Source organism: Callionymus lyra, chromosome 5 (assembly GCF_982586985.1).
Source record: "Callionymus lyra chromosome 5, fCalLyr1.hap1.1, whole genome shotgun sequence".
NCBI classification, from domain to species: Eukaryota; Metazoa; Chordata; class Actinopteri; order Syngnathiformes; family Callionymidae; genus Callionymus; species Callionymus lyra.
Window position 1 is genome coordinate 11,945,247 of NC_141822.1, and position 141,948 is coordinate 12,087,194.

The following is a 141,948-nucleotide window of genomic DNA, read 5'->3' on the forward strand; positions in this document are numbered from 1 at the left end:
TTAAGTACATTTTTTATTCTTAATTATTTTAAAAAAAAAAAATTAAATTACATTTTGAGAGTCTTAAATCTACAACAAACAATACAATTTGTTAAACGGTTATGAACTTTAACAATATTGAACAAACAAAATTACATTTACACGTTACACGTAAAAAAAACAACAACACAAAATACCAACATATAGAGTAGATTTACTCACAACTTCTCACTCTGGAACATGCTCACACAATCACACAATCTCTCGAACACACAATCACTTTAGTGCAGAAAAACAATCGACCACAAACACACAATGACAGACATACATTTACAAAAACAGACACTCAAGCAACACACACACTAATTAACACACTAGGAAACTCAATTGCACACAAACCCACACTCACACTCATAGACATACACCTTCAAACACAAAGACACACACTCACATAAAGACACGTCTGTGCAGACACACACGTACTCAGAAACACACGCACACACCAGGATATTTGATTGAACTTTATTTTGTGTATTTGAAAATAATTTTTGTCTGAAATAGAGGAAGACAACAGTACAAGAAGTGTGTGTTTGTGTGTGTGTGTTGTCGTGGTTTGAGACAGACAATCAGCACCGAGGTGTTTCTAGAGGGTTTGGTGGGGGTTCAGAGGTCGGGGGGGTTCCTCCTCTACTGCTGGATGCGGCGGATGGACTGGATCTGGGGAGTCTGGCAGTGAGACCCCAACTCCCGGCAGTTCTTGTACTCGCCACAGTGGCGGTCGCATTCCACGATGTACTGGTAACCACGGTAACCAGGGAACTGGTAGCAGACGAACCTGTGGGACAAGGTAGGGGGGGGTCAGTGGCGAGCAGTTGGGGGGGTCACAGGTGAGGCGGGTTTGGTGGTCACTTACGCTCCAGATTGGACCTTCAGGGATCCGACCTCGTTGTTGCTCCAACCCATGGCCTGCAGGGAGGGGTAGTCGTCGCTCAGCTCGCCCTTACGACCCAGGAAGTTCTCCTTCTCGAAGATGGTCATGCGGCACTCTCTGTGGTTCTGGACCAAAACAACAATAAGGTCACAACCGCTCTAGCGACGATGCTTCATGGAGACTCACGGCGCAGGTGACGGGTCTGAAGGACGTCAGGCGCTCCACGTGGTACCCGTTGCTTCCGCCGAAGGCGTCGCACTGGGGGTACTCGCCGCGCTCCAGGACCAGCTGCTGACCCTGGAAGGAGGCGTGTTCGTAGCCCAGGAAGCTGTAGGCGGGACGGAATATGGTCGGGTGTCAGAAGTAGGATGGATCTTTGTTCCTTAATCTTTATAGTGAAGATATTGTTGAAATTAATTTCTAATTTTATCATATTTATTTAATCTTTGTATATTTATTTATGTAATAATTGACTCATTTAATTATAAAATTGTATTGTTTGTTGCAGAGATTCTGCCTTAGAGAATTTGTTTGCAGCAAATATGGCGTCAGAAGTAGGATGTCGAGCTAAACCAACGCTGACAGTGTATAACGTGGCGCCTCGATAAATGTAACTTCCAAATGTAGGGTGACGGCGACTCACGCTCCGCTCTCCACTCGCAGCGATCGAACGGTCTCGAAGCCGAAGTCCATCACGTTTTTGCACTCGGACGTGAATTCATGGCGGCGACCTTGAAAACACTCCTGGTCGTACACGATGATCTAAAACAACAAAATCCAAACAAAAAAAAAAAAGTGTTCAAATATTTATTTATGATGAGGATGATGGTGGTTTAATTCAATGCTTTAAGTCATCTTAAGACATTCAAATACATGCAAATGAATAAACAACATTAGTCAAATGTCAAAATATTTCATACATTTGAATAATTATTTCCTTGAAAAAATAAAATTGACACTTATCTTGATCTTTAAAATACATACTTTATTGAGTATTGTTTTGATTGTTTAAGCGCTTTGTGACCCTGGTCTGGAAAACACTACAAATAAAAATGACTTACTTACTTACTTACTAAGTTTTGAACAAAAATGGATTTGTTTTTCCAAATTTTAAAATAAAAATATATCAAATAAAAATAATATAGAACATTTTTTAAATTTAAAGGAATCCAAATATGAAATTGACTTTCAAGAATCTTTAATAAGAAACAAACACTATTTTGAATTAAAACTATCAATATCAATATATCAATATATTCAACTTTTTTTCATAAACAGAGTAAAATTAAGTTAAAAAAAAAATGTGTTGATGAATATGATGTGTAAATGAATTATTTAATTAAAAACAAAAATAATTGAAACAAACAAAGAAACTGACCTTGCAGTGACCCGCTAACTTGGTGCAGTTGTGTGTCATCTTGTCTGGAAAAAGAAAACATACAGACAAAAAATAAAATATCACTTTTAAAGTAGGAAAACATGAGAAAAAGGAAAAATAAGAGAAATGGAAACTTGAATCTTTAGCATGCAGCGAACTCTAAAATCTATGTCTCCAATGGATTACATTTCCTGAAGCTTCATGTTCCCGGAAACACTCATTGATTCTACTTCAGCTACTTCAGGCCCAGAATCACTTACTGGAACATTGACTCGCAGAAGAAACACTTTCCATAAACTCTAAATCTAAACGGCAGCACGTGAGAAACTGGCGTCAAACCTTTCAGCCAAACTTTAGAATGTTGGTAACCGGAGACAGAAGAGATGTTTTGAACTTTATCTTTAGTTTCTGACACTAAAAATTTGGCCTGAACCGAAGTTTAGCGTCAACAGAGAACGATTGTGATGCGACACGCTATGTAGCTAACGCTAACATGCTACATCCTGTTCCGCGACAAACTGCTAAATATTGTAGAGAATATTGAATGACGAAACTCTACAGGTGAACGATCGCACAACTGTCTGTTTCCTTCACGACAAGATGATGACAAACATGTCATGACGAGGTAACACATTTTCAAACTAGCTTTAAAAAGACAAAACTACATACAAATGGCAGCCATCTTGAATATACAATCCAGGTCCTTTAACTAGTGGAAAAATTAGTGGTAGTTCAACACACTAACGAAACTTTGCGTCAAAAAATGTGGCTGATGACGTCACAAATTCCCCCAAATAAATCATATAGACAAATAAATAACCGAAACTATTTCTCGGTCACTGCCAACAGCTCAGTCATCCGTTAGTTACTCAGAGAAGACATTTCCTTTCTCTTGCTACCGTCCAGTAATATTTCCACTCTAGCTATGGGAACATGTCAGTCCTCCACAGATTTTTTTTTTTTATGTTTTAAGATAGAAAGAGTGGTGCTCCTGAGATAGAGGGGGGTCTTAGTGGATGATGGGGGGCGGCGTGGGGACGAGGGTCTCACCTGCTTTGCTGTTCCTATCCTTCGGCGCTGAAAGTGAAAAGCAGACGCTCCTGACACTTTTAAAGCCTCCCCCGGCGGCGGCCACACTAGAAGCCCCAACTCAGCAGGTGGGAGGAGCCCCCGGTGCGGACCCACAAAAGAGAGGCTAATCTAGGATGCCCAGAAGTGCAGACGCACCAGTATCAGACGGCAGAGGGACACAGTGGGGAGTTCAGTCAGGAGCTCACCGATCATTCTTCATGGTCACGTTTCACCAAAACATCTCCAGAAAAACTTTATTGACACAAATAAAAACACAATGACACTCTTCAAACCGTGATCGTTTGTTTGATATTGATTCTTTGACAAATTTTGAGTGAGTGGAAGACCAGTGGTCACAGAGCCCCCTGCTGGCTGGAGGAGTTCATTTACAGTCAGTTGATTCCATTTCGACGATGAACTCTTGCTTGTGTTCCTGCGACATTTGTTGAGAATGGGTTTGATCTTCTTCTACAAGAGTCGGTTCATCTTATTCATAAAAGTATTCTCAGATTTGTAAACTTTTGTTCCAAAGTGTGAAAGTGTAATCCGCGGTTCATGTCTGCTGACAGCGCCGCCCTGCTGGCCCGGAATTCATGACGATATCAAAAAGGTGACAGAAAATTATTAAAACAAAGGAAAACACAATCTTTTAATTATTTTTAATTTAATTGTTTTGTTCCTGCTGCTAATCTCTTAGTCCGTGCCAGATGAAGATTATCCGAGTCATTGACATCTCCTGCAGATTAAACATCATTCCGTGATCAACACAAATGTAAACACGGCTTCAACGCACCGAGCTCATTACTAATTCCTGGATTACACTCAGATTAAGTCAGGATTATCTCACCTCAATTGTAATCAGCATCTATCAGATTAATTCTCAGATTAACTCTTTTAAAAAAAAAATCCCATTTAGAAGTCGATTGAGATGTAGACATGAAATGAATGATCGTGATTTGGTTCATTCACTTCATCTTCTTGCTTTACCGGGCTGACCTTTGACCTATTGAAGAAAATGACGTCACACAACCTTTGAGCTGTCACTCAAACTAACTGCCATGTGAAATACAAATACAGTGTAATTATAGATGCGTTGTTATGTTGGTTGGTGTGTATGTGTGTGTATCTTTGTTTGTACGTTTTGTAATGTGTGTTTGTGTAATAGTGTTTGTAAGTGTGTGTGTATTATAATGTGTGTTTTAGTGTGTAATAGTGTGTGGGTGTTGGTGTGTGTGTAATAGTGTGCTAATTTGTGTGTCAGTGTATGTGTGTAATAGTTTGTGTGCGTGTTAATCAATAAGTGTGTATGTGTTTGTATTCTTTAAGTGTATGTGTGTTATAGTGTGTGTGTGTCTGTATCTTATTGTGTGTTTAAGTGTGTGCTTGAGTGTGTATCATAGTTTGTTTGTTCATGTCTGTGTGTGTCTGTTAGTGAGAGAGATCGTTTTTGTGGGTAAGTCTGTGTAAGTGTTACAGTGTTATATTGTTTGTGTATCTATGTGAGTGTGTGTATCTTAGTGTGTTGGCACGTTAGTGTTAGTGTGTGTTTGTGGGCGCATGTGTCTGGTATTATGGTGTCTTTGTGCGCACTAACTCTCTGGAATCTTCCTCTTTGCAGACCTCAGTTGTTTCCTTTCACAACAAAACGCTTACGGTCAGTCCTGCAGGGGGGTCTGTTGGGGGGCCTGGCCGTCCTAGCCCCTGGACTGACCCACCACCCCACATGTTGCTCTGACTGGACCAACTGTGATGACGGAGGACTTCTTTTGTGCCACTCTTCTCTGCCCTCCACCTCTGCCAGACTATAAAAGCCTCTCTCGGGCGTCCGGAGCGACCAGTTCCCTCAAGCTCCTGTGGACGGACCCACCTCCTCGACTTGCTCAGGTAAGACCCTCGTGTATTCCCAGCCTTCATGGTCATCAACCAACACCACCTGTTAAGTTGTTAAGTCCTGGTCCAGCTCTCCAGACCCCCCGAATCAGTCCAGAACCTCTCTGTGTCCACCATGAGTCAGCTGATCTGGACTTCTGCTTCCCCCCCCAGAACTCCCTCATGTCTCAGACTACTAAGTCCGCTTCTGGTATGGACTCCAAAGAAAAGGGGGGTCCAGCTGCCTCCAGCAAGGCCACAAAGACCGGAGACCCAAGCATGGGACCGATCAAAGTGAGTCTCTTTGACTTGTGATGTGTTTAGCGACAACGAGATCCGAGACTGGTTCGTTTTTTTTGTGCCGATGCCGACGTGTTGACCCGTGCTGTCGTCCGGTCAGATCATTCTGTTCGAGCAGGAGAACTTCCAGGGCAAGACCGTGGAGATCCAGGACGAGTGTCAGAACGTGATGGACCGCGGTCTGGACAAAGTGAGGAGCGTCATCGTGGAGAGCGGCCCGTAAGGAAACTTCCCCGCAACGATCCCCGCCGCATCTGGACGCCAGATGACCCGTGTTCGCCGGTATCTTTACTAATGGTCTCTCCTGTCCCGCTCTTGTGCCCCTCCTGTGCCCGGCGGCCCCCCTCCTCCAGCTTTGTTGCCTTTGAGCAAACTAACCTCCGGGGGGAGATGTTCATCCTGGAGAAGGGAGAGTATCCTCGCTGGGACACCTGGAGCAACTCGTACCGCAGCGACTGCCTCATGTCCCTCCGGCCCATCCGCATGGTAAGAGAAAGAAAGAAAGAAGATCCATGTCGGATCATCAGGTGTGGATTCTTCACCTGAAGAGTCAACTCTTAATTACAGACTTAAATGAGTCCACAAGTACTGACACTAGTAGAAAAAGATACACACTTAAAAACGTCCAAATATGAGTAATTGTTCCCAAATAAATTTATGTTGATATGGTGACCTATAAACATGTAAGGGCTTAAGATAAGATAAGGAACAGAGAAGTGGTGAAGATGGAAAAAAACAAAGATCGTTAAGATCCTGAGCCTCTAAGAATGTTAAGAAAATGTCCCGCTCACACTTCGGGTTGAAGACAGTTTGGTAAAATACACATTTTATTTGGCCTTCGACTTTGTTTGATAAAATGTTTTCACCCCTTTAGTTTGACACCTCAGTGTCTTTTTAAAAGCAACATATTCACAATCAAACACTGATGGGAGTAGGCTGCGACGCAGCGTTTAGGCTCTTTCTCTGGGACACTGGTCATGCTATTTTATTTTTGTTTTAAATCGAAGGATGGTTTGTGTTGAGAAGATGTTGAGAATCAACTGGTCCGCGGTGCAAAACAAGGACGTTGTTTAGCTAGGACGCTAACAAGTATCGGTGGACGTGATCCGACCCTGAGGCGCCGCAGTCATTAGATGGAGAGCATGGAAACTCTCGACAAGAAGGTGTAATACCAGAGTCACCTTCGTGTCAATGTTGTTCATCCTGGAAGAAGGCGGGCGGCCGCCACAGAACAACAAACAACAAATGTTTGGAGATGCTAACGCGGCTGCTCTGGTCCACAGGACAGCCTGGAGCACAAGATCTGCCTCTTCGAGCTCTCTGACTTCAAGGGCAACAAGATGGAGATCCAGGAGGATGACGTGCCCACACTCTGGGCGCACGGCTTCAGTGACCGAGTGGGCAGCGTGAAAGTACCCGGAGGAGCGTGAGTACACACACATATACGTACACATGAGGCAGGGGGGAGTCATTCTAGAGCTCAACCAGCTCAAGTTGAAGACAAATATTGGTGAAGGAGCCTGCGGCGCCCCACAACTCTGCTGGTTGGTTCTCGGCGTGCGTCAGAAGGTTACAGTGGGTAAATGTTGTCACTTGGTTTCTGTCATACTTGTTTCTCTGTTGGCACAGAGACAACGACAGCTTCGACAAACATCCGCCCCCAGTGTTGACGCGTAACTAGCCTAGCCTAATGCTAACCATCCGAATCATATTGATTGAGAAAAATTCTTTTTATTTTCATACACTTTCATGTATACTTTACATTTCATCAGATTAAAGGATCAAGGTTGCAAAAAAATACAAATAAAAGTGTGAATACAAACCAAAGAAATACATCATTTTATAAAAGATTTGCTTCACTCACATTCATGGTATTAAAAGTGTTTGTTAAATTCATTAGATAAACAAATAGTACAGGTAAAGTTAAGATTATAATAAACAAATAATTGTATTTGCTCTGTGTGTGTCTTTCTACTATCATAGTGTATTTAAAAAACTGTCTTTAAATGCCGTTAAAAAGTTTTAGAGTCACACATAACATATATGTACACATTTACACACAAAAAATATCTTTATTTTATAAACTTAAAGGAGATAATATTTAACATTTTAATATTGTAAGACACAGCAAGACCAAGACCTCTGTGTAATTTCAGACACTCTGGTTTCCTCCCACATTCACATACAGATGTGAATTGAGTACAGTTGTCCAGGGTGTCCCTTCGTCCCTGTGTAGCTGGGATCGACTCCCGCGTTGAACACATTTTTAAACAGTTTCCTGCCAGCACTGACTCACCCTTCCTTCCCCCTCACCAGGTGGGTGGGGTACCAGTACCCGGGCTACAGAGGCTACCAGTATCTGATGGAGGGCGGCGAGTACAAACACTATAACGACTTCAACGCCTTCCAGCCCCAGATCCAGTCCATGCGCCGCATCCGTGACATGCGGTTCCACCAGAGGGGGAGCCTCTCTTTGTCATCCCTGAACAAGTGAGCGCCCCCTGCCGGCCCCCCCCCCGTGCAGACCTACACTCTCTCCGGACGCCCCTGTCGCCAGACCGCTATTGGACCTCAACAGCCTGCGCTCCACCCCGAGGCACCGTCTGAACTATCACAGTGACTTTTTATGATGCCAATAATAAACGTGTCGTACAAAAAAAAAACATCTGCCTGGATTACTTGCGATCATAAGCTTGTACATGTGTGTTGTGATCTGATTGTACTTCAAATAAACACTCATTCACTTGGACGGAGAACAATTGTTCACCTTCTTTTTCCTTTTGTTTTTATCTCAGCAGAGATGAGTCTGACCGAGAAAACAGGTCGGTGGTCTGAAGACGCCCTTGAGGGGACCATGACGTCACAATCTCGAGGAGCGTCCATGCTGGGACTGTTACCCTGGCGACCTGGGAACAGATTATAAACAAAAGTGTGATTTTCATCTCCTTGAATCCCAGTTATTACTGACTAGAAATAAAAGTATTCCATTCACTCCCAGTGTTTGGTGAAACAATATGTATTTACGCTGCTGATTAAGTTTTACAGATTTATTATCAAAAAATATTCACCTTTTTCCACCTTAAACATATATACGAATGTCAAATTGAACACGTATATATGTGAATTTACAATAATAAAATATGTGCCGCTTGCTTTAATACCTGACAAGTATACAAAACAAAAATGTTCTAGTTGTATTGTTAAAGACTAGAGGACGTAAAAATGAAATAAAAATATTTGAGTTTCTGATCACAGCATCTTTTTTTGTGTCACGTAAATTTTCGCCAAATAATTTTAGTGTTAAAAATCAAATGTTGGGATCCGAGTTAAAATAGACGAAGTCGCTGAGAGACTGAAACGTTTTCCATTAGCTGACCGTTTGGTAATTAATGAATATAAACATGTTTTAACAAGATGGTGTTGCTGTGTAATTACACTGCTGTAATATTTTTAATTTTCTTGAACATCAAAGTGCATTAATAGAACCTGCTGTTTTCATTGTTTGAAGGTAAATTGGCTGCAAAACGAACTTGAAGTCACAGAGAGAGGTGGCCATTAATTTGAGACAATATAACTATAAATATAAAGTCACAAAGTGTTGACGAATGAAGAATTTAGTTTTAAATACTTGATCAAAAATTCAAACTTCTTCATTTTCTAATAACTCTCATGTCAACTAAGGGTTAGGATTATTTTCAGAGTAATCCGTTCCTTTTAAAAGTTATAAGGGGAAATGTATGTTTATTTTAACGTAGCGACTGGAGCTCAGTTGTCAAAATACACAAACTTAAAAACGTCCAAATACCTCCATACTGCTCTTCTGTAAAATAAATCTTGTATTGAAAGAATTCTTCCCAAAAAACTTAAACAAGTCTTTAAACAGCAATATATAGAGCCTCTAAATTCCTCTCTAACTTTTCTCATTGAAACACATTGCAAGTGTCAAAGCGCAAGATTTAGGCTGTTAGCCTAGTAACTTTTGCTAATATCAAGTTGAAAATATGTACTTGTTTCATTTTTTTCTGGAACAATTCCTCATTTCGAGGCTTCGATACAAGAAGGACGTTAAAGACAAGCAGTATGGAGGTATGTGGATGATTTTTAAGTGCGTCAATTTTGGACGAATATAGCCTAGCAAGTAGCCTAGCAAGTAGCCTAGCAGCTAGCCTAGCAGCGTCCGCTAAAACAAAAGCTTCAAATATAGACTTGTTTATTTTTTTCAAAACAATTCCTCATGTCGAGGCTTCAATAGAAGACAGACGTGGTAGACGAGCACCACAGAAGTGTGTCCTTTTGGACGAAGATGAAGACATTCGCGCTCCAGTTGCTACATTAGCATAAACATACATTTTTGTCAATAAGCCTTTGGAAAAAAAATAGCAGGAGATTATTTTACCTTTTTTTTTCCTGCAAGTTAAAAATGAACAAGTTGTCAGATTTAACTTTTGCAAATGTTCCACATCTGTGAATACACAGATCATTATCAGTTTTCAGAATAAACCAGGCCTTGCTGCAAAAAAGGTTCTAGAGAACGTTGTTCCTTAGCTTAACATGTAACAAATCATCAGAATGAGGGAATTCCGAAATTAAAAGAAGAGATATGATACTTGAGTCACCTTTGAGTCAATGTTGTTCAAAAACAAATATTTGCTATAACACGGTCTTGTCGTGTCGACAGCCCGGAGCACATGATCTGAGACGTCGCATAAACACTTTCAGCCAAACGACGAGTGTCAAAGATCTTTGTTTATATAAATGTTTAATCTCTGGTATTAAGTGCAGGCATGTCATTCATTTGGATTATTTCTCAGTTTTGTTCAAGTAGTTTGTGTTTAAAGGATGTAATGTCAGAGCTAGGCCCGAAATCATACCAACACCAGCGTAACAAGGCTCTTCACTGCCAACATCAGGTGAATGAAGGAATTACAAACCAAAGTACTTCTGTTCGGCAAGAAAATAAGCGAACTGGTCATGAGTTTTTTCACCTCTTGATACTGTGGTACCTGTGGGGTGCGAAACACATTTTTTATCCAATTTACAAGGTCTTGAAACATATTTAAAAACAAATGTATACATCTTTTTAAAAAGAAGAAATATGGGAAAATTAGTGGTGTCGTAAAATAAATTAAGAATAATAATGTGATTTGTTTCTGTATTAAAATTAAACCTGTCAGAGTTATATTGCACGTTTGTTGGAGTAAGTGTATTTTTAACCAAAACTACAAAGTGCTGAAAATTTTTGTAATTAATTCATAAAATTGTGACAATATATCTAGAACGGTAGGTGTGTAAGACTTTTATGTTTTGATATTATTTTTAATTAAAAATGAATCCTTTAAAATATGATTTAATATACATTTATGTTTCCGATGTCTGTACATGATAATCATTTATTAAAAATTAACCACAGTAAAAAACAAACTTAATTGGATATAAGATATTCAGAAACAAGTTTTAGGTGCATTTTTTTTTTTTTTAACCAAAAAAAATGTATTTATTTATATACAAAAACAGTACATAATAATGATTTATTGAGATTTTGCATTTTCAAATATCACCAAAAGTAATGTGATAGAATTCAAGGTCATTATAAACATGTGTTAAGTAGATTTAAAAAATGTATGTATTATTAATTTTTCTTACAATTATGTTGACATATAATAATTATTCATTATGAATTAATTATTTATATCTGCACAGTTAAATCTCACCAAAAACTACATGTATAAAAGCACGGTTACCATTTTTTTTTTTTCAGATCCTTCACTGTCTTTACCGTAGCTATAGGATTAGACGTGCCTGTTTTTTTAACAGTGGGTTCTTGACGTGCTGGGCGTCGGCCTCTGACGTCACTACGTTACGTTCGCCCGAGTCCAAGTCCCAGCCTGCGACTGGTCACCGACTCACGTCACTCACAGCAAGAAACTCCTTCTCCAGCATGGCTGCTCTGTTCACAGCCAGAAAAGGTCAGTTTTAGTTATAACTCGTACCATGGACAGCAAAACGAGATGTTATCGTTTCTTTTTTTTACCGTTTCCATATAGAGTCTGTCCGCGTTAGCTTAGCATGTAGTGAAGCTAACAGCTTGACTGCAACACAGTCTCGAAGAATACATGTTTAATTTGAGATACACGTTTATTCTTATTCTTATAACACGACGAGAAGAAAGATAATGATGCAGCAACACGTTATATATATTGTTTTCTATTTACTAAACGGAAACAAGCGAGTTGGCATCCAATAATTCACTAAAACATTTTATTTAAGAACGCCTTTATAAAGCAACAACACTTTGCAAATCCAAACGTGGACCTGTTGTTTCATTTATGGTTTGTTTAGTCACGTGGTCGTGACATAACTTTGAAACTGGGTGAAGGGTCACAGTTCTGATATGACCTTTCACTGAAGCTACTTCTTTAGCATCAGAATGCATTGTGTCATATATATAAATACAATACAAGACAAGCCATTGGTTTATTCTTCCATAAGTGGGGAAATAGATATGGATCATCAGTGATCACTCACCAATGATGCATATACAACCATATTTAATATAGTGATTATATTTCAATTGTCTTTCCAATAATGTACATTTTGTTAGCGCTGCTGCATCACTTACATGATATTAGAGCCAGAGACGTTTAGTGAAACCTTCTCTGTTCACCTTAAGTTTTAGTTAAGCTTTTGTACACATCAAGGTGTTTTTCACTTACTTACTTACTATGTATTAACTCACTGGTCCTCCACACGTTAAATTGTATCAACGGAATATAAATATATATATATATATATATATATATATATATATATATAGTCGAAGCAAATCAAATCTTAAAATACTACTCCTCACTTCCCTCTGTTGCGTGAAAATGGATTAAAATGGGTACATATGCAGGGGTAATTAATCACCATAATTTATAATAACTGAAAACAAAGTTTTGTTGACATAGTGGGCTCTACAGTCGTCACGATGCCAACATTTAAGTAGTCGATATTAATACAAGGATGTTTTTTCAGCACTTTGGTGCTTTTCGATGCCATGGTTGAATACAAAGCAGCCTTTACTTTTATACACAGCACTTATTAAATAACAAAACCAAAGCATTTCAAAAGGTTAGGTTAGGTAGAACTTTATTGAAAAAAAAAAGTATTTTTTCCAATTAGCCACAGCAATAATAATAATGGTGATTGTAACATTATTTCATATCATTCAGAAAGTGCTAATGAGCAGAGATATTAAAAAAAAAGAAATGTTGTGTTGTAAATGTGTAAATAAATAATAAAACCTGTTAAATCTTGCACAGACCCACATTTATTTCACTGTATTTTCACTTGTTCACTATTAAATGATTCTGAAAACTTAACTCGCCGATGTCACACATACCTTTTACTCTATTGTAGAGTTAGCAGCTTAAGTTGTAATTTCTTATTTCACCAAAGTTTGAATATTATGAATATAAAGCACCCCAAACTATACAACACATTGTTTAAGTGGTAAAGTAAATTCAATGGTTCTCAGTTGTTGGTTCTTGTTCTTCACCTTGTCGTGTCTTCATTGTGGTTCAGTTCTGGCACCATGTCTGGCTGGTTGTCGGCGTCTGACTCAGCTGGCCGAGCTTCCGGAAACTCATCAGATCCTCCGACAAACCTGCAGAGACTTTGCTGACCGAGAGCTGATCCCCATCGCTGGACAACTGGACAAACAACACATGTATCCAGCCAAGCAGGTACACACACATATTCTAGACAACTGGATAAACAACACACATGCAAAGCCAAGCAGGTACACACACACAGACACACATTGAGATTGTCCAGATCGGATACGCAGATAATATTTGGAAAATCCGAATAAGATCACATTTATTCACCTGATTGAACCCAAAATTATATGGTCCGCCAGTTATGCTTTTCTTCAGCTTTGTTACACGACCTATAGTTAAATAAAAGGTGTGATGAAGAAAGAGCTGCTGTTTGTTTTATGCAACATGTAGAGAAGATACACTTGTTTCAACCACATAAACACTACAGTGCGACAACTTCCGCAGCTGAAGGATGTTGATTCTGTAGATTCAAGCGAGAAGTTTGTCTTTAATATTTTATTTTGATACAGGCTCTCACTTACGCTCCACATTTATGTACTAGGGTTTAATTTGTTTAAATATGGTTATTAAAACAAGTTTTAGATCAAATGTTTGACTGTCTCTGTCCTGCACTTCAGTAAATTTAACTTCAGCAGCAGAACTTTTGAAGTGAAAAAGAGCAACTTGTTTTTTTATATGATAATGGAGTTGAGCTATAAAGAATAATTAAACTATGTTTTCTTCTTTTGAGTTGTTTCTGGAAAAACCTTTTAAGTTCCATCAATTCCCTTCATTGAATGCATCATTTACGTGTGATAAAGAGGTGCAGAGAAAAGTTAAAAGTTAGTTATGTTTCTTCATGTTTACCTCATCCAAGCATTAAATATCTTCGTAAAATAAAACTCATGAACACACACACTGACGCCAATGACTTCTCTGGACTCAGATCCAGGATCTGGGTGCGATGGGGGTCATGGCCATTGAGGTTCCAGAGGATCTGGGAGGAGCTGGGATGGACTACCTGGCCTACAGCCTGGCCATGGAGGAGATCAGTCGAGGCTGTGCCAGCACGGGAGTGGTGGTGTCGGTCAACAACGTGAGTGTGTCTCTGGTGTCTCTAACATGTCCTCACCCGCATGTCCTCACTCACATGTCCTCACTCACATGTCCTCACTCACATGTCCGTCCCCCTCAGTCCCTCTACATCGGTCCCATCCTCAAGTTCGGCACGGACGAGCAGAAGAAGCAGTGGATCAGTCCGTTCACCACCGGGGAGAAGGTCGGCTGCTTCGCCCTCAGCGAGCCAGGTGAGATTGACCTTTGACCCCAAGGAGACCAGCGGTCAGACTGATACAACGTGGGTGACGGTCGTGTGTCCCGCCAGGAAACGGCAGCGACGCGGGCGCCGCCTCCACCGTCGCCCGGCAAGAGGGGGACGAGTGGGTCCTGAACGGCACCAAGGCCTGGATCACAAACAGCTGGGACGCCTCGGCCACCGTGGTGTTCGCTACCACTGACAAGAAGCTGAAGCACAAGGCAGGTGTCCCGGACCAGTACCCCCCCCGCACCCCTCTCTAACACCTCCTTATGGTCTGCAGGGCATCAGCGCTTTCCTGATCCCCATGCCGCACCCTGGACTTTCTCTGGGTAAGAAGGAGGACAAGCTGGGGATCAGAGCTTCGTCCACGGCCAACATCATCCTGGAGGACTGCAGGGTTCCCCTGGACAACCTGCTGGGTCCACGAGGAGCTGGATTCAAGATCGCCATGGTAACTCGAGAGGTGCCGTGATCGTCCGTCTCCAGCTCACCGCGTTCTGCCGCCTCACAGCAAACCCTGGACAGCGGGCGGATCGGCGTCGCTGGTCAGGCTCTGGGGATCGCCCAGGCGTCGCTGGACTGTGCCGCAGACTACGCCCACAAGAGGACTGCCTTCGGGGCCCCCATCGGAAAACTACAAGCCATCCAGGTAACTTACTTTTGTCCATCGAGGCTGCGAAGACCGTGAGACCACCTGCTTCACTCTGCAGTTCAAACTGGCCGACATGGCGGTCGCTGTGGAGTCAGCTCGTCTGCTCACCTGGAAGGCTGCATTGCTGAGGGACGCCAAGAAGCCCTACACCAAGGTCGCACACACACATGCACTGACACGTGCACACACACGCACATTAACTTACTTGCAGAAACACACACGTACATAAACATATGCAAACACATGCATCCACAAACGTGGACAGACACACCTGACACACACACACACTGACACACACACACACTCGGACACACACACACGGACACACACACACGGACACACACACACGGACACACACACACACACACACACGGATACACACACACACACGGACACACACACACGGACACACACACAGGGACACACACACACGGACACACACACACTGACACACGGACACACACACACACGGACACACACACACACGGACACACACACACGGACACACACACACGGACACACACACACGGACACACACACACGGACACACACACACTCGGACACACACACACGGACACACACGGACACACACGGACACACACACACGGACACACACATACGGACACACTGACACACACACACACGGACACACACACATGGACACACACACCTGTAGTGGTCCATCAGGGCGAGCAAGAGATTCTCTGCTGGCGTCAACATACTCATAAAAGTAAATGCATGTTATGTCATATCATCAGCTCTTATCAGTAATGAGTGCAGTCGCTCACTGGCTTAACGTAAACATGTACTGTCCTGTGATTGGATGAGCACTTTATTAGCAGCAGTGAACATCAAAATGTACACCATGGCTAAAGGTGAACTGCTCTGTTAGAAGGATGACTCTCTCTGACACACTGATTCCAGCCCATAATCATCTTTATTGTATCATCTAGGTGTCGCATGCTTTTGACTATATTGTAACTATTGGAATGAGCTGGTGCTTACAGGTACATGTGTGTTGTTACATGTACAGCACGGGCACAGGTGACTTGTCTTACCTTCACATGAGTCACCTGATCACTCACGACTCACTAACTTGTCCTTCAGGAAGCTGCTATGGCCAAACTCGCCGCTTCCGAGGCTGCCACCTTCTGTTCACACCAGGTACTGCATCTTCTCATTCGCTCCACGCTTCACGCTCCTTAACCCACTTCCCTCCAGGCCATCCAGGTCCTGGGCGGGATGGGGTACGTGTCCGACATGCCGGCGGAGCGGCACTATCGAGACGCTCGGATCACGGAGATCTACGAAGGAACCAGCGAGATCCAGAGACTGGTGATCGCGGGACAACTGCTGAAGGAGTACCAGATGTGAGAACTGGATCCACAACACTTTTCTCCAAAGCAACAACAACAACAACAAGAGAAGAATGGAAGTGTTGAGGGAAGATGGGAGAGAACAGATCAGTGCTGGGACAGGAGGTCCTCCCTTAAAAGAGCTGGACTTTGGGAGCTTCTTCAAGACCATCAGGGACTTGCGTGTTCTGACAGTACCGCCGGCATGGGTCGATGATGTCACTTCCTCTCACTTGACTGTGATTTATGATCGAGAACTTTGTTTTTATTTTTTTCCGTTTTGTTGTTTTGATCTAGTATTTGTCCAGTTTCCTCTGAGCCAACAGGGGGCGCCGATGTGCCTCACTGACGTTACTAAAGTTGAAAGTTTAGTGACGTCATAGGTGTCAAATACCTCGTTCTAACTGATGTAAAATTAAATAATTCATAATTCTATAATTGTGTTGCGTGAAAGTATTTGTGTCCCCGACATTTTTCTTTTTGATTTTAGTGTGTTTTGTGTGTCCTTTTTTTCTTTTCTTGTGTCTTTCTAGTGTTTTTCTTTGTTTTTTCTCGTGTGTGTGTGAGGTTGGAACTCATGAAATCAAAACTTTAGTGACCAACAATTTTATTATAAAAGTACAAAAAATGGACAAACATTACAACAACTGTACAAACTTTAAAACTCACAGCTGCGCCGTGACGTCATAATCTGACTCAAAGACACTTTTTTAAGATAATGTTTGATTATCAGAAAATCACAATTTGAGAACCTTTACGCGACCTTGACGTCATCTTGAATCCCGTGAAACTCTACTACATTGTATTTAGTTTATTTTTCTACTGAAACTTGAGACTTATTCTCATCAGAAATAAAATGATTCAATATCTAATGACGTCACGGCCAGCCAGGTGTTTTTTTTTTAAGTGATAAACTATGAATAACATGTTTAGTTTCCTCCTGGAAACTTCAGTCACACGTAGTACTTCTTGTCGTCCCCGCCGGTGCTCTTGGTGGGCGCGTACTTGAGGGCGAGTCCGGTCCTCACCCCGGGCGAGAGGGAGCAGCACAGCAGGGTGCCCCCCAGCAGCAGCAGCCCGGTGGCGGCCCAGCCCACGTAGATGGCGGCGCCGATCTCCCTCTTCCGGGACGGGGCCACCTGCGGGTCGTAGAAGTCCACGATGATGTTGTTGGCCATCCAGCAGAGCGGCACCAGCATGAAGAGCCCGCTGACGATGTACACCACCCCGCCGGCGCTCACCGTCCGAGCCTTGACCTCCTCGTCGGAGATGCAGGTGGTGCACTGCGCGCCCGCCACCGTCACCGCCAGGCCCGCGACCCCCAGCACCGCCGAGACCACCGTCAGCGCCCGCGCCGTCTGCAGGTCCTGGTTCAGCGACAGGACCGAGTCGTGGACCTTGCACTGCATCTGCCCGGTGCTCTGGACCACGCAGCTCATCCACAGTCCGTCCCAGATGGTCTGCGCCACCACGATGTTGGAGCTGATGAAGGCGCTGACCCGCCACATGGGGAGCCCGCAGGCCACCATGACCAGCAGCGACCCGGCCGCGCTCAGGACCAGACCCAGAGCCTCCAGACACGCGGTCAGCATCGTGAGTTCTGCGGGCGCGACGGTTCGGTCCACATTTATCCTGCTGGGGTCAGTGATGCTGCGGAACATCTGGCCCGGACTCTGGGCCAATCACAGGCGGAGTCTCGTCTGAGCGCGCACACTGCCGGGGACGCGCATCAAGTTAAAAACTTTCAGAAGTTTCTCCTCACGTTGCAATACTGTAGTTCAGAAACACAACTGCACATGCAGAAATACAGCTTATGATTAATGTAACTACTACCTGAGTCTACAAGTACTCCTTCATCTGAGCAATCCAAATACAAAGTACTACTTTATAGTATTACTACTTTAACTGACGACTGCTACATCCAAGTACAACTTCATTTGAGCATTGCATTACCTTAGTACTACTTAATCCAAGTAATACTTGATCTGAGTACTCCTGCATTTTACTACTACCTAAACTCAGCATCACTTCACCTAAGTACGACTACATACTTAATCTAAGCATTACCTCAACTAAGTACTAGTACATCCAAGTAAAACTTAATCTGAGCATTGCTTCACTTGAGTACTACTACATCCAAAGTCGTACTATATCTGAGCATTACTTCAACTGAGTACTACTACATCTAATAACTAGCTTCTTAGCATTCATTTAACTGATAACTACTACATCCAAAGTATAGCTTTATATGGGGATTACTTCACCTGAGTACTACTACATCCAAGTAAAGCTTATTTAGAGTATTCCTTTACCTAACTAACCAGCTTATGCATCTATATTCTTATTTACTCTAGTAGTACTTTTTCCCAGAAGTATATTGTTATTGTAAACCCTCACCAGAGTAGTATCTTACTATAGTACAAACTCGCCTCAAACATACTTCCTACAACACAGTACTTCAACAGTCCAGGTCAGTTCAGAGTACCACTTGTACAAGATAGTACTGCAAAACAGGAGCTCACTTTAGTACTACGGTAACGGTCACTGCAATACTACTTCATCACAACAAAGTCCTTTTTTTCCAATTGACTACAGTACTGGATCGTGGTGGTACTTCTCAGGGGAATCAGTTCTCTGGGGACCTGCTGAAGGTTCTGACCCACTTCGGTCTACATCTACCAGGAGGCCACAGGAAGGGTAAGTCTGGTTCTATTGTCCCCTGTTCTTGCAGCAGTGATTGGCCCTCAGGGAGACTATTAGAGGGACCCAAACCGTACTCACATCCTGAACGTGGAACTCGGCTCGGCTCTGTAACAACGGACGCTCTCGGCGTCGACGAGTGACACAGTAAATTAAGAACAAATTTGTTGAGCGAAAGTTTCACTCAACAGCGCAGAGCTAAAGCTAGCATTAGCTTCAAGCTAAGAACAACAGCATCATAGCATCAGTAACACTAGGGAATGTATATCTGCCGAATAAATAATATAAATATTAATATTGAGAGCTAGCATTAGCTCGAGATTCCTTACGATTATCAATATAATCAGGTCGGAATATAAATAGGAATATTATCTCTGCTACACGTCATTTAGCTCCCAATTCTAAGCATTGTTGCTACTGTTGTTAGCGTTACCCTTAAACAGTAAGGTAAGGTAAAACTTTATTGATCCCTCAGGAGGTCTCCTTCGGGAAATTGTTTAAGTAGATGTTAACATTAGCCTCATGAATCTTAGCGCTATTTTGCACTAATGAGCATTAGCTAAAGGATAAGCTTGTTAATGCATTAGTATTTAGCCATCTTAGCTAAAATCAGTGAGGAGGAAGTAATACCGTGCTAGCCATTGTTTTTTCAGTATTAGTTAACAGTATTGTTGCTTCATGGAGGACAGATGGTCAGGATGTTTTGCAGATGTGTAACTTCCATGGAAATCTAGTGGCTGTAAGTCAAAATTCAAGATAAAGTTCTGGCTTCCAGTAAACTGTTTAAGTGAGTGTGTGTGTTGGTGTGTGAGTGTGTGTGTTTACAACAGAGTAGATGGAGTGTGCGGTCGACTCCTCCTGTAATTAACAAACTAAAATGTTTTTGGTCGCATTATCAGATAAAGTGTGTCTGCATGCATGGGAACGTGTGTGTGTGTTAAAGAGTGTGTGTGTGTGTGTTTCAAAACAATACACTAGTGATGAAAAATAGCATACTATTTTGACCTTTGACCTACATTCATCAAACTTGATCGACACTGAGCTGGAGTTCATCTTAAACCAGATTTGGGGATGAAAATAATAAGAGTAGGTCAAAGGTCACACTATTATGTCATGTTTCGCCGCAGGTGTGTCTTTAAATTCTCTTTTGTGACTTTGACAGAACGATTCTCTGAACCTGTTTTATTGTCGGAGGTGGGAAACAGGATGACGCACTCATGTTGAGATCCAGAGTCTCTGAGCAGGGCATCTGTGTGTGTGTGTGTGTGTGTGTGTGTGTGTGTGTGTGTGTGTGTGTGTGTGTGTGTGTGTGTGTGTGTGTGTGTGTGTGTGTGTCCAGATGCTTCCTCCTGTTTCTCAGTTTATTGTTCCACGTCTTCGTCCTGACAGACAAAAAAGGGAAATAAAGTCAAGAAGAGGAAGTTGCTGCTCACGTCCATCAGTGTCGATACAAAGACTGAAGCGAATGTTGATTCAAAACATGGCTGTTTGTTTGTGAGTCCACGTCAGGGTTTGTGAGTCGGAATGCTGAACATTTAGCATTTCAAATGTTGAAACTTTACATTTGTAAATTGAACTTAACTATTCTTTTTATTAAAGCATTACATTTAAATTAATTTGAAGTTGATCCTTAATGATTTATTTTTTACACATTGTTTAATATTCTAATTCCAATAATAAAAAAATATATACGTATATATATAAATTCAACCATTTTAAATTAAATATAACAATGTTGGTATTATGTCACATTATTGACGAGAAGTAGCTTGATACTTTTTTGGCACTATTATCTGACTATTTAGTCTATTTAGAAATGTTATTTTCTAATTAATGGAATTAGAATATCACAATGTTTTTGAAATGATTGAATTACGTTTTTTTGGAAAAGAATACAACACAAAGTTAAATTCATCCATTCAATGTATTGTGATAGCACTGATGTACTTCTATGTCAGAGACTCATCAGCTTGGTTCAGGTTGTGGAAGTAAACAAAGTGAAACTGATTCAACTGCAGTCCAAACATTTGAAGTTGAAGAATCGTTCAAACGGGAAGATGAGTCGAGTCAGATGAAAACATGAACATGTTTAAGATTCAGATTCTTGTTGTTCTTCGCAGCTGCAGGATGTCCTGGTGGAACGTCCTGTCCACCATTGTTCCCAGCATCCTCCTCTTTCTCATCTTCATCACCGAAGGTGTGAAAAGTTGTGTTTTTCTGTTGTGAGTCTGATGTTTCTTTCACCATAAAAGAGTCTCCAGTGAGTCATCTGACTCAGAAGAGGTTACCTTGAGTCATAACAAATCATTATGACGTATTTGTGAAATGAGTTTCCAAAGTTTAAAAAGAGTCACTGAATCACTAGGCTAAAGATTCAATGAATCACTAGGCTAAAGAGTCACTAGGCTAAAGAGTTACTGATTCACAAGGCTAAAGAGTCACTGAGTCACTAGGCTAAAGAGTCAATGAATAACTAGGCTAAATAGTCACTAGGCTAAAGAGTCAATGAATAACTAGGCTAAAGAGTCACTAGGCTAAAGAGTTACTGATTCACAAGGCTAAAGAGTCACTGAGTCACTAGGCTAAAGAGTCAATGAATAACTAGGCTAAATAGTCACTAGGCTAAAGAGTTACCGATTTACTAGGCTAAAGAGTCACTGAGTCACTAGGCTAAAGAGTCGCTGAGTCACTAGGCTAAAGAGTCAATGAATAACTAGGCTAAATAGTCACTAGGCTAAAGAGTCAATGAATAACTAGGCTAAAGAGTCACTAGGCTAAAGAGTTACTGATTCACAAGGCTAAAGAGTCACTGAGTCACTAGGCTAAAGAGTCAATGAATAACTAGGCTAAATAGTCACTAGGCTAAAGAGTTACCGATTTACTAGGCTAAAGAGTCACTGAGTCACTAGGCTAAAGAGTCGCTGAGTCACTAGGCTAAAGAGTCAATGAATAACTAGGCTAAATAGTCACTAGGCTAAAGAGTCACTGATTCACAAGGCTAAAGAGTCACTGAGTCACTAGGCTAAAGAGTCAATGAATAACTAGGCTAAATAGTCACTAGGCTAAAGAGTTACCGATTTACTAGGCTAAAGAGTCACTGAGTCACTAGGCTAAAGAGTCGCTGAGTCACTAGGCTAAAGAGTCAATGAATAACTAGGCTAAATAGTCACTAGGCTAAAGAGTCACTGATTCACAAGGCTAAAGAGTCACTGAGTCACTAGGCTAAAGAGTCAATGAATAACTAGGCTAAATAGTCACTAGGCTAAAGAGTTACCGATTTACTAGGCTAAAGAGTCACTGAGTCACTAGGCTAAAGAGTCACTGAGTCACTAGGCTAAAGAGTCAATGAATAACTAGGCTAAATAGTCACTAGGCTAAAGAGTTACCGATTTACTAGGCTAAAGAGCCAATGAATCACTTGGCTAAAGAGTCGCTGAGTCACTAGGCTAAAGCGTCACCTAGTCACTAGGCTGAAGAGTCACTAGGCTAAAGCGTCACCTAGTCACTAGGCTGAAGAGTCACTAGGCTAAAGAGTTACTGATTCACATGGCTAAAGAGTCAATGAGTCACTAGGCTAAAGACTCACCAAGTCACTAGGCTGAAGACTCACTTAGCTAAAGAGTCACTGAGTCACTAGGGACCAGAGTGTGTGACTTGACCACTGAGTCACGGAGTCACTGAGCTATCATCATCTTGCTAACACACTTCCTGTCGCACAAACTTCTTCCGACTTTCATTTCCGACTCATTTTCGTCACAATCTCGATCATCCCAGAAGTAAACGACCACTTCCTGATCCGCGCAGAGATAACTCGCTCGCACACGTGCACACAAACACACACACACAGTCATTAACCGCCCAGTAGACGAGTGCGTCTCCTGATTGTGTGACCCACATTCTCCAGAGATACACAAGATAACACACAAGTGTTCCCTCCCGCAGGTCACGTGACCATTGTCGGACATTTAGACTCTTTCCTGCAGGTTTTAACAGACATGTTGTTGTGAGTGCAGGAGGAAGTCAACGCACACACAAACATTGTTCACACCAATGCTGTGTCTCAAATCGCATACTTCTCTTAGTATACTAGAAGTTAGTATGCATCAGGATAGTGTACGTACTAACTAGTACGCAAATTCTCCACAGATAGTATGTCTCAAATCAAACACTGCATCAAACACACTAACAGGAAATGACGCGACAGCTTCTTCTTCTACTACTATTTAACGATGTTGCAACCAGCTGTTGGAACGCTAGCGACACCTGCTAGCAGCACGTTTTGCAAGTTTGGAAAAATAAATAAGGAAAAAAAATGAGAATCGAAATATTCGCGAGATATTTACGCTGGTATCAGCACCGAAGACGTGTTTATCCTCCTACTGCTGCTGAAAATACACCTGTAAGTATATGTATATACTGTATATGCATTTATATATAAGGTAACTTCCGTTTAAAACGTCACTAAGATGGAGCCGTTTAGGGTGGCTAGTGTCCATCGAACCATACTCAGTTTTGTGGGCGTTTTAGTATGCCACTTTAGTGTGCATGGCGCACTAAATTTTGCATAATAAGAATTGAGACGCACTTAAGCAATAAAAATACTAACTTTGAGTACGCTAGTATGCGATTTGAGACACAGCACAAGAGTTTCTGCAGACACACAAACAACTATATTTATGTATTTCTACGTTAAGGTTACTATGGAGCTTGATGGGCGAAGACGATGAGAGGGTGAGAGGGTGAGGAGGGTGAGGAGGGTGAGAGGTCCAATGACAACACACTTTCATTGTGCGACTGTGTAGCTGTTGTGAGGTCTGAACACTGGAAAGGAAACTTCGGTCGTCGAGTGTGTCGCTCTCATCATTGTTCGTGCTGACCCCCCCTCAGCCTCACCCGCCTCACCCTCTCACCCCCCACAACCCCTGTCACCCCTCCACACCCACTCCATAAATCCTTCTCAGTGATCCACAGTGACTCTGGTGGTCCAACGTGAATCACCTGCTGCAACAGGAAGCAGGAAGTGACACCGCACAGGAACAGGAAGTGAACTTGACTAATGAAGTTATCAAAGGTCTGCTTATGTTTACTTCATTACAGAACGTAAATGTGTTTTTGACGCTGTAAACCTTTCCAATAAAGTTTCTTAGCATCTCAAATCAACACATTTTTTAACCATAAAAAAAAGTTTAAATTGGATTGATTTTGCGTTGCTCCTGCACATGCGCAGATCAGATACTCCAGGCCGCCCTGATCCTGTAATTACAACTGTCACTGCTTTGGCTGGTTCCCATGACAACCAGGAACACCCGGAGGATTCCCGGAGAATCCAGCAGGTGTCAGCAAAGTACTACTGCAACATCACCGGCTCTTCTGCGGTTCCTCTGACTCAGGAAAATCTCGCTATGAAGCATTGAGATACAATGACTTCACTGTTTGATGACCACCATGGTCCAGAAGGTTCTGCTGCTGAACATGTTTGTTCCTCAGGTGTGTGTCCTTGTGTCGCCACAACAATGTCATATTATTTAATATATTATTATTATGTTTTTTTTTTTTTAATTAGAGTTTTTAAGTAGCTTTAATGTTTCTTAATAAATACTGAGGGTATGACTCAAGTAGGACATCTGCTGGCAGAGGGAGGTATTGCAGCAACACAAGAGGACGTCAGAGAACTGTGTCAGAGTGAGACATCACAGGTGCTCACATTTTATTCGTGACTAAAGTCGTGCCATCGAATTCGAATGACCATGTGTGATTCTCGTGATCACCAGAATTCAAAACCAAGTCAACGTCTCGTTCCCAGACAAAGACGACCCGTCAGCGGACTTCTGGCGCCTCCCAGCGGTGGTTCTATTGAAGTGCAGCGTCTCCGGTCCAGTCTGGATGCTGAGCTCAGACAAAGATGAGACACGGAGGAATCCTGCGTCACTCTCTCCTGCACGTCTAGGAGTCTGCGCCCGTTTGGACCGGCACAGAACTACCTGCGCCGCCACACCGACCCACCAGCTTCCTGTCGGAACCGAATTTCTGGAGACACAATGACCGCTAACAGCGGCCGGATCCGCAGCCGCGTCGCCCGCACAGGTGAGTCTGCGCAGGTAGAGTCAGAACTTCGATCGGAACCACCCTAACTGACAGTGTTTCTGTTTCTCGCCCTCAAATGGACTCACGGAATCTCCAGATGACAACAAGGAGGTGAGAGGTTTACCAGATAAATTCCTAAGGACCGGTTCGGTTCCGCTCGGTTTGTCCCGAACTAAAACAAGACTCGATGCTTTTGTGAAAACGCTGATTTGTCAGAAGATGAGATGTTATTTAATAATACATATTTAAGGTTATTATGTTTGAAATTTGATTATTCAAACGAAACCACAATTATTCGAGTTACAGCTCAATGTCTGTGTGTGTGTGTGTGTGTGTGTGTGTGTGTGTGTGTGTGTGTGTGTGTGTGTGTGTGTGTCTGTGTCTGTGTGAGAGAGAGAGTTTGTGCGGGGGAGCCTACACAAACTCACAGAAACACATTGGGTGTGAAAACGGAAGTCACACTGACTGTTCTTCCCTCACTTCCTCATCTTAATCATCACCATATTGGCTTCATCATCCTCATCTCACCATCATCATCCTCACTGACAACAGCATCTTCATCATTCATTCATTTACAATCATCATATTTTGTATCATCATTATCATCATCATCATCATCATCATCATCATCATCATCATCATCCTCAACTGTATCATCATCTTCATCATCATCATCATCATCATCATCATCATCATCATCCTCTCTGACAACAGCATCTTCATCATTCATTCATTTACAATCATCATCTTTTTTACCATCATCCTCAACTGTATCATCATCATCATCATCATCATCATCATCCTCTCTGACAACAGCATCTTCATCATTCATTCATTTACAATCATCATCATCATCATCATCTTCAACTGTATCATCATCATCATCATCATCACCATCATCATCATCATCATCATCATCATCATCATCATCATCATCATCATCCTCTCTGACAACAGCATCTTCATCATTCATTAATTTACAATCATCATCTTTTTTACCATCATCCTCAACTGTATCATCATCATCATCATCATCATCATCATCATCATCATCATCATCATCATCATCATCACCATCATCATCATCATCATCATCTTCATCTCACCATCATCATCCTCACTGACAACAGCATCTTCATCATTCATTCATTTACAATCATCATCTTTTTTACCATCATCCTCAACTGTATCATCATCATCATCTGTGTCACCGCCATCATCCTCCTCAGTTCATCTTCATCATGTTCTTCCTCATCTTTGTCCCCATACCATCATCATCCTCGCTGACATTATCATCTTCATCTGGGACGTCTATTGACCTGCAGCCATGTTTCCACTAGATTACGTTTCAATGACCCCTTCCTCTCTCTCTCTCCCCTCCTGGACCACCAGCTCCTCTGTAAATAAGGCATGAGATGCATGACGGGTAAATCCCACTGACCCACTTACACGGTTCGTTTGCTGGTTCCTCTTCTCAGGAGAAAGACTATGTCGGGTTCGCGACTCTGCCCACTCAGCTGCACAGGAAGTCGGTGAAGAAGGGATTCGACTTCACGCTCATGGTGGCCGGTGGGTCCTCCAGAACCTCCCGTGACGTGTTCACTTCATCTCGAGGATGTCATCAACCTGTGTGTGTGTGTGTGTGTGTGGGGGTGTGTGTGTGTGTGTGTGTGTGTGTGTGTGTGTGGGTGTGTGTGTGTGTGTGTGTGTGTGTGTGTTACAGGAGAGTCCGGTTTGGGTAAATCAACACTGGTCAACAGTTTGTTCCTCACTGACCTTCATAAAGACAGAAAACTGCTCAATGCTGAAGGTGAGACCAACACACGTATACACAACACTTACACACCAACACACACTGTTGTGTGTCCTCAGAGAGGATCCGTCAGACGGTGGAGATCACCAAACACACGGTGGACATCGAGGAAAAGGGGGTGAAGCTCAAACTGACCATCGTGGACACGCCAGGGTTCGGAGACGCCGTCAACAACTCCGACTGGTGAGTAACTGAGGTGGTCAGTGAACGCACCACAGTCTTAAAAAAATGAACTCGCCACCGACGGCTGTGCAGTGAACGCACCGCAGTAGTATTTATTAATATGACTTAACATTGAACACATCATAGGTCGATACACTCAAACTGGGAAGCTCAAAGAATGCATCACATTGTGGCGAGTTAGACATTTCTGATGAATGTCTGTCCACGACCTCTGACCCCTGCCGTGCGTTCACAGCTGGACACGGGTCACAGACTTCATCGACCAACAGTTTGAACAATATTTCAGAGATGAGAGTGGACTGAACCGCAAGAACATCCAGGACAACAGAGTCCACTGCTGCCTGTACTTCATCCCTCCTTTTGGACACGGGTACACACACACACACACAAATACACTCACAAATACACGCACCTACACAACAATCACACAAAGGCACAAACACACAAAAACACACACATGCACGCACACTCAAATGAACATGCAACAAACCCACGTAAGCACAAACACACATACCTACACACACAAATACAGAAACACACACACAAATACACTCACATACATAAACACAAATACGCTGACATACCTACGCACACACACATCAATCACATATGGGCACAAACACACACATAAACTTACACAAAGGTTTGCACACACACACAAACACTCACACGCAGGCACAACCGTGCACCCACCAACACAAATAGACTCACACATGCACACTAACTCACAAACATACATACACACAAGTAAATGCATACTTTCACATTTACAGGCAGTTAGTGTTTTATGTATTATTGTGTTCATTTTACATTAATATGTTTTTTTAATTATTATTTTCTACTTTGTAAAATGTTTTTATTAATATGTGTTTTTTAGTTATTTTTAATATGTGTACTATTTGTCTTAATATAATGTGTAGGTATGTTTTTTAAGGTATATATCAATCATCATCATCTACACACACAATGATTGATGACTATTTCCTCTTCAGACTTCGACCGGTGGATATCGAGTTCATGAAGCGTCTGCACGAGAAGGTCAACGTCGTTCCTCTCATCGCTAAAGCCGACACACTGACACCAGCAGAGGTCCGGAAGCTGAAGGAGCGAGTGAGTGAGAGATGGACATCTGTTCTGGTGATCAGATGATGGAACTGAGTGTGTGTTTATGTGTGTGTGTGTGCGTATGTGTGTGTGTGTGTGTGTGTGTGTGTGTGTGTGTGTGTGTGTGTGTGTGTGTGTGTGTGTGTGTGTGTGTGTGTGCCAGCTGAGAGAGGAGATAGATAAGTTCGGGATTAAGATCTACCAGTTTCCAGAGTGTGATTCAGATGAAGACGAGGACTTCAAGAGGCAGGACAAAGAGCTGAAGGTGAGTTGATGTCATTAACCTGACAATTCCACTACTCTGGCGATATTAACCCAGAATGCTTAAAATATATACTTGTTTTATGTTTTCCAAACTATATTTAGTTGTTGTTTCAATCAATAAATATTTCTCAACCTCAACAAAACATCTTTCTAACTTTCATGTTTCTAGCTAACATGTTTCTAACAAACTTGTTTTCAGCTAACATGTTTTTAACTAAGGTGTTTCTTGCTAACATATTTCTAGCTAACATGTTTATAACTAAAATAGATCTAGCTAACATGTTTTTAACAAACTAGTTTTCACCTTAATTGTTTTTAACTAAATCGTTTCTTGCTAACATGTTTTTAACTAAAGTGTTTCTTGCTAACATGTTTCTAGCTAACATGTTTATAACTAAAATAGATCTAGCTAACATGTTGTTAACAAACTTGTGTTCAGCTAAATTGTTTTTAACTATATTGTTTCTTGCTAACATGTTTATAACAAACTTGTTTTCAGCTAACATGTTTTAAACTAAAGTGTTTCTTGCTAACATGTTTTTAGCTAACATTTTTATAACAAACTTGTTTTCAGCTAACATGTATTTAACTAAAGTGTTTCTTGCTAACATTTTGGTAGCTAACATGTTTTTAACTAACATTGATCCAGCTAACATGTTTCTAGCTAACAAGTTTCTAACAAACAAGTTTCTAACTAACACGTTTCTAACTATCATGTGTTGTTTTCACCTTAATCTTTTACACAAGTCTACATATGTCTTTCTCTCAGGAAAGTTCTCCGTTTGCAGTGATTGGAAGCAACACGGTGGTTGAAGCTCGAGGTCAGAGGGTCAGAGGTCGACTGTACCCCTGGGGCATCGTAGAGGGTGAGACCCAGAATATCTCAGACCTGAACTGGGTCATGACCGCGGCGGTCCTAAAGCTTGTCCCTGTTCTGTCCCCAGTGGAAAACCCGGCCCACTGCGACTTTGTGAAGCTCAGAACGATGTTGGTCCGAACCCACATGCACGACCTGAAGGACCTGACCAGCGACTGTCACTACGAGAACTACCGAGCCCAGTGCATCCAGAACATGACCAGGTATAGACCCTGAACAGACTCCAGCACCACCTAGAGGCCTAACATGTCCGTGTATTTTTAGCATGATGAGCTCAGACAAACGGGTGGAGAGTCCGCTTCCCATCCTGCCTCTGCCTACGCCAACCGCAGAGACGGAGAAGCTCATACAGAAGAAGGACGAGGAGGTGAGTGCTCTTCATCATCTTCATAATCACAAACCCCACCTTCAACATCATCGTCATCACAGTCAATATCATCATCATCCTCAGCATCATCATCATCACACTGTTCGTCTTCACGTCCTCCTCACGTGTGTCTTCTGCCCTCAGCTGAGGAGGATGCAGCAGATGCTACAGAAGATGCAGCAGCAGATGCACGAACAGGACCTCTGACCTTTGACCTCCAGCCTTCTTTCTCACCTGATTGTATTTATTTCCTGCATGAATGAACGACAGCATGACATTGACTTTCACTACAGTCTGGAGCCAAGAAATTCAATTAGATACACTTGTAGAGACTAAATACAGCAGTAGTGGCTAGAAACACCAGTAGACTCATAAGTATAGACTAGAGACATTTGAAAAGACTAGAGACACAAGTCGAGACTCAAGACTGCTAGAAGCAGAAGCATCAGTAAAGACTAAGACAAGACTAGAGACTCAAGAGATTAGGTAAGACTAGAGACTCAAGTAGAGACTAGTGGCACTAGTAGAGGCATGTGTAGGGACTAAAGACAAGACTAGAGACTCAAAAGATTAGGCAAGACTAGAGACTCAAGTATAGACAAAGGACACCAGTAGAGGCATGTGTAGGGACTAGAGACAAGACTAGAGACTCAAAATATTGGGTAAGACTAGATAATCAAATAGAGACTAGTGACACTAGTAGAGGCATGTGTAGAGACTAGAGACAAGACTAGAGACTCAAAAGATAAGGTAAGACTAGAGACTCAAGTAGAGACTAGTGACACTAGTAGATGCATGTGTAGAGACTAGAGACAAGACTAGAGACTCAAAAGATAAGGTAAGACTAGAGACTCCAGTAGAGACTAGTGACACTAGCAAAGGCATGTGTAAAGACTAGAGACAAGACTAGAGACTTAAGAAATTAGGTAAGACTAGAGACTCAAGTAGAGACAAGGGACACCAGTAGAGGCATGTGTAGGGACTAAAGACAAGACTAAAGACTCAAGAGATTAGGCAAGACTAGAGACTCAAGAGATTAGGCAAGACTAGAGACTCAGGTAGAGACTAGAGACACTTGTGGAGGCATGTGTAGAGACTAAAGACAAGACTAGAGACTCAAAAGATTGGGTAAGAATAGAGAATCAAATAGAGACTAGTGACACTAGTAGAAGCATGTGTAGAGACTAGAGACAAGACTAGAGACTCAAGAGATTATGTAAAACTAGAGACTCAAGTAGAGACTAGTGACACTAGTAGTGACCACGAGTAGAGACTAGTGACAAGACTAGAGACTCAAGAGATTAGGTAAGACTAGGAACTCATGTAGAGACAAGGGACAACAGTAGAGGCATGTGTAGGGACTAAAGACAAGACTTGAGACTCAAGAGATTAGGTAAAACTAGACACTCATGTAGAGACTAGTGACAATAGGAAAGACCATGAGTAGAGACTAGAGGAATGACTAGATACTCAAGAGATTATGTAAAACTAAAAATTGAGTAGAGACTAGGAACATCAGTAGAGGCATGTGTAAAGACTAGAGACAAGACTAGAGTTAGACAAGAGACTATATTAGAGACTAATGAAGCAAGTAGAGACATGAGTAGAGATTTCGAAGCATGGGTAGAGTCTAGTGACACAAGTAAAGACTGGAGACTTAAGAGATAAGATAAGACTAGAGACTTGAGTAGCGACTACAGATACCAGTAGAGGCATGAGTAGAGACTAGAGACTCAAGAGATTAGTTAAGACTGGAGACTTGAGTAGAGACTAATGACCCTAGTAGACATGATTAGAGACTCAAGGAGAGACTACAGATACCTACATAAACATATACCAGTAGACTCATGAGTAAAGACTAGTAGCACAAATAGAAGCATGAGTAAAGACTAGAGACTTTGAGCGACACAACAAAAGACTATAGACACCAGTAGAGACTAGAGACATGCATAAAAACAAGAGAGACCAGTAGAGACTAGACACAAACCAGTCAAAACATATGGAGACATGGTCAGAGATTACAGACTGGAGACCAAATCGAGACACAAGTTACAATCTAGAGACACAGGAGAAGACTAGAGACCACAGACTTTTGCAAAGTTTAAAGAGCTGACATGAGTCGAAAGCTGAAAAGAGAATTCACAGACATAACATGTGATGGTAAATATTTTTACTGTAATGTCGTTTTTTAGAAACAAAACGCGAGTCAAGAAGGGACGGAACCTCTTTTAAATCCTCTTTTTTTAAATGTAAATTCCCAAATTGTAATTTGCCTTATTATTGAAACCTTAGCAGTGTAGTCACTCACTTCAAGGGTGGATAGAAAGAAACTAGACTCTGGACTGTGGAGGAGCACTTTAAAGACCCGTTTGTTGACTTGTCACAGTTTTGTACCTGATGATGAACATGTTCATTTGTTCTTCTGGTGACTTTCTGGTGGATTTTTTAATAATAATTACTAACTTGATTTTTTTTTTTTAATTATTAATTTCAATTATTTTAGTGAAAATGTGTTTCTTAAGTGTGTTAAGTAAACATATTTGTGAAAGGAAAATAGTATTTGGTTTTATTCATAACACACAGTGCACGATCAAGTAATTGTCAACTAATGTGAAAACCCAACTCTCCTGATGTAGGTCCCACATCAGGACCATGTTTTCAACTTGTTACTTTATAAAGGTCTCCCCCGTTTTAAATCTGGGTGAACGAGAGGTTACGAGAGCAGAGTCCATTATGATGTAATAATGGCTTCACTCCTCCTCCAGCCAGCTCTAATCACACCCCACTTTTTTTATACAACAAGTCCCTTGATGGTGACTTCCGGGATTAATGACGTGTGGTGACAAACCTTGATGCTTGACCAATCACAGCAGAGAAGGTGTGGTTATGGTAAATGGGAATTATTATGTATTATCAGTGGGCGGGGCTTAAGATCATTTTCTAATGTGAATATTTTAATGAAAAGAGACTTTTGTACAAACAGACTCTGATTAAGACATAAATAGATACATTAGTTTAACTTTAAAGCCATAACAATGAGTCTAAAGTGAGTCCGTCCTGCATGTCTTCAAAGTGGGTCATGATGGTCCAGATTACATCGCATGATTTATACGTCAGCAATCGCAAGATTGGTTAGTACATCACCCTGGCTAGCCTGGACTGAGTAGTAAACGATAATAAGCGGATGAATTCAGATATATTTTCTGTACAAGTCAATATCAGTGCTAGGTGTTTATACTACACAACAATAGTGATACACTTGGACTCCAAAGGTTCAGTTCCAGGCTCTTGCTGGTTCTTATATTGTCCAATATTCTGCTTAGACCGCAATAGTGAAACATGTCAGTCACGACACTTTTTTACACAGTTTATTATGGACCAGATCAGAGTCACGTGACGATGCTGAACTTGGCGGGACTTTCTGCCTCCAGCTGGTTCTCATCCTAACAAAATGGCGACTTTTTCCTTCATGGGGAAAACCCATCGTGTTGTTCTCGGCCACTAGGGTGCGCTGTGGATCTGATCCTGATTCCAGCTGATGCGACACAAGTCCAATCTTGTCGAGTCGTGCAGAGGTTCCCCCTCCTCACCCTGATCCCCCACCCCCCCTCTGGGGTAGTCGTGTGTGCGGGGTCGACCACCTTCACCAGTCACGTGACTCTGGAACTATGCGCAGCGTCGCTCCTCGTCATCGGTGCTGCCGCGGCTCTGGAGCAAACAGGTCTCCAGCAGCATCCGTGTGACCCACAGGTTCGAGTCCCAGCGGGCGGGAATGGAGCGCGGAGAGGCGGCGGACGAGGGCGAGAGCGGCTCCTCCGTGTGGAGGCAGATCCAGGCCAGAGCCAAGCCAAGGCTCAGCCCCAAACTCCCCGCTAGAGACCCGGACGACAAGAAGGAGCGCGGGAGCCTGTGGGGGTTCCGGAGAGGCAGGCGGAAGGAGAGTCTGGACCGGGTCATCTCCTCCTCGCAGCCGGACCTCGTCTTCTCGCCGGCGGCGCGGGACGCGCTCTGCGGCAAAGCGAGCCCGACGCGGGCCAAGCGCTGCCCCGAGAGTCCAGACAAGCCCACGGTGGCCCGCCTGGTTCTGTCCCACCACAAGAGCTCGTCCCTGGGCTGCGCGGTGCTGGACCGGCTGGAGGCTCCGGCGGGGACGGACCCACCTGCGGAGGAGGAGAAGGATGAGCGACAGGTGAGCGACGAACCAACACCTGGTCAACTACTCCAGAGAATATCTTAACTTCTAAAAATCTTAACATCTCAACATCTGAACATCTAAACAAACATCTCAACATCTCAACATCTAAACAAACATCTGAACATCTGAACATCTGAACATCTGAACATCTGAACATCTGAACATCTGAACATCTGAACATCTGAACATCTAAACAAACATCTCAACATCTAAACAAACATCTCAACATCTAAACAAACATCTCAACATCTAAACAAACATCTCAACATCTCAACATCTAAACAAACATCTGAACATCTGAACATCTAAACAAACATCTGAACATCTGAACATCTCAACATCTCAACATCTAAACAAACATCTCAACATCTAAACAAACATCTCAACATCTAAACAAACATCTGAACATCTCAACATCTAAACAAACATCTCAACATCTCAACATCTAAACAAACATCTGAACATCTCAACATCTAAACAAACATCTCAACATCTCAACATCTCAACATCTCAACATCTCAACATCTCAACATCTCAACATCTAAACAAACATCTGAACATCTGAACATCTAAACAAACATCTGAACATCTGAACATCTGAACATCTGAACATCTGAACATCTAAACAAACATCTCAACATCTCAACATCTAAACAAACATCTCAACATCTAAACAAACATCTCAACATCTCAACATCTAAACAAACATCTGAACATCTGAACATCTAAACAAACATCTCAACATCTCAACATCTAAACAAACATCTCAACATCTCAACATCTAAACAAACATCTCAACATCTCAACATCTAAACAAACATCTCAACATCTCAACATCTAAACAAACATCTCAACATCTAAACAAACATCTGAACATCTAAACATCTCAACATCTAAACATATAAACATATAAACATCTAAACATCTAAACATATAAACATATAAACATCAATATGGATCGATGAACGAGGCTTTATTTACGTGCATTGTTTACTTTACGATTCTTCTGCTGCTGAAGGAACTTAAAGATCCTTTTTTCACACGAGGCGATGAAGTAGTATTTATGAAGTTTACTTTTCCATGAGCAAAAACAAGTATTTTCAAGAGAACTATGAGTACACTCGAAAATACTTTATTAAATAATAATAATAAAGTTTAATGAGTGTACTATGAGTACACTCCCACTGTACTATAAGTACATTTAATAAAGTATCATCGAGTGTACTATGAGTACACCCCGCTGTACTTATACTGTACTATAAGTACATTTAATAAAGTATTATCTAGTGTACTATGAGTACACTCCCGCTGTACTATAAGTACATTTAATAAAGTATTATCGAGTATACTATGAGTACACTTGATAATATATACTTATAGTACAGCATATTTACTGTACTATAAGTACATTTAATAAAGTTTTATCATAGTACACTCCCGCTGTACCATAAGTACATTTAATAAAGTATTATCGAGTGTACTATGAGTACACCCGATAATACTTTATTAATTGTACTTATAGTACAAAATATGTGCTATACTACATTCTGGTAACTTAAGGTTGTGTGAAATCATATAGTGTATTCTACCAAAAAACTTACGAGAAGTACAGTAGTACATTGGTAATATAGAGAATAGTCTACCCTGAGTATATTTTAAGTATACTTTTGTAAAGTAAACATTAGACTCCGAGTGTGCATCTAGTATGCTGGTAGTATAGACATGAGAAAATGATTTAAATATTTCAATTGAGTTTGAGGAAGTATTAAGTTAGTATACATTTAGTACATTAGAAACATCTTAAGACATTTTTATTTGTTCAGGCTTTTCCTTGATTTTCTGGAACTCCTGTTGTGTTTCTCGATGTTATCTTCACCTTTTAGGTATATATTTTATTAAATATTGTTTTGATTGTTTAAGCGCTTTGTGACCCTGGTCTGGAAAAGTGTTATATAAATACAAATTACTTACTTACTTACTTATTACTAGTACACATACAGTATATTTAATATACCTATACTTGTAATTTAATATACTTCTGCTTTTCATCTTTTCCTGAAGACTGTAGAAAAAAGTTGGAAACAGAAAATTGTGTCTTCTAGCTAGCAGTGATAAAAACACTCTGGAAGCGGAACCTCACGTTCTGTGTGGCTACAGCCGGGAATGTTGGTAGCTTCTAGTCAACAGTTAGAGTTTAAAGAACACGACAACTTGAACTCAGTTCTTTGTTGACGTTCCCTTTGTTAGTGTTTGTGGATGTTCCTGCGGGGCGGCTCATATGACCCGCTTCCCCCTAACTGGTGACTCACTGCTGGGAAGGATGATAAGAGTCAGACGGACCCGTCGTTTTCAATATAGCGTTAGCCGTCGATGTAGCCGCGTCTTGGGAGCGCTGTTGAAGGTTGGTCTGGTTTCAGTTGTCCTTTAAAACATGTTGGGATGGAACAACTTCATTGTGTTTTATCATTGACATTTGCACGGTTTTTGTTTTTAAATCGTTTTTATTCTGTCGGGCAGCTTTTCTGTTGTATTTGGGTCAGAAATTGCAACCTTGAAATATAAAGTCTATGTGCAAGCTTTCTGTACCTGCACTCACACTGCCATGTTTAAACCAAAAACAAAGTTTCTCCATGTTTACACAGAAACAAGAACAGTGTTTTCGGGAATCTTAAGCCTCTTAAGGGAGGTCTAAACAAACAGCAATGGCTTCTGTAAATGGTGAATTAGTGGATCTGGAACACCACTGAGATAGAAGGTTTGTGGTCAGAGGGAAGTGTGGACGACTGTACTTCAGTGAGGGAGGTCGTTCACCTTAATCCAGAGACACCACAAGGGATACCACAAACACATTTGTTTTCGGGCCTTCGGGTCACCTTGACCTAGAGACAACACAAGGATTAACTTTATATTTCAATTTCAGCTGAAATTTGAGCTTTGACTTTGGCTGGTATGGAATAGAATTCAATTGATAAAAACAAAGCATGAATCAGATCTAACTTGGGAGACAGTTCTTCAAGGCCGGTGACCTTCAACTGCTGTGAAGGTTCACTGCTAACATGATTCAACCGGCGACTAAAGATCTCCACTCTGGATCGGGAACATCGCTGTAACATCAGGAGTGTGGTACCTGAGTGATGCGTTGACTCGTTCATTTAAAGCCGTTTTATTTTATTCACTCCAGCTCTCATGTACATATTTACCTGGCCAGGTGTGGCCAAACTAAACAACTGTTGTGTTCTTAAAGTCACTCCAGTGTCCCTGCAAAACCTTCGAGACTCTTCCAGACAAGTCTGGATAACATATATTGTTATTGTTCACAGTATTTGACAGCAGCGAGTACACGGTGTAGTTAGCATGCTAGCTGGTTTGTCATGTTTTTACAGGACAACCATTGTGTTGATTTAAGTGTGTCTTATATTGATCTATTGTACTCATCAGTATGTGTCTGTTTGTTTTCAAAACTCGCTTTTGTCAGAGAGTTGAATGACTTGGTGCCTCTGGGTCATAAAGAAGTGTCGATAATAACCATCTTAAATGTGCTCAGAGGTGTAGTTTACAGGTTTATAAAGATGAACCGGAATGAACTTGAAATCAGTTTTGATTTTAAAGATATAAATACATCATTGGAGACTCTCTGGATCGGGATACATTTATTTTAATTTTATTAAGGATATAGAAAGCTATCTTAGAGATTTAAGCTCTCAGTTTCAACTGTGAGGAACATTGTGAGGAAATGGAAGACCAAGGAGGAAGGAGTGGCAGACCAAGGAAAATCTCAGATAAACAGAGGCGCAGGATGGTGAGAACAGTCACAGTCAACCCACAGACTATTCAGCGCACTTTACACAAGGAGATGCTTTATGGAAGAGTAATGCGGAAAAAGCCTTTTCTCTGCACACGCCACAAACGGGGTCGCTTGAGGTATGCTAAAGCACATTTAGGCAAGCCAGCTTCATTTTGGAATAAGGTGCTGTGGACTGATGAAACTAAAATAGAGTTGTTTGGGATATAACCAGGGGCGTTATGCATGGCGGAAAAAGAACACAGCATTCCAAGAAAAGAACTTGCTGGCTACAGTACAATTTGGTGGTGGTTCCATCATGCTGTGGGGCTGTGTGGCCAGTGCAGGGACGGGGAATCTTGTTAAAGTTGAGGGGTGCATGGATTCCTCTCAATATCGGCAGATTCTGGAGAACCATGTCCGAGAATCAGTAACAGAGTTGAAGTTGCGCCGGTGCTGGATCTTTCAACAAGACAATGATCCTAAACACTTCTCAAAATCTACTAAGGCGTTCATGCAGAGGGAGAGAGTCATTTTTATTTTGTGATGCCTAAATTTATGCACATGTCTAATTTTGTTTGAATAATTCTTGCACACTTTCTGTAAATCATATAAACTTTATTTCACTTTTCAAATATCACTGTGTTTGTCTCCTATAAGATATATTTAACTGGATTTTTTATCCAAACAACCAATGATTTATAAAGGAAAATCATGAAAATGTACAGAGGTGCCCAAACTTTTTCATACCACTGTATCTTATTTAGAATATGTATGAGTGTGGTTTGGATTTAGCTGAAGCATGTTTGCGTAACAGACACTTCCCTAAACTGGCATTGAATGTATGACACAAGAAATGATTCTTGTTTAATGACATTTTTTTCTTTTTAATTGTTGAGGTTTTTAAGATAATGAGATAAATCCATTGATAAGATAAAGGAAAAATGCCGGTTCTGACGGCTGTTTCTTCTCTAAACAAGTCTGGTTTTTAGGACTGGTCCTGCTCTGTTTCCTTTTTCCATTTAAAAACAACAGTGTTTTTAAAGAGCTTCACTCATAAAGCTGCGTGGAAAACGCCCTCCTCTGGAGCTAACAAGTTCTTGTTAAAGCAACACAGCCTCTTAACTAAGTTGAGTTTTGTCGTACATGTTGCTTTCTTTTATTTGTTGATGTATTTATACCTTGACTTTACACATTTAATTGACACTTAATTCAATGTAACAATCAACACGATGTTGATGAGATAAAAGGCTCCTTTAACAAAGTAGAAAAACTTCATGTCTGCGCATACTTGACAACAAGTCGACCCCAAACATGTGCTAGTCTGGAATTATGGTCCCTGGAATCTTGTCATGTTCCAGCATGCATTGCAGGAATGAGTACTTTTAAGTGAGGTTTTTTCTGTTCTTAGTTATTATTATTATTTTAGAGGTAAAAGACCCTCACCATGTGTAATACGGAGTAGATCAGGATGATTTGATCCTCATAGGCTCCTGTTGTGTTATCAGTTTTAACTTGACCTTTAAAGTATATACTTTATTGAATATTGTTTTGATTATCTAAGCGCTTTGTGACCCTGGTATGGAAAAGCGCTATATAAATAAAAATTACTTACTTACTTACTTACAGATGAAAATGTTGGACCTCTAGTGGCAGACTGCTGAAGTGCGTGTTCTCGTAAAACCAGGTGGATAATTCCCGCCTCATCTGATTGGATGACGAAGAGTGTCTGGAACGCGCCCAAGCTCACCTGCCTCCAGACAAATATTAGCAGGAGCCGGTGTTTGTCTTTCCTTGTTAGTGTATATTAGATGTCATGCAACACAAGACACCTGTTGCCTGGTAGCTCCAGAAGCTTCTGCACGGGTCCTCGTCTGAGTCCGAGAGGTCCGAGACCTCAGCCGCCCACCAGTGACTCGGAGTAGAGCCGCCAGGAGAACATGGTCTGGTGAGACCGACTGCTGCTATCACTGCCTAGACAACTACCAACACTAGTGTAAGTACTATAACAATAAGTACTATTACCATGGGTTTGTTTGTGTATTCCTAAGGCCATTTTACCAAATTAACAAGTTAAATGATCTGAAATTGAAACATACACATGAAATATTTACAGCGCAAACACACATTGAGGTCACATTGACTCTTCAAACTTTGGAACAGTAAATGACCGAGAGGCACCTTTTTTAAATTCAACTATGATCCACTTTTTTTGTTCAAATAAAACAGCATCAGGACATTTGAATTGTTAAAAAAAAGAAGGTGTTCTTCAGCGTCGGCGTCAATTAACCCAACATTTGAGTAAAAAGCCTATAAATACCTCAGATCTCTTTATTAACATTTGATTTAAATAATGAAGTCACAGTGTTTATGTTTGTCCCCATGTTGATAGGTACAGTACATCCTGTGACTGTGTGAAAAAGAAAGTTAGGCAAATGTCTGAGCTATTTGTCAAACTACATGGGGCTTTATACTACTTCTACATCCAGTACTGCGAGAACTGAAGTTTTACCATCGACTACAATCAGTACTAGCATTGACCATTACACCGACACTAACACTATCAACTTGTACTACTACTACACTTTCACAACAAAGTACAGTCATAAGTCGTGAAAACAAAGTTAATTTGGGCAACTGAAGTTATTAAAGATATTTTGTCAGTGAACCAAAAATATTGATTTTCTGTAGATAAAAAATATAAGTTTGCATACTTAGAAGAGAAGTGAAATAAAGTGAATATTTGCATGCTAAATAAAAATCAATAAAGTAATGTTGAATATTGATACAGTATTGTGGAAAGGAAAATCACGATATTTAAGTGTATCAATGATTTCTTACACACCTATTGTTGTTTGTGCGTTTATTTTCTTAGTTTCTGCTACAACTATTCCACAACAGCAGACTACTGAGAGTGACAACTACCATCTCACAAATACTAAATTTACAGTCAATTGAACCTAGTTGTAGTCGTACTTCTACCACCTCCCTGAATTATAGTATTTCCGCCGGCATCGTCAAGTTATTTTAAGCCTTCTTTACAACTCATACGATGACCACTCCTTCTACCCAAATACTATTCTTCTCTACCATCTCAACTAACCACTATCTCTTAAATACTGCATGTACTAAAAAAAAACTTTATTAATAGCACACATCCCTTTGACTACCAATACTTGTGTTAGTACCACTAACTAACCTAAATATTCTCTAACAATGACACAAACAACGAGAATTTCCACTACCACCACCAACTAGTACAAATACTACTTTGACTACTGTGGTTATGATTCCCTGCTTAAAGCCGACCATCTTCTACTGGTATGAGTGCTAGTGGCGGTGTTTAGCTATAAAGCAGGTACTACACTGTACTAAAGGTAATACTTTAATAGTGCGGTCCGATGTAGAGTCGCCCTCTAGAGGCTGGTTGGTGAAGTACACCATGATCAGCGAAGTAGAGCAGCCAAGCTGTAATCGCTTCATGTCATTCAATCTCACATGACGGCCCCCTGGCTTTAATCTTCAAAGGGATTACCAACTAGGAGGAGCCTCCGACTCCTCCTTCCTCCTCACCTGATGCTGCCCTCTTTCATTCTTCACCTTCTTTACCTGGACTGTTCTGTGCCCTTTGGACCTTCATGGGTCCTCCTTGTTTTCTTCCCGAGTGATTCATTCCGTCCTCGTCTGACCCTGGATCTCCTGGTGCATGAGGTGCCCGAGTCCCGGTTTGCGATTCGAGGGTTACTTCGCCATGCCTCGTTCGACGACACCTTTTCACTGGCGTCCACTTGTGGTCGGCTGCTGTCGGTAAGAACCTCAGGCCGGTCAAGCAGAGTGCCGCTTTAGGTGTCTTCAGAAGTCCAGGACGACGTGGTCTTCTGGACTAATGTTGTATGATTTACGTTGGGTTCTAGTTGTCGAATGTTCAAATCACATAAACGTCTGTGATGCTAACAGGGCTCGGACAACAATAACAGGAGCTCATTAGACGGGGATCTGATTAAAAAATGGTTTCATAACGGGGTTGTTTGTATAATCCTGAGGCCATTTTACCAAATGAACAAGTTAAATGATATGAAATTGAAAGATACAAATCAAATATTTACAGCACAAACATTGAGGTCACATTGACTCTTAAAACTTTGGAGCAGTAAGTGAGCGAGAGGCACCTTCTAAATTCAACTATGATCCACTTTTTTCTAAAATAAAACAACATAAGGATGTTTGAATGGTTAAAAACAATCTGTTCTTCAGCGTCGGCGTCAATAAACCCAACATTTGAGTAAAAAACACCTCAGATCTCTTTATTATTCATTTGATTTTAATAATGAAGTCATAGTGTTTATGTTTGTTCCCATGTGGCTAACTACTGTACATCCTGTGACTGTGTGATTACAAGTTAAGCAAATTTCAGAAATATTTGTCAAACTACATGGGATGATGAATACATTTGTTTGTCAGGGTTCTGCTACATCTTTCTGTATAAGTACTTTGAGTTAAATAACAATGTAAAGTAGATCAAAATGCATGTTAGAAGTCGGTTTATGCTTCCGCTGCTCTAGACTAGCCACACATGCTATATTGTAAACTGCTGTTCTAAACCAACATTCTGAGGCTAATATATTCTGAAGCTAATAAGCTATAACCACTGCTCCAAATTGGTATCTGATGCTAATATGCTAAATACTGCCTTGAACTGGCATCTCATGCTAATATGCTAGGCACTACTCTAAATTGGCATCTCATGCTAATATGCAAAACGCTGCCCTGAACTGGCATCTCATGCTATAAACTGACATGTAATGCTAATGTGCTAAACACTGCCCTGAACTGGTATCTGATGCTAATATGCTAGCCACTACTCTAAATTGGCATCTGATGCTAATATGCTAAACGCTGCCCTGAACTGGCATCTGATGCTAATATTCTAAACACTGCCCTAAACCGGCACCTTATGCTAATATGCTTAACTTTGATATAAGCATGTTAGCCGAGACCAATATATAAATGCAACAGGTTTGACCTTTGACATTGTTTGTTTGTTCCTACATGAGGTCAGCTGACTGGGTGTCAAAGTTTGATGACAAGGTCTGTATTCTATAGGTTAGAGTTCATCAGTGCTGTGAGTCAGCCTTAACATTAGAAACCTTCACTTCTGTTGTTCGGACCTGGAAGACCAGCGGCGGCGTCAGGTGATCAGGGTCACGGCCATGTTTTATATGATAAACATTACGAGTTTGTTATTTAGTTAAGTAGTTTCTCGCATAAATTCAATTGATTTTGGATTTTAAAATGTTTGTTAATGTTTTTATTTGTCGAACAGTCTTTCTACGTGGTGTTAGTGTAAAGTACAGTATATCCCTTATATTTTGAAGGCTACAAAGCTGTTTGTTTTCAGTGAATCAATGGTGAGCAATAAAAGTGGATAGAAATCACAATATGGTAGGAATGAGCTGCTTGAGGGAGGTCTGCGCTCGAGGAGTGCTCTTCTAGTATCATAGTTTTGTTTCCTGTTTTGTATTCATTGATTAATTTGTTTGCTTCACATTGTGTTGTTGTTTTATTAAGTGTTCTTGGCAGTTTATTATGACTGAGTCATGGGAACTATGTGTGAAAACTGCCGCTGCTGTGCCACGCTGCTGCCAGCAGAGGGCTCTGTAGAAGCCCTGGCGATTACCTGGCCGACCCCACATCACGTATGTTAGTCCATGTTAGCGTGGCTCGGAATAGCCGAGAGGATTTCAGCCTCGAACGTGTCTCACGATTCCTGATTTAGCAGCTGAGCTGCTCTGAGCTGCTTCCTCATGAGTCCTGTGGATGTCGCAGTTGACTCCAGGTCACACACACACACACACACACACACACCCACACACACACCCACACACGACTCACTGAGCAGTGTGACAGTTTCAGGAAGAAGACTTTGTTTTTTATTCTACCGAATAACAACTTCATTTGTTGGTCACGTGTGTCTCTTGAGAAACGACAGGAAGCTCATGTGTGGTGTGATTGAGAAGCTTCCTGTCAGCTAACGTCTCCAGACGCTCACAGACTGCAGAGCGAGTGAGACACTGACTAAAGTCTGACCGTCTTGTGTTGCTTCTCAGGGCATCAGTTCTCCTGCCTCATTGGTTCCATCCGACCGAGCGCTCTCCTCCTCCGGGATGTTTAAGGTGGAAGTGGAGCTGAAGAGAGGCCACAACCTGGCTATCCGGGACAGAGGAGGTGAGTTGGACCTTCTTATCTACCACCTCACACTCATCCTGCTCTGTTTCATTCCTCGACTTCCTCATCTTCCGCCTCTTCCTCCTCTTCATCTTCCTCCTCTTCATCTCCCTCCTCCTCTTGATCTTCCTTATCTCCCTCCTCTTCTTCCTCTTCCTCATCTTCATCTTCCTACTCTTCTTTCTCTTCCTCATCTTCATCTCCCTCCTCTTCTTCCTCTTCCTCATCTTCATCTCCCTCCTCTTCTTCCTCTTCCTCATCTTCATCTCCCTCCTCTTCTTTCTCTTCCTCATCTTCATCTCCCTCCTCTTCTTCTTCTTCCTCATCTTCATCTTCCTCCTCTTCTTCCTCTTCCTCCTCTTCTTTCTCTTGCTCATCTTCATCTCCCTCCTCTTCTTCTTCCTCATCTTCATCTCCTTCCTCTTCCTCATCTTCATCTCCCTCCTCTTCTTCCTCTTCCTCATCTTCATCTTCATCTTCCTCCTCTTCTTCCACTTCCTCTTCCTCCTCTTCTTTCTCTTCCTCATCTTCATCTCCCTCCTCTTCTTCTTCTTCCTCATCTTCATCTTCCTACTCTTCTTCCTCTTCCTCCACTTCTTCGTCTTCATCATCTTCAGCTTCCTCCTCTTCTTCCTTTTCCTGAATTTCATCTTCCTCCTCTTCTTTCTATTCCTCATTTTCATCTCCCTCCTCTTCTTCTTCTTCCTCATCTTCATCTTCCTACTCTTCTTCCTATTCCTCATCTTCATCTTCCTCCTCTCCTTCCTCTTCCTCATCCTTATCTTCCTCCTTTTCTTTCTCTTCCTCATCTTCAGCTTCCTCCCCTTCATTGGGTTCCACCTCATCTTCCTCCTCTCTCTCTTCACTGCTCTTCCTCATCTCCTCCCTCAATCTAATCTAACTCCACTCCCTCCTTATCTTCATCTTCCTCCTCGTTTTCCTCCGCTTCCTCTTTTCCAACCTCATCTTCTACCTACTCATTTTCCTTATCTTTCTCTTCTTCCTCATTATCTCTTCTCCTCCTCATTTTAATCTTCCTCCTCCACCTCTTCTGCCTCCTCCTCTTCCTCTTTGTTATGCTACCCTTTTGATCCTCTTCCTCTAACTCCTCCTCATTTTGATGATTGAAAGGCACCAGTGATCCGTATGTCAAGATCAAGCTGGCGGGTAAAGAGGTGTACCGCAGCAGGACCATCCACCGGAACCTGAACCCGGTCTGGGACGAGAAGACCACTATCGTCACTGACTCGCTGTCTGAGCCCCTGCTGGTCAAAGTAAAGAAGCTTTTATTCTGAAAAACCCATGAAGTCAAAAGTCTTGAGGTGGTTGTTGTTTCTTGATCCAGGTCTTCGACTATGACTTCGCAGTTCATGACGACTTCATGGGTTCCGCACATGTACAGCTGGACACACTGGAGCTGCTCAAGTAATACACACACACACACACACACACACACACACACAAACTCACTTACACACTAACAAACTCACTTACGCACTCTCACTGTGTGTCCAGGAGTGTCCCGCTCACTCTGGTCCTCAAGGACCCTCAGCACCCAGACGATGACCTCGGCACGCTGGAGATGTCCGTGACCCTCAAACCCAAAGACAGTCCAGTGGAGGAGCGTCGTGACTCTGCTACGGTACGTCGCTCACACACTGTTGTGGTTGTGCTGGTTCATAGCATCTGTTTGTTCACTGCACAGCGAACAGCCTATCGCTTGAAACCGTACGTCCAGAAAGTGAGTCCTCGCTCAGGTCTTGACCTATAGCAGGCCCCGCAGTAGCACCTGTAGCTGTTTGGCTGAATCATGTTGTAGTTTGTGTTGTGAATACTTTAATAGTCGATGTTGCTTTAGTCCCTCTAGTGGCCAAAATCTTGAGCTGCAGATTTAGGTATTCTGTTTTTTTCACCGACTGACATTCAGTTAAAATAATCTTATTTATTAATGTAATATTTAGTCAATAAGTATACTTATATACTTATATGTTTTATAAAACACAACATCATGTTGTTTTTTGTGTTGTATTATTCAAAGTTCAATTGTGAAAACAAAAGTGATGATGAGAGACAAACTCTGGTAGTTTGAAGAGTTATTTGGAAGTTGAAGGACAGACGTTGATTAATATTTGTGGTACAAAATAAAAGTTCTGAAACTAGAGGCTGTAGTTTACATCTTGACAAACCATGACCCGGGGGCCAAGTGTCTTACACCAACTAATTTTACGTGGTCCGCCAGATGGTTTGGTCGAATCAAAGTAGCTTCATGTTAAAGATCCCTTGCCCTAGCCGGTGTGTAGATGCTGTTGTTGTCGTGGAAACAAATAAACAATGTATCTGATGTTCAGACCATGCTGCTAAGGAGGTCCTGGAAACGAGCCAGCAAGGTAAAGTCTTCCTCCTCCTCGTCATCGTCGTTGTTATCACCACCCTCATTGTGATTGTGTCAATCCCAGTAGAGGCTGTTTCTGTTTTCATGGAGACAACTTTTATTTGTTCATTTCTGTTGCTTGAGCTTGTTTTTCTTCTATTTTTTGCATCGAAACATAACAATTGAGTTTAAAGAAATAGGTTTTAATCGTTATGTGTATTTTTGTTTGTGTGTGTTTGTGTCGGCAGCAACAGTCCCAGCGTCTCTCGGAGCTCCACAAGAAGTCTCAGCTGTGGCGAGGGATCGTGAACATCGCACTGATCGAAGGTCGGAACCTGATCCCGATGGACTCCAACGGTCTGAGCGACCCGTATGTCAAGTTCCGACTGGGCCACCAGAAGTACCGCAGCAAGGTGGGTGTGTTAGATCTCCTGCAGGTGTGCTCCCTGGTCTACAGCTCCTGCTGCTCATGTGTGCAGGCGGTGTCCAAGACCCTGTGTCCTCAGTGGAGGGAGCAGTTCGACCTCCACCTGTTCGAGGACACCGGCGGCGTGCTGGAGATCACGGTGTGGGACCGCGACACTGGCAGGAAGGATGACTTCATCGGCAGGTGAGACCATCCACCATCTGTGGGAGCTTCAGGGCGAGTGTAGCTAACAGTAGATAACTTGTATGCCCAGCAGTAGCAGAAAAAGCTCATTGTATTTTTGTCATAAGAATTAGATAAATGTATTCGCAAAATTAGCAAATAAGCTAACTTTTATCTCCAGCATTAGCAGAAAAAGCTAACTTGTATTTTTGTCATAAGAATTAGCTAAATGTATTTGCAGCATTAGCAAATAAGCTAACTTTTATCTCCAGAAGTAGCAGAAAAAGCTAACTTTTATTTTTGTCCTAAGAATTTGCTAAATGTATTTGCAGCATTAGCAAATAAGCTAACTTTTATCTCCAGAATTAGCAGATAAAGCTAACTTGTATGTTTTCATTATAAGAAGTAGCTAAATGTGTCTGTAACATTAGCAAATAAGCTAACTCCTATCTCCAGAATTAACAGTAGTGGCTTAAATGTGTCTGCAGCATTAGCAGAAAAGGCTCACTTGTATTTTTTCATTATAAGAATTAGCTAAATATATCTGTAACGTTAGCAAATAAGCTAACTTGTATCGGAGCATTTGCAGAAAAAGCAAACTTATATTTTTTCATCATACAAAGTAGCGAAATTGTATGTACTGTACATCATTAGTAGTAGCTTAATGTATTTGCAACATTAGCAAATAAGATAACTTGTATCTCCAGCATTATCCATAAAAGCTAACTCATATTTGTATTATCATTATAAGTAGCTAGCTTGTATCTGCATCATTAGCAGGATGGTACTCTTATCTGCAGTACAGCAGTAGTAAGTCATTTTTATTTGTATAGCGCTTTTCCAGACCAGGTTCACAAAACGCTTAAACAATCAAAACAGTATTCAATAAAGTATATACTTTAAAGATCAAGATAAAACTGAGAACACAAAAGGAGTTCCAGAAATTCAAGGAAAAGCCTGAACAAATAAAAGTGTCTTAAGATGATTCTTAAAGGAGTCAGTAGATCCATCAAGGAAATGTTGACTTCTATTGGTGCCATCATTACAAGTAACTAACGTGTCATCATTAGAAACCGTGCCTGCAGAATTAGCTTAGCTTATATCTGGACTGCATTACAAAACTAGCTCACTTGTACTGGGAATAGAATTTCAGTTGTTTTTGCAGTATTGGCAGAAGCTGTACATCCATATGAAATACATTTTTGAGGATTTGACAATGATTGTTGATGATAATTGTAAATCAATAAAAAAATATATTTATCAATTTTAAAAATATAATAATGTTGTTGTTTTTTATAAATGCAAATTGATACACATGTTTAAATAATTACATAAACATAAATGTGATGTTTTTAAATGTAATAATGATTAATTCTTGGTTGTACATTTAAAGTGTTGGTGACTGAGTTCTCATGGTGTCCTGCAGGTGTCAGCTGGACCTCTCCTCTCTGGCAAAGGAACAGACTCACCATCTGGAGCTGCCGCTGGAGGAGTGCCCGGGCACGCTGGTGCTGCTGGTCACGCTGACCGCGTCTTCTCAGGTGTCCATCGCCGACCTCGCAGTCACGCCACTGGATGACCCGCAGGAGCGCTCGGAGATCGACCGGCGATACGTGAGTGCCCCCTGCAGGCGCTTTACCTTTACTGGTCACTAACGGATTACCTCTCATGGGCAGGGTCTGAGCAAGTCCTTCTCAAACATCAAGGACGTGGGCATCGTGCAGATCAAGGTCACTCGAGCCGAAGGTCTGATGGCTGCTGACGTGACAGGTGAGCGACTCGCAGTACAGGTACTTGTTGAAGTAGCTCTTGAGCTCGGTTGAAGAAAAGTAATTAAGTAAGTAAGTAATTTGTATTTATATAGCGCTTTTCTAGACCAGGGTCACAAAGCGCTTAAACAATCAAAACAATATTCAATAAAGTATATTCTTTAAAGGTCAAGATAAAACTGATAACACAACAGGAGTTCCAGAAAATCAAGGAAAAGCCTGAACAAATAGAAACGTCTTAAGATGTTTCTTAAAGGAGTCAGTAGACTCCATCAAGCGAAAAGAGACAGGAAGATCATTCCAAAGCTTAGGAGCAACAGCCTGAAAAGATTTTTCTCCTCTGGTCCTGAGCCGTGTTCAGGAACCATCAGTAGATTCTGATCCACAGACCTCAGAGCCCGAGCTAGAAGGTTCAATGAACTATCGATACACTTAAATATGGCGTTTTTTATTAACAATATTGTATCGATAATCAACTTTGATGTCATGACATAGTAACGTGTTTGTGTGTCACAGGTAAGAGCGACCCGTTTTGTGTTCTGGAGCTCAACAACGACCGTCTGCAGACCCACACGGTCTACAAGAACCTCAATCCGGAGTGGAATAAAGCCTTCATCCTGTGAGTTGACCAGCAGAGGGCGACAGAGAAGCATGACTCTGATGTATCTGCTGTGTCAGCAATGTGAAGGACATCCATACGGTGCTGGAGGTGACTGTGTACGACGAGGACCGAGACCGCAGCGCAGACTTCCTGGGCCGGGTCCTCATCCCGTTACTGAACGTGAGCAGAGATCAAAACCCGGTGACTCGCGCCTGTGTCACTCATCCGACTCGTGTTGTTGTTACCAGGTGCGCAACGGCGAGGTCAAAGGTTATATTCTGAAGAACAAGGAGCTGACGGGGCCCACCAAAGGAACCATCTACCTGGAGATCGACGTCATCTACAACCCTGTGAGTGACCTTTACATGACCTCGGCTGATGTGACAAGGTCATTGCAGCATCCTTTGTTTGCAGCCTGTAGTTCGAGACCCGTTGAATCATGTGACCAAAGTAATGGTGACCAATCAAATTCATGTCACGCACCCCTTAGAGTTATGTTACGAGGGTCACAAGGTCAAGTCTATAAAGTGACTTGACCTTCAACAAAAACTTCTATGTACTTGACCTATTCACACATACCTAATAACACTCTTGTCCTTTGACCTGCTGAACTTTAGAATCTACCAGTGCTCAAAGGTCACATGACCTTTGTACCTGAAGTCATGACCACCTGTGTGACCTGATGACCTTGGTTGACCTTGAGTGTGTTATGTCCAGGTCAAAGCGGCGTTGAGGTCGGTGGTCCCTTGTGAGACAAAGTACATCGAAGAAGACACCAAAGTTTCCAAAAACGTGAGCATCACTCGGACACACACTTTTGTGTGGTTGTTGTCGTCGTCGTGTGTCATGTGACCTGCTCTTCTCTCAGCTGCTGCAGCAGAACTTCAACAGGGTGAAGAGGTGCATCATGGTCCTCATCAACTATGGCTCCTACATCAACAGCTGCTTCGAGTGGGAGTCGACTCAGAGGAGCCTCATCTCCTTTATGGTACACACACACACACACACACACACTCACACACACACACAAACTCACAAACACAACTGAAACATGTCATCACACAGTTTGAGTGATGTTTGGTTGTGTGTCCTTTGATCCTCACCATAGTGTTTTAAATAATATGTGAAGTTGTACATCAATATCTTACAACTCACTACACACATAAATATAGACGCACACATGCACTCACACACTTCAGTGCAGACACACACAAAGTTTAATGCTGCATGCAACCAGGGTTATACACACACATAGGTACACAAACCTTTGTTTACATGCACATTTTTTTATAGTCACAAACACACTTTTATTAACCGCACCACACACTCACTGAAACTGACATAAACAACAAAGCGCACATGCACACTGATTCACAAACACACTCAGAAGTTTGTAGATGGACAAATATGTTATAATGACATACACTTGTTCACTTAATCCCTCCCCCACCTCTCCCACATACACAACACATACAAGCATAAATATAGATACACACTTAAATGCCAGAGTGCACACACACACACTCTGAGCGAAACTCAATTACACACCACGTGCACTCGCAGATTCCCCAACTGATATCAGGGAAATGCTGTCTATGAATGCAGGGCGAGGCAAACAACATTTACAAAATAAAAGCACAATTACAAAAATATAACCATGATACAAAAATAAAAGCACAATAACTACAATAAAATGACAATTACAAAAATAAAAGTACAATTGCTGAAATAAAAGCACTGTTACAAAGATAAAAGCATCATAACTACAATAAAAGGACAATTACAGAAATAAAAGTACAATTGCTGAAAAAAAAGCAGAGTTACAAAAATAAAAGCACAGTTACAAAAATAAAAACACCATAACTACAATAAAAGGACAATTACAGAAATAAAAGTACAATTGCTGAAATAAAAGCACAGTTACAAAAATAAAAGCAACATTACTACAATAAAAGGACAACTACAGAAATAAAAGTACAATTGCTGAAATAAAAGCACAGTTACAAAAATAAAAGCACCATAACTACAATAAAATGACAATTACAGAAATAAAAGTACAATTGCTGAAATAAAAGTACAGTTACAAATATAAAAGCATCATAACTACAATAAAAGGACAATTACAGAAATAAAAGTACAATTACTGAAATAAAAGCACAGTTACAAAAATAAAAGCACCATAACTACAATAAAAGGACAATTACAAAAATAAAAGCACGTTACAAAAATAAAAGCACAAAAACATGTTGTGCTTCTGTTTGCTTTATTGTGAATTTAGAAGCGATTGTGCTTTTAGTTTTGCAGTTGAGCTTTAGTTTTTTCAATTATGCTTTTCCCATGTTACACACACACTCTTGAAAAAAAAGGGGAACACAGTGTTCAAGTGTTTTATTGATCATAAATGTGTGTGTGTCAGTTGTTCGTGGTGGTTGTGTGGAACTTCCAGCTCTTCATGCTGCCTCTGTCGCTGCTTCTGCTGCTCGCCTGGAACTACTTCTTCTCCAACATCAGAGACGCTTCTGACACGGTGAGACCTTGTGTGTAGTTGGAGTGCTGTCACACCTCTGACATGTGTGTGTGTGTGTGTGTGTTTACATTTCACTGATCACATGTTTCAGTCGGTGGACGCTTGGTACGAGAACACGGAGGAGGAAGAGGACAAGGAGGTGAGACCGGCGGACAAAGTGGTGACGTAAACAGATAAATGGAAACAGAATAAACGTTCTGGTCTCTCGCCGGGTCTGTTCAGGCCTCGGAGCATCGCGGCTTCATGGACAAACTCTACGCCATCCAGGAAGTCCTCGTCAGCGTGCAGGGCGCTCTGGACCAGGCGGCGTCGTACGGAGAGAGAATCAAGAAGTATGTTGATGCTGTAAATGTACTTTATAGTTTTATTTAGTATTAATGATATCATTTATAATTACAATCACTTTGAAATAATAGTTTTCTAAATAATATTGAAATTTTCATAAGAGAATTAAAATTGTATATAAATGTAATTAAATTAGTTTAAATGTTTTTTAATTAATGGGTTTGTTGATTTAATTATAAATATAAAAGTCAATAGGGATGTGTATCGGCAAGAATCTGGCGATACCATACGTATTGCAATACAAGGGGCAACGATATGCTATATAATGATATACATTGATACTGTAGTAACAGGGATATATTTGTAATATTGTCGAGTACTTGACTCTGGTGTTATATTTACAGACCACATGACTCTTGACGAAGTCGTAACTGATTTAATTTGTTTTGATACCAAAATATGTCCAAACATCAGCTTTAGAAGTGGCTGGAGTCGACTGTATCCTCTCGTCCTGAGTCATCGCCGGGACCTGGCGAGATTTAATTGTTCATTTGGCTGCAGAGGACATAATGACTGCTACCATCTTGAGGCCAGAAGTTTAATTGCAACACGAATAAAAATATTTAATTTATAAAAACATTGTTTAACCCTCTATTCTGAATATATACTGTATGTGTATTTTTTAAATCATAAAAGTTGATAATATTGAAGTAAATTTTACAATATTCATGAAGATAATTTGAACGATCAATCAAGTTGAAAAGTTTGAATGCTGAAGTCACATGACCACTGAGATAAAGAGTTGAATCTAACTGGACCTGATCTGTTCCGTCAGCACCTTCAACTGGACCGTGCCTTTCCTCAGCCTGCTGGCCATCACAGCCTTCAGCACGGCCACGCTGCTGCTCTACTTCATCCCGCTTCGGTACCTGGTCCTGGCCTGGGGTGAGTCGGGACTCGGCCGCGTCAATCGAAGGTCGATTGTTTTTTTTTACCCTCTCACCTTTGACCTCAGGTGTGAACAAGTTCACCAAGAAGCTGCGGAACCCATACCGCATCGACAACAACGAGCTGGTAGACTTCCTGTCGCGAATGCCGTCTGACGTGCAAGTGGTGAGTCAAACCTGTCGCTCTCATGCTGGTTCGGTTAATGCGCCTCCTGGTGGCGGGTCTCAGAACTGATGCTGCATTTTTTTTCAAGTCAGAAAGTCACGCTCACTACACACAAAAACATGAACCTCTTTTTTATCTTGTTTACATTCATGATACTACTTTTGTGTCTCTGTTGTTGTGTCTCTGTTGTTGTGATACTACTTTTGTTTCTCTTTAATTGTGATCATACTTTGGTTGTTTGTTTTGTGCGTCCGTTCTTGTGTCTACGCTCTTGTGTTACTTGTTTCTATTATTGTGTTCCCGCAACTGTATTTTGTTTTTATATTTTTGCTTTAATTGTGTTTAGTTTTTTTCGGTTGTGTTTTTTTTTATCTTGGGGTTCAGGGTGTTCCTGGTTGTTGTGAGTCATTGTTATTTGTTGTGATGTTTACTCCTTGGAAAAATCAAAAAAGTCAGTGAAACAGGAGGTCTCACTCCTGCCTTATTTTGTGATTGTTAATCTCATTTCACCTCAGATTAAGTGTTGGATTAACACTTCTGGTTGTGTGTCCACAGATGCAGTACCGAGAGTTGAAGATGGACCCGGGTCAGAGCCCCAACAAACGCAAGAGGCCCAACCCAAGCTAGCCCCTCCCCCCCCCCCTCTGTGAACCCTGTGTTCATATTTTCTGTACATTTACATAATGACATATTTATTTTGTAAACAATGTTGACGTGATGTTGCATGAAATATATTTTTCTATTTTTAACGTCCGACAGCACAGATGCATGATCACGTGACCGCTCGCTCGCTCGCAGTGTCGCTCAACTAAAGTGTGAAGTTACACATGTGTGTCACGACAACTTTGTCAACGCCAAAGTTAAATGTCTCGTGCAAACTTTCGGGAAGTCTTCAAGTAAACGTGTTTTCGTAATCGTCACCAGCCTGTTTGTGTTTACGCATGACTGAATGTCAATTAACGCCCCCTACTGGTTAACTGAGCACAAAGTCATGCCTGCGGGAGTGTGTGTGCGTGTGACCGTGATTGTGATGACAATAAAGATTATATTTGTACCACTGCCTGTTTTTGTCGCGCTGCCATCTAGTGGTCCTTTTGGGAAGTGCATTGTTGATTCAACAGGTGATTTTTCTGTCGTCGAATAAAATAACAAGTAGTTCAGTGAAGCTTCAACACAAACATGATGTAATGGATTGTCCAACTGGGTGGAGGTCCAGGGTCAGACCCAGGAGGTTCAGGTGTGGTATAGTTTTTTTTTTATGTACCTGCAGACGTATTTAAGTTTTATAAACTATAAGAAAAGAAAGGTGAAACAGTGACGTTAAGTTAGCTCGGAGAATTTAGAGGGAAAAGTTTTTTCTGGTGGAATAAAAAAAGTTTAATATTTTTTAAAGTTCAAAAATGTAAAATATAAAACATATGTTATCAATGTAGCGAGATAGAAATACAATATTATATATATATCGATAAAAAAGTCGAGATAAAAATGATGAAATAAAAGTATTAAAAGTCACAATGAGTTATATATATTTGTGTGTCAGTCACTGTCATCACCTCCGTGTCCCATCACTCGAGAACCAGCAGCCGATGACGTCTCTCAGCTGAAACGTTTATCGCTTTTTTTTTCTCGCTCCTCGCCGCGGGTGGAACCGGGCCGTACTGAACCCTTATCGCGGTTCCACATTCTGAAGTGAAATAAGGACGAACGGGTTACATCCGGTTCTGCCTCGCATGCGGGCTGAGCCTCTTGTGAGCGCGCCTGTCGCTGTGCGCGCACACGGCGACTGGATATTTCTGCCCACAGACGCCTGAGGAGCTCAGATGAGAGAGAAGAACCGACCAGGAGGAGCCTCGGATGAGAACCGAGCCCAAGAGGACCAGTCTAGCCGCCGCCTGATGAGACAGAACCTCGGCGGTCCTGGCGGCTCCGGCTCCGCGCTGGGCTCCCGGACTTGAGGCGGATCTGAAGTTCTCCTCCTCCCTTTGGACGTCTGTTCCCCGTCATGGTTCTGGGGAAAGTTCGGGCCCTGGCGGTCCACTTTGACTCTCTGAACGAGAACAACCTGCCGGTGTTCTCCGGGGGGGAGCTGGTGTCGGGTCGGGTTCTGGTCGAGGTGACCGGGGATGTGCGGGTCCGGAGTCTGGACGTGACGGCGAGGGGGGTCGCCAAGGTGCGCTGGACCGAGTCCCGGAACGCCGGAGCGAACACGGCGTACACGCAGAACTACACGGAGGAGGTGGAGTACCTGGAGCACCGCGACACGCTGATCGGAGGAGACCGAGGTAAGGCGGGCGCGTGCGCGATGGAAGTTCAGTGGTGCTGATGCAACAGCTGGTCATCCCTGAACCCAACTCAACCGAACCGAGACACACTCCCGGACCCGAACACACACTTTTATTACCGACGCGTTAGTCTCGCTCAGTGTCAGAACCGACGCGCGTGGGTTCTTTTGACGTCATCATCATCATCTCTACGTCACAGCGCAGAAGTTGAACACGGGTTCGGGGGAGCGGGGGGAGCGATGGTGATTTTTTGGGGGAGACTTGGGCTGAGGACGAAGGTCAAGTTCGGGTCCAGGTTCTAGAAAAAGAGGCTGAAGAGGAAACTCCCTTTGTGTTCAAGAAGCGGTTCAAACCTGTTACTGAGCGGAGGGGGGAGGAGGGAGGGGTGTGCGTGAGAGTGTCTGCGAGTGTGTAATTGTGTGTGTGTGTGTTTGTGTAAGAGTGTGTGTAGTGTCTGTGTGTTGTTTTTTGTCTAAGAGTGAGTGAGTGTACATTTGAGAGTGTTTTGTGCGGTTGTGTGTGAAAGTACAAATGTGTGTGTGTTTGAGAGTGTGTGTGTGTATGCGTGAGTATGAAGTGTGTGTGTGTGAGTATGAAGTGTGTGTGCGTGAGTATGAAGTGTGTGTGTTTGAGAGTGTGTGTGTGAGTAAGAAATGTGTGTGTTTGAGAGTGTGTGTGTGAGTATGAAGTGTGTATGTTTGAGAGTGTGTGTGTGAGTATGAAGTGTGTGTTTAAGAGTGTGTGTGAGTATGAAGTGTGAGTGAATTTGAGACTCACCTGTGGCGCTTCAGCAGCAACTGACCTGAGGTGACCTTTAAAAAAATAAAAAGATATAATAATATTCAAGTCCAGATCTGTGAGTGACTCGTTGGTCTTGTGAAGACTTTTATTCCTTTAGGGTTTTATAACTTTACAATAAAAATAAAAAAAACGTCGTCAGATAAAATGGAGGAAAAAAAATTGTGGCTCATATCACTTCCTGCTCTGACACTGACCTGTCCAATGCCGTGACCTCCGGGCCAGACAGCTGGGGTCAGAGGTCATGTGCCCACCTCCCATGTGACTCTTCTGACCTATTAAACAAAACACGCATAAAGCAGCAACACAATACAAATATGTGTATTTATTATTATTTTTGAACAACATTCATATTTATTATTCATTTATAATTGTCTTTCATTTTTCGATGATCATTTTTGTTTTTCTTAAATATGTGTACTGTATGTATTACAGTACACATAATATGTGTGTTATTTAATATGAAGTTATTTTGTTGTGAGTATTTCAAATGAAATAGAATAATGTCTCTTATTTTATTCCCATGTATTTTATTAATCTCTTATTATTTTTTCTTATTATTTAAAAAATAATAATAATAATAATAAAATAAATTCTGTAATGGTTCAAACCGATGGCATTAAAAAGTTCTGATACTATAATATGATGACCTGATTACATTTTTGAATGACTTTTTTTTTGCGTTTTCTGTACTCATAACAGTGCTGACGTCATACACCAGTAGTTCACGATACGATTTTAGGTGGCGATTATTAATATCTAACGAGTATATGTCAACGACTCATTACTACCTGGTCAAATCCCATGTATAAAAATCGATATCTAAAAGTACAATTCGATGTTTAAACTTCACTTTCCTACTCGCTGCCCGGCGTCATGCAACAGACCACGTGGCTCGGGTGGGAAGGGGCGGGGCCTGTCAGCTGATCTCAGCTCGTAACTGGGAGAGCCTTGTCCTCGCTCTCGACCAATCAGCGGCCGGGGACGCGGGCAGCGCTGCAGCGCGAACCGCAGGAGGAGGCGGTTGATTCCGGTTCGCGCCGGTCTGCTCTTGCTGCTAGACTGCGCGTACACGCACGCGCACAGGCGCCCGGCGCGAGCACGCCGCGAGGTGGCAGGAAGTCAAACTGAGAAAAAAAAAAACCAGACGAGAAGAAACAAGTTTGTTTTGGGAGGAGAAGCACGAGCGTGACTGTGTTTGTGTTGCAGACGAAGAGAGTCCAGAAGAAGGAGCTGCGGTTCTTCACGCGGGGTTTCACGAGTTTGCCTTCAGCTTCAACCTGCCGCAGATGTGAGTCTCACCTGTGCGGCGTCACGTGATCCATAATGGCGTTCATTCAAAAGTGACTTTTTTTGTCTCTTTTCTCATAATGAAGTAATTTATATATAATAAATAATATACAAGTCCAGATCTGCTCCGTGAGTCACTTTTATTTATTTAGGGGTTAATAGGTTTACAATAACAATTTAAAAAAAATGTCGTCAGATAAACTGTACTATATATATATTTGACTGTGTAAATGTAAAAACGTAACTAAAACCTTGAAGCGTTAGTTACTAACCAGACATAAATAATCAAAGTCGGATCATGATGATGAATTTGAAATATAATCGACAAACTTTCACTCCTGGACTTTTATTTTTTCACTTGTTGACATGTCAGTTTCCAGGTGTTTGACGCTGTTTGAAACATTTCATGAACTGAAACTAATATTTCTCAAATAATTTCTTCACACAAATGTTCTCGCTCAATAAACTATAACAACTACTATCTTCACACTTGTTTTCAACGCTCTCTTCGTCTCACTCCCTCAGTGTAAACTCAGCGTTGCTACTTCTCTCCTTGTTTTCCTTTATTGCACCAAGTTTTGTTAAACTATTTGCTGACGTTTGAAAAAGTAACTGAACATGCACTAAGAATGTTATTATAAACATAAGTATTTATCTCAAAGAAGTTCAGTTTTGTAACAAAATAATCCGAATAAATCCCAATAAAAGTAGATTTGAAACAATGAAACGAAAACAACACATGGTCCTTGAGACGGCTGAGCGAGGACGAGTGGATGTGCGTGTCTTCCTTGTGGAAAAGACATTCCTGCTCAACAACACGCAGATATCCAGAGGTCAAGGGTAACGATCTCAAACACGGTCCACTGAAAACACAATATGATAAAATCTGAGGACAAATAGTCGCTCGGCTGCGTAACCTTGACTGGTTTTGTATTGTGAACACAAATTAAATTGTGTAATTGAGTTTAGTCACGGTAGCTACTTCTTCTTACTCTTCCAATGAGCTATTTAGACGTTTAACAACTTAAACCTCTCAAGTTCAGATTGAGGGTTGAAGCTAGACCTGCTCTCTGACGCCCTCTTCTGGTCACTCAGGGCTCTGGCCACGTCCTTCGAAGGGAAGCACGGCAGCGTCAGGTACTGGGTCAAGGCCGAGCTGCACCGACCCTGGATGCTGCCGGTCCGAGCCAAGAAGGAGTTCATCGTGTTCGAGCACATCGACATCAACACGCCTCTGCTGCTGGTACGTCACACATTGATGCACGAAATATTCTAACTTTATTGGTTTGTTCACGTATAACTTTTAAAATCTCACCTGTCTCAGGTGAAGTTTGTCTGCGCTGCACTACCGTAATGACAGTTTATGAGTGCACTGAAACAACTCTATGCCTTGTAATTATTGTTGCTAACATGTTAGCTAAACAGATTTATTTTTATTTTATGGCATTATAACCCTTTTTCGTGTGTATAATGTATTTTATTTTAAATTGGAAAATATATATATTTTTTGTTAATTTAGAATCTTCAAATTACAAATTGAAACAACTGTTGTACAATGACATTAAGTAAGTAAGAAAGTAATTTATATTTATAGAGCGCTTTTCTAGACCAGGGTCACAAAGCGCTTAAACAATAAAAAAAAAATGCTCAAAAAAAATCTACTAAAAAGATCAAGATAACACAGATAAAAACAATACTAAAGCTTATTTTAGAATGTCCTTTTATTTATATATACAGTATTTATATATATATATATATATATATATATATATATATATATATATATATATAAATATGTGCCACATATGTATACTCCAGATGGTATATATATCTCCCATCATATTTAATTCTTTATTTGTCCCTTCTTTCTTTTGCCTGGACAGCCCATAATAACAGTATAATGTGGCCCCTGAGGAAATTCTATTGTCCAGCTCTGCTGAAGAACGCACGAGTGGTCAGCTGCTAACTAAGCTAATGCTAACTAACCGTCCTATATTAGCCAGTGGTCACATGACTGACTCGAGCTTCTCTCTCAGGCTCCACAGGCCGGGACCAAAGAGAAGACCTTGTGCTGCTGGTTCTGCGCCTCGGGTCCCATTTCCCTCAGCGCGAAGATCGAGCGCAAGGGCTACACCCCAGGTAAGACCAACCCTCCCCCCGCCCGCCCAGGACCCCCCGACTCTCACCCCTCACTCACGCGTCTTCTCCCTCAGTCCGACAGACTGATCTCTGTCCCCTCTCTCCAAGGCGAGTCCATCCAGATCTTCGCCGAGGTGGAGAACTGCTCGTCCCGGGTCGTGGTCCCTAAGGCGGCTCTGTACCAGACCCAGACCTTCTTCGCTAAAGGCAAAGGGAAGCAGATCCAGCAGCTCGTGTCCAACCTGCGCGGCGACCCGGTGGCCCAGGGCAAGAGCCAGAGCTGGGAGGGAAAGCTGCTGAAGATCCCGCCCGTGTCCCCGTCCATCCTGGACTGCCCCATCATCCGGGTGGAGTACGTCCTTGTGGTGAGCCACCCCCACCCCCCCTACCACCCTCGTGTCCAGGTCCCACCGTACAGCGTCATCAACTGCTCCTCGTCGCCCCCTGCAGGTCTACATAGACGTCCCTGGAGGCTTGAACCTGTCGCTGTCTCTCCCGCTGGTGATCGGGACCATCCCACTGCACGCTTGCACTTCCCGGACCTCCAGCATCAGCAGCTGCTGCAGCAGCGCCCCCGGCTGGCCGGGACTGACGGACCGACCTGAAGGTTGGAGACTTCTCAGTTTTGATCGAAACTGTTTAGTTTGACTGGATTGAAGGAAACAAACATGAAAATGCAATTTTATTTTAATGGAATTTGAAGTATTCACTTTTTATTTTGGTTGCTAAAAATCAAGAAATTAATTTTCTTCTATAGTTTTCATAAAATGAAACCATTCTAAACCTATAAATACTTTATCTGGTTCTTTTTATTTTTTCTCTCTTTACCATCTTTCCACAAGAAATACAAAACATTTTTTTTATTCATACATTTTATGATCATTGAACGATGTATTTTTCTTCAATTATTTATAATTAATAATAGTATTAATATAGGTATCCTCAGACATGCACTAGTCATAGAGTGCTTTACATAAAAGCAGAAATAAAACAACATGATTCATTGTAAAATGACGCACTAAGAACAGCACAATAGAACAACAATATGATAAAAGTAAGAATAAATTCTGAATAAAACACATTAGCGTAAAATGCAATAGAAATCATTAAAAGAGAGTAAAAACTAATTTATAAATCCAGTTATCTGTTGAAAGATGACATCACAAAAGTATTGTAGAACAAAAGAATAGTTCAAAATGGAGGAGATAATTTACTGTGGCAGCCATCTTAATGATCAGTAGATGCTAATTCATGCTAGCTGTAAGCATACGAGTCAGAAGTTTAACTGAATAAACTAAAGTGTTTTTTCATTGAATTGTCAAGTCGTTACAAATAATTGGCTGCAGTGAGTTTTCCAAGTGTTTCCACGCGACAACACAACAGCTACGACAAACTGGAAATACACAAAAGAGACACTAGCTAAGGGTTCACTAGCATGCAAGCGAACTAGCTAGCATGTTGCATTAGCTTATCTTATCTGGTCGTGACAGTCGACATGTGTGTTGCAGCTCCGCCCAACTACAGCGACCTCGACATCTCCGAGTCACGCCGTCAAGCGCTCCTGCGCGGGTGCGAGCCGCCTCCGGCGCCGCGGCGGGACGACGAGTCGGGACCCCTGCTGACCTTCATCACAGAGTTCAAATACCTGCCGCCGCCGCTGTACGCCGAGGTACTGATGATGATGGCGTCACGCAACAGAAGCGTCTGTTTCTGCTCATGTCGTTCAAGTTTAACGTCAGATTGTTTTGTGGGCTCAGGTGGACCCGTACCCTGACCCGGGCGACATCAGACCCGACTTGTGTCCGTCCCGCTGACGTGTCGTCAGATGACCCGGATCTAGTGGCCTTGGATCGATGACACTCGGACCAGAGATTTTGAACCCGGACCATCTGACCGGGTGTCTTCTGGTGGAATGATTGACGGGTGGGGGGAGGGGGCGCTACAAGACATTCTTTTCACACACACGTGTGTGTGTGTGTGTGAGGCCACGTGTGTTGACGACAAAAGAAACTTTTGTTGAACAAAAACTGAACAGAAGACGAACAACAACAACAACACAACTAAGTGTGTCGCTCCACACACACAATTTTTTACAAACGAGTCACATGAGGCACTTAATGAATCGCTCGGTTGTGTATGAAACGCACACACTTGTGTGAACGAAACGCACACACTTGTGTGAACGAAACGCACACTTGTGTGTCGTGATTGAGAGTGTGTTTGTGAACAAAAACATTAGCTATAAACAAACCAAATGATTGGAAACATTGTTACTAAGGTCACACGGGTCACATGACAAAGGTGAGCGCCCCCTACTGGTGTCGTCGCTGATGAAGCTGAATGTTTACACTTGTTCTTCCTCCTCAAGTGCAATAATAGAGTCTATTTTTGTATCTATCGTGTCGCCGCCATCTTTGTTTCCTCGCAGCGTTGATTCCATCTGTTTTGTAATTTTTTTAAAATAAAACTTTATTTTACACCGAGCGCTGACGCTTCTGTCCACGAGGAGGTCACATGACGGCTGTTTTGGCGTCCGCTGATAAACGGCAACCGGTTGGAACTGGATGTTGCTGCTGATGTATCCGAGTTCCTGCCATTACAGCAGGTCAGGTGACCTGCAGACGCTGGACAGGAACAGACTCATCTCAGACCCCATGAGCACAAATGAACTCTGTGAACCTCCACAGAAATAAACCAATGCCCTTGAACTCATCACGACTGATACACATGAAGGCAGCACAGACATCAATACTACTCCAGTACTGATAACACTAGTACTTCTACTTATATTCTTACTAGTCCTGCTGCTGTTGCGAATACTACTTTAGTTCTGATACTTCTAGTATTAATTACTGTAACACTGTTACAGTACTACAACGACTACTAGTAGTAATTACAACACCACTTATATTACTACTTTGACTTACCCTACTCTTGTACCGACACCACTAGTAGTGCGACTTCTAATATTCTTAATAGTACTACTACTGTTACTAATAGTACTGATACCTTGGAATAAAGGAAAATCACATTTTATCATCAGGAGCAATAACCAGAGTTTCATTGTTTGATCTCCATTACTGAAAGTACTATTACTACTACTGATAACACTTGTTATACTACTGTTACTTATACTACTGTAGTACTAATATAACTAGTACTAATACTGTTACTATTACTACTACTGATATTATTACTAACACCTCTAGAACTACAAGTCCTACTGCAGGTACTTGTATGACCGGTTATAATTATTACTAGTACTAATAATACTAAAATACAATTACCTATTCAACTAATTCTACTTCTATGATTCCTGCAAGTCCGTAAGCTACTAGTAATACTACCATTTAAAACTACCGGTAGGTAAAATGTCAGACACGCGTCAAACTTCTGGTTCAGAAGTGATTTTCAAACTAAAACAACACATGTTTGTAACAGAGCCTTTATTTTTTTTTTACTGCAAAATACAAATACCAGCACATTTCTGATCTACATGATGGACAACTTTTTAAAATCAGTTTCTGAGAAACATTTGCCTCCAGGTGGCGACAAAGTCCAGCTTATGTCGCAAATATTTGCTCAAAGCTCACGTGCAGCCGGACATCCACAGTTCAGGCAGTTACGATTAAATAATCAAACCAAACACACACGCTTGTTAGTTAACGCCCTGCAGAGCCGCTCGGCTTCTCCGTGACCCCGTCCGCTCCGTGACCCCACCCCGCACCCCGCTGCTCCGCCCTCGCCGACTCACCTCCGTCACACTTTAAGCTAAACCTCCGACTTTACGTGTACGAGACGACTGGGATAAAACTGCCTGTTTGCGATAGAGGGCGACGCCTGCGATAGAGGGCGAGCGCCCGGCTCTGCCGAAATCGTCGCGAGTGCAAAGAAATCGGCTTCCAGCATACGACACAATTACTTCAGAAACGAGTGCGAGATAAAACGTCGAGGGGTTCCACCCGCATGTATCGTCTCCGTGCTACTCAACCAGACCCAAGAGGGTCTAAAGTTACCAGTGGGATCTGTAACTCCGCCCACCTCCAGTCTGACAAGACGGATAAAAAGTTTGCGAGACTTTCAGCATTGGCCACAAGGGGGCGTCTGTGAGGAAAAACAGTTGGGTAACCTGCTAACTAGCGGCTTATCTTTGTAGTAACCCGTCAGTGGGCAAAAGAGCGCCCGACAGTTGGCCACTAGGTGGTGACTGTGAGCTACGATGAAGAACTAAAGAGAAACTTGTTTCTTCCGCAGACCCCTCCGTGTCCCGCTGCCCCCTAGTGGCGAAGAACAATGTGCTAGCTTGTTTCTGTACATTCGACATGCAGGCGACAAACTGAGAGTTCAAGCTCCAAATATACAACGTTTTATCCAAAATATTCAAATGTGAAATAATCTCAGTTGCCGCCGAAAAAAACCTGAAAACCTAAAAGAATAAAATCACTTTATAACTATGAAAAATAGAGATGTTGATTCTCTCTTATCGCTCATGTCGGAGTTTGGCAACGTTAGATTCGATTTCTAAATTTAGGATTTTCGGCGTCGTGGAACGGTTCTGGTTTCCCCCGAAGTTAACATTCTGTTTGGAAAGCGTCTGATCTTCTGTCAAAGTGCTTTCGTTGGCTGATGCTAATGCTAACAAAGCTATGCTAATGCTAGCAAAGTTAAACACTCTCAGCACGTCACCTAAACTTCCCCTCGATTCAAAACTTCTGTAGAAACATTCTTCTCTCGTCTTTCATGAAAAAACCAACCAAGTTTCCTTCACCTTCACACTTCCTCCCTCTCAACTCGTCACATGACCTTCCTTCCATCTTTCCTCACTTGAGCTAGCGACGCTAACGATCGCTGCACTTCGGAACTTCTTCCCTCCACCTTCTGTCCAACACTTTGTTTACGAAACACCAGAAACGTTCCGATCAATAAACGTTTGTCCAGCAGCTCGCTCGAGAATGAGCTATTTTAGGGTTGTTGGTTCAAAACCTCACTTTGGGTTTCTAATGAGGCGGCCTGCAGGTGGCACTATTGAGTGACAAATAGCCTTTGTAGAAAAAAGAAAACGGGAAATATTTTAAAACCAATTTTTTTCTGATAAATAAATAAATAAAATTAGGTCAATAAATTATTTATTTTGGGGTTAAATTCCTAAAACGACTTCCTCTGGTAGCTGAACAAACATTCCCCGTAGCGGCGCCGACCGGCCGCAATCATGTTTCACACACACTCGGTACAAGAATACGATAATAAGAAGAATAATAACACTATCAGGTAACTTTGCTGAAACGCGCCCCCTGCTGGCCGCGGCACCATCATGTGGCCCAGCCCTCCGATAGCCTCATGCGCTTCACCGACGGGCTGTGTCGGTCATCCACGCCGGTCAGGGGTCGCAGCAGGAAGGCGTCGTTGCCGTGGTGATCCTCGCGCTCCTCGCTGCCGTCGTACGAGCTGCCGCAGCTGGAGGCGCTGTCGCCGGGGGAGCGGCCCGGCTCTTTGGGGACCCTGCCGGAGCCGCAGTACCCGACTGTGGCGCCCACCATGCCGAGGCTCCGGTCCCGGGGCGGCGAGGCCGGCTCCGACTTGATGTGGAGGTTCTGGTGGTTCAGGTTTGAGGTCTGACACAAGTTCCTGCCGGGGATGAAGAGAACGATCGATTAATTACAGCTTATTAAACGTATTCTCTGAGGTTTTATAAGCTAATCCTGTTGTGTTATCAGTGTTATCTTGACCTTTAAAGTATATACTTTATTGAATATTGTTTTGATTGTTTAAGCGCTTTGTGACCCTTGTCCGGAAAAGCGTTATACAAATAAAAATTACTTACTTACTTACTAATCAGCTAGCATACTAAGCTATGCTACTTGTTTGCATAAATGACAGTCAATAAAAGTTTCAGATTCTCTTTAATAAGAGAAAATAATCAAGAAGTGATTGTGCAGTGACACCTTGTGGCTGCTGCGAGAATTACATCTGCCACTTTTCATTAATATTTATAACTACGTTCAAAATTTCTGTAAAAACTGGACAGAAAGAAACTTTGAAATGGAATCTGATGTTTGATTTTCCAGCTCGACGCTCATCTATTATTTTCTTCGTGAGAAATATGTCGAGCCTCGTTGTGTTTATGTCTTTAAAAAACGTATTTTTGTTTTATTATTTATCAGTTAAGAACCGTTACATGAACGTTTTGGACCGTTTCAAAAGTACGGTTGAGGCACACAACTTTAATAAAACACAAAACAAAGCTAAAAAACAAGGACATTGCTCAAAGGCTATGGAAGCTGTCGTGATGATCGATTGACTGCGAGTCTGGCCAACATGTGTTTGTGGCGTCATGTGACACAAACTCACCCCATGTGTCCGATCGTCGGGCTCTGCAGGTTCTGCATCTGCCAGTTGCTCATGGAGCCGAGTCCAGAACCACCAAACCCGGAAAGAGTGGCGAGCTCGCCGCCCAGAGAGAACTCTGCGGAGAGAAGAAACACGTGAGCTGCTGCGACCTTCGACCTGGTTCGGGTGCGACCACTGACCTGAGTACGGCGAGGAGCCGGTGGAGGGGTACCCGGCCAGGACCGGTCCGTGAAGAGTCTGGGAGCTGATGGTGGTGTTGGGCGTGGTCAAGGTCTGGGCCGTCTGCGAGTGGTTGATTCTCTGGTTCTGGAAGAGACGTTTTTTAATACACGGGTCTCCGTGGCGACCGTGACATCGAGCTCACCATCGGTGTCACGCTGGTGCACTTGTTCGGTGGCATCAAGGGTCGGAGGTCAGGCTTACGGCCCATCTGCGAGGGCGGGCTCTTGTCCTGCAGGCTCTTGGAGAGTCCAGTAGGGGTCAGTAGAGTTGGGGAGGAGCAGTGACTGCTGAAGCCTCCGTTTACTGTCAGGAGCCAATCAGAGAGGACTTTACTCAAACTCTTGTCAAATATATGATCATTAGACAAAAACACGATTAGACGCAAAAACTACTTTTCTCTCTTGATCAAGTTTTGAACATCTTCAGGGTTTTTAAATTATAGAAAGAATAGAAGAATAAGTGCCATCTGGTGGCTGCTGCGGGAATTACATCAAATACAGCCATCATCATAATCTCCATTAAAAATATATATATATAATGTAACGAAATTAAGTTGATCAACAGAATACTTTTGCTCTGATTTAAAAAGGGCCACAATAATCCAGTCAGAGGGCCATGTTTGGTCTGCTTGCCACACTTTAAAGGGTGATTTTGGGTTTTTTTCATTCTTCTTAAGTTCAACTCACCGACATTGACCCCTGACCCCGGCAGCTCGGAGCCCAACATCCCTGGAACAAGAAAGGTGAAGCGTCAGTGAAAAGTTCGAGGATGTGGACTTAGACCGTTCTTGGCTCACCGGAGGTTCCCGTGCTGGAGGGGCTGTGGGGGGACATGCTGTTCCTCTGCATGGACGGGTGCGTCAGCGGCAGCAGGTTGTGGTTGTTGACGGCGCCCCCGAGGCCCTGGTGGGAGTACAGCAGGCCGGAGGAATTGGCCGCCGCCATGGAGACGTTCATGTCGTAGCTGGAGGGGGGGAGGCCCTGGAGTGAGGAGGGGGAGCAGAGTCAGTCGTCATGGCGACGAGAACACCTGGAGAGCGAGGAGACTCACGCAGAGTCTCTGACGGTTGATCATCATGTCGATGTCCTCGTTGATCTTGCGGTACTTGTCTTCCGACTCGGGGCTCTGGCCAGCAGAGTCTTCGGCCTCGATGTCGGGGCTCTCGCAGCCGTTCATGCCTTTCTTACGCAGCGTCTGCGGGGACACGAGACAGGAAGTCAGCTTGTAATACACCCGTCCGCCGCCGAGGGGCGCCACAGATGTGAAAGCCACGTCATGGTCAACAGAAAGTGTTGGAAACGGTCACTATAAAAGATGTTACGCAGCAGCTCAGAGGCTCCATCATCAAATTAAATTAAATGACTTAATTGATCCGAGAGTCCAACAGGTCCGGCTGAGGACCATGAGTCCTGATGGTTTCTTACTCTCTTACTACACCAACCACCTGTCGATCTATGATCTGTTCATTTATTCCTCCCTCTTTTAACGACACTTGGACATGTCAAGGTAGCGTTTATAAAAGTCAGACTTTTCAGGTTACAATACACACACACACACATGCGCGCACACACACACACACACAACTCAAAAGTCCAGCAGCAGCTGCTGATGTGTTTGTTTCACCACTTCACTGGTCCAGTCATGTCCACCTGTTGCTCCTTACGGGGGGGGGGGGTCGAGGTGGTGTGGGGGATGGGAGGAGGGGGTTTCTGGGGGTGAGACAGGTGGGGGAGTCTGGGGGAGCTGCCAGCAATGATGATGGACCAGCTGAAAAGGGTAGGGCGAGAGGGGCGACCGTACAAGGTTGTTTTTTTACTCCCGAGGGTCGACAACAACTCGGACACAAACCTTCGAGTTGCTTCATACGACACTTTTATCACACACAACAACAAGTAAGCCTCACAGATACACAAATTAAAACATGACGCAAAACTCGTATTCGACAAAACAGACAAAACTTCAACGCACTTGTACACAAAGCCACAAAAAGTTGCACTGTAGGTAAATAACACAAAAACAATTGGTTTCTAAAACAGTAACGCACACAGAAGCACACAAACACGTGCTGAAGCACACAAGACTAACAAAAACAATGTCTTCAGGACACACACCAATTATCTTTACACACAAACATTGTTGATCGGAATCACACATCAAAAGACTCATGGCACACCCACACAAACCCAGGACATCGTATGTATAAGGGATGTGTTCATGAACTGTGTGGAGTCTCTCACAGATAATCAGATTATGATCGGATCTCAATCAGATTATTCATGTGTCTTTACGAGAAAGAAACGCCTTTGTTGCTCAGGGGCGCCTTGTCGCCCGCCGATGTTCCCCCATGACGCTCCATAAAAACCGGTCGGTCCTGACGCCGCACGCACACTCGCTCCACTTGAACACAACAATGACGTCCAAAAAAAACCAAAACGTCACGTCACATTCCAGAAGAGCCCGGAATGGAACATGTGACCTTTTTTTTTTTTCTCAAGCACCTCTCTCTGCGCCCACGACGAGCCGTTGAGGGAGAGAGAAAAGTGATTGATACATCACAGGAAGTGTGTGTCGTTTCTTCCTCCCACCGCTCGCACAGACGCACACAGTCATTCACACGCTCATGGCCCGTCAGCGCTATTTTAAGAACGCCGCGCTATTTTTAGCTCGCAGCCCATTTCCAGACCCAAAGTGGGCGGAGCCTCACAACTTCATCTGGTTCCAATCGGGCCGAGAAACACCAGCAAGCAAAACAAGAGTAGAAGTGAGGAATGTAGAAGCGCTCCAGGCTATTTATACACTTTCTCTCACACACACACACACACACACACACACACACACACACACACACACACACACACACACACACACACACACACACACACACACACACACACACACACACACACACACACACACACACACACACACACACACACACACACACACACACACAGACAGACAAAGGAGTCTCTCTTCAGCTAAATTCCTGTGTAGCACATTATTTCTTAGCGACCATCACAGTAAACTGCCGTTATATCATTCTTCTTCTACATCCTCCATAATGTTCACAGCTCAAGTAGTTTGAGGGGGTCAGTAGAGCGACCTAGTGAGTGTGTGTGTGTGTGTGTGTGTGTGTGTGCACATCAGCTACATTAGCACCTCAGTTGTCCTACGTCAGGAAACACATTTCCTTTGATTGATTTGAACTTTTGTTTTGTTTTTTCAAAGTGATTTATTTCCAAATCTTCCAAAGTGGGTTGAATTTACAATAAATAAAGACAATGAATCACTTGTTAATGAGGTTAAAAAAATAATTTGGAATTTCATGGACTGGATTTTCAAAATAAGGGCGGCTCAGAGCTAATGGTCGTCTCAGCGAAGACGACACAGCTTTCATAGATAGAAGCATAAATACCTAACATTCTCTTTCTATACATTTCTTTAACGTAAATAAACGTATTTTTGTTTTCATGCTTAGTGAGGTCAGTTAAACGTTTTTTTTTAAATACTCCTGTGAATGACCAAAAGATACTCTGATCTTGCATCAGTCAAGTCTTTTTGTCGTCAGTGACTCATCAAGAATCTTGCACATGTTTAACTATGCATTACATAGTACTTACATAACCGCAGTGCTACCACAGTTAAAGTCAGACGATCAAACTAGAGCCAAATAAAGTTGACGATCAATGGAACTGAAGTAAAGACACAGCAGAAGTCAATACATGTGTAGACGGATGACGTACTGAGGGATATACCAGCCTAAGTGTTAACTAAAATGAATTAAAAAAATCTGGCAAACATAATGATTACATATGACAGAATGTCGTGATGAGTTCAGGTGAAGTCGGTAAATCAAACTGTCACCTCCCCGTGTGCAGTGATTACACTAATTAGATGATGGGATTGAGGAGATTAGGGGAGATTACTCGGCATGTAAACCAGGTACTGACGGCGAGAGGCCATGAGATCGGCCTCGTGTTAGGGAGTTTCAGGTAAACACAAACACGAGCGCACACACGAGCATGCACATGCACAACTTCCCACGCTCAATTCAGTAAATCAAGATGAACTTAAATCTGAATAAGATAAAAATTAATGCAGCTCTAGCTATGTATTAGCAAAGATGGGGAGTAGCAATAGTTATAAAGAAGCTAAAGCTAATGCAGCTCTAGCTATGTATTAGCAAAGCTGTGGAGTAGCTAAGGTTATAAAGAAGCTAAAGCTAATGCAGCTACATCTTTGTATTAGCGAAGCTGTGGAGTAGCAATAGTTACAAAAAAGCTTAAGCTAATGCAGTGCAAGCTATGTATTAGCAAAACCGAGATATAGCAATAGTTATAAAGAAGCTAAAGCTAATGCAGCTACATCTATATATTAGCAAAGCTGTGGAGTAGCAATAGTTACGAAAAAGCTAATGCAGCGCAAGCTATGTATTAGCAAACCCGTGAAGTAGCAATAGTTATAAAGAAGCTAAAGCTAATGCAACTATATCATTGTAAAGGTTTAGCTGTGAAGTAGCAATAGTTACGAAAAAGCTAAAGTTGATGCAGTTATAGCTATGTATTAGCAAAGCCGTGAAGTAGCAACAGTTATAAAGAAGCTAAAGCTAATGCAGCTAAAGCTATGTATTAACAAAGCTGTGAAGTAACAATAGTTACGAAAAAGCTAAAGTTCATGCAGTTATAGCTATGTATTACCACTATGTAGTAGCTAGAGTGGGGCCAAGATAGCTTCCTGCTGGGGACTTGCTAATGGAGTTTCATGCTATTGCTAAGCTAGCAATGCAGTCAAAACAGGACACAGCCATTAGAAAGCGGCAGCTAAAGAAACATGTGAGCAGTGATGCGTCCAAAGCTGCTAAACCTACGCAGCATTAAAACTTATGTGGCTAAAGCGTTGTTCGAAGACACAGCCAGGTCAGGTACAGCTAAAGTAGCGACGTGTCTAACATGATGCAACTGAGAAGGTGAAGTATGGCAGGTTTCTCTTTTAACAGGTGGACGGAGGAGGTGAAGCTACTTAGCAAAAATGCTAACTGAAGCGGGACGTTTGAGGGCAGCGTTCTATAACCTCAGGCGTCTACACGTAGAAGACACAGGTTCCTCAAGCACCTGCAGGAGATTAGCGTCAGTGCCAGACGCGCCCTGAACTTTGACCTCAGGCTACTTAAGCTAAGACCATGTTTGATGCTAACGCTGTTACACAACACCGAAGATCTCGGTCTCCTGAGCTCGTGTGCTGCGGGGGGGACGGCATTAACAGGAAGTGACATCACGATCGTCGAATGACGCCGCAAGGTCAACGTCAAAAAGGGTTGAATTTTCGCATGACTCACGTCGACGATGTCCGCGTTGGTGCGACTCTCGTGCGGCTCGTTGTACTCGGTGTACTTCAGCAGCACCTTGTCCATGTCCGTGCTGGCGTACTGGAACAGCTTGTTGGTGCTGTTGAAGATGATGAGCGCGATCTCGCAGTCGCACAGCACGCTCAGCTCGTACGCCTTCTTCATCAGCCCGAACTTTCGCTTGGTGAACGTCACCTGCAGGGGGGAGGAAGCGCGTTAGCATCAATAGACTTTTATTTTGAAGGCCATCTTCTTTTGGTTTTCAAGCTTATAATTTAAAGAGACAACATTTGAGACAAGATATTTACAATCACATGTGTCAAAGTATGAAGATTTTTAAAATCTTTTTTTTGTGTGTGTCAGTGTGACATCATCAGAGGTGGCCCCTGAGTCCATGCTGCTACTGTTTGTGCGCATTTCCTGTCATAACAGGAAGTGACGTTGCAGACTCAGCCTTGTGTTGAATAAGTATTTGTTGTCTACGTGATCACCATACGTGGAGGCAGAAGGTGCGTCCAGAATGTTTCTGGCCGATGACATCATCGTGTGCGTCTTACGTGTCTGTTGCGTTCGTCCATGATGCGGGCGATCTGGATCTTCTTCCTCCCCATCTTGGTCTTCCTCGTCTGACTTCCTCTATGGACTGGATGACGTCGTCACTCGTCAAATTTCTACAACACAAAAACAAACGCACGTCACGAACCTGCGTTGGGATGAGGAAGGACGGGTTTTTTTTAAACGCTTCAGGTCGGCAGGTGTGTACACACATTCTTCTGTTGTTGTGACAACCGCTACACAACAAACATTGGATTGGAACCATCTTCACGGGTGCTGGTCATGTGACCTCCTGGGGACTCGCCCAAGATCTCCTCGCACAGGAGGCAGGACATGGTGTGTGTAGTAGTTTACTTCTATTTTCATGTGTGTGTTAAAGTGTGTGTGCAGTGTGACAGGTTCAATGCTGTGTATCTGAACCGACATGGGTTTGTGTTGTGTGTTAACGTTGTTGTGCTGTTGTAAGGTGACTTGTAGGAACATGTGTGCGACTCCTTGAATAACATTTTTGAAATGTTTGATCTGGACAAGTTTGTGTGCGTCGCCAACTACCATTTGTGCCTTCTTAGGCGTGTCTGTTTGTGTGTGTGTGTGTGAGTTTATTTTTACATTTTTATGTGTAACAAATGTGTTCCAGTAACTCTGTAAATAAGTGTGATCATTTCGTGTTAAAGTTAGTGTGTAGATCAGTGTGCGGTTTGTTATGAAAACTATGTTTTGTTTCTCGGGTCTGCTGTTGTTGCAAAGTTAGTGTAATGTGAATGTATCTCCATTCAGTGTGTGTGTGTGTGTGTGTGTGTGTTTTCCCATGTGACCTGCGTCTTGTGTCTGGTTGTGTCTTTAATCTGATCTCAGATTTAAGTGGATCTTCACACACAAACACATGCGGTCGTTGGACTCATCATCATCCCGGCTGCACAGAAGTGATGAAGTTGTGAATATAAGCATCACCACTTGTTGCCATATCAACAATCAGGTATTCGACCCTTGACCTTACGTCTTGCCCCCCATCCAAAATAAAATGTGTCAGTCTAGCCAAAGCGAGTCTCTACCTGCCACCACACCACCCACTGCAGTGAGAGTCTCAGTGTCCCCCCTCGCCTGCCCCCCCTGCAGGATCTAAGGAGGGATGTTTGGTCTACGGCTGCATAATCGACGGATTCAAACACCTGCATGACAGCAAACCTCTCGAGCAGCCACCGACGGTATTTTTAGAGCTCGGCGTTCCAAAAATAAAGATATGAACTTTTTACCGGAAAAACTACAAACTGGAAATGGGACTCGAGTCTCAGCCCGAGACCAGGACAAGTTTGTGGACCGGGACCAGGACCTGACAGAGACCTGAACGTCCTACAAGATGATCTGATCGAATAATTCGAACCGCTGAGCCTCCACAGCAAACAACGTCATCTTCAACTGTCTTTATAAATAGTTTGGACAACAACAAAAGTGTCAAACAAAAGCTTCAACAAGTGTCATTATAAATAAGAGTAAAAATTAACGGCATCAATAGTAATATAATCAACTGTCAACAACTACAGCAAAAAGCCACACGGAGACCAAGAAGGTCAACAACAGCAATAACAATAACCACAAAATAAATTCAGATTTAATAATAACAACATCATCAACAGTTAAAACACCCTGAGGCAACAACAACATCAATAGAGATAAAACAACATTATTAATCAATCAACAAATTCAACAACCAAAGTGTCAACAACAACAAAATAAACTGAAATAAAACTACAATATAACAATAGTGTCAATAACAACCAAATAAACTGACATAAAACTAAAATATAACAACAGTGTCAATAAAAAATATAAAATATAACAAAATATAAAATATAACAACAGTGTCAATAACACATTAAACTACAATATAATCACCACAGTCAATAACAACTAAATAAACACATAAAACTACAATATTATCACCAGTGTCAATAACAACTAAATAAACACATAAAACTACAATATAATCACCAGTGTCAATAACAACTAAATAAACACATAAAACTACAATATAATCACCAGTGTCAATAACAACTAAATAAACACATAAAACTACAATATAATCACCAGTTTCAATAACCAAATAAACGGAATAATAAATAAATAAAACTACAATAAAAGCAAAAGCCTCAATAACAACAAAATAAACTAATATTAATATAATTAATAATATTAATATTAAATAGTTATAAATAATAACTATAATATAATCAAAAGTAAATAACCACTGTGTCAACAACAACAAAACAAAAGGGATATAAAACTACAAAACAACCAACAGTGTCAATAACCACCGTTTCATAAACAACAACAAAATAAACAAAGATAAAACAACTATTTTTTTATATTGTAAATAAACTTGTCTGAGTTTAACTCAACTTGGTTGTTACAGTCAGATTTATTGTCACATTGACTCGTCAATACTTCAGATTACAGATTACTTCAGATTACAGTAGGCTCACAACACGTTGGAGTTCTAATGGATCTGGATCAGAAGAGCAACTCTTCAAGTTCTAAATCTTTTGATGAACCCACGAGTGGATCAGAACCTCAGCCTGGATCTGTGAACTCAGGACGATGAAAGCCCTCTTGAAGTTCCCACCTCCAGGCGAGAACGTCGTCTCCCTGACTCCGCCCCCAAGAGTCACGATCTCAACGTGCCTCTCCTGGTTCACACACGTCCACGAGACTTGACCTTCACTGGAAACTTCATGTGTTCGTAACAGTGTTGTGACTCAGACCAACCATCACTCATACACACGTCCTTTGACGGTCACTCAATCCTTCCCTCGATCACACACATACACAACCACTGTGGTGTTTGTTTGCACACGCACACAACAGTTGTTCACACATGTACACATGAACCTTATGCTACTTCTATCATTCATTCTTTCATCATTTAATTGCACAAAAACTTGTCTTAAAACTCTTGTGAGAACAAGTGTGATCAGTAAACGCACACTTGCTCGCACAAATAATCACTTCACTGGGACAGCCTCACACACCACAACACACACCATGTGATTCAGACACACAGCGAACACATTCACATGTACTTGTTCACACAAGTTTATCATTTTGTTTACAGACAAACAAATACTGACAAGATGCTGCTAATCCTACTCCCTGTGTACATTAATATGGTTACACACTCGCTCACACACTTGCTCGTCCGAAGGTGTGTAATTGTCGTCATGTAAAGGTGTTAGAACTTGATGAAAATGTCCAACTCAGCAGATGTTGGACAGCTGTGAGTCACACGGGAAGGTCACCATGACAACCCACCGCATCCACATAACAGTTTTCCACACGTTTTTTTTTAAGTCGTCGTACGGCGGAGATGAAGGGGTCACATCCCAGATCCACGACCAAAGTACCTTCAACTTTCTGAACTGTTCTCATGTCTGAGGTGAACATTAGTGAGTAAAACTGAAACAAACCAAAACACACTTGTGTGATCCAGAGGTCACTGGTACATACTCACAACTAAACACCCCATGAGGGTGAGTGGTACTACCACGATACTACCATACCTTAGTGAAGTACTCTTTGAGGTACATAGTCACAACTATGACTACATGACTGGTAAAGTACTCGACTTCAACAGGGACTGACACGGTGACATCTCCCCGACCACGTCACATGACCGGTCATGTACAGCGTCACATGTTCATGTCAACAGGAAGTGGATATTAAGTCGAATTCTGAAGCCGCTTTTTCCTCGTTTGTTTGCGACCGACTCGACAAACGAACGACGATCCGACCAGAAGAACGACGTCACGACGAGTCGACGACTTCGATAGATTGTTCGCATGTTGACTCTCGTTTGTTTACAAACCGTTGTTTACAATTAAGATTTCATCGCCTTTTTGTTTGGTCACATGTTTTTACTTTAGTGTTTTAAAGAAAAGTTAACATAATTGAAGCCAATAACGTTGGAATAGATAAAACTGGATTGTAGTTTTAATGATTTACACTGTGTACAATTAAGTTTTTAATTCACATGTTTTACTTCTTCTTTTACTTTAAAAAAACATGTACACTATTTTAAAATAGATTATTCTTTAAAACCATTTCATATATTATACAATATTTAAATAGCTTTTATTTAATTTGAGTTTTTAACTTGAACAATTGTTCAGATCCTCACACGAGTGGTCAACATATCAGGTCAGGGGCCCCCCGGCATTGAGTGACCGGGGGCCCCGACACCGTCACCATCACCGAACATCCACCGTCATCTCAGCTTCACAACTATAACCACGAGAACTCGAACCGAGCTTCTTACCGACTGTTGGAGAAAAGTCCAACTCTTTGGATCCAGCATGTGTTCGGAACCGAGGCGGAACTTTTAGCTTTTTTTTCTCGGGACGTTTTTTTTTTTTCTCTCCCCCAATAAGTTGTTTCGCCGGATGACGTCCAGAGCAGCGCAGTCACGACAGCGATCAGCACCGGACCCACGAACACACACTGACACTTCCACACGCGGGGCGTTCACGTCCTCCAGACTCAGGCAAGGGAGGGAAGAGGAGGTTGAAGTGGGAGGAGGGAGGAACTGCTCACGCACTCGCGGTTCCACTGACCTGTTCCGGCTCGGTGTGAAGTTCTCCGACCAGCGGTTCGGTCCAGCGTCGATTCTTCTTCTGGCGCTCGCGCCTTTTTTGAGGGTTCTGCAGCACCTGGAAATGTGACGTCATAGCCGGAGTTAACGACAGAAAACTTTCGTAGAAACAAGTACAGAATCGATTATTTTAAGAACTTTCACTGAGTTTAAGTTTCACTTTCAACTAGTCAAACGTTTTCTTCTTTTTCCAAAAAATCTGAGCTCCTTTGGCGATTCAGTGAGACACCGACATCTGCTGGAAGGCTCTGGAACTACAATCCAGTAACACGTTTTAATCGAGGTTTTATTGAGGATTTTTTTTTTCAAAATTAAAATGAATATAATTCTTTCTAGTTGCTTATAAGTCGACTTTACGAAGAAAACGGATTAAAAGATGACTTGTATCATGAAATCCAAAAAGATGCTGAGCGACACTTAACTTGGATATTGAACACTAGAGGCCTGAACAAATAAAAACGTCTTAAGATGTTTCTTAAAGGAGTCAGTAGATCCATCAAGCGCAAAGATAGGAGGAAGATCGTTCCAAAGCTTAGGAGCAACAGCCTGAAAATATTTCTCTCCTCTGGTCCTGAACCGTGTGCGAGGAACCATAAGTAGATTCTGATCCACAGACCTCAGAGCCCGAGCTGGGGTGTAAGGCTGGATCAGATCACTGATGGAAGGTCTGACCATGAATAGATCTGAAAGTAAGAACCAGAATTTTAAAGTTGATCCTGAAAGAAACTGGAAGCCAGTGAAGAGTTTTAAGGATCGGAGAAATGTGAGTTCTTCTACTAGAGCAGGTTAGAATTCTCGCTGCAGAGTTTTGTATCAACTGCAGGCGAGACAGATCCTTCTTAACTCCTGTTGTGTTATCAGTTTTATCTTGACCTTTAAAGTAAATACTTTATTGAATATTGTTTTGATTGTTTAAGCGCTTTGTGACCCTGGTCTGGAAAAGCGCTATACAAATAAAAATTACTTACTTACAAGCTGTGACTCATTGTTGATTTGCTTGGATATGTTTTTTCGTTTCACTAATATAGTCTTAAACTGTAAAGTGTCTTGAGATAACTTCATTATGATATGACGCTTTAAGTGAAATTCCTAAACACTCTTGAATTGTATATAAAATAGCCTGAAAAAGGGTTGAATTGCAACAGGAAATAAAGATTTGGGGATGAAAATATTAAATAAATTAAAAACGTTAAATATTGATTGAAAAATAGCCAATTACATTTTGTGGCGTTATTATTTTTTAATTACATCACAACAAAATAAAAACAAGTTATTTTAAAAAGGTGAAAAAGTTTTTTAGTAAAAAAAAAACATCATAAAGAAGCAAAACTGAATTTATATGATCATTAATTTAATAAGTATATAAAACCATTTTTTTTACTTCTACAAGCTAATAGTTCTTTCACTGTTTTTTTTTTTTCAACTAAAACTGATCTGCAGGATCAGAACCAAGTGGACCCGACAGAGATCAAAAGGCTGCTCTGCCAGCAAACTTCTGCTGGATTGAGGTTTAAGACCAAGAGAGACGTTGCTGAGATACTGGGTGTCGTGTGGACGCGGCTGCCAGACCACCAGAGAGCAGTCGGGTCAGAACCAGCAGCTGACAGGGGAGCAGCAGCTGACGAGCAGCTGAAAACCTCCGGGATTCAACCCGACACCTCTGAAACATTCCGCTGGAAACATTCACGAGGACCAACCGGAGGGCCCGGTCCTTTTACTAATCCAGAATGAAGGGGTTTGGCCCGCTTTCATCACAGTTCAGTTGTCATGATTGTACTTTTACTTCCTGTGTAAAAGTTTGGGTGAATTCCTCAGATCATGTGATCATACTTGTTATCTGGTGATGCAAAAATTACCTTTTTTTTTAAATGCAGCCTTTAGCGCAACAAAGCTACTAGCTAAATGTTAGCTGTTACCATTTGAGGGTCCAGACACACCTGCACTCACAAATATGAGTTCTGTTGAAGTGTGGTTCTGGGTCACCCAAGAGTCCCACCATCATCATCACCAGACTTCTCTTTTAACACTACCCTCACCTGTGAACAAGGCCAAGGGATGTTTCTACAGAGGAGCCTGACTTGGAGTAGCTGATCCTCATCCCTGACTTGAGCAGGTCTTGTGAGGTCAACCAGACACTACACAACTTAATCTGGTCGCCCCAGTTTTTGTCATCAAAGAGGTCCCGGTGAGAGAATCCAGTCGATGCTGCGACCTGGTTTTCCTGGTCTTGCGTGGGAGGATCACACATCCAGATGTGAAGTCCTGCCACAGTCGCGGGTGAGGCTGTGGACGGGGGTCACTCTCGGCTGGTCTACCTGTGAGGTGTCTGGACGTCAATCAGAACCACATTCTGCTTGATCAGCAGTTTTAGGGCCCACTTCTCAAAACCCGGAGGTACTGACCACTGTCGAGAGTGGTTAAGCTCAGTGTTTAGTTGCTGGTTTAGTTTAAAGCCCAATAGTGACCACAGAACTTGGACCAAGAACCAGGATCTACTCTCAGGCGCATGAAAGTAAGTTTTAAACAAAGTCGAACTTAGGCACACGAGCGTCGACATTTTCAGCAGCAACTCACGTATCACACTTGAGATGAGGCAGGAGGGACTCACCAGGCTTGACGTGGTCTCGGGCACCTGCAGGTCCAGCTGAGGTCTCCTGGTTCCTCGTGTCCAACAAGAAGAAGACTTCAGGAAAAGCAGAAGGAAAACCAGACCAGCTGGTTTCCAGCAGGACTACAGCGGGTTTGAGCTCAGACACCCCAGCAGCTGAAGTCCTGAGACCCCCGGAACCCCCCCTTCCCTATCTGGGCCCCGACCCCCACACCCAGTCCCGACCCCTCCCCCCCGTCCCATCAACACACACTCTCCGACCTCCAGAGTGTGCGAGGAGTCGTTCACCTGCTGCTGCCCATCACTGATAAATATAGCTGCGAGGTGTTAGTGTGCGTCTGTGTGTGTGTGTGCGTCTGTGTGTGTGTGTGGAGGCATGTCGGTATGTCTGTTAGTGTGTGCGTGCTCATGTGTGTCTCTCCTTGACCGCTCTGTTCTGTGTGAGTCTGTTCCGAGTGTGCAGTTACAGAAAGTTTGTGTGTATTCGAACAGGTTTGTGTGTTACAAGTATGTTTGTGTGTAAATCAGTCCGTACTGCGTGTCTCTGTGAGATAAAAGAGTTACATGTTTGTGTAGTTAATCCGTTGTATGTGTGTGTCTGTATCAGAATATCACACATGTTGTGTATATTTTTTTGTGTGAAAATGTCAATGAAACTCTTGAGTTTAACTTAGTTCTGAACGACCTGGAATTGCAATTATAAATGCTTTAATGTTAATAATGTGTTATTTTACAGTTTGTACTTTGTGTTTAGTATTTTAATTTAGTGTGGAATATGAAACTGAGTTGTGTGTAAATTGCATGTTGGCGAGGACTCCCGTGAAAAATAGATATCTGCAGATCTAAATGGGACTTTCCTGGTAAAATAAATTAAATAACATCTGTGAATCTGTGAGTTAATATAATTCATCTATTCATGCATTTTGTGTACTAACTTTTTATTGCATGTTTTAATCACTTTTCTACTTATTTTGTGTTTCAATTAGTTATATTTAGAAGTGTGTTTTTTTTCTTTTCATACAAATTCATCATTGTTGTTGACGGTCATGAACAATTTATTGTTGTACATTTTTAACTATAGTGTGTCATATTGTGTATTTTTCTTCCGTATTCAGTTCACAATGTGTGTGTGCGCTTGACTGTATACAAGTTTGTGTACACAAGTGTGTGTCGGTGCATTTCTGTATGCGTGTCTGTATGTGTGTTTCCATATTGTAATATTGTGTGTGCTTTAATATTTGATTTTTTTTGTGTGCAACAATGAATCTGTGATAACTTGTGTGAGTTTTTACGTGATGTGTGTGTCTGTGTGTCTGTGTGTGTGTGTGTGTGTGTGTGTGTGTAATCAGCTGTCCCAGATTCTTCAGGGCTCACATCACACTGAAGTTGTTCCAGACATTTTCAACATAAGAGTTTGACTTCCTGTCAAACATTCAGAACACAATGAGTTTTTAAATGTGTTTTTCAACATTTTACTGACAATAATTTTCGATACGAATGCGTTTCAAAAATATTTCGACGTCAAGAGAATCCAACAGAGAGATTTGACGAAGTGAGACGGATGGAAGAACAAAGAAACTTCTTCAAATGTTTTTACGACGCAACGTTTTGTTCGGAGGTCAAGGCTCGTTCCAGTAGAGGTCAAGGGTCAAGACTCCACCTGGACTGTCCAGCAGCTGCTGACCTGTCAATCACTGAAGACCAGCTGCATCAATTCCACTGATGAAGTTTCAAACTTCAGAACATTGTCATGATTACTTTACTTTGATACAGATGCTTTATAAACTGTTTTTTTCTTTCGGAAAGAATATTTTTATACATAATTATTCGCAACAATTTGTGGAATTTGTTTTGGTTTTTTTTAATAAAAGAAAAAATGAATTCATCAAAATGTGATAATTAAGATTAAAAAACAGTTTAAATTAAAGGGTGATGGTTTTTTTGTGGAAAATGATTTATTATAAAACAACTATAAACATCAATGAGTGCAGAAACTTTAAATTACTTCAACGAGGCAGCAAACGTTGGTCTCTGGTGCTGTCAATCAAGGTCGGCCCGGCCCCTCAGGAGTCCGGCGTCATGATGGACACGAACTCTTGCTGGTTGACTGCAAAAAAAACGATCATGTGACCAACAGAGACAGCATTATTGTCGTCATTGAAACTATTTTTTTCTTTCTTGCATTAAGAGAAAAATATATATTTAGTATAAAGTATATATTTTGTTATAACATTAATACAGAGAAAATACAAGAAAAATCTGACATTTTAAATAAACGTATTAAGTAAAAGTATTTGGTGGGAAACATGAACAGAAATAAAACATGTTTTTGTCCCCATTACGTGCAATAAAAGAAGTCACATGTTTGTTGTACTTACTGACCTAAAAAAGCACTCAGAGAGCGCAGACCTCTGCCAAGGAGGCTCATTTACACCCATTCTGTAATTTTCGTCCATTGTTAAGATTCAAGTTTTAGCGTTTGAATGACAAGTATAGAACTCAAAGTGTGTCATTTGGGCCACTAGGTGGCAGCAATGTTCCCAAACAGACGAGCAGGGAGAAGCAGGACACACAGTTCTGCAGCTCTGACAGTCTGATGAATTCTTGAAAGATTTCTTAATCCAGACGTTGATTCCAAACATTAACAACAGTCTGTGGTGAACCGGTACTTCAAACTAAGGTAAGGTAAGGTAAAACTTTATTGATCCCTCAGGAGGTCTCCTTTGGGAAATTCTTTTTTTCCAATAGCCACAGAAAATACAGCAATTGTTCATAAAAAATAAATCAAAATAAAAAAAGAACAAGAACAAAGAGAAATAAAGAGAAAGAACAAGATGATACAATTCAAGTCTAAAGATAAAGAAGATAGATCAAAGAAAAATAACAAAGACAAAGGATACAAAGACTAACATAGAACAGAACATCCAGATACTTTCACTCCACTCCTGCCCCCGAACTCAGAATTGTACAATTTAATAGCCCAAGGAATGAATGAGTCCCTGAGTCTATTTGTTTTGCACCTGGGAAGGAGCATTCGTGCACTCATTCTGCTAGCTAACTAGCTAACTAGCAGCTTGGCAAAGTTTAAAAAAAACAACATAAATCTGATATAGAACTTAAACACTATAATCAAACACTGAATAGATTTTCATTGTTTGTTATTTTCATTTAAAAGGTTGTTGTGTTTTTAATAAAGTGTCGTTCAAGTGGTCCCCAGTGGCGACCATCATACTGTCAAACATTTTTGCTTATAACTCCAAAAAATAACAAATTACTCTGAAAATAATCCCAACCCTTCGTCGACATGAGGGTGATAAAAAATGAGTGATAGTTTCATTTTGGGTGAACTATCTCTTTAAATCAAAACCCTGAATGGCTGTGACTTACTTTCTCCGTCTCCGTCTCGGTCGAACTCGTCGATCATGCTCCGCAGCTCTTCCTCGCTCAGGTCCTCCCCGAGCTCGCGGGCGACGCGTCTCAGGTTCCTCAGGCTGATTTTCCCGGACTCGTCGTCGTCGAACAGCTTGAACGCCTTCAGGACCTCCTCTTTGGGGTCTCGCTCCACGATGCGGTCGCTCACTGAGAAAAGGTCCACAGACAGTGTTTCGTGAGAAGGCCGTTGCTGTGGACACTGACTGGACATCAGAACCTAAACTCACCAACTTCACTGAAATCCTCAAACGTGATTTTGCCGTTTCCACGCCGGTCATAATCTTTCAAGATGTTCAGCACGTCCACTTTCTTCAGCTCGAAGCCGAGCGCTCGCATCGCCACCTGAGGAGCAACACAAGAGTGAATACAACACAGAACCAAACACACACACACACACACACACACACACACACACACACACTTGTGCTCACACACTTGCATACACACACACACACATGCAAAGACACACACCAACAACTTGTGAGTTTGGAGTTTGTGATCGTCTTGGTCCTTGTCTACACATCTGCGCACATATACACACACAAAACGTATACACACACACACACACACACATGCAAAGACACACACCAACAACTTGTGAGTTTGTGATCGTATTGGTCCTTGTCTACACATCTGTGCACATACACACACACACACAAAACTTACACATAAAACTTACACACACACACTTGCACAAACACACACCTTGAGCTCGTGATAGTCGATTTCTTGGTCCCTGTCTGTGTCGAACATGTCAAAAGCTTCTTTGACTTCGTGCTTCTGCTCTTCCGTGAGCTCTTTCTTCTTCTTCTGTTTGTTTTTATCCACCGACACTTCCGGCCTGAACCAAGCACATCATTAAAAAAGAAGAAAATAAAAGTCACGTCAGAAACAAGAAGAACTTCAACGCGAGAGGAAGTCAACAGTGTTAGCATGAGCTAGCTCAACATGCTAACGTTAGCTGCGGCTAGCTGTCACCCTGCTGTCTTTTAATCTCAAATATTGAACCCAAATGGAAATATGTACCTCATTGCTGCGCTCATGGTGTCGGTGGACATCCCAGGTGAAGACTGTGAGGCCAGAAATGGACCACAAACAAACAAACAAACAACAGAAACCAACCGGTGTTCTGTCACCAGGCAACGACGACGTGACTCAAATTCACCCAACTCGATTTCTGTCAGCAAGTGAAAAACTTTACTGTACAACAGAAGAACATTTTTTTTGTGCATCTTGTATTTTCTTCTTAGAATTGACACCTTTCTCATATTTCTGATTAAACTGAGTTACACTTTCCAGACTTTTTGATTTTCCAAAAGAGGTTTTGGTTATTGAGCAAATTGTTATCAGTGTCTCTTTAATAGAAAAATATATTTTAATTTTTAATTTTACCGCATTTCATAGGAACTCTCTGTCTTGGCAGTCTTTTGGGGGCTGGGGTTCCTTGAGGGGCCGCCAGGTACATGTGGTTCTTCTCAATGGAAAGACTTTGACATTGACTGGGTGGCCCATTTCTCAAAGGAAACTGGGAGACTTCCATACTTGGAAAACATGTCCTTCAAAGCTTTAATTTGAGGTTTAACTTTTCTCACGAGTTACGACGACTAAGGCAGACCTTTAGTATGAAGGACACTTGGTCTTAAGAGCATGACCTCTTCAGAGAGACCTTCTCCCTGAAGAGCTTTGCGATGCTTTTCCCAAGAGAAGGCCACTTCCTGACATCTTTGAGCTTCCTGGAAGAAGTCATCGGCTGGTTCCCGATGACCCGGGAAAACCCGTCCTTTCCGTGTAGCATCACGTTCAGGACCTTCTTGGCCCCTTTGAAATCACACAGTTCTCGGACGACTGACTTTTCCAAGTCCTGAAGCAGTTCAGGAGTGAAGTCCACTTGAGAGTTCTCCAGTTCCGTCCACACGGCCTGGAAGACGTTCTGGACCACAGTGTAGACATCGCCCATCCGCTCCTGGTTCTGGACGTTTTTGAAGACGTGAGAAGCTAACTTCTCCACCAGACCTCCCACCACAGCCTTTTTCCTTCCTGTCGACCCCGTTGCTTCCTCTGGTGTGATGGTTGGGAACAGGACGGCCAGCTGGACCTCAGACAGCGAGCGATGCACCTGCTCAGCCTGGACCTCCGCTTGCATCTTCCACCACCACTTTGCCAGGAGCATGAAGACCTGGACTCTGTACGTGATGTCAGTGTAAAGTTCAGACGTGGAGTCCTTGGAAGCGTTGAAGCTGACGTGCGTGAAGATCACGTCGCTGAGCTTCCTGGTGAGCACCAGCAGGAAGCTGACTGAGGTCCGGTCGTCCTTCACCAGCAGAGAGTCGATGTTGTCTATGAGAGTCTGCAGACTCTTCACTGGTTTGTTCTGGAGGTCAAAGCTCTTTCTAAGCCGGGGCACCAGGTGGAGAATCCATGCCCGGTAGAAGCATACCGTGAAGAAGGTCTTCATCTGCTCTCTGGATCCTGGGAAGACAGCAGAGTTCGGCCGAGTTGTGGAATTCTCCAAGTTTTCGGTGAGGAACTGTGAAATCTGATCCGACATGACAGTGACCTCTGGAGATGTGCGAGACAGAAGCTGCTGGAACTCTTCTTCCTCCAGAAGCAGGTGAGTCACCTTCTCCACCTCTTTCACCAGGATTCTCTGGAAGGTTTTTCTGGAGGCCAAAACCAGCCCGTCTCTTAACTCCTCCGTTGGTGCCACAGCACACGAGTCACCTACCACGGACTCAGCGAAGGTCACCCTCTTCCTCTTCTTCTGCACTACGAGCGAAGACTCCCTCACTCGTCTGAGGCGTTCCGCCAACACAGCGGTGGCGTGGGCCATCATGGCGTCCACGGCCTCGCAGCGGGTGTTGCACTGGTTCAAGGAGATGATTGCAACATGGTCTCCTGCAGGGGAGAAACAGTTGACGTTCTTCTTGACCTCCTTCACCAACAGAGCCGTCAGATGAACACAGCTGCTGGTTTGGTCTTCAAAGTCAACGTCCACCACCAAACTGAAGACCTGTGATAGAACGTTCCACAGGCTGGACTCGATCTCCACGTCTGAGCAGGTAACTGGAGCTCCGTTGAAACTCATCAGAAGGTGGTTGGACACCAGTCTAACCACGTCAAGCAGCATTTCTGCCAGCAGCAGCTTTGTTGTGACGCTGGGAGAACCAGACTCGAGCTGCCTCCTCTGCTGGACCGTCAAACCCTCCAGAAGAGACAAAACTGTTGGGCGAATGAGGTCCAGCACCTTCATGTCTGGTCTGGACCCAGCACTCTCCCAAACCTCCATGTACAGACTTTCCTCCGAGGTGGGAGTGGCCTGGACCTCCTCTCCTCCAGAGAGTCCCATGGCCTTCATCTGGTATTCATCTTCTGAAGTCATAACTTAAAAAACTAAAGTAAGTTATGACAAAGAATTTACTAAAATATTTCTCTGATCTGACAAATGAACAATCTTATATTTGTTGAGCTGTGATCTGACATTGATGCGCCGCAAAGACGTCACTCAACAAAGCAGTCGTGACCGTTGCTAGGCGACGAGTCAAGGCTGTGCAGCCACACAAGGTGTCCAGAGACATTACACCTTTACAGTCAAAGTAACTTTCACATCCCAAAATGAACAAACTCTGGACTTTAGACCAGGGGTTGGAAATTAATTTAATCTAGGGCCACATTATTTACTGTGACTGTTGTGAGGGGCCATCAATCCAAGAGCAGGGAGCTAATATGATAGAAAACAAATGCCAAAGAAATAATCCTTACACTGACAAAGCATATTTATAAACCTTGTGTAAATGAAACAATTCAGTTTCCTCCAAATGTCAATTTGAGGGGCAAGACATTTTCACAAGTTAGTTTTTGATCCTTGTGAATAGTCTATTTAAAATATCAGCATCTAACAGCTGCATAAGACAAGGGACCAATCGGTTCTGAAGAACTTAAAGTATATTTGAGATGCATAATCTGAATACAGATACTATCGAACTGAATGTTTAGCTCCATCTTAATTTGTCTCAAGGTAAAGGTTGATGTTTATTTTTCGTATTCTTTCGTTTGATTTGCCTTTGTATTAGTTTCTCACATCTACCTGATGGGTGACTTGAATAGGAGTACCTTGTATGTATACTACATATTATGGATAGATTATGGATCTATTGATGTGAATTGACAAGTTCAAAAAAGAAAACCCACTATCTAGTATACATTGAACCCAATTATAAAAAGGCATTACCTTGGCAATTCAAGAATTGTGTACATCTTGATAAAAATCCATGAACTAATTTCAAAGCTGCAGACATATCTAGAAGTTTCCATTTTGACAACGCAAGAACTAAAATCACCATCTTGTTCAGGCTTTACATTGTTACTACTTTTGATTTGCGGGTAAATTCAGTGCGAGAGACGACTGAACCCATTAACTAGTTTCTAAAATGATTGTACACAAGCATTTAAATGTAGTTACAAAAGTACAGTTTATTCTTTTAAATAAGCGACACAATGATTGTGCATCTGGTTGAGTGAGGACACAAGACGAAGGTCAGGGTGGACATTTTATTGAACTCTACTCGCGTGCCATCAGTTTCTGCTTCTTCAGCTTCTTCTGGGACACCTGAGGGACAGAAGGACAGTCAGTGACACTGACAACAACACTCGTGTTTACACACGTCATGATCTGCTCAGAGTTTAGTAGTTTGTTTTCATGTTTTATCCAAAGGTGTCCTAAGTGGTCATCATTGCAGACAGCAAGTAAACAAGTCCTACTTCATCCAAGCTTACCTTCTTTTTCTGGGCCACCTCCTCCTCTGGCTTGGGGACGATCTGTTCCTTCTCGGTCAGGATCATCTCGATGTGGCACGGCGAGCTCATGTAGGGGTTGATGCGACCGTGGGCGCGGTAGGTGCGTCTCCTCATCTTGGGGGCTTTGTTTACCTGGATGTGCTCGATGACCAGAGAGTCCACGTCCAGACCCTGAGATCAAAGACGGGTCAGAGTCAAATTCACCAAACATTGTTCCCATCTTCTAGATGTAATTGATATAGAAACTTAATTTAAACGTCATATAATGCTTTGATGTATTGTCCTGTTTTGCTGTCGCTCATTTTGTATGTTCCCATTTCATTCATATTCTTGCCACAAAAAAAAATTAAGTCATGCGTTGCGTTTACAACGCTGGCAAGAAAAGTTACAGTCTGATTATATTACACATTTTAAATAATGATACAAAACCAACTTTTAACAGGTCGTGTAAGCTTTGAGATCCTGGCAGACAAAGCTTTGGACACTTGTAACCTGCTGCAACAAGAAATGACGACACGCATCAGACTTCTTGGGGACCATTATTGAAGCAACTTCTAGATTCTGAAGGAAGATTGTCTAAATTGGAACAGACTTGACATGCCGAGACATGTGGACCCGTGGTCATTACACCGAGTCTACAGTGACTTGAGTTCTCAGTGTTCACCGCAAATTTCAATCCACCCACGGCAAATATAAAACTTTGAACAGCAGTCTTGTGACGATACTTAATTTCTATTATTCAAAACCAAATTTATCTCGTTAACATGTAGCCTGTGTCAGCCAAAACTAAGTTTTGTAAAAATCTGGCCCATTATCCACACAAAAAATATAGGTTCCTCAAAATCTTAATTCAAATGGTTGATGAAAAGGAGTTTAAATATACTACGAGGGTAGAAGCTTAGACGGTAAAAGTACACAAGCCATTACAAGCTCCTATAATGCCACATCGAAGGTGAATCACGTTACATCGATCATCTCTGGACCCAACTACAGGTCTGACATGCTTACGAGTGCTGCAGTTTCAACTGCATCTGTACTGTGACCTTGAGTGTCTATAAAGGGTAATAGATCATTATTGCAATTGTGTAGATTATATATGCGAAGGGAGAATTAGATATTGATGTTTATAAGACTAAACTGCATGTTAACAAGGCCATTTGTGTGAAGACACTGATACATTTCTAATGACAGAAATGACCAATTGTCCTTCTATTTAAATAGTTTTAAGCACCTCATTGTGATTCAAGCGTTCTGCACTTCAAGTCTCACTCTGGCATGAAACTGCTCACCTTCAGCTCAGCGTTGCTCTCCGCGTTCTTCAGCATGTGCAGGAGGAACTCAGCGCTCTTTTTGGGCCAGCGTCCCTGTGTCCACCCGTGCATTTTGGCCTGAAAAAACCAATCAAAGTCAGATTTGCCAGAGAACCAGTCGAGCAGGTACAATTTAGCAAAGAGCTGCTCAGAGTACAAGTTATGTTATTTTCATCATTTATCCAAAGGTGTCCTAAGATAGTCATCCTAGCAGCAGCTTCTGGGGATCATTTGTTGAAGAGTCAAGACTCACCTGAGCACACCTGCCCACGCCGCCATTGTAGCGCCTGAAGGGGACACACTGGTGCTTGACGGTGACGTCCCTCAGGTACTTGTTGGCCTTGCGGATGTGCATTCCCTTGATGGCCTGAGCTGTCTCACGGGTGTTCTGTCAGAAGCACAGGCACGTTAAAGATGGCTGAACGAACACCAATACATTTTCTGCATTACAAGCAGTGTTTAGATTCATTGACAAAGTAACCCAACATTTTTATTTTTAAATTATGACTAAAGGATCTTTTTACCTTGAAGTGAACCCGGAGGTTGGAGCCCCTCGACTTGCATGCTGCAGAACACAAACACATCTTAGAGACTCGTAATAATCTGCTCGACAGTCGTGTTATAGAATCTTAGAGCTCAGAGTTTGGTAGTTTGTTTTCATGATTTAATCCAAAGGTGTCCTAAGTGGTCATCACAGTGCTCCAAAAAAAATAACAACTCGATTAAAAGTTTTACTCACATTTTGTCGGATTCTCGGGGTCGAGCGAGTAGCGGACCATATTCAGACTTCTGGAGGAAAAGAAAATGGTTAACGTGACAGTCTTGACTGAAAAGATAGCTTTAGCACGAAGCTAACGTGTCCCGTAAGATAGTAACCAGTAAATATGGAAGGCGGAATTTACGAGATAAGACTTGGACACGAGTTTACCATCATTTAACAGTAAATTCAAATCGCGTTATAACGCAGAACGTGCATTATAAACGTTCATGAAAAACCAACATGGCGGACTGACTGAAACAAGCCATTTGACCGGCATTAAAAAAAACATCAATATGAGCAGACAGACATAAACACGCAGCAATGGGAGTTACGTGAAGGTTATTTAAGAATAAAAATGTAGATTAAAAGACAGGATGAGTAAAATAGAGGTAGATTTAACGTGGATTGCGTCGCTCATGAGCAGCACAACTGTCTCACCTCTGAGGCCGCAAAAGGAAGAGGAAGTTGTCGGGTCCGCGTGGCCTTTTCAGTGCCAGCGGAGGCTCACGCGACCCCTAATGATCGGGAGGAGAACTACACCTTGGTTCATGGACGTTTACAAAGACCGAATCTGGGCTCAATGGAATATAGAATTACAAAGTTATGACGAAGATTTGACGTTTTACAGCGGCGTCCATGGAAAAGTTAATACTTTTTCTCCCGATTTTGAGGAAGAAATCCGTTGATGGTAAAAGTTGGTGAGGGATGGTAATCGAACATTTATTCCAAATTAAAATAGTTTCAGTTTCCAATTATTGCTTCATGAAGCAATAATTGGAAGTAAGTAAGTAAGTAATTTTTATTTGTATAGCGCTTTTTCAGACCAGGGTCACAAAGCGCTTAAACAATCAAAACAATATTCGATAAAGTATATATTTTAAAGATCAAGATAAAACTGAAACACAACAGGAGTTCCAGAAAATCAAGGAAAAGCCTGAACAAATAAAAAAGTCTTAGGATGTTTCTTAAAGGAGTCAGTAGATCCATCAAGCGCAAAGAGAGAGGAAGATTGTTCCAAAGCTTAGGAGCAACAGCCTGAAAAGATTTCTCTCCTCTGGTCCTGAACCGTGTGCGAGGAACCATCAGTAGATTCTGATCCACAGACCTCAGAGCCCGAGCTGGGGTGTAAGGCAGGATCAGATCAGTGATGGAAGGAGGAGTCTGACCATGAATAGATCTGAAAGTAAGAACCAGAATTGTAAAGTTGATCCTGAAAGAAACTGGAAGCCAGTGAAGAGTTTTAAGGATCAGAGAAATGTGAGTTCTTCTACTTGAGCGGGTTAGAATTCTCGCTGCAGAGTTCTGAATCAACTGCAGGCGAGACAGATCCTTCTTGTTAAGAGCTTGAATGATCTGCAGACATCTAAATACCACGTCAAAACTAGACTTTTTATAATCTTTAAATAATAGAATGATAAAATGTATTTAATATAATGTTTGTTGTCGTCAATGAATGTTAATGACTCTTAACATTGAAACTCAACGCACAATCTACAATATCCAAACATAATACTAACAAAAATACTCCAGGGCCAATCATCATATGTTACTTTTTCTTTAGGGTATTTTCTGTTTTTGTCTGACATGACATCATTCAAGGATTCTTTCAGAAACCCTCAACGATTTGTTTCTCAAGATGGTTGAGACAAGACAGTTGTAATGGATGTGTATGTTTTTAACTGCAGGTCGACTTCTACAGTCCAGGAAAGTAGACACAACACAAAGAACCAAGTAATGATCATCGTCAAACTTAAATTGAACTTGAATGTCAAGAAAAGTACTTTATATTTTATATTTATTATTTTATTGTTTCAACCCAAATCATTCCTTCTTGGTTCTGGAGACAGACAGAGTGACTTCTGCACACTAGATTATGGTGTCACTCCCCGTCCTCTCCAACGTCCAGAAAAACAAATACCTTGAACTATTGTGATTGTAATCATGCTGTTGTCCACTTGAAGCATTCAGTTTTATTCCAACACATCGACCTGTGAAGTCACGTCAGGAGCTTTGAGTGGAACCAAAGGAGGTCTTTGTTGCAGGTCCACATCAAGGAACATTAAAGGCGAACTCATGGTTGCACATCAAAGGTTGAGGAGTCACTGCGGGCGCGAGTGAATCAAAGGTAATAAGTATGATTATAAGCAGAGGCCACAACTGTTGAGGGAAGAACTGTCTTTAGAAACGGTGGCCTCCTCCGTCTTCAAGGAAAAAGAGGAAGCAAAGTCATGAGGAAGCAGCTGAGTCGGACTCAAGCGGTCAGTGAAGGAAACGACAGGTGGAACTGAGCTCCCAGGATGCACCACACCCAGATGGACTACGAGGAGAGAGACGAATGCAAGAGGAAACCCAGGTTGGAGGCAAGCCTTCACATGGAAGGGCAACTGACGGGCAGGTCTAAGAACAAGGGGGCCAAGATCACGTCGGACCTTCTCAGCCCTTTGATCTCCTCATTCTTCGAATGTTTGACGGCTCAACAGTGGCGGCAGCTGGAGTCTGGCTCCCCTGGTGTCGCCACCAAGCTTCTGCTGGCGGAGCTTCTGTTCGACATCATGCTGCTGGTGTCCGACACCCTGCTGGACAGTCTCGACGGATCTCATGCGACCTTCTCCAAAGTGGAGATCGAGTCCTGCCTGGGACACACTCTGGATCAGAGCTTCAGGGAGGTTCTGGACGTCGACCCTGAGGACCACACCCCCGGCTCCGACCATCTGACGGCTCTCTTGATCGCCGAGGTCCGTAAGAACCTCAACTCTATTCTGTGTGCTGGCGAGCAGGTCTCTAAGCCGACACGGTTCCAGTGCAACACCCGCTCGGGGACTTTGAACGCCATGCTGCAGCATGCGCTCCTCATGCTGGAGGAATGTATGAAGAACAAGAACCGAGAGTCACCCAGAGTCCACAAGAAGAGGAAGAAGAAGAAGGAGTGGGTGAAGTTCGCGGTGCCGATAGAAGAAGGTCCGTCTGCCGCGGCTCGTGAGGAGAACCTCTCGTTCAAAGACAGCCTGGTGTTGGCCTCCAGGAAGGCTCTCCAGAGGATCCTCATGAAGGAGGTGGGCGACATGACGGGCCCTCTCTTGGAGGAGAACGAGTACAAGCAGCTTCAGTCTCGCTCCTCGCAGGAGGTGAACGTCATGTCCGACGAAATCTCGCATTCCCTGACCCACGTGATCGTGAGCTCGACGACCCAGCCCGCGCCCAGGCTCGCTCTCCCGGGTTCCAAGGAGCGGATGAAGACCTTCTTCACCATCTGCTTCTACCGAGCTTGGATTCTTCACCTGGTGCCGAAGCTGAGCAAGAGATTCCAACTGCGGCCCCGTCAGGAGAGCGGCGTTTGCACGCAGGGGTTCATCGACCGCTTGGACTCCCTGCTGGTGAAGGAAGACGGGGCGTCGCTCTGGTTCAGGAGTCTGTCCACCCGAAACATCGTGCTGCTGACCAATGAACTCAGCGACCTTATCTACCTGCACATCAGCCACAGGACCTCCACAGACACTTCTTCTACCCTTCACAGCGACATTCAGTACAGAGTCCAGGTCTTCCTGGTCCTGGCGAAATGGTGGTGGAAGACTCAGGTGGACAGTCACACGGAGCAGGTTTGTCAGGCGCTCTCGGAGATCCCGGTGGCGGTCCTGTGCCCGTCGCCCCCCAGCAGGGACATGACCATGGAGGTCGGACTGAGGAGGATCGTGGTGGAGATCCTGGTGGAGAAGCTGGTGTCTCATGTCTTTAAAAAGGCCAAGACTAAGGAGCTCCAGGAGAACATGAGACCTGTGGTGTGTGAACTCTTCGATGCCGTCTGGAAGGAGGTGGAGGACATGCAGGTGGAGCCGGAGCTGCTGAAGGACCTGGACAAGGCGGTCATCCAGGAACTGTGCGACAGGTTCAACGGCGACAACATGCTGGTGTTGATGCGCTACAGACAACGCGACTTCCTCAACTGCATCGCGCTGACGGTCAAGGACCTTCTCGTCAAACCGGGGAGGAAATGCAGAGAGAGCAGCAACTTCTTCTCATCGCTGGGGAATTCCTTCAGACGCTTCCGAGAGAAACGCGTGGCAGACGCCTGGAGGAAAAGTTACTGAACAGTTTTGTGTCCATAACTGCTGCCCTTGGACCACCGCTGCTCTGACTGTGGGAACCTCAGATGATCTACAGCTACATGTACCAGCAGCATGGCTTACCGTAACCTGTGTTTTGCCTCATCACTAACTGATGTCCTGGGACATGTCGTTGAGAAGGGACTTCAGTCAGTACCATATGCAGGGCTCGGTATCAAACTTCGGTTATTTTGTGGCACAGACCAAGATGCTTCATGTTTTGGTGCCAAGTTTCGGTCGATCAAAACTTGATCATATTTGAATCTTTCTGAACTCAAACTGATTAGTGACAAAGGCAGTGAACATCATATTAGTTTATTACTTGTTAGCAACTGTTCTTTTGCACTGGAAAATCATTAATTTTAGTGTTTTCTGTAAGAAAACAGCTTGTGTGGAAATGTTACAACAATGAAAAATTAAACTCAAGATTTGTACCATGTTTATTGTCATTTTGTTAGAATGGAGCTTTAAATATTGGTATCGAAAATAGGATATAGTTCAGGAAACGGTATCGAAGGGCTGTTTTGAGGAGTCGCTGATATACAGATATCTTTCAACTATATACAAACACTTTCCACTTACAACGCAGGATAATACCAACATTTTTCAAACCAAACCAACAACTCAAATCATGGCTTCCTCATGTGTATGGTTAGAACGAATGTGGCCGATTTTTTTTTCGATATTATCAACCAGCACTTCTTCATCACTTCACCTTCTTCCTCCAAAACTATTCACAAATTTGCTCACAACTCCCTTGTTAACGCCTAGTTATTAGTATCGAGAGACAGTAAAAGCGGGACAGGAGGATCAGGAAATGTGTGAGTGTATGATGGAGAAAAGGATGAATGGTCTGATGCAAGGCGTCCGGAGTCGCCCTCAACACCTTCTGCATGACAGTATGGCTCAGAAGAGTAACCACATAAGGTGCCACAACAGATCCATCTCTCTCATGCTTGACATGCACTTTTTAGTTTTATACTTTGTTGGTAACTTATGATGGTGAATTATGTTTTTATGTATGTTTTGTATGTATTTATTATCCATCCGTCCATCCATCCATCTAAAAAAAAACAAAACAGGATGATGTAATAAAAAATATATAAATATGAAATAAAATAATTAACAGATAAGAATATTTAAAAGAAATAAAAGGAAGGAAGAGATGGAATACCAGTGACTAATTTTACTCAGTTTTTTATTTTTGCTACTAGAGTATAAATAAGGTATAAGATTGTATTTTAATTTTTTTTCAAATGTTTGAAGTTAATGGTCCATTAATTTAAAAACATATATAATAAATGCAGAATCACATGTCAATCACGTTGCTCACGCCTAACGAATTTCTATACATCTTCTAGGTCTGTGCATTGAAAGCAATCCACCAGCAGGTGGCGTCAGGTCATCGTGGCGCAAGAAATAGTGAAGAAGCAAGCGCCATTTTTTTGGGATTGTAACTTTGCCCCAACATTTAATTATTTACTATGACTTAATTCAAATATTCATGAAAAAATTAATCCATACGAGATTTTCACCGTTCGAATAATAATTATTTTTAACGTCACTTCATCCTGAATCCAAAAATAACCCACAATAAATATAATATTCTAAATCTGTTTATTACACGTCATCATTTGCTGCAGAATAATTTCACGTGACGTCGATTCTTAAATAACTAATAAATCGTCGTGGAAGTGACTTTAGATCACTTTTTATTTGCGTTTATAATAACACATATGAAACTCACTTTAAATCGCAGATTCCATGAGTCGAAGTCTAACCTTAACTTTAATCCACGAAACTAGCGCCCCCTACAGTCTGATCTGACGCGTGTGTGTCTGTGTGCACGCGCGCTGTTGTGTTTTTATATGCAAGATGTTATATGGTATATGGTGTTTAGAGTTTTACATTTGAGTGTGTGTTTGTAAGATGTTTCACACTTCATGTGTAGTCATAAGGCCGACAGTGATGTGTGTTGGATTGTGTGTGTATTTGGGATTTGTATTGTGTTTCTTTGAGTGTGTGAAACCTTTCTTAGTGTCTTTATATCTGTGTTCAAGACGCGAGCAAAAGTGTGTGTTAAAATAAGCGTGTGTGTGTAAATATACTTGTGTTTGTCATATAATATCTCTTATGTGTGTCATTGAAGGTGATCATCTGTGTGTGTTTTTGTTGTCCATCTCCAGTGTTTTTTTTTTAGCGTGTAGTGTTGTGTGTGTGTAGACGTGTGTGTTTGTGTGATCATCAGATAGTGTTTCTTGTCACAAGATATTAGTGTGTTTTCTGAGACGGAGTGTGTTTCTGGTTCTCTTGGTGTGAGGCTGAGAAAAGGGAGAGTGTGTGTGTGTGTGTGTGTGTGAAACACTGTCAACGGATCCCACACACACACACACGCGCGCGCGCTCCTCCATCCAATCACAGCCTGCTCCGAACTCCGGCCTATGACGTCACAGAGGGGGTCATCCAATCAGCGCGCGGAGTCCAACAGCTCTCAAAGTTTGGTTCGGTCGCACGGACACCAGGAGTCCCGGTCCACTTTCACCGACTCACAACTTGTTGAAACTCTCTCCACGGCGCGTCTCCTCCTGGCCCGGGCCAGACACGGACCTGGATCCCGGGACTGACTCACCTCACGGAACACACAACGGGTCTGAGAGTCGAGCCTTGGACCGCGGGCCTGAGATGGGCTTCTAGTCTGCGCCGTCCCGGGTCGACACCAAGTCCCGGCGCCGCAGCGTCACTCACCGGGTTTTGGCATGTTAGCCGTGGGTCCGATGGACGGGTCCCGACAGAGCACCTTCCTCCTCAGCACCCCCCCTCTGGCGGCTCTGCACAGCATGACCGAGATGAAGACCCCGCTGTACCCGGCCTACCCGCTCTCCTCCCCGGGACCCAACTGCTCCACCTCCCCGGCCACCAGCTCGCCCAACCCGGGCGGCATGGCCGTGTCCTCCCCGGGGATCAAGTCCTCCGGCGGGCTGTCGTCCGGACTCGGGTCCCCGCAGCTCTGCTCCTCCGCGACCCCGCATGGGATTAACGACATCCTGAACCGGCCCACGAGCGCGTGCATCGGGTCCACCGTGACCGTGGCCGCCGCCTCGTCCTCCGCCGCCGGGCTCCTGTCCGGGCTGCCCCGGTTCAGCAGCCTGAGCCCGCCTCCCCCTCCGGGACTTTACTTCAGCCCCGGCGCCGCCGCGGTGGCGGTGGGCCGGTACCCGAAACCCCTCACGGACTTACCGGGCCGGACGCCGATTTTTTGGCCGGGAGTGATGCAGAGTCCGCACTGGAGGGAGGCCCGGTTCGCCTGCTCGCCCCGTAAGTGACTCGCGGGGGTCACCAGAACCACAAACAGAAAATAAAAAAAGTATTAACGACATTCTTGTGGTTTCAGATCCGAACTCGGTTCTCTTGGACAAGGACGGGAAGCGCAAACACACGCGGCCAACTTTCTCCGGGCAACAGATCTTCGCGCTGGAAAAGACTTTCGAACAAACTAAATATCTGGCGGGTCCGGAACGGGCCAGACTCGCGTACTCCCTGGGCATGACGGAGAGCCAGGTCAAGGTGAGAACCGGACTTTATGAGAGGCTCAAAACCCAATCTCTCGTTTTATATTAAAAAAATGACCCGTTTGAATTGTGGTTAAATTATTTAAAGAGCATTTCACATTTATAAATCGATGTGGATTTATTAAAATTATTATTATTTAAATGGAAACTCTCTTAATAAGAACGTTTTAATTTCACAAGATTAAACAAGGAAACACGACTTCATTCAAATATATATTTCTTATTAAGTATATATATTTTTTTTAATCTGTGAGAAGAGGTCAGACATAAATAATAACCACTAGTGAGATCGAGTAGGTTAAAATAATTAAAAAACAATATTTCTCGATCAAAACACATTTAAAATCATATTCATATTGAATAAATTCGTTCGATCTGGATTATCAAATAAAACGATAAAAAAAACAACACACAAATCCACCAGTCTCACGACGTTTACCTCGAGATGTCAGGATGGAGATTAATTGACGGTTCATTTCTGACGAAGTAATTTATGTTTAAAATCGAACGTTTAATTGATGGATCTCATCGCAGTTTGACTGTTAGTTTTTAATGTCGACGGCTGCTGGGTTTCTTATAACGATGACCAAAAATAATACCTGGAGATTATGAGCATCAAAGGACTGCAGCGGAAACGTCAAAATAATCCACGACGGAATTAAGAATCTCTGCCTCAGGCCTTTGAGCAAACACACAGGATCATAAACGATCCTCGTATATACAATTTAAATAAATCAAAACGTTCTCACTTCACTGTAAACGACGTCTACAGTTTTACATTATTATCACACGTTTTGTACGTGATCAAGTAACCGAAATAAAAGCTTTACAGAAACACATTTTTAGTTTAAAACGTAACATATTAAGAAAAAAAACGTTTACGAATCTTTAAATTGTATTAGTTTAATAATCTATTTTAAAGATAAAAGCATATTCCTTATTATCTCACATTAAAACATGTTTTAAAAATGATTGATATTTCGGCTAATAATCCCGTGTTTCTTTGTTTCAAAAATATATATTTTTGAATTAATATTATAACATTAAAACGCTTTTTTTGATTTATGACTCAAACTATCATCCGTCACTCTGGGTCGTCTTGTGTGTCGTTAATACAGCATTTTTCAGTCAAACCACTTTTGTTTTTTTCTATTTGCAATCCATAATCCGAACAGGTCGACGTCACCGAAACAACGTCATTAATTCCATGTATTTTAATTACAAACTCAAATAATTCATCGCGTTTCCAGAATTAATTTTGTATTTTCTGCATGAAATCCCAATTATATAACACATTATTTTACAACATTCCCGAAAATAAAATATATAAACGACTAAATATTTTGAAATAATTAATGAATAAATCTTAAATATTTAATCTCAAACCAGGACTATTTAATTCATTACTGGTGAAGATGTCGAATGATTATTTTGTGTGTGAAAATGTGTGAAAAGTGTTTTTTTTGTTTATCTGTTCAATGTGTTTTAGCGTTTAAATGTCTTCATAATATAATATATCACCGTAAAATAAAAATGGTAAATTATTCGTAGATAATAAATGTAACACTGATCATTTTCATTTGTGTTTAACAAAAAATCATCCTGAAACGAAAAGAAAATCTCGAAAAAATCAAACGTTTTATCTCATTGAGATTTAGATTTATGAACTGCGATTACAAATATTAATTCAAGAATTCGTTTTTTAGAAAAAAATAACCTGTTAATTATTAAATTATTCATCGGTCATTTCACACTTGCCCAGATTTAATTATCAACCATAATAGCGACACAGCTCACTGATAAAATGGGATGAAACTGTGAGTGTTTTACAAGAAAAAACGTGACAATAATCTGGTTTTATCTGCGCTGTTCCAGGGACGCTTTGTTGAATTTACACCATAATTTAAATCTCAGATTCGAGCTGGTTGAATTTTTGAATATATATTTTTAAAATTTATAATAACCTTTTTTTATTTTGTCATAAATGTTGGTGTGAGATTATTTAATTTTGAGATACTTTATTTGATCATTTAAGAAAAACAACGAAATGTGATTATAAATCCGTTTAAATTCAAAGGTTCCCTCTTCAATTTGTCTCAGTGTTTTCTCACAGAGCTAAACGCCACCACAGGTTAATAGATGTCAATGAATCATCTGCAGGAGATAATCTGTGCTGGTGTTTGTCAGTGTGGGATTAGCATCTGACTCGTTCAGGACTCGCAGCTCAATTAAAGATCGAATGACAATAAAAGCTGCGGAATCGATAACGTCAATGGAACGATATAATCTCAGTGTGAGGAGGCAGTTGAATCTACAGACGTCTAATCCGTGTTACTGATGACATCATTTAAATATCTGGGTTGAATAAAACATAGAGATGTGATATCAGATTATAATGTTTTTGAATCTCACACAAACAAAGCAAAGGGTCAAATATGTTAAAATATGTAATGGCAACCTCAAAATTAGATGTGAAATTATAGTCATAAAATAATAATCCTAATCCAGTGACATAAATAATAATACAATATCAATTGATATCATTCTGGAGATTTACACATATTTAAACATTTTAAACTAAAAATGGGATAATAAAACACTGTTTTTTTTTTTAATAATATGGGATTATGAGGTTGTTGATTATTTAGTGACACATTTATACAATTCAAGAGAAACATATTGTTGTGGGATTAGACACACAATTAGACACCGTGGTTTAACATGCAATGTAGAAGTACAAATATTTTCCAAAATTTTGATGAGAGAGGATTAAGACACTTTTCATCAGAAATTATTGGAATAAGGTGTATGATCTGGTAATCTGTGTTTTTCTAAACCCAGAGTACTATGTGGTAAACATGTAATAATCATCTTTGAAGGATAAATGACAAATGTAGAATTATTTATGAGACGGTTCGAAAACACCATCAGATTAACAAATGACGACTGAGCATGAAATGGTAAAAAGTGAACCAATAATCCCAAATATCACATCTAGAGAGGAAATCACTCATAATCTCTTCTTCCAGAACTGGATAATAGAAGTTCTGATTGTGGATCTTTATAGATGAATAAACTCCTGACATAATATTGCTTACAGTCCAACGAACTCTAAAGAAGGTGACATGACCAATAATCATAATCCTCATAATCTAAACCACAGCTGTTGACAACACAAGGGATCGAAAAAAACATCACAGGAATAATCTGTATTATCAAGTGAATTTTCTGAATACATTTAAAATGTTTGTAAACACCTGCTAATCATAAATAGATAAATACAAGTTAACTATTTAATTTAACTCTGAACATCCAAGATCATGTATAGAGAAAAAAATAAATATAGATATATTAGAAAACCTTTCGCAATGTTTCTTTTGGTGCTAACTGTTGATGTTTATTAAAAACAAAAACAAAAAAAACATGTATTTTTTTAACTTTATCTTTTCCGCTGAATTTTTTGGAATATTTTGAGCATTTCTGTGTAGTTACTAAGCATCTTATTTTGAAGTCTTGTGATGTAAAGTTATTTCTTATTACTTCATCTTTATTAGAGGTTAAATCATTTATCATTAGCTATTGTTGTTGTTTTTTTTTGTTGGAGCTGAAAACCAGAGGCAGAAAATTTCTGTTTGATGTCATTAATAATGAGTTTTATTCATTGTCACACTTCCGTTTTCTAATTCAAAAACAAAAGCTCGCATTTCCCACGACTTCCGGTCCTGATCAAACACCTGTTAATGAGTCGTTGGTCTGATGTATTTGAAGATCGATTGACTGACATGTTCTGACGTGTCTCACGACTTGTGTCCGGGTCAGGTCTGGTTCCAGAACCGCAGGACCAAGTGGCGGAAGAAGCACGCGGCGGAGATGGCGTCGGCCAAGAAGAAGCAGGACTCTGAGACCGAGAGACTGAAAGGAGGTTCTGACGTGGAGGACGAGGACGACGACTACAACAAACCTCTGGACCCCAACTCGGACGACGAGAAGATCACACAGCTGTTGAAGAAGCACACGCCGGGTTCGGCTCTGCTCGCCAGCACGTCGGAGAACGACAGCTCGTAACGGACCCTCGGAACCGGAACCGGCTCTTTTTCTTTGATTTTGCACGGAAGTTAGAAGTGATGGACACGTGACCGCCGGAGTCTGTAAATAATAACCGACGAAGAAGAAACTGATGTGAATATTTATGTGTTTTGTACAGACGCCATGTTTTTATTTGTTTTTCGTTTTTTTTTTACACACGTCAAAACGAGATGCGCGTGAACTCACGTGGACTGGACCCTGAACGCACCATCGCTCTGGACAAACGCGCGCGCGCACCCTCACACATTTAAACTTTGGGTTTGTGTAAAAAATGCACTTTTATTTAATAAAGATTTTAATGTTTCGTCGTGAAAGTTCGTTTATTGAAATCGTAGTCTATTAAACAAACAACAGTATTTAACAGTCGTATAATGATGTGGTATTAAGTAAATGAGTACATAAAGGATTGATGAGGGATTTTACTGGTTAGATTATTTTTATCTTAAAAACATTTCCATTTGACATGAATCCAGAATCCACACATATAACTTTGTCATGACGAGTCGATTCCTTCCGAACCGCTCAGTAAAGTAATAAAACGTCAGATCAATAATAACTAAATGGTTTAATTTAGTAGTAAAGACGCGACTGCAGTAAATAAACAAGTAAACATGCTTTAAAAAACACCATGAATTGGTGAATTGACAACAGAACTTTCATCAACATCTTCATTTTAAGTTGGAAAATCAAAGTTGAATTACTGTGGTCATTATGGGATGTTGGCTTAGTTACTTTGTCCAACATAACATTGAAACCTGATGATGAAACTGATGATGAAGATGTTGAATATGATTATAAAAATGATGAAGAATATTATGAGAAGAATGAAGATGATGATGCATACGATTATAAAAATGATGAAGACAATGAAGAATATTATGAGAAGAATGAAGATGATGATGAATATGGCGATGATGCTGGTGATGATACTAAGATGTGATGATGATAATGATGGTGATGAAGATTTTGATGAAAAGGGTGATGATGAAGATGATGAAGATTTTGATGAAAAGGTGATGTGATGAAGATGATGATGATGATGAAGATTTTGATGAAAAGAGTGATGATGAAGATGATGAAGATTTTGATGAAAAGGTGATGATGATGAAGATGATGAAGATTTTGATGAAAAGGATGATGATGATGATGATGGTGGTCACGACAGTGAAGCTCTCAAACCAGCACCAGAGAGCAGCCATGATATCACAGGAGGTCCACGTGTGCAGGAGGTAATGAGCTCGGAGCTGCAGGTGAGCAGGAACATGATCCAGAGTGATGAACACGGCTGAAGGTCCACTGAGAGCAACAAGAACATCTGTTCAACATCCAGACTCTGGAGGAGGAGGAGCCTGTCAGTGCTGCCTCAAACACCACCATATTACACATTTTTTTAAAAACGCTTTCACTACTACTATTAAAACTGCTATAGTACTACTGTTACTACTACTACTTCCAATTCTAGTACATCTATTGCTGTACTACTATTACTTCTGCTGTACTACTACAACTACTACTACTACAACCACTACTAATGCTATTACAATTGTTACTGCTGTACTACTACTTGGCTATTAGGCTGTAGTACCACTGTTACTACTACTTTCACTTCTAGTTCAACTATATTGCTGTTCTACTACTACTATTACTTCTGCTGCACTACTACAACTAGTGATACTACTGCTGTACTGCTACCTGGGTATTACTAGTTTTATACTACTTCTTTTACTACTACTAATACTACTACTACTACTACTACTACTACTACTACTACTGCTGCTGCTATTACATCTGCTATGCTACTAGAATTACTATAACTTCTACTCTTCTACTTCTATTACTATTATTACTATTACTATTTATACTGCTGTACGACTACAACTCCACCTTCTGCTACTACTATTACTACTCCTTTACTACTACTATGATTACTACTACTGTACTGCTAAAGCTATTGCTGCTCCTACCACTAATACTTCTATTTCTACTTCGACTTGTATTGCAACTATTACTACTTACACTGTTACTACTACTACAACTTATACTGCTATTACAAATATTACTAGTATACATATATTATAACTATGACAACGACTAATACTACTACTACTAATATCAATCTATTACTACAACTCACACTGCTATTAAAAATACTACGAGAATCACTAGAAGTACTAGTCCTCTAACTATTTATACTACTTGTACTAATATTAATACTGGAATAACTACTTCTTTCTTTTAATGCTTCTACAACTGATATTATCTCTATTACTGTTCATTATGAATACTATAATTATTATTTGAACAACTATTATTGCTATATACTACTGCTACTACTTCTGCTGCTACTGCTACCTCTAGTAGTACTGTGGGTCAGTGACTATTATCAGGACTATTCAAAGTTCTACTACGCCCTCTCTTGTGCTTCTTCTCTTACTGAGCCACAAGTCCAAGTACCTGTTGAGCTGCTGCTCACCTGTGGAGCTCCTCTGGCTGACGAGTACAAAGAGCTGGTTACTGTTGTACTACAAGAGATTAGAGAGCAGAACACGACATCTTATCTGGCCGCGGCTCTGTCTGCAGGCCCGAGATAAGACCAGCCGCTGGAGCTCCTATTATGGAGCTGGTTAGCCGGGGGAGGAGGGAGGAGCTGCTTCATGTTCTTTCATGGCTGAGCAGCAACGCTGTGAGAGAATAAGTGCAGCAGAGGAGGATGAGACAAGTCTTGATTTCCTACCGATGATCCAGACGTTTACAAATCTTTAAACCTAAGGCAGTGTGATCAGAAGCCACATTTGATTTAGACATTAAGAATGATTTGATGCGTCACATGACACTCAGAATTTCTGCAGGACATCGAGGCGTGCAGGGAGGATCCTAGCTGACCCCTCTCGACTGGGACACCCCCTGTTCCAACTGCTCCCCTCAGGCAGGAGACTGAGATCGATACGGACCACAACGTCTTTATACCCGTCTGCGGTTCGAATCATGAATATCGTTTACATTTTATTTTACTTTAAGCCATTATTTATTCATATGTAATTTTGTGGTAATGTTTCTTATTTAATGTATTTTATTAATCTCTTTTCATTTAATTATTTTTATTATCCTATGGTGTCTTAACAACGATCGCAATAAACGATTCTAATTAATAAAAAAAAAAAATCAACTTTATCCAAGAGAATAAAATAGACGTGTGTCTCAAAATAAGCAAAGAAAAACACAAATACAAATTGGACTATAACGAAAAAAAGGGATTATATAAATAATTATTATGTTTAAAACGTTGAAAAAAGAAAATACAAAAATAACAAAAAGGGTGGCATAAAGAATAGGCATTTTCATTTTTATAGTTAATTCAAATACAAACATAAGAACAGAGATAGAAATAAATTGTGAATCAACAATGAACAAAATACTTGCTAAATAAACATGTCAGCAAATGAAGGTATGAAATAAATACTTGAATTATACATTTGTTCTCAAAGCCGAACAAAAGTCGGACGGACACATCAAATGTGAATTGGGCGTCACCGTGGCGACTGTACGAGGGCTGCTGGGATGTTCAGCTGGACGTTAATAAACAGGATAAACAGGTGGAAGTCGATCGCCGCTCCACCACCAGCGAGGAGGAGGCGGAGGACGGAGGGGGAGGCGAAGGGGGAGGCGGAGGGGGAGGCGGGTGAGTAGGGGTGACGGGGCTCAGCTAAGTAATGACAAAATGAGCACCTCCAGTCGACTCCTGCGATGAAACAGCGCGCCCTCATCACCCGAGTCTTTTGTTGTGGATTTTATTAGCAGCGGCCGCTAAAATAAGCTGTTAGCGCGGCGCACAGAGCAGCAATAATAACCTCCTCCATCATATTTTAAAAGTCACGTTGAGACGCCGCCGTAATTCATCTCTATGCAAATATGCTGCTGTCTGCCCATTAGCCCCGCTTTTATTAAAACGCGTCCTCCGCCACTCTCTCCTGACTCCCGGCCGATAAAACACCCGCACAAGAATTATTGCGACTATTAGCGGAACATATGGACGACGTGCTCTCGCCGGATAAAAACCAACAGATAGTGGCGGGGTCGGCGGGCGGGTGGAGGGTGTGAGTGCTGCTGGGAATCAAACCCGGATTACAGATTCGTTCGTGTTCCCTCGGCCCCGTAAACTCCGGAGACTTCCAGCAGCAGGTAGTAAAATTGCGTTGATGGAATTAAAAGACAAAGATGATGATGCAGTTTTTCCACAAACACCTGCCGATGTAAACGCGGTTTTAAACAAAATAGCAAAACAAACCACGATTTAATCGATCACATCAAAGTACTTCTTCTTTTTACGGTAAATTTACTGCTGACACTGTTACTACTGTTTATTTCCACAGTTATACTGTTCATACTATTTAAAGTAACTTGAAGTGCTAACTGCTACTGTTAGCATGACTACAATTCCTACCTTTGTTAGCTGCCGTTTTATCATGACAACAACTTTAGCTTCTGTTAGCTTTTTTCAGCTACTGTTAGCATGACTTCAATCACTGCTGTTTTATCATGACAACAACTGTAGCTTCTGTTAGCATTACTGCAGTTACTGTTGGCATGACTTCGGCTTCTGCTGTTTTAGCATGACAACGACTGTTGCTTCTGCTAGCATTACTGCAGCTACTATAAGCATTCCATCAACTCCTGCTACTGCTAGCATGACTTCAGCCACTGCTGTTTTAGCATGACAAAAACTGTAGCTTCTGTTAGCTTTATTGCAGCTACTGTTAGCATGACTTCAATCAATGCTGTTTTATCATGACAACAACTGTTGCTTCTGCTAGCAGATACTGTTAGCATTACTTGAACCACTGCTGTTTTAGCATGACAACAACTGTAGCTTCTGTTAGCATTACTGCAGCTACTGTTAGCATGACTTCGGCTTCTGCTGTTTTAGCATGACAACAACTGTTGCTTCTGCTAGCATCAGTGCAGCTACTGTTAGCATGACTTGAACCACTGCTGTTTTAGCATGACAACAACTGTAGCGTATGTTAGCATTAATGCAGCTACTGTTAGCATGACTTCAACCACTGCTGTTTTAGCATGATAAAAACCCACTTCTGCAGATACTGTTAGCATGGCATCAACTGCTGCTCCTGTTAGCATGTCTACAACATTTGCTACCGTTAGAATGACTAAAATGGTTTGTACTGTTAGCTTTTCAACAACCGTTGTTACGGTTAGCATGATAAAAACTGCTGCTACTGTTAGCATTACTTCAGCCTCTGCTGTTTTAGCACAACAAAAACCGTTGTTTCTGCTAGCATTACTGCAGCTACTGTTAGCATGAATACATTTTTTAAAACTTATTTTAGCATGGTATCAACTACTGACTACAACAGTTTGTTCTGTTAGCATGCCAACATCTTTTGATACGGTTAGCATATAACAACTTCTGCCACCGTTAGCATTACTGAAACCACTGCTATTGCTAGCATAGTTGCAGCTATTGTTAGAATTACTTCAGCTGTTATTACATTACCTGACTATAGCCACTGCTAATGTTAAACATGTGTACAAATGCAGCTACAAGAAGCATTTATTAAAAGGCTGTTATTGCTAGCATTGCTACAAATGCTGTTACTTTTTGCATAACTTCAACTGCTGCTGTTTATAGTCAAAGGAACTATCATCTCTATGCTGGAACCATAATGATTTCCCTTCTGCTCTCAGATGTAAAACTAATAATAGAACATTCTTAGCGTCTGATCCACAGATCTGAGGTACGATCAACTCTGGTTGAACTCTGCAGACAACTTAAGTTTTGGCGGGAAAAAAGGATCTGTGGTCGGTCGTCATGATGTCGTCGGTGTAAATTTCTTAATCGTCGGAGGAGCGTCGATAATTAAGGCGTTCAAGTGTCTCGAGCGGGCGAGCGTCGACAGGAAGCTCCGCCCCATGACGGATGAGCTGTCACTCAACAGTTAATCAAAGTCAGACGATGATGTCACGCTTGTGTGGGCGGCGGCCTCCTCTCTGTGATAGACTCATTCATTTCTTGCGGATCATTAAACTTTGAGCGGCTCGACTTTGTAGCCGAACGATCGCATGATTGACACTCGGCGTCACATGACTCGCCTGCACACGGACGACAAAACTCATTAAAGGAGCGAAGACGAGAGAGAAAAAAAGACGACGTGTTGTTTATCAAAATTGTTGAAAAATGTGGAATGCAGAGATGATGATGATGATTGTGAACCGACAACCCGTGAACGCGCCGTTGACATCTAGTGGAGGAACAGTTACTCAGGAACTCTCCAGGAGGAACCTGACGCGACGACACCTGGCGGAGAAACTGTGAAAGCTATTTTCGACTCAAGCTAACTTGTGTTTTGCTAATGATGCTAATCGTTCTTTATCGCTTACTTGAGCACCTCATACGATCCCAACATCCTGAGCCTGACATCTTAACTCCAGCGAGACCAATATATAAAACAGGAGTCATTTTAAAAATGATTAAGAATATATATTTTGTGGTGGCTATCGTAGCTTAGCTCTATGAGCTTGTAGTGCAAATTAGCATGCTAGCCAAAGCTAGCAACGTTACCTCAAGTAAATAAATAATAGTAATATGCATTTGTAGACATAACAACGTACAATAATGATCAATTAACTATACTTCATATTTTATTTTTTATAAATGGAAAAAAATGGAAAAGAAGAGAACATTTTTTGAAATGACACCCTAATAACATACAGTATATATATATTTAATTCTTAAAGAAAATAAATGGAATTAAAAAGATAATCAAGTTAAAAAACACATGAAGAAAAGAAATCACATAAAAAAAAAAGTTTTTTTCATAAAGAAAATGGATTAATGGTTAATTGATAGTTTGCTAATTAATTAACTGGGATATTTTTGTTCAGCTATAATGTTTAATTTAAAACAGTCAAACTAAATAGTTTTCTAAAATAAGAAACATATATTTTATATTTGACGAGAACACAAAAAAAAGAAGGAATTAAAACAAATATTTTAGTACGGAGGAGCTTTTCGAAAAGTCCTTCATTTGTAGACCAGGGTTGTCGGTGCAAGTCTGTTTTCCAATAAACAAGCAGCAGCGTTGTTTGTTTTCCTCGTTGACCTTGTTGTCCGTCGCTCAGCTGATCGGCTTGTTTGTTTTATTGACTGCCTCCCCCTCCTCGCTCCTCACCTGTCACACTAAATGGGTTTTCATTTTTTATTGGCAGCGGCTGACGGACGGATTTACACGCTCGCGCACTATCATCAGACGTGTTTTACTGGAGCTCGTCAAGACGGGGGATAAAAACAAAGATGGAGGCTGAACTCAGCAGACGGAGGGAGGAGAGAGAGAGAGGGAGAGGATGATAGAGGGAGGGGAAGACAAGATTAAGGAGAGAATAGGAGAGAAGGCGAGAAGGCGAACAAAAGTAGGGGAACAAAATGAAATTGGTGAAAAAGAAAAAAGGAAAATAAAATGGAGACATCCTGAAGAGAGGAGAGAAGAGGAGGAAGTACAGAAAGAAGGATGACAAGTGGTAGAGCTGAAGATAAGTAAAAAAAGGAAGTGAAGATGTTTGTTTTTTGATCTTTTAGCGACATGAAGAACATGGATCGATCCTGCCCAAGAGCAAACCTCATTTGCACTTGTGCTGCGTGGTCAGTGGGTCAGGTGGTCAGCGAGGTCACATGATCAGCTGGTCGACCACATACGTGTTGAATCATGGCCATGAAGGAAGTGCGACACAATGAGCTCCTGAACTTGAGAACCCGGGGTGGATCGATTATGGAGATGCCGTGCCGCTGACCTCCAGCGCGTGACCTCCACCATGTGACCTCCACCATGTGACCTCCACCATGTGACCCTCGTGTATCGACGACGGGGAAATACTTTGGCAGTTAAATCAGACTTTGATCGGATCAGTTTAAAAGGTTTCCTCCTGAGTGGAATTAACTGGACCAAGTGGGGTGAACACCCGAGGATGAGGTGACCTCTGACCTCTGAACTCAAGGGGGTCGTCTGGTCAGTGGGGACGCACGAGACCCCCACGCACTTAAGGGTGGTCCACAGGCGAGGTTGGGCGAGGATCAATAAGTTGTGCGAGGTCGTAAGTAGCCATAAGAAGTGTTTTTGGATATTAGCAGCAGCGGGTTCACGATCCTGGCGCCGACCCGCACTCACGCCGCGGCCTCACGTTATCTGGACACATCCGTCGATACTCAAGTTCTGTGAAGCCGTTAATGGCCGACAGCGCCGACGTCAGTGACTGTTGAACCTCAAGTTTTCCTTGATTTCTTCCCTTGCTCCATTTTCCCCTTTCTTCCTTTCCTCCTTTGTTGTCCTCCTTTCTTTCCTTCTCTCTGCCTATTTTCTTGCTTATTTCTCCCTTAGCGTTCTTCCTGCCTCCACCCTTGCTTCTTTCCTTGCATCCTTCCTTTTCTTCTCTTTCTCTCTTTTGCCATTGTCCCTATCATCATATCCTATTACCTTGCCTTTTCCCTTGCTTTCCCCCTTTTTTGTCACTTCTCTTTCTCTACTCTCCTTCCCTTCGTTCCTTCCTCCATTCCATTTTGATTTCCATCCTTCATCTCTTTGTTTTCCTCCTTTATTTCATTCATTCTCTCTCTTTTTCCTTTCATTCCTTCTCTCTTGCCTCTTACCTTGCTTATCTTTCTTTCCTACCTTCTTGGCTAATTTCTTTAATTCCTTCACCCTTAGCTTTATTCCTTTCCTTCTTTGTTTCCTCCTTCCTCTCTCCTTGCTCCACCACTTTGTTTTTCACCTTTCTTTTTTCCAACTACCCTTGCTTCCTTCATTCTTACATTGCTTTCTTGCTTTTCATCCTTTATTTCTTAATTTTGCTCCTTTCTTGCTCTCATTCATTCTCTTTTCTCTTTCCTTTTTTCTTTGAACCCCATTTATTTTCCTTTTTCTTTTCTTTAATTCTTTCCCTCTTTCCTTGCTTCCATCTTTTGTATTCCTCCTTCCCTATCTTTCATTCACTCCTCCACACTTTCCTTGCTTACTTCCTTCTTACCTTACTGCCTTTTATTTTTCCTTTCTTCTATCCTTTGTTTTCCTCCTTCCTTTATTTCTTTTTCCCTTTCCTTCCTTCCTCTTTTTCTTGCTTCCCTCTCTTCACTCTTTCCTTCCTTTATTCTTCCCTTCTGCTTGGCTCCATGAATCAGCGTGTTTCGAGTGTAATTATTGTCATGGTGACACCAGTGATTGTTCAAAGTAATATGAGTGACATCATTATAATAATAATAATAATAATAATAATAATAAGTCACAATGTGGAGTCTGTCAGATGCCACTGACAGCTGAGATTGACAGGTGTGGAGGCGGGTCCTTCTAATGAGTGACAGCCTCAGGTCGCTGTCAGAGAGAAGAGACGCGAAGCGCTAGTCACATCCAGTCGTCATGACAACCACGTCATTGACCGATACACGGGTCAGTCCGCTACCGGAAATTGTGTAGTTTGAGTCCCACTTGTGATTCAAGCAACAAACAACTGTTGTTGTTACATCACACACATCTGACTCCGCCTCCTCCTCCCCCCGTGACTCCGCCCCCTCTGCATGAGTCAATCTGCGGCGCTGTGAGGGTCGATGAGGGAACATGATTGTATAATGATTTCTCAGCTCCACCCGGTCAGTGACTGATTCACCTGGGCCACACATGAGGGGGGGGGTCCTCGTCGCCAAGGTTACGGGAGGATAAAAGTCAGAAACGAAACATCGGAGCTGAGCAAACGTGTCTGACCCCGCGGGTCTGCTCACAGGTCAGAGGTCAGCAGACACGTGGAGGTTTTTAATCCCGGAGATTATTGATCACTTCTAATGACGACTAATGACTTCACCGATGAACACATGAAGTGTTGCTCTCGCATGAGTGAAGGGCAGTTAGACTCTGACGGGAAAACAGGACAAGAATCATAAGGAAACTAAAGAAGTGGTCTGGTGGTCCTGATTCAGGAGGGAGACGTTGAAGGTGGGATGCACATGAAGGGAGGATCTTCAGTCTGACAGGTGATTTATTGATGGACCCTGGAGACGGAGAGCAAGTCTCTCCAAGGATAAGAAGGTCCCTAGAGGACAGACAAACCTTTTTATGTTTTAATCTGTTAAATATTTGATCTTTTGTGACTATGTATGGTTGAAGTTAGTAGAGGTAGTTGTGTGTAATATCAGTGTCATCTCAATATGAAATGGTTGAATCTAACATTACAAATGTTTTATGAGTTAAAAAAAAACGTTTTTTGTTTGTTTTAAAAATTGTATTCAATACTTTCTTTTCTATTTAAAGGTTGAATTTTTTAAATTTTATTATTTGAATTTTTAAAATGTTATATTTATCAAAAGGTTTTTTACACATGGAGTTACTTTTTTTTTTTACAGTTTTATTTATAATTTTTAATATTTTAATTCCAATTATTCAAACATTTTTTATTAATTCAACATTTTTTAATGGGTATATAAAAATGTTGGTATAATAGTGCCACAAGATAATACTGAATTTAAAAGGCTACAAATAAAAAAAATATTGAATTTAGATTTTTCATAATTTTAATTAGAATATCAAACTCTATGTGTAAAAAATAAATGAATTCCTAAAAATATTAGATATTGATAAATTGTTAAAAAACAAATCAACCTTCAACAACAAATAATTTGGATTTCCATTATTTAAAAAAAATAAATCATTGCAATGCTTTAAAAAAAACAAACATCAGACAACATTTCAATAAAGAATTAAAATATTAAACATTTGAAATGTTAAATGAAATATGTAACATTATGATGGCACTGACATACTTCCATATATTGTAGTTGTGCCAACAGTATCAGTAATGTACTCTTGTATGACAAAAGGTAGAAGCCTAGCGTAAGAGAAAAAGTGACATGGTAGTAAAAGTACCAGCTAGTGTACGTATTGCAGTATTGTCATGGTTGTGGTAGTAGTTGGGCTAGTAGTGGTAGTAAAAGTAGCAGCTAGTGTAGGTACAGCAGTACTTTCATGACTGTAGTAGTAGTTGGACTAGAAGTGGTAGTAAAAGTAGCAGCTAGTGTAGGTACAGCAGTACTTTCATGACTGTAGTAGTAGTAGGGCTAGTAGTGGTAGTAAAAGTAGCAGCTGGTGTAGGTACAGCAGTACTTTCATGACTGTAGTAGTAGTTGGACTAGTAGTGGTAGTAAAAGTAGCAGCTAGTGTAGGTACAGCAGTACTTTCATGACTGTAGTAGTAGTTGGACTAGTAGTGGTAGCAAAAGTAGCAGCTAGTGTAGGTACTGTATTGACTATAGTTGTAGAGGGAACAAGTTAAGTAGTCCTCATTTATTTTATGTTATTTTGTTACGTTCAGTTTGTTCAAATAAGTCATGAAAAGTACTACTTAAAAAGAAAAGTACAAATATTGTTTCATGATATCATCTTTGCTGTGGATCCGGACTCGGGTGGTTACCGTGGCAACTACTGGGGGTGCTGATTAATCATCTGTTAGTGTAATTAAAGAGTCCATCCAGCAGGGGGCGTGACCTCAGGACAATGCTATGCTGCAAAGGTTAATTGATCGAATGAAGTTTCCATGGTAACGCAGTTATGGACAGCACATGGTTATCATCACAACACTTTCCTGACATTGTCTTATCTTTCTCGCTTTTCATATAAAGGTTTTAATAAAATCTATAAAATCTATTTATTATCATCACATCAACTGCCATTTCATGCATTTGATCTATTTAAATATTACATTGTCGTCATAGTGTTAGTACTAGCAATACTAGTAGTAGTAGTAGTATCAGTAGTCGTATTGGAAGTTTTAATAAAATACAAGTAACAGCAGAAGTATTAGTAAAAATATCAGTAACAATAGGAGTACAACTGAAAGTAGTAGTTGTAGTACTAGCAATAGTAGTAGTGGTAGTAACAGTAGTCGTACTGGAAGTATTCATAAAAATACAAGTAACAGTATAAGTATTGGTAAAAATATCAGTAACAATACGAGTACCTGTGATAGCAGTAGCAGTAGCAGTAGTAGTAGTAGTAGTATTAGTATTAGCAGCAGTTGTAGTAGAAGAAATATAAGTAAGAAAACTAGTAAAAATAGTAGTAGTAATAACATTAGTAGTAGAAGTATTAGTAACACTAGTAGTACTAGTAGTACTGTTAGAAATGACCGTAACAATGCCAGTAAAAGTAGTAGAAGAAGGTGTAGTGGTAGTAGTATACTGTAGTCTTTTTAGTAGTTATAGTAGTTGTAATTGAAGGAGTAGTAGGAAAAGTAGTCATTTTAGGAGTAATAACAGTAGAAGAAGTAATTCTAGTAGTAGTTTTAGTATAGGTAGTAGTAATAGAAAATGTTTAAGTAACAATGCAAGTAACATTAGAATTAGTTGTCATAGTCATAGTCATATCAGTAGCCGTGTTAGTACTAGTAGTAATAATAGAAGAAGCAGTAGTTGTTATAGTTGTAGTATTAACAGTAGAGATTGTAATTGTAGTAGTAGTAGTAGTATTGTAAGTAATAATAGTAGAAGTATCAGTTGTAATATTAGGAGTTATAAACATAGTAGTGGTAGTAATAACAGCAGTAGTAGTTGTAGTAAAATAATTAATAAACTATACTAGTGCTCCAGGGATCATACAACACACTGACTCGGTCGGCCATATTTTTAAGTGTGATAAATAGAAGAGTGACGGGCGACAGTGTGACAAGGTTAAAACTAGCAGCATTTATTAGCCGTTCTTATCACGATACTACTTCACAGTGTGTATTGCTACTGCTTCACAGTGTGTACTGCTACTACTTGTGTCACAAAGCTTGTTGCCACATGAGACAAAGTCAAGGCCCGTGGACCAAATCCATCCCGCCAAATCATTGTGTTGCGGCCCGTCTGATGGTCAGCTCGAATCAAAGTGAACTAATGTTCATGTTGCCATGGTGACGTATAAAGGTGTTTCATAATGAGAGCTCATATAAGTGTTAAAGTGATGATGAAGGAAGTTGACGAGTCAAACACAGAGAATATTCAAATATATCCAAGAATACAGAAACTATGAACTAAAATAAACATTTTATTTCACGATGCACTTGTTGCTCTCAAACCTTCTCCAGACAAACTGAAGGACTCGTTTATTCTTCCTTCACTTGGACTTTCTCTCCTCGGCGTGTCTCGTGCGACTAAAACTCCTCCAGCGTTCACACTGATCTACTCCTGCTCTACTCCTGCTCGCTCCTCCACTTGTGTTTGCGATGCTAATGCAGGGGGCTGTGGGGGGGTCTGTGGGGGGGTCTGTGGGGGGGTCTGTGGGGGGGTCTGTGGGGGGGCTCGGGATCAGGGACGTGCTCCTCCTCGTTAGACCTACTGGTCTTTAATTAAAATGAGCCAGTAATTGGTGTCTCTGATCAGATTAGACGGAATAAAATCCGGCCGCTCCGCCCCGCTAACAGGATTAGCCGCGAGCAGCCGCGCGGGCGAGTGAATGCAAATACGATCAGGACGACTCCTGATGGAGGAAAAATAAAGGAGTTGTTGGGAATGTAAATGACCTCGACTCGCTTTTATGCTAATAAAAACATTTCAATGTATTCTTGTCTCGTTACAGTCGAGCTAAAAGCTCCTAAATCCTCCCATTTACCAAATTAAACTAATTTGGAGCGCTTCCTGGAGGCACATCTGCAGGCTGACGCGCACCCATTGATCCTGGAATACTGATGCCCGTCAGGGAGGCCGGGGCCGCCATTATCATTCTAATTTCACTGCTTCTCTTCCTCCTGATCTCATTTGCAACGATGCTCGCCAGCGCACTTTCCTCAGAATCTCAACAAGCGCATTAAAGATGCAATTTACATTAATGAAGTGCTCATTTAATTAAGGAGCTGTGGGCGGGGCCAACCTTAGCAGGGGGCGGGGTCAGCGGGAGGAGGAGGAGGTGCAGGTTTGTTGACCAAAGAAGAGGCCAAAACACAAGTACAAACTAGTAAACACAAGTACAAACTAGTAAACACAAGTACAAACTAGTAAACACAAGTACAAACTAGTAAACACAAGTACAAACTAGTAAACACTAGTACAAACTAGTAAACACTAGTACAAACTAGTAAACACAAGTACAAACTAGTAAACACTAGTACAAACTAGTAAACACTAGTACAAACTAGTAAACACAAGTACAAACTAGTAAACACAAGTACAAACTAGTAAACACAAGAAAACAGAAAAGACTAAACGGTAAAAGAAAGGACAAAGAAAAGTGTTTATCAAAATATACTTTGAGAAAATACTAAATATTCCCAACAAACTACAAACACAAACCTGTAGCAAAAAAAAACACAACTAATGAAGGAGTGAACTACAATAACTTAGGGAGTATAAATAAAACACAGAAAACATAGTGAAGCACACAACTTTATGAACTTAATTTCCACTAAAATTAAAGATGTGGAAAAACACAAACTCCAAGGCAGGGCTACAGAAAACATGAAGCAAATCACTTTAATCTTTCAGTAAAAACATAAGGTAACTTAAACCACGACGAATGTAAAATAAACAACTGAAAAATATAAAAAGTATATAAAAATATAGAAAAGTGGAAAAATATGGATTACACTAAACTAAAATAAGCAAAAAAAAACAGATTTAAAGACGACAAATGTCGAAAACATAAGCAACTAAGAAAAAAACAATCACCATTGGAGTGAACTACAATAACTTGGGGAGTAAAATAAACACAAATTAACAAAGCGTGAGACCCACGATTTCTATTCCAGAATAAAAATGTAAAGCCTAAAAACCCAAACCTAAAAAAATATGAAAAAGCTACACTCAACAAACCGGAAATAACACAAGGAAGCAAACAAACACATATATAGAAAAACACAAGTTAGAACACAAAATGTTAAAAACGAAACACACAGGTAACACAAATAGTAAAGAAGGAAACACAAACCACACAGAAAGAAACACAAATAAGCAGATAAACATAAGAGAAAAACACATGGATTCTTCAGCAAAAATGGAAATGAAGCGAAAAAGAAGATACAAAAAAATAAACACAAAAAAGAACGAAAACAAAAATGCAAAGATGGGAAAAATACAGAAATATACGCAGTGTGCTACACAATAACTAACAAACAAACACAGAATCAAAGGCAACTAAATAAGAAATGATAACATATAAAAAACAAACACAAAAATGAAGCAGAAATCTCAAACATGGATGAAGAAAACAACACAAAAAGTTAACACAAAAAAACGACTAAACTATCTAGAAACCACGAAAGCTGAAGAAATAAAAATCAAAGCACAGATGCAGAAAAACTTGAAGAACACAACATCAAATAAAATCTGTGAATAAAAAAAAAAGGACAAAAACACAAATAGTGTAAATCTGATGAGGTGAAACTATGTGGAGTTGTGTGTCTGTGTGTGTGCAGATGGGAAGGCGGGTGTCTGGGGGGGGGGGTGTCCAGGGCGACCGGTGGTCTCTGGGGTGAAGCCGCACATGTGGGCGGGGCCAGACTCCTCCTCCCGGTGAAAAGGCAGAGTTATAAATTCATCTGTTTGCTCTCCGCCGACCCCCTGACCCCGGCGCCACGGCGGCCTGGCTGGCCTGTCATGCATCAGCCTGTCACGGCGGCGAGCAGAAGAATGACGAGCAGATGCTCGATTGTCCCGCTCGTTTCTGCGTAATTAGGCCCGAAGAAAAGTCTCGCAGTCGCTTTAATCACGCTCGATGAACTTGAGGGTCCGTGCCCCCCCCCCACCCTCTCGTGGCCCCCCACTGAGCACCAGGAGTTTAACTGTGTGTAACTACGGACTGTGAAATTAGTTAACACACACACACACACACACACACACACACACACACACACACACACACACACACACACACACACACACACACACACACACACGGATGAAGTGAATCAATCTGTTAACACTCTCGACATGAAGTTTAGTCGCCTGATTTAATGGCCATTCAGATCTGCAGGGGGCGCCGCAGGGGGGGGGGGTACCGGAAGGGGGCGTGTCCCGGAGAAGACTCCGCCTCATCAAAGCCGCATTAGAGCAGCGACGATGTTTAATTGGATATTAATAATCCACCTGCAGCTCAGGAGCTCTAATCACAGGCAAATTAAAAACACATTCTCTCAATTAAACATCATCATCAGGAGCAGCCGAGCCGCGACGCCGCGCCGGTCGCAGCCGGAATAAAGAGTCGATTGAAATTGTTAGAAAATAATCATCAGGGAGAAACAGTTTATATATATTTTAATTATTATTATTTTTAATGAGACTCCACCTGGTGTTTTTTTTTTACATCAACATAAAATTTATCATTTTTAATTATAAACACAGAATTAATTAAAAAAGAAACTGCATTTTCGCGAGAAACAAGTGAAAATAAACAGTATAAAGAGATAAAAGAAATGAATGCAAAAAAAGAACCACCCAATCAGATGATCTTATGTTTAAATAAACATTATTTCATGAAACTCCAATAATAATACATTTGTTAATCTAGATTTTAACAAAGAAAAATGACAAAATGAAATTGTTTGTCCTTCTTTATTTTAATTTATCCTCTGATTTTCTTTTTTTTACTAAAATAATTGAGGATTCTTTCTATAACTTTGAAACCATTTCAATGTCAAGTGGTTTTAAAAAATACTAACTTTTATTGACATTTTCTATTCAACCTTTCATTCTGATTTCATTTTGTAAAAAAACAACCATCAGACAAAATACATTATTTATTCCTCGATTATAACTGTTATTTATTTTTAAATAAAAACACAAAAACATTGTTTTAAAGAAACAAAAAACAAAAAGTAATACAAAGATTTTAACATGAAAAATAAATGGGATAAAAGTAGCAGATTTCAATAATTCCTGAATGAAGATTAAATAAATAATAGATTCAAAGCAAAGATCTCCATTTGTAAGTGTTTAAGCTCATGAATTTTAAATGTGCAGCAGCAGGAGGGGTGTGTGTGTGTGTGTGTGTGTGTGTGTGTTGGGGGGGTTATTGACAGGCGGCGGGTGAATGGTCACTTTATTGCGTCAGGCTTCAGGGGTCTTTAGGGGGTCTTGTAAAACGGTTCTGCTGCTTAACAAAATCAGCTTTCAATTAAACACCAGCGGGGGACGGTGGGTGGGCCGCCCCCAGATACACCCCCCTCGCCCTACCACCACACCACCAATGTGATGGACAGCCCCCCCCACCCTCCCCAATGTTCCCACCAGCGCCGGGCCTGACCCTGCCGCTCCGGCCTGACAGCTTCATGGCAGCGATGCTAACTCATCACTTAGCGCTAAAGTTGTAAAGAGGCCGTAATTCCTGCGGCGCCGTTAAGTGGCGCGTAGAGCTGGCGACGGACGGGTCACATGACAGGACGTTGTCAGAGAAGGTTGCAATAAAGAAAACCTCCAGACTGAGGTGTCGTCTGATGACTCAGCAGCTTTTTTTTTTGATGAGTGTGAACTTGTGAACTGAAAACTCACTTCCTCGGACCTGGACTCGTCTCTGGACCTGGAAGTCTTGTTCTGGTTGACTTGTTGGTCAGATCAGAACATTCCGGACTCTTATGTCTACTTTTGAGAATTGTGTCTCCAGACTAGTTATTTTGTATGTTTGACTTGATTGTCTAGTGTCAGGACTTGATAACCTGTTTTCATGAATCATTATTTTTGTTTCAGGACTGTTTAGTTGAGCATTTGTGCTTGTTAGTTGCACATTATTTTTGTCTCAGGACTTTTCAGTGAAGTCCACAGACTTTTTAGTACAGTCTTAGAACCTAAGGACTTGTTTGTTGAGTCTCAGTACTTGTATGTCCAGTCCCAGGACTTTTTAGTCGAGACTCAGGACTTGTGAGTCCAGTCTCAGGATTTGTTTTTCCAGTCCCAGGACTTTTAAGTCGAGTATCAGGACTTTTTAGTCAAGTCTCATGACTTGTGAGTCCAGTTTCAGGATTTGTTTGTCCGGTCCCAGGACTTTTTAGTCGAGTCCTATGACTTTTTAGTCAAGTCTCATGACTTGTTAGTCCAGTTTCAGGATTTGTTTGTCCAGTCCCAGGACTTTTTAGTCGAGTTTTAGGACATTTAGTCAAGTCTCAGAACTTGTTAGTCCAGTTTCAGGATTTGTTTGTCCAGCTCCAGGACTTTTTAGTCGAGTCCCAGGACTTTTCAGTCGAGTTTTAGGACCTTTTAGTCGAGTCTCAGGACTTCTTAGTCCAGTTTCAGAATTTTTTTGTCCAGTTCCAGGAATTCCTAGTCGAGTCCCAGGACTTTTTAGTAGAGTCCCAGGACTTTTCAGTCGAGTTTTAGGACCTTTTAGTCGAGTCTCAGGACTTCTTAGTCCAGTTTCAGAATTTTTTTGTCCAGTTCCAGGAATTTTTAGTCCAGTTCCAGGACTTTTAAGTCAAATCTCGGGACTTGTTAGTTGTTGCTCATGATTTCCAAAGGTGACCCAGGAAGGATCCATCACCTCCTCTGACTCGGGACTCGTGGCACTTGTTAAAAGCGGGAGATGAATCCGCGTTTGAGTGACAGCAGTGGGGGCGGGACCAGCGGACAGATGGAGTTTGACAGGTGGTCTTATTCTTCAGGGGGCGTGTCAGACTCATCCGGATGTTTCCTCTCCCCCAGATCTAATCCTTCCTTCCTTTAATCCTGGATCACATGACCCGTCACAACCTCCTGACCGGACAAGAACATGTTTAATCTCACCTTTAGTGACATCATCACTTCATACCCAAGGTCTTTTTTTAATTTGAAAATCACTGTGTGGTTGTTGGAGGAAACTAGACCCAATTTTGAATATTCTCATCTACTCGCTGCTCTTTTAACGTATTTTTGAGATTTTAGGAACTTTTTTTACATTCTGTTGCATCAAGTTTACACTATTTTTTACTCAACTATTTATTATTTATTATTTTACACTAACATTATCTTTCTAATTATGATAACCCATCATGCCCTGCTTTCTAAAAATAATTATTTATAATACTTCTTTTTCCAACATAAATGAGCTTTTATTTTTTTAAAATTCTGCCAGTTCTCTTCTTGCTTGGATGTGGGTTCAGGTCCAGCCTCACATGTTCCTGAACATCTGATCTTCTGAGCGACCATTAGCATTAGCATTAGCATTCTGATGAGATTATCTGAAGGTTTTGAAGGACGTTCGCCCGAACACGACGAAGCGCCGTTGATGACGCCGTTCACTCTCCGAAGGTTTTATCCTGCACCGGTCACACGAGTCGGCCTCGTTTGTGTCGGTCAGGAATAAATTATGATTAAGTGAATTAGTTGGTGGTGCATGCTGGGCCGGAGGAGGCGGAGCTTAAGCTCTTCACGAGAGCTTTGTGATAATGAATCCGTGATTTGTTGGATTAAAAAAAGATACAAGGAGAGCTGAAGGTCGGTTCAACTGGAAGACTGTCCATCAACTAGCATCGCTTATAACTTTTTCCATCTTCTATTCTACACCATCATGCTAGCTAGCTAACTAGCACCATTAGCTTAGCATGACAGTTAGCATCGTACCGCTAGCGAGTTTAGAGCAGCAGCAAGTATAGAAAAATGTCAATAACAAGAGTTTAAGGAAACAAAAAAGCGGAAATAAAACAAAATATAAAAGAAAAAATATTGTAATAAAAACAAAACGACAGCGAAAAACTATACAGCCAAAACAAACCAAAAAACTCACAAAATGTGTAGTTTTTCCATACATTTAATGAAAAGATAAAATTGACAGAAATCTTGGAAAAAAGGTAAAAGAATGTTACAAAATAACATTTACGTTACAACATTTTTAGCTATTGTTAAGGTGATTAAAAAACATTTGTTAGAATCATAAAATCCCTTTTCTGTCTCTCTGACTTAATGAATAAAACTGGTGTGGAGGAAAACCTTTAAAAAAGTCTTATGTTTACCATTAACTTGGTTGTGTTTTTTCTGTAAATTAATATACTTATGATGGAGTTTTGCGTCATTTTATAAAAAATAAATACTAATAACTGAATTGTATAAAAATAAGAAATAACTTCATCACAATTTTTAAAGATCTAATTTTAAAAGCTACAGAGAAAAGACAAGAACTATAGCGTGTCATAGAAAAACATAAAAACATATTTCTTTCAAATCCAAAAATGTTATTAAAAAAAAGACTGTTTGTTACTGTATTGTATAATAATTAGAAAAAACGTTATAATACTTTAGAGACATCACACAGACACAGAAAATAAATGTTTGCGTGTCAGAAAATTAACATGAAAAATACTTTAAACTATAAAACTGTTCTATATTGTATAATAAATTCGAAATAAAATGAGTGAAAGTAAAGGAAAACAACATTTTTTTAGTTACAGACACAGAAAAGACAAGATCATAAAACGTCAACAAAATGTTTTAAACACTTCAAGAAGTTAATGAAATATGTGTGTGTCAATAACATTAACAAAATTAAATAAAAAAAAGAAGAACGTTGATGATTAAAACTGTTTAAAAAAAAGACTCAATCTGTTTTTAAAAAAAAGGTGTAAAATGATGTTTTCACACTCGAGTGTTTTTTACCCGCGAGTGTGTTTATTTATTCAGGAGGGTCGCGTCGACACGCGCACAGCTGACTGCAGATGGAACAGGACCTGGTCTCAGACCCTCGCGCTGGTAATTCGCTCGTCGTCCTCCAATGATCTCTGATGATTATTTTATGAAGCATTTTCTCCCCCAAAAAAATTCGGGGGCTTCTGGCGGAGGCGGGCCAGCGGGCGTCATGGCAACTGGGCAACAATGAGGGGGCGGTGTGCGGGTCTGAAGGCCTCGCCGCGCATCGACGACGACACCCGTGCGTGTGCTCAGACACCCCCCGCCACAGATGGGTCATCCCTGCGCACGCGGATCTCATCCCCTTGCGCACGCCTTCCAATTTGCGGGTCCGATATTCATTACCCCCCGACACTTGATTAAAGATCAGGCGTCCATGACTGTCACCCTGACACCTCCCTGCAGGGGCCCCGAGCTGAGGGACCCCCGCTCAGCAGGCGCGCGCTCATGTGACGGAGGTTATTAATGGCCGCGAGCTCCTCCGCCACTTGACATGTTGCTCCGGCTGTCAGTCCAGAGCCGCGTCCGTATGAGTCTCTCTGCCCGGAGTGGCGGCGTCGGTGCGACCCATCCGTCACTGTCAGCGCCGGCGCGTTGATGAATGGTCCTGGGATGCACGGGGAGGGATGGAGGGCGAGGTAGCGGTGCGGTGGAGGCGCGCGCCCGCCCGCCGCCTGGTGTGTGCGCGCGCGCGCGCGGGTGTCCTTAACGACGACTAATGATGAATCGAGCGGCATCCGGGCGGACGACGCAGTAAACAGGAGCAGCGGGGTTAATGTGCGGCGGCGCCGGGTGACATTCACGACTCCTGAGGCGGAGGAGAGGAGCTGGATTACCCGTCATGCCCCGCTCCTGGTGAGGACGGACTCAAGTGTCAAACCACTGACGGAAGGAAACATCCAGAGAAGATCTTGGAAGGGCCTGAGACGAAACTAACTGTTGATGAGCAAAGATAAATAAATGATAAATGGTGAATAAAAAGGAAAATAAAAAAAGATTCATCCATTGTCTAGCGCGTGTCCCATTATCAGTGAAAAACAAAATTAAAAAGTAAGTAATTTTTATTTGTATAGCGCTTTTCTAGACCACGGTCACAAAGCGCTTAAACAATCAAAAACAATATTCAATAAAGTATATACTTTAAAGGTCAAGATAATACTGATAACACAACAGGAGTTCAAGAAAAATCGAGGAAAAGCCTGAACAAACAAAAACGTCTTAAGATGTTTCTTAAAGGAGTCAGTAGATCCATCAATTTTAATTTTAATGTAAAATAATTGCATTATTAAATATTCAACAGACCATTGCAAAGTAAAAAAAACAACAACGAATACAATGGATTGAAATAGAAGAAAATGTGACATTAAATAAAATGTAGACCGATTATAAAAACGTTTTAAAAGACAAGTAGTTGAGCATCTAAAAGTGTAAAAAAAACAACAAAACAAATGGCGGTTAAACGTCATAAAAAAAAGGGGAAAAAAGAGGACAGATGGAGAGATAAAAGGACAAAAAGAAGAACAAAGATTATGGATTAAAAAAAGTGGGATACAAGTAAACTGTAAAAAAAAAATTGGAAATATCTTGAGAATAAAATAAATCTGAATTATTGAAGAAAAAACATACAAACAGTTGTGTTATCAGTGTTATCTTGTCCTTTAAAGTATATACTTTATTGAATATTGTTTTGATTGTTTAAGCGCTTTGTGACCCAGGTCTAGAAAAGCGCTATATAAATAAAAATGACTTACAATAAAGAGGGAGATATACATGTGAAAGATCAAAGGCAGATCATCTAAAATCAACTGATATGAGACAAAACAAAATGGAGGAAAAATTGACAGAAAAAATCAAGAGAGAAAAGATCAAAGGACAACAAAAGAGGATGTTCCAAAAATATACCAATACAAGTTGTTGCAGATGATTGACGAACATGATGGACTGTTTTCAACTGTTGGATGAGGTGCTGTAGATACTGCAGGTGTGTGTGTGTCCATGAAGGCCTGATGGTCAACTTCACAGTCACCGAGGAACAAGCACTACTTCCTGAAATGACTTCATCCTCCGGCAGCGACGTGTCGTCTCCACGGCGACGCGGGGAACAATGACGAGAAGAAAGATGGCCGCCCGGATTGTTAAACAATTAAAGGAATTATTTTTTGTCATTTAACAAATCAATAAATCACCATATTGATCGCAGGTCCCAAGTGCTGACACGCAGAGCTGCTCACACACACACACACACACACACAGACGAACACACAAAGCCGCTAATGTAATTGTGTCACTAATTATTCATTTAATTGTGTTACAGCAGCTAACAGCTCCATGTCGCAGCTTCTGAGCGCCGACTCACAAATCTCATTAAGGGAAACTCAGCAGAAGATCCTTCTGAGGATAATCCTGTTTGTTCAAGTGTGTGTGTGTGTGTGTGTGATGCCTACTAATAGGTCATTTAAGAGAATCTGGTAACAAAGGCCTTAAAAGGGGTTCGTGGATGAAGTGAATCACATTCCAAATGATATAGTGTCAATAAAACATCAACAATAATGTGATTTAATTCAATAAATAAAAAGTATTTGGGTGAATAAAGAGGATTAAACCACAAGTATAAAACATAAATAAAAATAATCTTGATAGTTTAAAGTTGACAACAGAAAGAGTATGTTTATTTGACTCGTGTTTTATAAATATTAAAAAAAAAAATACATAGTTATTTTAGACCACAAAAAAGAGACCTTCCTGTTGAGTAGAGACTCATTTAATAACCTCTTAACTGACTCACACACTTGTGTTGAGTCGCACCATCAAAACAAACAGGTTTTAGACATGCAGTAAAGTTGGTGTCCACCTGGGGGCGCTGAGGATGAATCTCTCTTAATAACTATTGTAGAGAAACTAGTGAGAGACTCGGCGAAGTTGACTCTTGTCAAACACCTAAAAAAACAAACAACCAAAACAGACTTTTTAAGTCAGGTCAACGTAAAAGTGCAAACCTTACGTTTTTCCAGATGTGACTCTTTCGATCTGTTGACCAGGTTTAACTTCCTGAACTGAGAGCAATTCCAGACGCTGTGGGCGGAGTCAAGGACTTTATTTCATGAAGACTTTAAATGTAGTTAATCTTCACATAAGTCTTGTTTTCTCATGTCATCTTAAAGAATAAAATCCGACTCGTGAATAAACAACAATAATGAAGGTGCGAACGAAGATGCTAACGAGGCTAAAACCTCGGAAACATTTTAAAATAATTGCCGAGTCATGGTTAAGTGATTTAAACGCGGGTTAATGTCGCGGGTCAAACCGTTTCTGCATTTGAAAGAAGGGACGAAAAATAAAGTGCTCATTTTGTCGAGGGGCCCCACGGGGGGGCCCACCCCCGGGGGCAGCTGCGTGTGTGAGTTATCTGATGGACGCGGCATGAATGGTTATCAGATCCTGCTGTTTAACACGGAGAATCTGTTGCCGCGACGACCCGCAGCCTCCACTGGATACAGGAAGTCGTCAGCTTCTCGTTAATTACCGGGAGCCCGCCGAGCGACACCAGACACCTGCGGCGCTGGTTAGTTCACACGCCGCCGTACCTGTTTACATAAAACCTCTGACCCACGGCACGTCCCGCCATTAAACTGCCATCGTCGCCCGCGGCAACGGGAGGGGGGGGGTGTCGAGTAATTAAGTCATCAGTCGTTTTTTTTAATCTCTGTCAACCTCAAAAACACATTTTCGTGTGTAATTTTAATCCTTGTGTTGTCTCAGGGTCAACGTATCACTCTGGGTCACCGTGACCCAGAGACAACACAAGGGTTAAAAACTTTGCTAGAGGAAAAAAAAAAGATTCAAAGTTTAACATGAGATAACTTTTGACAAAGTGAAAATGTAAGAGAATCAGTGAATAACATAAATACCAAAAACAGCATAAATTGGTTCTAATGTAGAACCATTGACATCGGATGAGAAGTTGTTGATTGTGTTCTAAAGTTAGGGGAGAGTCAAAATGGTGGATCTGAAAGTCGGAATTAAACTTTATCTAATATTGAATCATACAAAAAAATACAATACATTTTTCGATGTTAAACTTTCTCTCATTGCATTGCGAATAAAAAACTGGTTGTAACTGGATTAATAAAGTTTCAACATGTTTCCTTCAAAGGTTTTCCTAAAAACCTGATTGGTTGAGCAGTCGTGCTCCACCTAGTGGTCGCTCAAGAGCACTGCGGGGCCGTCGCTCACACCGACACGCGGCGAGAGTTTAACATGTTAATACTTTGTTTATCTCGCAGTCGTGTCTAATCCCACACGGCTCGCGGCTCATCGGGGGAAACGAGGAGATGAATTTGTGGATTAATCTGCGACTCGAGAGATCAGCCGACCCTCGGATATATTCGCGTGGATCTCCTTAAGCACTCTCGCTTGCGATAAATGATTCAAGTCGTCGCTCCGGAGCCCGGAGTTTGATAAAGATGCCGCCGCGAGAGCCGGATGTCTTCGGTGAGGAAGTTGAAGAAGGAGCTGGCGACAAATAAAGTCGAAACAACGACTCGTCAGCGTGACATCGAGGAGTCCAGACGGGCTCAGGATTCTCCGCATGATGGAGACGTTAAAAAAAGATACAGACCAAAGAAGATGGAGGCGACATCGAAACCTTTCATCCACGAGAAAAGATGGAGAAACATCAGGAAAGTCGTACATAAAAAAACAAGTCAAAAACAGTCCAGGTTGAATGAAAATGTAGTATTTTCTTAACAGAAATCATGAATCTGATGCTGTTTATGTCCAGGTTAGTAATACATGTATTACCAACATGTTTGTTCTGCTATACCAGGGGTAGGAAAACTTGTGTCAAGACCCACTCAAGACCATTTTCAACCAAATAAAACTTCAGAGACTGTTGTGGGATTTTGAGGGTCGTGGCAGTTTCATCAAAAAGTCGAGGCGTTTTGTTTTAAATTAAAATAGCAGAATGTTTTGAAGACGTTTTTTCTACCTCGCTCACAGGGCACTCAGCGCGCCCACGTTTGTATACTGCCCGTGTTGGTGTATTCGTCACTTACGGTACTAAAATAAGTTGGTATTGTTGTATTATTTGTGTGCTGGTACCGAAGTATGGGTTCGTGTGACTACACTTATGTGTACAAATATAAATTAAATGGATACATTTAGTCACTTTATAATTTTCTATCTTAAAACCTTCCTCTCTAAACTACATAAGCCGCATCTAATGTGTCTCTAGAGCCATGAGTTCAAGACCCTCGTTCTGTGCCAAACATTCCCCTTAAATCCCACCACCATCATTCTTAGATCATTTCTACACGTGTCGTATCTTAAACACAGATGTTGTTACTGGTTACAGATGTGGTGGTCGTCCTTTCCTTCATAGACCACATGTTTTGCGTTCATAGTGATGACAGGAAAAGTGGTGAGAATAAATGAATGAATGAATGTATAATCACATGTATAACTTGTATACGTGTATATTTTTAATATGAAATAAATTCTAAACAACTGAGAAAAATCTCTAAACTTAGGAAAATGATTTTACAACATGATCTGGAGCTTATAATCCATGTTGTTGTTTGTTTCTTCTCGCCTGGACTATTGTAACAGTTTATTTTCACGTCTAAACAAGAAGGATCTGTCTCGCCTACAGTTGATACAAAACTCTGCAGCAAGAATTCTGACCCGCTCTAGTAGAAGAACTCACATTTCTCTGATCCTTAAATCTCTTCACTGAGTGCCAGTTTCTTTCAGGATCAACTTTTAAATTCTGGTTCTTACTTTCAGATCTATTCAAGGTCAGACCTTCCATCAGTAGATTCTGATCCAGACTTACACCCCAGCTCGGGCTCTGAGGTCTGTGGATCAGAATCTAAAGGTTCCGGACCAGAGGAGAGAAATCCTTCCAGGCTGTTGCTCCTAAGCTTTGGAACGATCTTCATCTCTCTCTGTGTTTGATGATCTACTGACTCCTTCAAGGAACATCTTAAGATGTTTTTATTTGTGCTTTTTCCATGATTTTCTGGAACTCCTGTGTTTGTCTTATGTGTCTCGATCTTTTAAAGTATATATTTTAACTGTGTATTGTTCTTGATTGTTGAAGCGCTTTGTGACCCTGGTATGAAAAGATCTTTTCAAATAACTATTATTTACTTACTTAAGATTCATCAAAAAAAATCGCAGAATCTCTCTACCATCTAAAAAATGGTATTCTTGTGTCAGGCCTTAAATAAATATGAATTAATCATCAAAGAAAAGAAAAATGTTATGGTCCAAGATAAAAACAAAAATAGCATTAAAAGAACACAAGCTTCACAGAATGTAAAAAAACTGTCTCTAGAAAAATAAATTGCTTCAACAGGCCGTTGTGTGAAACAGATAAATTGGCTTAAAATAACAAAAAATGGATTAAAAAACGACTAAGATGTTACACAGAGGAGGATTCAGGAGGTCAGAGGTCATGACCTGACACACTGCAGCGCGTCAGCGGTCACGCGGACGTTCAGCCGAGACTCTCGACTTTCCAGCGTGTCCTCGGCGGCGGCGTGATGAATGTCCTCTGGCTGCGTCTCTGGCGTCGCGTTTGCCCTTTTGTGAAAAAACTCAATCTCTCGTCCGCCCGTCCTCGCCGCAGATGAATGTGCGATTATTGATGTCTTCATAGACGCACTGAACTTCTCCAATCGGCCGCTGGCGTAATTGTAAAGGAAGTCATATGCATAAAATTAATTATACGGCGCAATAAGGCCCATAAATCAGCTCGCCGTCGCGGCGGCCCCGGCGCCTGGAGTTCAAGGTAAAGAAGATTCCGCCTTTTTTTTAAGCAAATCTGGGAAGTAATCCGTCAGAGCGCGAGGACGTCGCTTCCAAATGAACTTTTGTGCGACTGTCGGCGCTTCATTTCACCAAACCAGCAAACGTAGAAGATCTTCGGCGATAAGTCGGGACCGTTAAAGTTTGTTAGCGGCTCAGACAAGTAGAGGTTCATGACCACTTATGTTGACTCGCTCCTCCAGGGTTTAACCGAACGCACCTGGAGAGATGATGAAGTCAAAGGTGGAGCATCTTTGCATCTTCAAGTCACCTCAGAGGATCAGTAGTTTGACTCGAGTCACATGAGAGGATCAGTAGTTTGACTGGAGTCACATGAGAGGATCAGTAGTTTGACTCGAGTCACATGAGAGGATCAGTAGTTTGACTCCAGTCACATGATTCGCTTGAGAAAATGTCGCTGCACTTAAATATCGCAATTTCTTTCTTCTTATCGATACCGATGTTTAAAAATACTGTGTCAATATTTACATTTTTTAAAATAATAATCTTTATATTTTTTGTGGGGGCTTTCAAATGTATTATTATTTATTTATTATTTATTTAAACTTATTTCTTTCTTGGTTTATATTTCATAAAATTGTGTATAAAATACACGTATATTTTTTATTGAACGCGCAAATATTAACTTTTGTTCATTTTAGTGTTGCAATTAAACTTCCGGCAGCTAGATGGCAGAAGTCATTATGTCCACAGCTGAAAGGAAAAAGAAAATATCCAGCGAGATCCCGGCGATGACTGAGGACGAGAGGATACAGTTGACTTCAGCAGCTTTTAAGCTGAAGTTTGGACATATTTTAGTTTCAACACAAATGAAAGTAGTTACGACTTCGTCAAAAGTCGTGTGGTCTGTAAACACCAGAGTCAAGTACTTGACAATACTACACATATATCCTTGTTACTACAGTATTATTTTATATTGTATAGTTATGACCAGATTTGACGATGGGAAAATGTGGAGTCGATAAAAGGATGAGTCGACAGGTTGATGATAAGGTAAGGTAAGGTAAGGTAAAACTTTATTTTTATATATGATATATATGATATTATATATGATAAGATGAAACATCAACAGGTGACGAATGAAAGGACGTTGATGAGGATGAACAGATGAAACCCTGAATGAGAAATGACTTCATAAACGTCAAAATGAATGACAGGATGAATCACCTTCATCGTGTCGACTCGGTCCATCTGCGCGGAGGTTAATTAGCGGATCTCGTTTAGCACTAATCAGCCGCAGGGTTTTAATGACTTCATCCCGAGACTCATTTAGGAAACAAAGACTCTTTCTGAGTCTGGGCTCGTTGCTCAGTCACATGGTCACAGACGAGATCACATGACCAGGAAGTGGAATTGAGTTTCAGGATCATTAACGAAAGTGTCAGAAAAAAGAAAAATGCTACAAATGTAATTTAATTTGAATCAATTCATGAACTCTTGCAAACGTACACAATTAATTCTTACATATATTTACTGGCAACGTAAAAAAGTGTACATTTTATTTAAAATAAAAATGCATGAAAATTAATTTTCAATATTCAGTCCATTATTCAATGCCATTTATTATTATTTATTAAATTAATTTAACTCTGCTTTTGAATATAGATGATTAAGAAATATAAAATAAGTTAAAAGCATCTTCAAATTACTTAATATGTCTTTACATAAAATAATAATATTCATAATACATTGTATATATTGAGACGCTTACATCTCAATAAATATGATATTTTACTAAATTATTTATAGTCCAATAATTCTATTGACACATTAAATTAATTGAATATGTTTCATTTTTAAACTTAACTATAACTATAACTGGAATTATAACGTTTAATTCCACGTTTACGATATGAACGTGTGACGTGAAAGACATGATTGGCAGCAGTTTGATGATGTCATCGTACGATGAATTATTTGTCAAAGTTTGTTTTGTTCTCAACATGATCCTCATCAATCATCCGCAACTTTGATGTGACATCGAGGTCGACTCCCTGCGGGTCACGTGACTCGCTCGCCCGCCGTCATCCGTCACCCGCCGGACTCCAACACTAATATTATCGTCAGAGCAGAATCTCATGTTAGCCGTGTTAACGAGGTGTCGCGCAGCTGCGCCGCGGCTATGTGAGCGTTTGGCGATGACGTGTCACATGATCAGAGAAGAGGCTCGCCGACGCTCACTGCGACGCTGAGAAGCTCGATCATCCAGGAGAGACTCGGAGTACAACCTTTGCTTCGTCAAATAAAGAACTAGTCGGGTGCGTTTGAAATGTTCGTGGAACTCAGTGTCGGAGTTATGAGTAGGTAACTCGGAGAAGTCAATACACGGCCTGAGTTTAAAAATCCAAGATGGCGGCTCAGAGTGTAAACACTGCGTTGAGCTGCTGTAATAATTAACTACCATCTTCGTGTCTTCACTACAATGGTTGAATGCACTTTATTGTTTGACGCATGTATGTATAGAAATGTTTGTGTCGTGTTATTTCAAATTTTCTTAATGTTTTTAAACTACAATACACACCGTGCTAACAGTGGCTAATGCTAGTGACACTGACACGATAAAGAGGGCGAAATATCACTAAAAGGCGTTTTGCTGGATCACTTTTTCAACAGTGGATAATGCTTGTAGTTAGTTTTTTGTCTTTTGTTTGGTTATAAATGTTTCATATTGTAAAATAAATTATTCTTAATCAAAATAATGTCAAACTAAACTCTCCTGACATGTCTCAAATGTTGAAATCTTCCTCGCCAAGTCACAGAAAGTCCCTTATTATGATGATGTCTTAAAGTTATTACTCTATAAAGTCCCCACCCGTCAGGAATCTTGACGAACGAGAAGTTACGAGAGCATGTGTTTTGTGTGTTCCAGTCGTCGTTAAGAGACTCATGCTCTGTCTCAAATCGCATACTAGCGTACTCAAAGTTAGTATTTTTAGTGCGTAAGTGCGTCTCACTTCTTAGTATGCGAAATTTAATGCGCCATGAACACTAAATTATCACTAAAACGCCCAAAAACTAAGTATGGTTCGATGGACACTAACCACCCTAAACAGCCGCCATCTTAGTGACGTTGTAAACGGAAGTTACGTCTTATATAAATGCATATATATATATATATATATATATATTCATATACTTACATGTGCATTTTCAGCAGCAGTAGAAGGATGACATGTCTTCGCTGCTGATACCAGCTTAAATATCTCGCCAATATTTCGATTCTCATATTTTTTTCTTTATTTCTTTTTCCAAACTTGCAAAACGTGCTGCCAGCAGGTGGCGATAGCGTTCAAACAGCTGGTTGCAACCATCGTTAAATAGAAGTAGAAGAAGAAGCTGTCGCGTCATTTCCTGTTAGCGTGTAGCAGCAGAGTTTGATTTGAGTCATACTATCTGTGGAGAATTTGCCTACTAGTTAGTATGTACACTATCCTGATGCATACTAACTTCTAGTATACTAAGAGAAGTATGCGATTTGAGACACGGCATCAGAGTCGAGCTCAGATCTCAAGTCACGTGATTTTCCCGAACGAGTTTCAAACTTTCGAAGGGAAGCCAAAACTTGAGCGTCTTTCACGAGCTGACGAGGCGAGCGAGCCGAACAGACGTCAGCAGCTCGTCAACCTGCGGCGGCTCGTGAAGTTTACGCAGCAGCTGCGACTCGTCAAGCGCCAACACCTGCCGCCGTCGGGTCGTTCGTCGCCTTCAGAACCGATGCGGGAGCTGCAGGGGGCGCTGGACCCGTATCTCTCTCTTCCACGAGACGCCATTGTGTTTGTGTTTGTCCAGGAGTCGCCCGTGGCAACAATAACAAACTTGTTGATGGTCACGTGACGGCGCCGGGAGTGAAGATAGCAGCAGCAGGACACTATTGATTCCACTAAACGCCCCCCTAGACCCCCACACTCGGCCCCGCCCCCTGCCCCGCCTCCCCACTCCGCCCCCGAGAGGTCATTAAAAACTTCTCAGTCAAATGTGAACAACGACTGGTTAATATTCATTGATATTCATGAGATAGAGAAGTGTGTGTGTGTACGTGTGTGTGTGTGTGTGTACGTGTGTGGGTGTGTGTGTGTGTATGTGGGTGTGTGTGTTTCGGGGGGTCATTGCACGACATCTGCTTCAGTTTTTGAACAAGTAGGAAACACAAAAGGCGTCAAAGTGACAAAGGTTAAGTGAATCTTTGAGCGGCCAGCTGCTCACACACACACACACAGACACACACACACACACACACACACACACACACACACACACACACACACACACTGACATCATTAGCTGAATGTTAATCGGCTCTACAAACATTTACTATCACGTTTGGCCACTTTAGCAGCTCAAGCTTTGTTCAGCCTCAGCAAATATCGATGGTCGGAAACGATTGAAACGTTGAGAAACAACAACAAGAAAATAAAAATAATGTTCTATTTATTTATTTAATCAAGTACGTTTTTGTGCTTCAGCGTTTTAATGCATCGGTTCAAAAACAGGCTTGAAGTGTTTAAAGTTGTGATACATTTTTTAAAAATTATTATCATTTTAAACAATGATATATTTAATTTATTAATATATTTAATATCTTAATTAATTATTTTAAAATACTTTTTAGCATTTTTACTTGTTCTGGTCTTCACTCAAACCTTTTTTTTTTAATTGACTTTATTTTTAATTTTCCAATAAATTTAAAAGTAAAATAAAAGTTTTCTTCTTCGAATCAAAATGTTTTTTAGGTTATATTACGTTTTTTTTTAAAATTTTAATTATATATTTTTTCTTTCATTGAACTTTTTTTTCACAAAAAAAGTGTTTTTTCCTAATGATGAAGTCGATTTTTTATTAACGTTACTTATATCTTTAGTTTTGATCTCTGTTCACATCTATATTTTGGATATTTTGGGGCTGTTTTTTAGTTCTAATGATATATAAATACTTTAATTCTGCTTATTGTTTTCTTTAAATGCTTCATTTCTGACACACAACTCATCATGATAGTGAGTTACCGTTGTGATGCTAATGATGCTAATGATGCTAAAGATGCTAAAGATGCTAATGATGCTAAAGATGCTAACGGTTAGCTCGTTCATTGTAAGTCAGTAAGTAAGTAAGTCATTTTTATTTGTATAGCGCTTTTCCAGACCAGTCTTCATCACGTGACTTTATCGTCAACGCCGCTTCTCAACGGTCAATTTCAAGTTCGCACACTCACCAGCAGGTGGAGGTCAAAGGTCACGGCGGTCTGTGAGAAACCGTGGAGAGTAGAAGTTTCTCACGTTGATAAGATCCGTGTGACTGATCCGGACGCCATCGATTACCGCTGGTCACCAGACGCCTCCGCTGGACGCTCCACGCGATGATTCTGATTGGTCGCCTTGAATCGCTTTTACGCGTCATGTGACGTCACAGTTCAATATTAATAAAGCAGAATAAAAACATCCGTGATGTGTTTTTGAAAAGTCGTCGCTCAAGAAGTCTGTTTATCTTTTCTAGAACAACATGATCTGAACCTCTTCGCTGCGGCTGCTGCCCCCACGACCTCAGACACGCAGGAACAATAGGAAATAAGTCATAAAATAACTTCTTTATGAAAACAATAAAGCTGTCATAGGTCAAATATTATTATTTATTTATTATACATTCATTGTATATTCCCTCTTTTTCCTCTTTTTTCTCCTCCTTATTTTCTTCTTCTGCCTCCTTTTCATCCTCTCCTTCTTCTCCCCCTTTTACTCTATATGTCCTCTTCATTCTCTCCTTCTTCTACCTCCTTTTACTCCTATATGTCCTCTTCATTCTCTCCTTCTTCTCCCTCCTTTTACTCCTATGTCCTCTTCATTCTCTCCTTCTTCTCCCTCCTTTTACTCCTATATGTCCTCTTCATCCTCTCCTTCTTCTCCCCCTTTTACTCTATATGTCCTCTTCATTCTCTCCTTCTTCTCCCTCCTTTTACTCCTATATGTCCTCTTCATTCTCTCCTTCTTCTCCCTCCTTTTACTCCTATATGTCCTCTTCATCCTCTCCTTCTTCTCCCCCTTTTACTCTATATGTCCTCTTCATTCTCTCCTTCTTCTCCCTCCTTTTACTCCTATATGTCCTCTTCATCCTCTCCTTCTTCTCCTCCTTGTACTCTATATGTCCTCTTCATTCTCTCCTTCTTCTCCCTCCTTTTACTCCTATATGTCCTCTTCATTCTCTCCTTCTTCTCCCTCCTTTTACTCCTATATGTCCTCTTCATTCTCTCCTTCTTCTCCCTCCTTTTCCTCCTACATGTCCTCTTCATCCTCTCCTTCTTCTCCCTCCTTTTCCTCCTACATGTCCTCTTCATTCTCTCCTTCTTATCCCTCCTTTCCTCCTACATGTCCTCTTCATCCTCTCCTTCTTCTCCCCCTTTTACTCTATATGTCCTCTTCATTCTCTCCTTCTTCTCCCTCCTTTTACTCCTATATGTCCTCTTCATCCTCTCCTTCTTCTCCTCCTTGTACTCTATATGTCCTCTTCATTCTCTCCTTCTCTTTCCTTTTACTCCTATATGTCCTCTTCATTCTCTCCTTCTTCTCCCTCCTTTTCCTCCTATATGTCCTCTTCATCCTCTCCTTCTTCTCCCTCCTTTTCCTCCTACATGTCCTCTTCATTCTCTCCTTCTTATCCCTCCTTTTCCTCCTACATGTCCTTTTCATCCTCTCCTTCTTCTCCCCCTTTTACTCTATATGTCCTCTTCATCCTCTCCTTCTTCTCCTCCTTGTACTCTATATGTCCTCTTCATTCTCTCCTTCTTCTCCCTCCTTTTACTCCTACATGTCCTCTTCATTCTCTCCTTCTTCTACCTCCTTTTACTCCTATATGTCCTCTTTATTCTCTCCTTCTTCTCCCTCCTTTTCCTCCTACATGTCCTCTTCATCCTCTCCTTCTTCTCCCTCCTTTTCCTCCTATATGTCCTCTTCATTCTCTCCTTCTTATCCCTCCTTTTCCTCCTACATGTGCTCTTCATTCTCTCTCTCTCTTCTCCCTCCTTTTCCTCATACATGTCATCTTCATCCTCTACTTCTTCTCCCCCCTTTTCCTCCTACATGTCCTCTTGATTCTCTCCTTCTTCTTCCTCCTTTTACTTCTACATGTCCTCTTCATCCTCTCCTTCTCCCTCCTTTCCTCCTACATGTCCTCTTCATTCCCTCTTTCTTCTCCCCCGTTTACTCCTATATGTCCTCTTCATTCTTTCCTTCTTCTCCCTCCTTCTCCTCCTACACGTCCTCTTCATTCTCTCCTTCTTCTCCCTCCTTTTACTCCTATATATCCTCTTCATCCCCTCCTTCTTCTCCCTCCTTTTCCTCATACATGTCCTCTTCATTCTCTCCTTCTTCTCCCTCCTTTTCCTCATACATGTCCTCTTCATTCTCTCCTTCTTCTCCCCCCTTTTACTACTACATGTCCTCTTCATTCTTTCCTTCTTCTCCCTCCTTTTCCTCCTAGATGTTCTCTTCATCCTCTCCTTCTTCTCCCTCCTTTTCCTCCTACATGTACATTTCCTTCTCTTTATGTTTTTCTTCTCTCTTTCAACTTTGCCATCATCCTCACTTCTTCTACCTTCTCTCCCTTCTTTCATTCTCTCCTTCTTTTCCTCCAATACGTCCTCTTTCTCCTCTCCTTCCTTTCTTTCCTCTTCCTCTTGTTCCTCTTCCTCCTCTATCCTACCTCGCTCCTCTTCTTCCTCATGTTCCTTTCCTCTCATTCCTATCCCTCCTCTTCATTTTCTCCTTCTCCTCCTTTCTCTCTCGCCCCTCTCTCTCCTGTTTCTCCCCCACTTTTCCTTCTCCCCTCATTCCCCTGGTTCTTCATCTCCTCCAATGTTGACTTTATCGTTCGGTTCTCAAACATTTCTGCGACGTTCTTCAGAAATAAACCGCCGAGTCTTTGATGAGGTCGAGGGTGTCGGAGGTCGAGACGACACCAAACATTTCAAACGGAGGTCGGCGCTGGAATAATATTTTGGCGGGACAGAGGCTCCGCCCCCTCGCGTCAGCGTCAAGCTGAGTAAACTGTAGCCGTCGTGTTTGGACTCAACAGGAAGTGAAGAGACGAAGGTTTATTAGCAGCTGACGTGGTTTAAACTCAGCGTTTAATTGACAGAAAATCCATTTATTCAAGAAATAGTGTTAAATGTCAAAATCATGTTTCAATTTCCTTTCATGGTTAATTTAAGTTTTCCAACTTTTAACTAAAATAAAACACAATTCTATGAAGTTCTCAGATGAAAAATGATTTTTCTTTCTGCAGAACCACTGGGTCGTTGGTTTGTACTGTGGTGGGAGAAGGGGGAAATAGTGAGGGAGAGTGGGGGGGTCACTGTGTTTGATGTGGGAGGTCCGGCCTCCTGCTCCTCCCTCCCCCGCTGAGCATTGGACATTAAGCGTGTCATCAAAGAGTCCAGTGTGAACACACACTCAAAGAAACACACACACACAATTATATACACACATTTATACTATCACATATAAAAACACACACAGACCCAGTCATACATGTACAGGAACACACATGCACTAACACACACTTTCATCACACATATGCAAACAAATATGCACTTATTTTTACACACACACTTTCATCACACACAGGCACTCACACTTGTTGACTTTAGCGCATAAACATGTAAACACACACACACAAACATACACACACAATTGGGAAAACACACTTTCATCGTCACACACATGCACTCACACTTATGGACTTTTCCACAAACACATGCAAGCACACACACACATACACACACACACACACACACACACACACACACACACACACACAAACACACGCACACACACACTTTCATCACACACATGCACACAAATATGTGCTTATTTTTACACACACTTTCATAACATACAGGCACATGAATATGCGCTTATTTTTTCACACACACTTTCATCACACACATGCACACAAATATGTGATTATTTTTACACACACTTTCATTACACACATGCACACGAATATACGCTTATTTTTACACACACTTTCATTACACACATGCACACAAATATGCGCCTATTTTTACACACACTTTCATTACACACATGGACACGAATATACGCTTATTTTTCACACACACTTTCATCACACACATGCACACAAATATGTGATTATTTTTCACACACTTTCATCACACACATGCACACAAATATGTGATTATTTTTAACACACATGCACACAAATATGTGATTATTTTTCACACACACTTTCATTACACACATGCACACGAATATGCGCTTATTTTTACACACACTTTCATTAAACACATGCAAACGAATATACACTTATTTTTACACACACACTTTCATCACACACATGGACATAAATATGCGCTTATTTTTCACACACTTTCATTACACACGCACACGAATATACGCTTAATTTTACACACACACTTTCATTACACACATGGACACAAAAATGTGATTATTTTTCACACACACTTTCATTACACACATGCACACGAATATGCGCTTATTTTTACACACACTTTCATTAAACACATGCAAACGAATATACACTTATTTTTACACACACACTTTCATCACACACATGGACATAAATATGCGCTTATTTTTCACACACTTTCATTACACACGCACACGAATATACGCTGAATTTTACACACACACTTTCATCACACACAGGCACTTACACTTAGGGACTTTTAACATACATACTGTTTGTGGAAAAGTCAACAAGTTTGAGTACTTGTGTGTCATGAAAGTGTGTGTGTAAAATTCAGCGTATATTCGTGTGCGTGTGTAATGAAAGTGTGTGTGTAAAAATAAGTGCATATTTGTGTGCATGTGTGTGATGAAAGTGTGTGTTAGTGCATGTGTGTTCCTGTACATGTATGACTGGGTCTGTGTGTGTTTTTATATGTGATAGTATGCGTGTGTGTATATAATTGTGTCTGTGTTTCTGTGAGTGTGTGTTCACACTGGACTCATAGGCACACAGATTTCTAGACTTGAGCACATATACACTCAGACACATGCAAGCCCTCACACTCACAGACACACACACACGAACACAAACGCAAAGTCATACGCCCTTTCATAACACTTAGACACAAAAAATGACACTTGAAAATACACACAGGCATACACACAGAGTAGACAAAACCATGCACAGACACACACATACACGTGTTCATCACTATTATCCACTTTAGACTTTTGACAAACACACCCACACACACACACACAGACACACACACAGACACGCAAACACATTTACAGACTTTTGAACATACACTAACAACATCTATAATATTCTTATTTGTTTTACCCTTTTTTATTCCATATTTATTTTTGTCGACTTCTTCTACACTTTTAATTGATTCTTGAAGTGTCTCCTGAGGTTTCTGTCCGTCCACCTTCATCCCTCCAGAGTACACCCCCCCCCCTCCATCACCTGTCCTCCCTCGTCCTCTCGTCCTCTCGTCCTCAGGTCAATGTGTCTCTGGTGGCTTCTCTGCTTTTAAGCCGTCACTCTCCCTCTCGGGGCGCATGAGGGAGACGAATGAGTGTCACCCGTGTCCTCCCCCCTCAGGTGATCTCTGGGTAATGTACTGAAGGACGGGGGGAGGTAAGGGGGGAGAGGTAGGTGGGGGGGGGGCACTCATCAGCTCGGACCTGCAGCCGCTCCATGTCGGTGATAACCCCTCCAAACACCCCCCCCCTCAACCGACCGAAACCAATTAGCGCGGGCGTGCGTCGTTAAAGGACGCGGGCGTGACAGCAGGTCGCGTGTTTATTATGTCATCACGCCGCTCGGGGCTCGTTAGCGACATAAATGTCGGCGGGCTCGCGCTGATGGAACTCGCCGGTTCTTTTTTTTGGCGCTCAGACTTTTCCCGCGCAGGCCGCGGGCGTGATGGACGTCTTAATCGCCGCCATTCGTCTCCGATTCCACTTTAACGGATCAGACGAGTCTTAACGTCGTGTTTTCATTTTGTTAACGACTTTTCATTCGTTTAAGTGTCACAGTTAAACTGTTCACCCGCGCGCAGCCGGAGGAGCAGAATAAATCAGCACCGCAGATGCTTCTCCGGGAGCACGGCGAGCCTGGCACGGACCAGGACCAGGACCAGGAGTCGACCAGATCCCCGAGTCACGTGACTCAAGTTTGTGACTCACTCACACTTTTAATCACTTCCTTAAACCTCTTTTTAAAACTCTGAACCTTCTTCTGTCGCTCCAGATGTTTATTTTCCTCACATTCTTGTGTGTCTGCTGCGACACACAAAACCATGTTTGTGTTTGAAAAACAAACACACACACACACACATAGACACACACAGAATAGTTTTTCTGGGAAACTTTTCCTCTTCGGACTGTTATTCTCTCCTCATTTTTCTTCACTTTAAATATGAAACTGTTTTTTTTTTGCTCAACAAAAACAAAAGACAAAAACATTAATTTTAGTTTTGAGCTAAAAAGAGGGATGAACCAACCAGCTAACTCAAACATGGCAACGCATCAACCAAGAGCTTTGATTTCAAAACATTTTCCTTGGTCAGGTTTTTTTTAACGCTCTGATTGGCTCATATCGTGGACTAACACAGAGCAGCTCTCTGATTGGCGCGTGTCGTTGACAAACATAGAGCAGCTCTCTGATTGGCCCATGTGATTGACAAACACAGAGAAGCTCTATGATTGGCTCATGTCGTGGACAACCACAGAGCGGCTCTCTGATTGGCTCATGTCGTGGACAAACACAGAGCAGCTCTCTGATTGGCTCATGTCGTGGACAAACACAGAGCAGCTCTCTGATTGGCCCATGTCGTTGACAAACACAGAGCATCTCTCTGATTGGCTCATGTCGTGGACAAACACAGAGCATCTCTCTGATTGGCTCACATCGTGGACAAACACAAAGCAGCTCTCTGATTGGCTCATGTCGTGGACAAACACGGAGCGGCTCTCTGATTGGCTCATGTCGTCGACACTGCAGGGTTTCATCTCTAGTTTCGAGGCCTCGAATGAAAAACAGCTGTTTGATTGACATGTCTCCGACAGGACAACTTGGAACGCTGAACTAATGGCTGCATTCTAAAATGTTTCTCGCCTCGAGTTCACGTCTGGAAACAAACACCGCGAGTGAGTGTTGACTCGCCAGGAGAAGGTCGTGTGACAGCGTGTCGTCACGGTTACGGTTGTGGCCCAGTTAGAAGATTTTTTGGCTTCCTGGGAAGAATCAATACACTGAGCGCCGGCGTCCGGCGAGTGACGGCGAGTGACGGCGCTCTCAGGTTAGCGTCCGGAACATTCCGACGTAAAGACACCGTCTCATTATCCAGTGATTAATCGCGGTCGCCGCGGTGATTAATTATGTTTGTGACAGTAAACTGTGAGCGGCCGCCATGTCCACTGTTGGAATGTCCATTTATCTCCTGCCTCCCCCCCTCCCTCCCCCGCCTGAGAGAGTGGATCAGTTTGCATATTCCCGTGTCCCCCGTCCTCCCCCGTCCTCCCCCCTCAGCGCTGACATGATTGATTACTCTGCTTTTTATTTGCACGTTGAAGAATCCGGACGAGGAAAATTTTCTTTCAGCTTCTGAAACTGATTTGAATCCCAGAAGCAGCCGTGTGTGTTTTTCTCACACACACCCCCCTCCTCACCCTCCTCACCCCCCTCACCCTTGCTAACTGGTTATCTCCCTCAAGCTGAAGCGTTCAAGGACGCCTCTTCCAATGCCCTTTAAGAAATCAGGAGTCAAAAAAGTTTTTGTCAAATTTGATCTTATCGTCAGTTCGACACGAACACGTGTGGAGACTCTCACGCACTGTCATGGGAAGCTTCACACACTCACACACACACACACACACTCACACACACACACACATCAGACACACTCGCACAGATCAGACACACACATGTTCATCTTTTTCAAACACATACCAAACCTCTCACTC

At 41.6% G+C, this 141,948-nt stretch overlaps 11 protein-coding genes and 3 non-coding genes across 15 annotated transcripts; 6 read left to right on the forward strand and 8 right to left on the reverse strand.

Moving 5' to 3' along the window:
• Nucleotides 1–487: 487 nt before the first annotated feature.
• On the reverse strand, nt 488–3,531 carry cryba4 (crystallin, beta A4). The gene is made up of 6 exons (XM_087792458.1): nt 3,339–3,531; nt 2,289–2,332; nt 1,554–1,672; nt 1,097–1,238; nt 893–1,035; nt 488–814 (listed from the first exon to the last, which is right to left on the reverse strand). The coding sequence occupies exons 2-6, from the start codon at nt 2,325–2,327 to the stop codon at nt 667–669; spliced, it is 591 nt and encodes a 196-aa protein (XP_087648584.1). The 5' UTR covers nt 2,328–2,332; nt 3,339–3,531; the 3' UTR covers nt 488–666.
• A 1,577-nt stretch (nt 3,532–5,108) lies between these two features.
• On the forward strand, nt 5,109–8,036 carry crybb1 (crystallin, beta B1). The gene is made up of 6 exons (XM_087792282.1): nt 5,109–5,243; nt 5,328–5,522; nt 5,608–5,747; nt 5,882–6,014; nt 6,812–6,954; nt 7,845–8,036. The coding sequence occupies exons 1-6, from the start codon at nt 5,109–5,111 to the stop codon at nt 8,020–8,022; spliced, it is 924 nt and encodes a 307-aa protein (XP_087648408.1). The 3' UTR covers nt 8,023–8,036.
• A 3,357-nt stretch (nt 8,037–11,393) lies between these two features.
• On the forward strand, nt 11,394–16,888 carry acads (acyl-CoA dehydrogenase short chain). Its single transcript, XM_087790943.1, has 10 exons — nt 11,394–11,494; nt 13,095–13,255; nt 14,058–14,207; nt 14,307–14,418; nt 14,496–14,647; nt 14,710–14,880; nt 14,941–15,078; nt 15,140–15,235; nt 16,189–16,245; nt 16,303–16,888. The coding sequence occupies exons 1-10, from the start codon at nt 11,467–11,469 to the stop codon at nt 16,453–16,455; spliced, it is 1,218 nt and encodes a 405-aa protein (XP_087647069.1). The 5' UTR covers nt 11,394–11,466; the 3' UTR covers nt 16,456–16,888.
• A 138-nt stretch (nt 16,889–17,026) lies between these two features.
• cldn5b (claudin 5b) lies at nt 17,027–18,080 on the reverse strand. Its single transcript, XM_087790944.1, has one exon. The coding sequence runs from the start codon at nt 18,026–18,028 to the stop codon at nt 17,390–17,392; it is 639 nt and encodes a 212-aa protein (XP_087647070.1). The 5' UTR covers nt 18,029–18,080; the 3' UTR covers nt 17,027–17,389.
• Nucleotides 18,081–25,044: 6,964 nt separating this feature from the next.
• On the forward strand, nt 25,045–32,381 carry septin5b (septin 5b). Its single transcript, XM_087790945.1, has 11 exons — nt 25,045–25,234; nt 26,699–26,789; nt 26,944–27,030; nt 27,093–27,216; nt 27,452–27,586; nt 28,209–28,326; nt 28,484–28,585; nt 29,354–29,450; nt 29,529–29,664; nt 29,726–29,828; nt 29,973–32,381. Exons 1-11 carry the CDS (start codon nt 25,175–25,177, stop codon nt 30,033–30,035), a joined length of 1,116 nt encoding a protein of 371 aa, XP_087647071.1. The 5' UTR covers nt 25,045–25,174; the 3' UTR covers nt 30,036–32,381.
• An 846-nt stretch (nt 32,382–33,227) lies between these two features.
• Nucleotides 33,228–54,338, forward strand: mctp1b (multiple C2 domains, transmembrane 1b). Its single transcript, XM_087790946.1, has 21 exons — nt 33,228–34,017; nt 43,912–44,029; nt 45,161–45,303; nt 45,375–45,454; nt 45,545–45,671; nt 46,378–46,416; nt 46,649–46,813; nt 46,880–47,010; nt 48,416–48,602; nt 48,666–48,759; nt 49,275–49,377; nt 49,437–49,539; nt 49,608–49,709; nt 50,077–50,151; nt 50,228–50,347; nt 51,776–51,886; nt 51,978–52,025; nt 52,109–52,218; nt 53,007–53,116; nt 53,187–53,284; nt 53,840–54,338. Exons 1-21 carry the CDS (start codon nt 33,601–33,603, stop codon nt 53,909–53,911), a joined length of 2,553 nt encoding a protein of 850 aa, XP_087647072.1. The 5' UTR covers nt 33,228–33,600; the 3' UTR covers nt 53,912–54,338.
• Nucleotides 54,339–55,028: 690 nt separating this feature from the next.
• Nucleotides 55,029–62,276, forward strand: arrdc3b (arrestin domain containing 3b). Of its 2 annotated transcripts, XM_087790947.1 has the most exons (8): nt 55,043–55,566; nt 57,574–57,655; nt 58,750–58,897; nt 59,691–59,793; nt 59,902–60,158; nt 60,244–60,400; nt 61,302–61,462; nt 61,551–62,276. In XM_087790947.1, exons 1-8 carry the CDS (start codon nt 55,287–55,289, stop codon nt 61,605–61,607), a joined length of 1,245 nt encoding a protein of 414 aa, XP_087647073.1. In that variant the 5' UTR covers nt 55,043–55,286; the 3' UTR covers nt 61,608–62,276. The 2 variants fall into 2 exon arrangements, with proteins under 2 accessions (XP_087647074.1, XP_087647073.1); XM_087790948.1 differs by lacking the exon at nt 57,574–57,655 and having other exon boundaries at nt 55,029–55,566; nt 59,868–60,158.
• Nucleotides 62,277–63,301: 1,025 nt separating this feature from the next.
• LOC148079397 (myocyte-specific enhancer factor 2C-like) lies at nt 63,302–76,777 on the reverse strand. Its single transcript, XM_087790949.1, has 10 exons — nt 76,572–76,777; nt 72,265–72,378; nt 71,699–71,902; nt 67,414–67,557; nt 67,160–67,343; nt 67,050–67,091; nt 66,506–66,666; nt 66,321–66,447; nt 66,142–66,256; nt 63,302–65,418 (listed from the first exon to the last, which is right to left on the reverse strand). Exons 2-10 carry the CDS (start codon nt 72,316–72,318, stop codon nt 65,103–65,105), a joined length of 1,347 nt encoding a protein of 448 aa, XP_087647075.1. The 5' UTR covers nt 72,319–72,378; nt 76,572–76,777; the 3' UTR covers nt 63,302–65,102.
• Nucleotides 76,778–81,008: 4,231 nt separating this feature from the next.
• Nucleotides 81,009–84,099, reverse strand: cetn3 (centrin 3). Its single transcript, XM_087792459.1, has 5 exons — nt 83,971–84,099; nt 83,650–83,785; nt 83,172–83,286; nt 82,900–83,091; nt 81,009–81,619 (listed from the first exon to the last, which is right to left on the reverse strand). The coding sequence occupies exons 1-5, from the start codon at nt 84,000–84,002 to the stop codon at nt 81,576–81,578; spliced, it is 519 nt and encodes a 172-aa protein (XP_087648585.1). The 5' UTR covers nt 84,003–84,099; the 3' UTR covers nt 81,009–81,575.
• Nucleotides 84,100–87,477: 3,378 nt separating this feature from the next.
• On the reverse strand, nt 87,478–89,914 carry rpl17 (ribosomal protein L17). Its single transcript, XM_087790950.1, has 6 exons — nt 89,788–89,914; nt 89,573–89,613; nt 89,302–89,436; nt 89,028–89,126; nt 87,718–87,909; nt 87,478–87,550 (listed from the first exon to the last, which is right to left on the reverse strand). Exons 1-6 carry the CDS (start codon nt 89,825–89,827, stop codon nt 87,503–87,505), a joined length of 555 nt encoding a protein of 184 aa, XP_087647076.1. The 5' UTR covers nt 89,828–89,914; the 3' UTR covers nt 87,478–87,502.
• On the reverse strand, nt 87,613–87,680 carry LOC148079400 (small nucleolar RNA SNORD58). Its single transcript, XR_015711396.1, has one exon. It is a non-coding gene; the product is annotated as a small nucleolar RNA SNORD58 (small nucleolar RNA).
• On the reverse strand, nt 89,192–89,262 carry LOC148079401 (small nucleolar RNA SNORD58). The gene has a single exon (XR_015711395.1). It is a non-coding gene; the product is annotated as a small nucleolar RNA SNORD58 (small nucleolar RNA).
• On the reverse strand, nt 89,680–89,750 carry LOC148079402 (small nucleolar RNA SNORD58). The gene has a single exon (XR_015711397.1). It is a non-coding gene; the product is annotated as a small nucleolar RNA SNORD58 (small nucleolar RNA).
• Nucleotides 89,915–96,664: 6,750 nt separating the features above from the next.
• On the forward strand, nt 96,665–101,867 carry nkx6-1 (NK6 homeobox 1). The gene is made up of 3 exons (XM_087792460.1): nt 96,665–97,223; nt 97,300–97,472; nt 101,297–101,867. Exons 1-3 carry the CDS (start codon nt 96,665–96,667, stop codon nt 101,540–101,542), a joined length of 978 nt encoding a protein of 325 aa, XP_087648586.1. The 3' UTR covers nt 101,543–101,867.
• The last annotated feature ends 40,081 nt before the right edge of the window (nt 101,868–141,948 follow it).

What these genes read in the sequence shown, in the direction of transcription:
- mctp1b (XM_087790946.1), top strand. Translation starts at nt 33,601, where the DNA reads ATGGAGCGCGGAGAGGCGGCGGACGAGGGCGAGAGCGGCTCCTCCGTG. An exon ending in GACACACTGGAGCTGCTCAA is followed by an intron (nt 45,455 to 45,544) that starts GTAATACACACA and finishes CTGTGTGTCCAG; the next exon opens with GAGTGTCCCGCTCACTCTGG. An exon ending in TCGACGTCATCTACAACCCT is followed by an intron (nt 49,710 to 50,076) that starts GTGAGTGACCTT and finishes TGTTATGTCCAG; the next exon opens with GTCAAAGCGGCGTTGAGGTC.
- rpl17 (XM_087790950.1), bottom strand. Translation starts at nt 89,827, where the DNA reads ATGGTCCGCTACTCGCTCGACCCCGAGAATCCGACAAAAT. An exon ending in ACCTCCGGGTTCACTTCAAG is followed by an intron (nt 89,437 to 89,572) that starts GTAAAAAGATCC and finishes TGCTTCTGACAG; the next exon opens with AACACCCGTGAGACAGCTCA. An exon ending in AGGTGGCCCAGAAAAAGAAG is followed by an intron (nt 87,551 to 87,717) that starts GTAAGCTTGGAT and finishes TCTGTCCCTCAG; the next exon opens with GTGTCCCAGAAGAAGCTGAA.
- cldn5b (XM_087790944.1), bottom strand. Translation starts at nt 18,028, where the DNA reads ATGCTGACCGCGTGTCTGGAGGCTCTGGGTCTGGTCCTGAGCGCGGCC.
- nkx6-1 (XM_087792460.1), top strand. Translation starts at nt 96,665, where the DNA reads ATGTTAGCCGTGGGTCCGATGGACGGGTCCCGACAGAGCACCTTCCTC. An exon ending in CCGGTTCGCCTGCTCGCCCC is followed by an intron (nt 97,224 to 97,299) that starts GTAAGTGACTCG and finishes TTGTGGTTTCAG; the next exon opens with ATCCGAACTCGGTTCTCTTG. An exon ending in TGACGGAGAGCCAGGTCAAG is followed by an intron (nt 97,473 to 101,296) that starts GTGAGAACCGGA and finishes TGTCCGGGTCAG; the next exon opens with GTCTGGTTCCAGAACCGCAG.
- LOC148079397 (XM_087790949.1), bottom strand. Translation starts at nt 72,318, where the DNA reads ATGGGGAGGAAGAAGATCCAGATCGCCCGCATCATGGACGAACGCAAC. An exon ending in CCAACGCGGACATCGTCGAC is followed by an intron (nt 67,558 to 71,698) that starts GTGAGTCATGCG and finishes GTGTCCCCGCAG; the next exon opens with ACGCTGCGTAAGAAAGGCAT. An exon ending in TCAACCGTCAGAGACTCTGC is followed by an intron (nt 67,344 to 67,413) that starts GTGAGTCTCCTC and finishes TCCTCACTCCAG; the next exon opens with GGCCTCCCCCCCTCCAGCTA.
- cryba4 (XM_087792458.1), bottom strand. Translation starts at nt 2,327, where the DNA reads ATGACACACAACTGCACCAAGTTAGCGGGTCACTGCAAG. An exon ending in AGTTAGCGGGTCACTGCAAG is followed by an intron (nt 1,673 to 2,288) that starts GTCAGTTTCTTT and finishes TTGTTGTTTTAG; the next exon opens with ATCATCGTGTACGACCAGGA. An exon ending in TCAGACCCGTCACCTGCGCC is followed by an intron (nt 1,036 to 1,096) that starts GTGAGTCTCCAT and finishes GTTTTGGTCCAG; the next exon opens with AACCACAGAGAGTGCCGCAT.
- septin5b (XM_087790945.1), top strand. Translation starts at nt 25,175, where the DNA reads ATGACCGCTAACAGCGGCCGGATCCGCAGCCGCGTCGCCCGCACAGGT. An exon ending in GCCGTCAACAACTCCGACTG is followed by an intron (nt 27,217 to 27,451) that starts GTGAGTAACTGA and finishes GTGCGTTCACAG; the next exon opens with CTGGACACGGGTCACAGACT. An exon ending in TCCGGAAGCTGAAGGAGCGA is followed by an intron (nt 28,327 to 28,483) that starts GTGAGTGAGAGA and finishes TGTGTGTGCCAG; the next exon opens with CTGAGAGAGGAGATAGATAA.
- acads (XM_087790943.1), top strand. Translation starts at nt 11,467, where the DNA reads ATGGCTGCTCTGTTCACAGCCAGAAAAG. An exon ending in TCTGTTCACAGCCAGAAAAG is followed by an intron (nt 11,495 to 13,094) that starts GTCAGTTTTAGT and finishes ATTGTGGTTCAG; the next exon opens with TTCTGGCACCATGTCTGGCT. An exon ending in ACATGTATCCAGCCAAGCAG is followed by an intron (nt 13,256 to 14,057) that starts GTACACACACAT and finishes CTCTGGACTCAG; the next exon opens with ATCCAGGATCTGGGTGCGAT.
- crybb1 (XM_087792282.1), top strand. Translation starts at nt 5,109, where the DNA reads ATGACGGAGGACTTCTTTTGTGCCACTCTTCTCTGCCCTCCACCTCTG. An exon ending in CACCTCCTCGACTTGCTCAG is followed by an intron (nt 5,244 to 5,327) that starts GTAAGACCCTCG and finishes CCAGCTCTCCAG; the next exon opens with ACCCCCCGAATCAGTCCAGA. An exon ending in GTGAAAGTACCCGGAGGAGC is followed by an intron (nt 6,955 to 7,844) that starts GTGAGTACACAC and finishes CCCCCTCACCAG; the next exon opens with GTGGGTGGGGTACCAGTACC.
- cetn3 (XM_087792459.1), bottom strand. Translation starts at nt 84,002, where the DNA reads ATGTCCACCGACACCATGAGCGCAGCAATGAG. An exon ending in ACCATGAGCGCAGCAATGAG is followed by an intron (nt 83,786 to 83,970) that starts GTACATATTTCC and finishes TGCTTGGTTCAG; the next exon opens with GCCGGAAGTGTCGGTGGATA. An exon ending in CCGAGACGGAGACGGAGAAA is followed by an intron (nt 81,620 to 82,899) that starts GTAAGTCACAGC and finishes TTTTTTTTGCAG; the next exon opens with TCAACCAGCAAGAGTTCGTG.
- arrdc3b (XM_087790947.1), top strand. Translation starts at nt 55,287, where the DNA reads ATGGTTCTGGGGAAAGTTCGGGCCCTGGCGGTCCACTTTGACTCTCTG. An exon ending in GGGTGGAGTACGTCCTTGTG is followed by an intron (nt 60,159 to 60,243) that starts GTGAGCCACCCC and finishes CGCCCCCTGCAG; the next exon opens with GTCTACATAGACGTCCCTGG. An exon ending in ACTGACGGACCGACCTGAAG is followed by an intron (nt 60,401 to 61,301) that starts GTTGGAGACTTC and finishes TGTGTGTTGCAG; the next exon opens with CTCCGCCCAACTACAGCGAC.